A 140,225-nucleotide genomic window follows, 5' to 3' on the forward strand; every position below is an offset into this window, starting at 1 on the left:
AGGAGAGGGAAGTGGGGGCCATGGGGACCGGTGGCGGGGCGGTGGAGGTGGAGGCCGTAAAGGGGACGGCGCTGCAGCACGAGGCAGCAAGAGGGCGGCCACAAGCGAGGGAGAGGGCGGCCACGAGCGGCGACTACGGGTGATCTTCGGCGGCTAACTGTAGGCGGCAGGGGGAGATCGTCGGTGGCCAACGGCAGGCGGCAGGGTAGGCGGCTTGGAGGCAAGGCGGCCTGGCGGGATAGGCAAGGCGCCTGGTGGGAGAGGAAAGGCACCTGGTGGCTGCCGATAGGAGTTGGGGAGGAGTGAGAGAAGGAGGAGGAAGAAGAGAAGAAAGGGGAGAAAAAGGGGAGGGAAAAGGAAGGAGAAAGGGAGGAAAGAAGAGGAAGGAGAAGAAGAGGAGGAAGGAGGAGAGAGGAAGGGGAGTTGGTGGCTATGGAGGAAGAAGAAGCAAGGAGGAGACGCGCACAATGGACAGGTAAGGAATTTTTTTTCTTGTTTTTTTTAAATAATAAATAAATAATAAATAAAAAGAATGCATTTTCTTTTCTTCTTTTTATTTTGTTTTGTTCTTTTTTTTTTCTTCTTTTTTTTTCTTCTTTTTTCTTAGTTTTTTTTTTAATTTATAAAAAAAATTGTGTGTATATATATATTTTTGTTTTAAATAATGAAAAATAAAGAAAAATAAAAGAAATAATAAAATAGAAGGACGCATCCCCGGCCCGTGCGCATGCACGGGCAGGGGTAAAAAAAATTTACAGTAATGGGGTCAAACGGGCAGGAACGGAGATGCGCAAGCCACGGACGCCACGGGGCATCCTGAGGCGCATAAAACCAAAAACAAGCGTGTTCACGCGCGAGGCGAGAACCGTGGTTAACAAAAAAAAGAAGAAAAATTAATAAAATCCAAACTGTTTGTCGAATCAAAAATCCGTAAAAAGGAAAAATGGGCCAGGAGACGAGGGAAAAATGTTGGAAACACGCAACACGATTTTCGGGGCAAATTCAGGGTGTTCACATGGGAAAAATGCAAAAAACAAACCCAAAAACACATACGGGCATTAATATCGAAAAATCTGCGCATTCGAACGAAATGCGAAAAGAAGAAAAATGTACAAAACAATGTGTCCGACAACCCTATCACAACAAAACACGGTTTCGAGCGAGATAGGACGCGTTCACATGGAAAAAATCCCAAAAATGGGCCCAAAAATGGACTCAAAAATTAATACGAAAAAAATCGTGCATCGGAATAGCAGGCGGTAAAAAGAAAAACTGTCCGAAAGAAAGGAATTCACAGGACTAGTGCATCAAAACTCAGTGTGGGGAAAATTAATAAGGGTTTACATGGAAAAAATATGAAAAATGTATTAAAAAATACTCGAAAAAATTAATAACTAAAAATTTGACAGGCGAAAAAGGGGGGAGGGAAAAGGAAAAAGTGGGGGAAAGATTGGTAGGACATGGTTGTCAAATCAAACTGGAATTCCGGTGAAAATAGGGCAGGTTCACATGGAAAAATGTGAAAAATAGGTACGAAAAAGACTCGAAAACCCATAAAAATTAATAATGGATGAATCGTGTATCAAAATGACACGGAGTAAAAAGAAAAAATGTCATGGGAAAGGGATAGAACAGGCTTGATGCATCAGATCAAGGTTCTGAAGCAATAATGATGCGTTCACATGGAAAACTGTCCAATTGACGAGAATTACTTCAAAAATTAATAACTTGATAATCGTCTGTCAGAATAGGGGTTGGTAAAAAGGAAAAATAGACAATTCGAAGGGACAAATAGGTCTATAAGGGTTGGATTGAGCTTTGGGTGAACGTAAGATCCGTTCGTATGAAAGAAGTGCAAAACCCAGAATAAGGGCAAACAGTCAAGGAACAACCCCTAGGACAGGGTGAAATAGAACAAAAGGGTAGGGAAGGACCCCATCAGGGTAAAATAAAGTCACGGCATAAACGCATGATTAGAACTAGGTGCATGAGGATATGCATCATGGATGCGTAGAGACGTGTCCCCACACTTAAGACCTTAATAGGAAGGGTAAACCAAACTTCAAGGACTTGGTACCTCACATCAGACCAACCACGACATCCCCACACTTAAAACATGACCGGTACTGAGAAACAAAAGGTGTAGGGTTAGAAAAACTTGGCCCATATTGCCGAGGAGGAATGTCAACTATCAAGGTTGCATCTGGTATCATTGACGGCTGCAGGAGGTAACAAGGTATTGTGGCAGGGACCACGTGGCAACACCCAGAGGGATAGCTGGTTGAAGGAATCGCAGAAAATTCATCGATGACGAGGGATATTATACTCAACTCACGATCACTCAAATGGATTGAAAGAGCAGACACTCGCCCATGACTAACATCACTCAAGAAAATAATGATGAAACCCATAGCTCACACCCGGTTTAGGAATCGACAAAGAAATGATACAGAGGGAGTATGCCAAGGTGCACAATTGATGGTGCATCAGTGCGTCCAACCCGTCTGGCATAGGTGCAAGGAGAAAGGCCAGGGAGCCTTGCAGTGCAGTGTATAGAGCAGAGTGAGTGTCTTGTGCTGATGGCAGAGGCCCTTCTTGTGGGTGCATAGGGAAATGGAAATGTATCTGACTCCAAAGTTCGTAACGACCCTCAATCCTCACCTCTCGATAATTGATTGAAGAAACATCAGTCACACTCAGCCCACTCTCTGTCTCATGCTCTGTTGAAAGATACAGAGGGCAGCCCTTTCCTGAAACCCATTGATGTAATCCTCACTGTCACTTGTGCAAAGTGTATGCCTTGTGCGTATTTCATGGTGCAACTGTGCATCCTGCCTTGTGCCGGCATACAGTGCAAAAAGGAAGGCCAGGGAGCCTTATTGTACAGTACACAGAAACAAATCGTGCTTTGTGCATTGAGAGGCCCATCCCATGTGTGCAACATTGTTCACACAACAACTCACCTCTCATTTGATTTGAAGGGAAAGACTGGTCACTCACCCCACCCTCTGTCTCACACTCGGATAGATACAGAGGGCAGCCCATACTCACGTCCCCATCCTGTTAGGATGAAAGCTCACATCACTCAAGGAGTTGGTGATGAAGATTATGTCGACTGTTATTGTCATGAGGATCTTGAGGATGAGGCATACCGAGGGAGGCAGCCAACAAGTCTCGTACTTCAATGACTTGTAAGAAGAGTCATCTGTTAAGAAGGACAAACGAAATGATATTGCAAAGACAATGCACCAAGGGAGGTGGCTTCAAATTACTTGCTGAAGAGATTCTGCTAGTGAGTCAGCTATCCTGAGATGCAGGGTGTTACCACCTTTTCCACAATCAGCTTCCCGCCCAAGGGTATTTCCACATTTTCTTGGAACGAGGCCTGTTATGATAGGAAAATTTTTCATTTTCTTCCATAATAGTTTCGTTGTTTTTTGTTGTTTTTTTCTTTTTCTTTTTTTTTAATTTTTCTTTTCCTTTTTTTTCTTTTTTTCCTTTTTTTTTCATTAAGAAAGAGAATGGTAGAAATACCATATGTCAGGACCAACCTCGCCACCGTTGTTGGATCGGATAAGAAGAAAACAATATTGGATTGAGATGTTTCTGTGAGGGGTAGTAGAATGAGACCGCCTTATGAGGAGAATCATAATGGCTATCAGAAGCACAACAAGAAGGACAATGCAACACCCAAAAGGAAAGGGATAGGTCAACTGTGATTGTCAAGATCCCTAGGGAGGGAGGTACTTCTTCAGGCGATAGCCATTGATGAGAAAAGGATCATCAGAGGCATCAACGGTCTCAACTGAACACGGCCATGAGGATTGACAGCAAGTACCTTGTACGGGCCCATCCACCATTATTGGAGCTTGCTACGAAACTTGTCAAATCTCGAATCATAGGCTAGAACAAGATCACCTCTTTGAACTCCTTGTACTTGATGAAACTATCATGATAGGCCTTACGTCGCGCTTGAGTGGTTTCCATGCACTGTAGGGCCATCCATTGTATCTCATCCAAGCATTCCAAGGACAGGAAACGGCGTTGCAGTGACTCACTATCTCCCAAGTGTTCTTTAACTGCCACTCGCAAAGAGGGCAATTCCAACTTAACAAGGAAGATAGCTTCTGTACCATACACTAGCTGGAAAGGGGTATGTCCTGTAGCTGTCTTATGGGAGGTTCTATAGGCCCAGAGGGCCTCTGTAAGTCGATCGTCCCAGTCGCAACGATGTGCGGAAATCGTTCTTGTCAGAATTGAGCAGAGGATGCGATTGGTGACTTCAACTTGGCTGTTGGCTCTAGGGTAGTAAGGAGTGGACTTATGATGGCGGATCTTATACAGCTCAGTCAGCTCCTCCATGATTTTGTTAAGGAAATGAGTACCTCTATCACTTACCAGCTCAAGGGAACTGCCAAAACGGGTGATAATATTCTCGTACATAAACAGGGCTACATTGTTACCATCATCCCACTTCAGGGCTTTAGCTTCACACCACTTTGTGGCATAATCCATACATACTAAGATATATCTGTTCTCCTTCCATCTGGTGGGTGGATCAATGGGATCCACAAAATCAATCCCCCACTTCTTGAATGGCTTTAGGGGAAGAATGGGTTGCAGTGGCATGGCACTTGTTTTGGTGGGTTTTCCCATTCGTCTCGCTGACAAGTATCACATCTTTTACAGTAATCGTATGCATCCTTGTGGAGGGTCGGCCACTAGTATCCTGCCAATAGAGCCTTCCTAGTTGTCGCTTCTCCTGCGAAGTGTCCACCACATGGTTTGTCATGGCATGCTTTCAATACTATACCGATTTCATCTCCTGTAACACATCTTCACAGCACTTCATCTTTGCATTTCTTGTACAGGGCACCGCCTAGTAAGGTGTAGGGAGCTGATTCTAACAGAAGCTTCTTCTTCTCACGGCTTGAGATGCCAGGAGGATACTGTTGAGTTGCCAGGAGATTAGCTATGTCTGCATACCAGGGAGTAACTGTTTCAATTAGAAATAAAGAAGCATCAGAAAGGTCTGGATCATCATGTTCCCCCTCTTCTGATTAAGGGATCCATGATAAATGATCGGCTAGGACATAGGAACGACCAAGCTTAGTGACTACTTCAAAGTCGAACTCCTGGAATAGGAGCAACCATCTCATCATTCGTCCTTTAACATCCGCTTTGTTCATCAGGAAGGACAAGGCTTCATAATCCACATAGAACTTAAATGTGTTGACAATAAATAGTGTCGAAACTTCTCTAGTGCAAATACCATTGCCAAGCACTCAAGCTCTGTCACTATATAGTTCCATTCCCTATCAGTGACCTTTCGGCTTGCATAATATATCGGTTTATCTAATTTAGAGGGGCCCTTTTGACATAGGACATCACCTAGCCCTTCAATTGATGCATCTGTGTGCACATGAAACTCCTTCGTCCAATCAAGTGGTTGCAAAATAGGTGCTTGGATCAAGCACTGTTTTAGGGTATTAAAGGCCTCTTCATAGTCATCAACCCAAAGGAAATCTGCTTCTTTCCTTGGGAGCTTGTGCAGAGGGGCTGCCTTGGTTGCAAAATGTGCAATAAATCTTCTATAGTAGCCCACATGGCCAAGAAATCCTCTCCATTGCTTGAGATTTGTTGGTGCTATTAAGGCAGCAATCTTTTCAATCTTTGGTGGGTCTGTTGCAATCCCTTGTGCAGAGACAATATGGCCCAATAGAACTCCTGAGGAGACGCCAAAGACACATTTGTCGAGGTTGAGAGAAATCCCATACTCTCAGCATCTGTCAAAACATTGCTCTACGTGTCCCCAGTGCTCACGGATCAAACTATAGACACAGAATTCATCAAGATATACCTCAATGAAATCATGCAGATGATTCTGGAAGGCATCCATCATTACTCGTTGGAAGGTGGCAGGAGCATTACAAAGCCCAAATGGCATCACTCTCTAGGCATAGGTCTCCCATTCTGTGGTAAAGGTTGTTTTGGATTGGTCCTCTTCTGTGATTTGGACTTGGTTATATCCGTTGAATCCATCCAAGAGGGAATAAAGCTCATGGCCTACCACTATGTCCAATAATTGGTCTATAAAAGAGATAGGAAAATGATCCTTCTTCGCCTTCGAATTGAGCTTTCGGAAGGCGACACATATTTGAAGTTTCCCGTTCTTCTTAGGTACTACCACAATGGGTGAAACCCATTCACTGTTAGCCACAAGATAAATAAACTCTGCTTTAAGAAATTTTAATAATTCGGCCTTCACCAGAGTAGAGTAATTAGGATTCATCCGCCTTTGTCTTTGCCTTACAGGTTTGGCATTGGGTTCTAGGTCAATGTAATGTTGACATACTGTGGGATCAATCCCCTTCAGGTCTTTGTACGACCAAGCAAACACATCTAAGTTCTCTTTTAGTAGATCTCACAGGACCACTAGTTCTTCTTCTAGAAGATTGAGACCCACTTTCAAGTGACGTTCAGTACCGTCAGTATCCAGGGACATTACTTGTCTTTTGCCTTCCACTTCGCAGATAAATGTCCCACGGATTGCTTCTGGATAGAGGTTTGACTCTTTCAAGAGAGTAGTATCCTCATCTGATGTTCTGCTAGAACCAGTGTCCTTCTAAACAGATGACTCATTCGTCTATTTAGGTTATTGGAAGGGTATCAGAACTTTATTTGCTTCTGTGTGAGTAGTGGTTTCTTCAGGACTTAGGGATTCATCTTCAGAGGATGCATCCAAGAATGTCACATAGCACGGACTTTCTAGAGACTATGGCTCTGAGGGCTTTGGCTTCTGTTGACAAGGGGCATCATCATCATCTTTTCTCTGGACTGAACGGTCAAGGCGACAGGAGCCACTGGTGAACTTAATTTTTATGCTTTTAATCCATTGCTTATATAGATTCTGCATACTTTGTGGTCCATTGATCAACCCAAATGGAAGTATAGTCATTCCATCCAGTACCCTGAGATATTCGGCCTCTGAGATCTCTGTAGGAACATCAACAAGATCATCCTCTATCAGAGAAAATTCTTCATCTGCACTTTCATAACCTACTTCATTTTCTTCCTCATCATTTTCATCCTCTTCCTCTAGAGGCTCTACCTCTGCTTCTGTAGAGACTCTGTAAGAGAAGAACAAATCTTCTTTCTCTACATTTGCTTTTGCTTCTGTTATAGCTTTTGACTCTGCTTTTGGCTCTGGTTCTGTATCTGTTACTATCTCTGTATTCGCTCTGTCTCTGTTCTGTAGCTGCTCTATATTTGCTATGCCTCTGTACTGTCTCTTGTATTGTAACTGTACTATCTTTGTACTGTCTCTGCGACTGTCATGTAACAGGAAGAATAGTACATCCATGCTTCTATTTCACTGTCAGAGGTGATTTTCAAAGTTAATTCTAGTTGAGACAGGAGGTATTCTCCCATGGACAAGGATTTTGCTTCCCTTGGCAGTTGGCTTACAGTGCCCACTGTTAGGGACTATGCCTTTGCTTTCTTAGGAAAGATCTGCTTAACAGCTTCTTCATCTCCTGATGTACCATTTGTTACCTCGTTGGAGGAGTCAGTTATGACTTCAATGGATGTGGATCCATTGCCTTTTTGCAATCCATACAGCTTTAACACTGCTTTGTTTCGTCCTCTGCCTAGGGTTAGGGTTCCTTTGAACCAGTCCGTCCTGGCTCTTGCTTCAAAAAGCGAAGGTCTTTCCAACAGCACAGGATATGAGGTCCCATAAGAATTTGGTTTGACCACCAAATATGTCAGCCAATAGTCTCTTCCTGCAAGGGTTGTTTTTACGTATGGGAGGATACCCAACACTTTGACTCTGCTTTGGTCTGCCAGTCTGATAAGCCACTGTGTAGGTTGAATTCCTTGCAACCCTAAGTCCTTCATTGTCACATCCATCATTATGTCTACTGATGAGCCTCCATCAATCAATGTATCTGAAATGAAGCATCATTCTATCCATACACTAATCTCTGGGGTTCCAGGATCTAGAAAGGCATTAGCCACATCGACTTCCTTTACAGGCCCCGGCGTCTTATTGGTCTTGGTCGTTGTTGAAGGAGCGATCCTTAGTCCATGCCTTCTTGTCAAGATGCTTTTGAATCTCTTTCGGCAACTGGGAGATAGCATCAGCAACTGTCAGAATGTTAAGTTTGGTTTAAAAGTGTCTAGGTCTTTGACCAAGTCATAATCTTTGATAGGATCCACAGGCTTTTCCAGCCTGCTGGGGAATGGGGCTACACCCATTTTCATCTTTCCTTATTCTTTTAAAAATTATTGCATCGGCACTTCCTTTGTTTCTAGAAGTGCTTCTGTATCTTCTATCTCCTGAGCATCCGGTCCTGTCTCTGGGACTGTCTCTGTAGCTCTCTGTAGCACTGTAGTGCTCTGTACTACACTGTTATATTCTGTACTGCTTTGTCCCTCTGTAGGTAGGTTGAACTTCACACTCTTGGCAGGAGAGTCATTTTCATTTTGAACCATTGGTTCCTTCTTCTTGGTGCGTGTCACAGCGGCAACTTCCAACTCTACCAAATTGAAAGTAGGCTCTTGTATCTTCTGTTGGCTATCAATGGCATTGACCTTTATAGGGGCTGGACTGGGACAATCCGCAGTGTGGCCTTCTCCTTTGCATCGGCTGCATAAGGGCTTATAATCCACAGATCGTCTAGGGTTTGGACAATTTGGGGAGATATGTCCCTTTTCTCCACACCTGTAACATTCCACCTCTGATCTTTGACCACCGCTAGACAGTCGTCCTCTGTAACTTTAAGAGGAAAACCTCCTTAGACCGAAATTAGGACCAAACTCCCTAAGCTTTGGTCCAATATCCTGTGTTGTCATTTTGGATTCCAGCAGATTGAATCTTGCATTTTCATCCTTCTGTCTTTGTTCATGCATCTCTTTCAAATAGCAAATATCATTTGTATGGTTCTTCCGCAAATAGTAGGAACAAAAGGCTCCAGGAATGGTTGGTTTTCGGTTAGTGGCTAAATGTCTCGCTTTATGACACTTTCCACACCATGTATTAGAGCTCATCACATCTCTTCCAGCTCCCATAGGAGTGGATATATTGGTGGTATTCACCTTCAACGTCTGTAGCTGCTCTGTAATCACATCCAAAAGCTCTTTCTTGATACTTGCAACTGAGTTGGATTAGTCCTTCAAATTTTCACCTCCTGAAGTGCTTGTAGTGGGATTTTGGGAAGCATCTGTAATTACTGTATACACTGGTTGGGTCGATCCAGAGGGTCCTCTGTTCTGGCTCTGATTCAGAGCTACTGTTGAGACTTGGGATTGTTGATTCCAGTTGGTAGGATTCCACTGTTGTTGAGTTGCCATTGGAGGAACTGTTTGAGGCCAATGTTGTTGTGGTTGAACCATCATTTGAGGCACTATTGTCTGCGGTGACCACATTGGATTAGGTGCATTATACTGCGCATTGTTTGCATCTGGGGATAGGGGTAGGAAACTGTCCCTGGGACTGCATTTGATGGATATACCATTCTAGGCATGGGAGGAGGTAAGACTCCTCTTCCTGGAGTCATTGATAGCCTTGCTTCAACTTCGCCATACGATCTTCCACCTTCCACTGCAGCTTGCAGATTGACTGGTCTTCTCAATTCCACCAACTTGCAAACTTCTGGTTATAGGTCCCTGAGAAACACTCCTTTCTGGATTCCTTCATCCAAATGATGGTTAGTCCATCTCTTCAAGATGGATTCCATTCGCGAGACATAAGCTTCCACTCTTTCTCTAGAGGACTGACTTAGGTTCATGAACTCCTCTCACATCCGCTCTTCAAAACCTTCACGCCTGAATTTAGTGAGGAATGCCAACTTCAGATCGTCCCAAGTGCCAAAAGTTCCTGCTGCTTGTCTCTCATACCACTGATACGCCGCGCCCTTGAAAGTGGCGGGGAATATTGCTAACCAATGCTCAGGGGTTCTGGCATTGTTAGCCACGCATGCTACCATAAACTCTGCTACATGAAGATCAAGGTCTTCATTGTACTCTCCCTTAAAAACTGGCAATGGGACTACATTTGCTGGCCTATCATCAATATTTCCAGGTCGAATCTGACTAGGAAGGGGACCTTGAGTCGCCATGGGGACTTCTGTAAAGAGTGCTTTTAGGGTGTCAAAGGAGGCTTCTGCTGCGAGCTCATTCTCAGCTTTGATTTTCGTCTTCTCTCTTCTCACGTATCTCTGGACTTGTTCTAGCGCTTGCCTCTTTATTGCATCATTCATCAGGGGGTTGGCTCCAACCAGATGGTCTGGACTCAACAGGATAGTATCAGAGAGGGCTTCAGTCTCTCTGATGGATTCTCTGGCCAACATCTCTTCTACTTCCTTCTTTTCAACATCTCTGAATTCGGCTTTCAAACCACTATAGAGGGAAAGATATTCTGTTCTGAAAGTATCAAAACTCATTCTTCTTAGGAGTGTTGTTGCATCATTATAATAATGTCAGCTTCTCAGGGTTTCAACAGTGTATGTTGTAAAAAACACTCTGTCTACCAACTTCCAGTGGGTTGCTAATTGAACAAATAGAAGATTATCAATGCACCCAGCATCCCATGTATCTTACTGTTGAGCATCCATGAATAGATTCCAACTTTTTCCTTCTTGTCTTCATGAACCTCCACAGACCACGACTCCTGAAGCTTCTTCACAATCTTCCACTTGATGATGTCTGAAAACTTCTCAATGAATGTCAAATCTTCCATGGATGGTGATTCTCTCTGTTTCTGCTCTTCAGTTTGTTCCCAAATAGTTTACCACCAAGATGCAAGTTTTTGCTGCTTCAACAGGAAGAGAAAACAGTCCACCACATAGAGCATGCATCATGATGGTTATATGTTTCCGCCATTGTGGGATAAACTTCTTGTGGAAAGTGGATTTGATTATGAGGAGTTCCAACTCTTCAGTGGAAGAATGAACTTTGCAAACATCCATTGAATTCTCCTCTTCTTGGTAATGCCATTTCCTTCATTTTCAACCTCTTTTGGTGCTTGTTGTTGATGGCAAGTTTCCCCAGTTGTGCACCAAAAACATGGAGCCCCAAGAGGAACACTAAGGAAAATGAAATTCTCTTGCAAGAAAATCTATCTTATAACATAAACAAGCTTTTATTTCATTCTTTTGATTATCAAAACAAAGAAAACAGCAATTCTTCACGCAGCATCATAATAGATATCTCCCACGGATTTGATAGAATCAACCACAATCTTCAACATCTTCATAGAATCCATCAATATAACAAAGAAAAAAAAAGAATACACCATCTTTGAATGGAAATCAATCACATAATATTCATCTTCAATGTCTTCATAGTTCTCTCTCTCAATCTCTCATATACATTTACATTGTTTTAATAAAATTGACTATCTCGAACTCTCTCTCTCTCTCTCTATCAATAATACATCATCTCCTCACTATAATACTCTCACAATAACCCTCAATAATCCTTCTTAGGTCATGGATGCATCTCCCAAGAGGTATGTCTGATATGAAGAGTCACCAGAGCCACTACAATGTCTTTTCATAGCTCGCTACTGTCACTGTCACTTAATCTTCTCTTCAGTCTTCAACAGCTACGACTTCCACTTGTTTTAGCTCTTTTGAACTTAGATTCATTCTTTCCAAATGTTAGAAAACTTTTCCAAAGTTACACATACATTCTACAGAACACTTACAGAAGGTCTACAGAACAGTTACAGTACAGCACTAGAGCAGCTACAGTACAGTTACAGTACAGAGACAGAGGCTCTACAAAAGGTCTACAAAGGGTTACAAAAGGTCATCAGAACCTCATAACTCATACTCAAACCATTTCAAACTATCAAAAACTATTCAATAAGCTTTCAAAAGAACTCAATCTTCATTAATCATCAATCCATGCTTCATACAGAAGACAATCAGAACAAAACAGAAGCTATACAAAAGGTATACAGAACCAATCAGAAGCTCAACAGAACATATCAGAACATCACAGAGCTTCATATCTCCACTGAGAATCATCATGAACTTCCAAAACATAATCAATATCATCCAAAACACTCTCAAATACTTCCTTTATCAATCATACATCACTCTAAATCCATCAAAAATCAATCATTCAGACCTCAAAATTAACAAAATTCAATCAAAATTTCAATCTTTTTCCACTCTCAACACTAATGCAAGCTCAAATCCAACCTTTAGCACCTTAATAGATTTTCCAAACATCTTAGCATCAATGCATATACATATCGACATTAATAGAGATTGGAGTAAGCTCCAATGATTGATAAAACCTCGTTCATAGACCAATATTACAACAAGTCTATTGTATATTATAGCAAGTAATGGAGTTTGGGAGCTCCAAAACTCAAGTGGATAATTCCAAGAAGTGTGCCTGATGTTTTTCCAGGTGTCCAAGAGTGCCAAATGCCATAAGGGAGTTGGAGAAGAAGTGTAGCAGGTTAGAAGAGATGGGCAACACAATAGGTGCAAATCACACTAGTTGTGTTTTACATCCCCCTCTCTCCCTCTCTTTCTCTGCCATGCATCTCTCTCTCAATCCCACTTGTGCTTGCACACAAACACGCATGCACACACACACACACACACACTCACTCACTCACTCACTCACTCACTCTCTCTCTCTCTCTCTCTCTCTCTCTCTCTCTCTCTCTCTCTCTCTCTCTCTCTCTCTCTCTCTCTCTCTCTCTCTCTCTCTCTCTCTCTCTCTCTCTCTCTCTCTCTCTCTCCTTATGTGTTTTTTGACAATTCCTTCCTTGCACTCGCTCTGGACATTGTGAACTTCGGTCCGGTCTATGCATAGGTGATTCTTTTAAAGATTTTTGGGCTGATCACGACCACGAACATGGATTATGATAAACAACTATCTCTATTTTCTTGATAACTTATAAAATAAAATTATTAAATAGAATGAAAAATGAGTTGTTTTATTGATAATTTTTAAAATACCATACTTGAATAAGATAAAAATAGATTTTTGTACTTGTTTTAATGATCGCAAGTCTTAATATATGTATATATATATAAAGAGAGAGGGAGGACTTGCCATGAAGTCTTGAATTACCTTGAAAGATTTTATTTTTCTAATTCTTGAATTACTTTTAAGATTCATTAAGTTATTGTATACATTCACGAAGTGAACTTGAGAGGTAGGACTCATGATGCTTGTGCTATTTTTCTCAACCTATTGCTACCTATAAATACTATTGTTGCATCTAGTAGTTCTTCAAGCATTTTCATGAAGGAGAGTGTGGTGCTTAGTGAAGAAGAAGTAATAACATGTTAAGAATAGTGCATAGCCATGAGGTTTTTTCCAAAGGATTGGGTAGATGTGTGATCCTTCTTGGGTACATATAAGATTCGAACTAGTTGTTTGGTATGGAGTGGGTTCCTTGTAGCTTGATGTTCTTCACAGAACAAGCACTATAAGATATCACAAAACTTGTTAGATTTTGTTATTATACTAGTGTTATGGTTCTTAACTATAATTGATCCTTCAAAAAATGTCTCATATTCTTGTGATTCTTGATAAGCATATTAGGACAGGTTAGAGGGTACACCGCCATCTCCTATTGATGATGGCTGGGGTGGACAGAGTTCCAATGCTACACATGGACCTACACATGATGATTTTTACTATGAGGAGCATGTGATATGTTGGTGTGATCATTGTCGAGGTACGTATTAGAGGCCACAATGAGAGTAACATTCACATCAGATACAATACGGTATTTATGATCAAGCGCCAGCACCCTGAGAAGTGATATGAACCTATGGTACATGACTGATCTTTCTTACTTTCATTATTAGTTTTTGTAATGAGAAATGACTTATATATGTGATGCAAACTACGTTATATAAGTAGGGACCCCTGCTGCTGGATGAGGAGGATGACTACAATATTAGTGGGACACATGTCCCTTGCACATGGCATGGACATACACTGTAACGTGCCCGCCTATCGGCTATCTAGGCACATTTTTAGCGGTCCATCAAGAGACTAAACTAAGGGATGTCACTCGGCACTCCCATGGAATGTTATGGGGTTTGTCGCCTAGGGTTTCCCAAGTCCCCCGCCTCGCAATGGAACATTTACAGCCCGAACCCACTAGGATCAACTTGAAGTTACGGTTCCTAGTATGCAAGGTCTCCTGACAGCATTCTAGCGTTGCGACTTGGATGTCCTATTTTATGCAAAGGTACCCAAGCCAAAGCAGACCCATGCCACACTTGGTTGAAAGAGAATGGTAAACAAGAGGGATGCGCTACTCAACCTCTCTGCCCATTGGGCATAGTCCCATTCCGATCCCCTAAAACAGTATGAATCAAATTCTAGCCTAACAATACCTAAAGATCGTACGACTGTAGAACCTTGTGAGAAGCCTCCTAGTCCTCTGGGACCACCCTTTTGTAAGATGGACCCGTCACGGGTTCCGTCCACCCGCTTCCCTCAATAGGTGTTATTTAGTTATGTAATTAGGTCCTATCACATTTATGTGTGACATTTAAAATCAGCTTCCTTAATTAAGCCTTTTAAGGAACATGGTTCCTTCGTGTAACTTATGGAATTGACACGAAAACAATTCAAATAGGTTCATAGGAAGTAAACTTTATATTAGCATTTTAACTAAGATACAAGTCTTTTCCAAAAAGGATGATTCTCACAATCCGTGAGGATGCGTCTTATTTCGTCCAAGTTTTCGCCCTTGTACTAGTATAACAGGGCCTCAAGAATCCATCTCGAGTCACGTAGATTGTTTGAGAAGGACTTGGAGGCACGGAATTTACAACCAAAGCCCCCCTTAGCATCCAAGCGTCATCCTACGTTCAAACTAATTCACAGAGAGACCTCTCGTGGTGGGTTCGGTCCATGTTCCTGTCACCCTTGGATAGGGTTGGTGGTTCATTGGGAGTGATTTGGTGCGCCCTCCATGAATTCAACTTGATTCATTATTCCTATTTCTTTTGTGAGTTTGGGGTCATACAATCCTTTCACAAACGGTGTTCCAAAATTTACAAGCACAAACAAAAATGAAGGTGAGTGCTCGGGACATCTGCTAAGGTGGATCTCCTATTTTTGAACACTTAACGTTCACCCCTTTTGGGTTTTTTCTTCCCTCGATATCAACTTCCGTAACCTTTTGAGGGATAGAGAATACCCTCATTCCGACCTCAATCCTATGTGATAGGAGCGAGACATTACACTATTAGATCTATATTCGATAGTTTTCGGATGGCAGTTTCCCTAATTTGCTAACCTTTAGTTCGGGGTTCTTATCTTAAGGTCACATGACTTAGATAACTCAAACTAGGATTTCAATTGGTCAGTTGGATAACCATTTTTCCACCTTAGAACTCTATCGCGGTTTCTAAGTTTACCCTAGGGTTTCCTTCCCTCAAGATAACATGAACTTTTGTTCATTCCTCTCGCAAGTCAAGAGTAAACTAAGCCCTTTTGCAATCCTTAAATAGTTGCGAGCATCGAATGTCACGTGGTTAATGGTCGTTCTTTCTTGTGGATATTATATTCGAGTTTTCTTGTATTGGCTTCGAGATGTATCATATTTTAAAAATGATATCTCCGAGGGTGTTTTAGACTCATCGCGGCTAGTTATCAGGATAGAGACCAAAGAGTGTTTTTACTTGTCTCTAAGTCAACATATGATCGTAATAATAATTTGACTTAATTACAATTAAATTCTAACTTAGTTGAATCAAAACCTAGCCTTACTTATCATATAGGATTTCATTTACCAAATTGTCTGTTGTAGTTAAGTTTAACAATTTACATGTGTAGCTTGAATCTATCTTTTTGGGTGAACCCCTATCATGTAGTGCAATTGAAACTATCCCTGGATGCCACCCAAATCCAAATGCATTGATGATATGATGCGTGATTCCTTTTGATGAAATTTTCTTCTAGTGAATTTACGCAAAAGTTCATCATACTTAACATAATACGAGTTAATTCACCCTAATGGTTTATAGGATGCAATTGACTTACAATGTATATTTATATATATATTGGAAACCTAAGATGCACTTGCAAAACATTCATGCCTAATAATTGAGCTTAGTGATGCAACAACCCATAGATGCTTAATCGATGTTTGGTAAATCATGGGCATTAAGCCGTTACAACTACCTCTCCAGTTAAGCAATTTATGCAATGAAAAAGTAATATTATTTTTTGCAATGATTATGCTTTACTATTCTGTTCATTAGACATCGTAACGGTATCTAGTTTTGGAGTGTTAGATTAGTGTTTAATCTCCAAAACCCATTCATGTTAGCAATGACATCCTTGCTCGACCCTCCTTACGTGGTTGCAGCCTTTCTGGTTACTTGGGAGATTTTGCGCTTTGGGGCCATTTCGGAGCTTGGAATACGGCCTTCACTTCTCTTGGAGCACTCCTTTGTGCCGGATTTTCCTATGCTTTGCCTTGACTTCCGCAACCTTTTTTCCAACTAGAGGGCAGCTGATGGAGAGATCTCAGAAAATAGCAATGGGGAGAGAGGGTACTTGAAACTCCTTCCAGGAGGGGAAATTTCCTTGATGCTTCTCTCTCTCTCTCTCTCTCTCTCTCTCTCTCTCTCTCTCTCTCTCTCTCTCTCTCTCTCTCTCTCTCTCTCTCTCTCTCTCTCTCTCTCTCTCTCTCTCTCTCTCTCTCTCTCTCTCTCCCCCTTGCTATGATATTCCCCTTTCTTCTCCCTCTCTCTCTCTCCCTCTTTCACTCCTTCACAAAATTCGCAGGGGGCGGAGGGGGGGGGGAGAAGAATAGTGTCTCCTTGCTAAAATGAAGGGGGGTTTTATAGGGAAAGATAGGTATTAATTGGGGGGGGAAGGGGGGGGGCACTGTGCTAAGGGGTCCTTAACTTCACATGACCCCTAGATTACCCATCACCCTATGCCTATTAAGGGGAAGGAAGGAATGGAAGGGGGTTTGGAGGTGGCACAGGTGTGCCCCTCCCCCCCATTGAAATCGTCATTCTCATAATCTTCATGCCCTTGTGGTCCTCGGAAGCTCCACCACCACCATTTCAACTCCCCCTCATCATCTTAATATGTCATCATCATGTCTGTCTTCCTACTGCAGCTCCCCCTCCGTCATTGTCTTCTTTACCTACTTCCCCTGAATTACGGCTCCCCCTTCCTCCGTCAACTAGAGACTTTAACAGGGGAGAAGTGTTTAAAAAAATTCATCTTAATTTTCTTAAAAGGGGGGTCTCACGGTGACATGTTACATCCTTCCCCCCTTAAGGAATCAAGATGTCCTCATCTCAAAAGAAATTGGGGGTATTGTTGGTTGAGAGTACTCTTGTCAATCCATGTGGTATCTTCTTCTCGGTAATCCTTCCACTAGATGAGGTACTCTTTGAAGGTTCTACTCCTCAATCTCTTTTCCCAAATGTCTAGGATTCTAGGCCAGAGCTCAAGGACTCCTTGGCTTGGCATTACAACTTGTTGATCATTGAGCACATGGCTAGGATTGGATACATATTTCTTTAGTAGGCTAACATGGAATAGATTGTGAACATTTATGTTCTCAGGGAGTTGGAGTTTGTAGGCACTGGGTCCTAGGCACTTGAGGATCCTATAGGGTCTGCAATACCTTTGACTCAGTTTCTTAAATTCTCCCAATAATAAGGAGCTCTTCTTGGGTTGTGGACGAATAGAAACGATACCTCCCTCATTGAAGAGTCATTCTTGTCTATTTAGATCTGCATAGGCTTTCTATCTATCCTTGGCAGCTCTAATGTCTTGTCTAATGGCCTTGACCTACTCATTCATTTTCTCCAACATTTTCTTGGAAGCTTCTACCCTTAAGGTAGGGTTTGAAAAGTTCAATGGATTATGGCAATCATGCCCATACAATGCTTGAAAAGGTATCATTTGAATGCTTTGTTGGTAGGAAGAATTATAGATGAACTCTATCAAGGGTAGATATTGGATCCATTTCCTGGGTTCACGACAGCAATATGCTCTTAGGATATCTTCAATGACCTGGTTGACCCTCTCTCTTTGGCCATCAGTTTAAGGGTGATAGGCTATACTAAAATAGAAATATCCCTCTCTAGAAGTGAGATGTGAAGAGGGAATCATGGTCACTAATGATCCTTCTAGGCAACCCATGGAGTCTGAATATCTCCTTGATGAACAATTTGGCAATATCTAAAGCTTTATAGTTTGTCTTGATTGGAATGAGGTGTGCAACCTTGGTCAACATGTCAACTATAACCATAATTGAATTGTACCCTTCTTGAACTAAAGGTAACCCAATAACAAAGTCCATGTTGAAAAATTATCACTTCATTTGGGGAATGTCAAGACATTGTAGCTTCCCAGGAATCTTGACATGTTTTGCCTTGATGTGTTGGCAAGATAAACATTTCGTGACATATTTGAGTATGTCTCCCTTAAGCCTTTCCCAATGGTAGCTCTTTCTATCCGTGTTGAGGGTCTTGACATATCCGGGATGGCCTGAAAAAGGGGAGTCATGTGCTTCCCAAAGTATTCTCTATTTGAGTTTCTTGCTTGAGGGTATACATAATCTTGTCATGAAATAGGCAAGTCCCTCATTGACAAAAAATTCTTGATACTTGACCTTAAGTTTGAGATTTTGGTCCTTTTCCAAAATCTCCTTTATCATCTTCATATATTCTGGGTCATGGCTAGCTTCTTCCTTAGCTAATTCAAGGATAGGGTTGCTAGGCATTGACACCATCGTTGCCAATGATTCCATGGCATTGAGGGTTCCTCCATGATAAGAGAGTTGAGGAATGCCTTATGACTTAAGGCATCAGTGACCACATTCTCTTTACCTGGTTGATACCTGATCTCAAAGTCATATTCTTGCAGAACCTCAATCCAACAGTGTTGCCTCATATTGAGGTCAATTTGGGTGAAGTCCATTTAAGGCTCTTATGAACCATGACCAAAGAGAACTTGTTGCCAATTAAATAGTGTTGCCAAAGCTTGAGAGCATGAATAACTGCTAATAGCTCCAGGTCATGGTAGCATAATTCCTTTCATGGGTTTTTAGTTTTCTCATAGAATATGCTATAGGATGACCTTCTTGCATTAGTACATAGCTTAGTGCAAGTGAGCTAGCCTCTGTGACAACTTCGAATTCCTTGCCCAGGTCAAGGAGTTTCAGAATTGGTGTTGTCACTAAGATATGCTTGAGTTGATCAAAACTTAATTATTTGGTGGGCGTCCACACTAAGGCAACCTACTTTTTCAGCAAATTTGTAAGGGGTGTTGCGATTAAGGCATAGTTCTTAATGAAGATCATGTACCAACCTGTTAATCCAATAAAGTTACGCACTTCTTTAACAGTAGTTGGTGGAGGCCACTCTTGGACATCCTTAACCTTTGTAGGATCTACAGAGATTCCTTCATTTGACACAACAAATCCAAGATATTCAAGCTGCCTCTTGAGGAATGCACACTTTTTCTTCTTAGCATAGAGCTTATGAGTCCTCATGGTCTCCAGGACGATGTGAACTTCGGATTCATGATCCTCCTCTTCCTTGGAATAAACCAAGGTTTCATCAAAGAAAACAAGCACAAAATCATCGAGATATGGTCTAAAAATGTCCTGCATTAGTGTGTTAAAGGTGGTACGGGCATTAGTTAATCCAAAAGACATTACTGTGAATTCGAAATGACCATATTTGGTGTTGAATGCCGTCTTGGGAATATTCTCTTCCTTGATGTAGATCTGGTAGTATCCTGACCTCATATCAAACTTGGAGAAGATTTTTGCTCCCTGCAATCGATCAAGTAACTCATCTATCCTTGGAATGGGGCATTTATTTTTTATGGTTACTTGGTTCATGCCTCCATCATCGATACAAAGGCAAAGTGTACCATCCTTGTTTTTTTGGAACAAGACTGGAGTCCCCCAAGGAGAACTATTGGGGCGTATGTACCCTTGGTCCAATAGCTATTTGAGTTATTCCTTTAACTCAATAGCTTCAAGAATGGACATCTTGTAGGGCCTTTTTGCAACTAGTGCAACTCCTAGTATTAGCTTAATCTCATGGTTAACTTTCCTAGGCAGTGGTAATTCAGTCAATTCTTATGGAAACACATCTGCATACTCTTTTAGCCATGATGGTTCTTCATTGGAGTCCTCTACCTATTTCGGTTTGTTTAGCTTGATCAGATAGATGGGTAATCCTTTTCTTATTCCCTAAGAAATTCGCGTTGCCTTAGCTAGCTAGATCTTTGATTTACCTGATTCTCCTTGAGTTGTAACATGATTACCCTTAAGATTCCGAAAGGAGACTTATCATTTCCCACAATGAATGTGAGTGTCAAAGATTAGCCAATCCATCCCAAGAAGGCACTCATGGACTCCTAGATTCATTACCATGAACTTAATGGATGTGGGCTTGTTTCTAAGTAGGAGTACCACCTTAGCAGTTTGTTTAGTGCAAGTGATTTCTCACCCATTTGCTAGTTCCACAAGAAAAGTAGATGCATCTACAGTGGCTATCCCTAACCTTCTTGCAAAAGCTGGTGAAATGAAAGAATGAGTTATGCCACAGTCAATCAAGGTTTTCAATTTCTTACCTTGGTAATCCAATGGTGTTTGGATTACCAAGAATCGGTGGTTTCGCTCCTTTTTATGGAGAGTGGCATGAACGGATACCCTCTCAATCTCAGCTTCCATGGACGGGTCTTCTTCTTTATTGATTCCCTTAGTGGAGATATTGGAAGTTTTTGCACTTCCCATTGCTGCACAACCGTGGCCGGGGGTATCTCTGGCTTGGTCGTTGAATTTTCCTTGACGATGATCTTCGCCAAGTTTGGACATTCCCTTTTGAAGTGCCCACGTTCATTGCAGTGAAAACATTGCAAGCTTTGGTCACTTCTTTGAGTGGGGACAAAGTTATTGATTGCATTTGCCCTCGGCTTCTTCCATTGGCCTTGACTCTATCCTTGCACCCTTTTAAAAGTGAGCTTTCAACATCCTTGGATTTTGATCTTTGTGAGACCAGGGTCTATTATTCTTGGACTTTGGCTAAACCTCTTGGGCAATAGATCCCACTCTTATCAATGCATCTTGTAAATCCGAAGGACACATTGATTCCAATCGAGTGTTCATTGGTGGATTCATCCCGTCACAAAACTTCGAGACTTGTTGGGAAATACTCATTGTTAGGGCATATTTCAACAAGGAGACAAATCTCGAGTAGTGCTCCTCCAGAGATAGGCCCAATTGTTTCAACTTAAAGAACTCATTCATCTTCTGAGTTCTGTATGCAGGTGGCATGTACCTTCCCTACATTGCTTCCTTTAGTTTATCCCAAGTTATTGTGATTTTCATGTGGCTGCTTGGTCTTTGCACCATTGCTTCCACCAGAGCCTAGCTTCGCTGGTAAGTTTGAGCTTGGCAATCATAGCCTGGTTTATAGGTGCTATGCACTAAAGTAATCTTCCATGGATTCAATCCATATTTCGGCATCGGCCTCAACAGTCTTCCCTTTTCTATCAAATTTAGGTGGTTTAATTTGTTTGAGAAAAAACTTCTTCTATAGTGCCTCCGCTAGGCTTATTGCGGAAACAACATTCTGGTTCTGCGCTTAGGATTGTATCTAGTTTTGAATTTAAACCTCCGTGTTAGGATTGCATTTACACATCTCTACACAACTTAAATCAATGTGCAAATTATTTTTCATCACTACTGTGCGACAAATCAAATAATCATAGATTTCATGTTTATCCATAAAGAAGTGTAAGCCTCAAGTACAATTATTTGAAAATAAATAGACATTGGCTGGGATGATTTTCTTGTCAAGAGATACATCAATGCCATGTTAATAATTCCCTATTGGATTCAAATACAGGGACAAAATAGTAATATGGATTGGGGGAATGGATTCTTAGGAAGCGGTAAGTTATGGAAAGTTCAGGAAATTTCCATTATTGATAGCCATGACATTTGTTTCGCCCCATTACTTTAATTATATATGCTAGCAAGACTTTGACCACCTCCTCATAAATATAGCAATTCTGTTCTACTTGCCTATAACGTGTCCGCTTGTCCACTTGTGGGACACGTCTTAGCAGCCCATTGGGAGGGAAGTCTAGAAAGCGCCACCTGGCACTTGTAAGAAATGTCACAGGGTTTGCGATCTAGGTCTTCCCGAATCTATCCCAAAGTGGAAGTATCTGACTGTTCCCACTTAGGACCGATCTGAAGTCAGGGTTTCTTTCCTATCATCCAAGTCTCTAGGAAGTAGCTAGCGTCGAGCTTTAGATGAACCACTTTGCGTAGGAACAACAGAGTCGAAGCGGACTTATGTTGCACTTGGTTCATGGAGAATGGGAAACAAGAGGGATGTGAAGCTCAACCTCTCTGCCCATAAGGCATAGTCCCATTCCGCTCCCCTAAAACAACATAAATCGGGATTCTAACTCTACTGACTCTAAGTCTTCACGGTTTCGTTATTATTTCTTTTAAGAAAAGTTCCCACCTAACCGGGACCACCCTTCCGTAGGACGGACCCAAGTCACGTCCACCGTACTTTCCTCGATAGCTTTAGTTGTCTAATTAGGTCCTACCACATTTATGTGCGACACTTAAAATCAGCTTCATTAATTAAGTCTTTTAGGGCACAGAGTTCGTTCACGTAATTTACAACACATATACAAAAACAAAACAAGCAGTCATTTTATCAAACAAGTTCCTTAACTTACCTTTAAGTTAATCTTTGTCTCCTGCCCATACAGGAGAATTATGTATCCCTTCTGTCTAACAGATGTACCCGATCCAAATCTCATGGCACCGAAATTTCCATCCTTTATCTAGAATAGGATCTTCCAACGTCCGAGATGTTGGGCTCACGAAGATCTCCAACTCCATTCTAGACAGGCAAGGGGTGTCCAGAGCTCCACCTAACCCACAAGCGGTCTAGGAGTGAGATGCAATTTCCGTGGTTGGCCTTTTCACCACTCGACCATCGGCCTGTGAATCGAGTAGTGCCCTCTCAGGATAATCTGCGATGTGATCTTGGAGATGACCCACGCGTGCAAAATATCCTTCCTTAATTAATCCAATTAAAATTCAAGCGTAATCAAAGCAATCAGCCCTAATATCATATTCTAGAAAAACATTCATTTATTCCCATGGCAACTTGTCATTACAAACCCTTGCCATGCATTTGCCATCAACACAAGCCTTGGAATATTTATCCAAATCACAATGCAACAATCCCTTGATTGAAAGAAAAACATTTAGGGTGTTGTTCAATCTACCAACAAAACTAATTGTATTTTTCCAAACAATACAATAATAGACGCAACAATAATTCCATCGCATATTCACTCTCTCCCTTCGGGCCAAAGAGTAAAATTTACTTAATATTCCCTCCTTTAGCCTAAGGCATATGCTAAAGGTTCCAATACTATACATGATGTAAGTCCTATCATTCCAATGCAAATTAATCAATCTAGCAAGAGCATTTATGCATCTTCTCTAAGTGACAATTATCTTTTAGCATTTTTCTACTATGCAACATTTTTTATTGGCTTTATCTTCCTTTCTCCTAGGGCAAGGAGTAGTCGCATGTCGTCGATGTAAAGTTTACATAATCTCTCCCATGTATGTACCGTGTATATGCATTTGCGAACTTTAAACAATATTATCCTCGGTAAAGTTTAATCAAGGACTCATCGATGCTCAATACTTTAGTGTCCCATATGTTGCTTATGCTATGCATGGATTCATCACATAGCAACTAGGTGCAATCTAACTCCCTTTGATACAAGCACTTCACAAACTTTATCTTTGAATATTTGAGATGTGATTTATCATTTTCAATGACCTGTACAGAGCCTAATGTATCTCTTGTGAGCATTAAAACAAGCATCTATCAATTTGAAAATACATTACTTACAACCGGTACTGCAATCGGATTGACAATGATACCTTTGCCCGAAGCTATGTTGCTAGTTGTAGGATTGTCATCTACACGCGACATTCTTCGCTTGGAGGCCATTGTCCGCAAGTAGACTCAAGAGATTAAGAAAGTGGAATAGATTCGAGATGGGAGAGCGTAAGAGAAGATGGTTAAATCGAGGATTGAGATAGAGGGAAATTGTGCAACCTCTCGGGATAACTCCTCTCTCTCTCTCTCTCTCTCTCTCTCTCTCTCTCTCTCTCTCTCTCTCTCTCTCTCTCTCTCTCTCTCTCTCTCTCTCTCTCTCTCTCTCTCTCTCACAATCTCTTGGAGGGGTATACTCTCTCTCTCCTCTCTCTAGCAGCCTTTCGGGGTCTCCTTATGCTCCCTTGTGCCTCCCCATGCCTCATATTTATAATGAATTAGAGAGGAGGGGATGAGTCTGAGAACAAGAGTGGAGGGGCTCTTAGAATACTTAGTGATCTGATGCTCAGATCATAAATCTGATGGGTTGCATTGGCTCCAAAAGGGGGGTAAAACTCCAAGACACCTGATTAGAAAGCTCTTAGTTCACTTCTTCTTTTCTTTGTTCGAAGTGTTGTCTACTGCTTATAGACTGCGATCGTGGCACGCGCGATTTTGCCAGTCACTTTTCTTTCTTTCTCTTTTTCTAAAATCTCCAAAACTAACCAAAATATCACTTGTCTTTTCTTTTAAATGACTTTTAGTTCTATCTTTTTAGGATAATATCTAAAATATAATAGTTTTTTCCCCTCCCCAAGAATCTAATATTTTTTTACCATTCAAACTATACACGTTAGTATTAGTGATCAATATGGCTCATAAGTCTCGTTCACATTGTACTTTTCATGAAGGGTGACTACGGTCCTTATCAATCCGAGAAAAATGTCAAATTTATGACTCGATTTTTTTAATATATTTTTAATTGAATAAAAATTATTAACTATTAATGCTAGTTAGTTTTTACCTTAGTTAGTCTTTAGTTAGTAATCTTACTAACTTATTAATTGACTAACTAACTTTCGAACTAACCAACTAACTTTAATTGCGTGGAAATATTACATTGCTGACATCCGATGTGTAGGATCGATTTCACACATGCCTCATGGAAGATGAATAACTTGATGATCTTCAGGTCTTCCAACCATTTTAGCCTCTTTAGATTGTTTTGAATATAGGCGAGTCGGTTGGCATCTATGTAGCAGTATCCCGTGCTCCAAGTCTACCAACGGCTTTCCACATAGAGTGATAACGGGTTGTAGAGTCGATCTAGGATCCCCATCATGTTAGATTGTCTACAATAACTTGAAGAGTTCACAGCCATCGTGAACATGATATGAAATACAAGGAACCTGCTCCATGCCTCGTAAGTTTGGAAGTGGTAACAATCCACAAGTGAGTAAAAGAAAAAATATTTTCCGGTAAAAATATCACTTCACTCTTCCCAATTTATTCCTATCCTGATTGTTTTATTTATGGTTAGCTCTGATACCAGCTGTAATGTGCCTACCTATCGGCTCTCTAGAAACGTTTTTAGCCGTCCATCTAGAGACGAATCTAAGAAAGCGACGCCACTTGGCACTCCCATGGAATGCTACAAGGTTTTCCGCCTAGGGTTTCTCGAGTCCGTCTCGCAATGAAATATTCATGGACGAACCCATTAGGATCCAACCTAAAGTTAGGGTTCCTACTGTACAAGGTCTCCTCACAACATTCTATTGTCAGGACTTGGATATCCTACTTTACGTAGAGGTACCCAAGCCAAAGCAGACCCATGCCGCACTTGGTTGTTCAAACAAAATGGACAATGAGAGGGATGCACCGCTCAACCTCTCTATCTAGTATCGTCCCATTTTGGTCCCCTAAACGGCATGAATCGAATTCTAGCCTAAGAATACCTAAAGGTCGTACGACTGTAGAACCTTGTGAGAAGCCTCCTAGTCCTTTGGGACCACCCTTTTGTAGGATGAACCCGTCGAGGATTCCGTCCACCTACTTTCCTCAATAGGCATTCTTTAGTTATCTAATTAGGTCCTATCACATTTATGTGTGACATTTAAAATCAGCTTCCTTAATTAAGCCTTTTAAAGAACATGGTTCCTTCGTGTAACTTATGAAAGTGACATGAAAACATTTCAAATAGGTTCCTAGGAAGTAAACTTTATATTAGCATTTTAACTGAGATACAAGTCTTGTCCAAAAAGGAAGATTCTCACAATCCATGAGGATGCATCTTATTTCCTCCAAGTTTTCACCCTTGCACTAGTATAACAGGGCCTCAAGAATCCATCTTGAGTCACGTAGATTGTTTGAATAGGACTTGGAAGCATGGAATTTACAGCCAGAGCCCCCCTTAACATCCAAGTGTCATCCTACGTTCAAACTAATCCACGGAGAGACCTCTCGTGGTTGGTTCGGTCCACGTTCCTGTCACCCTTGGATAGGGTTGGCAACCGACTGGGGTGGTTTGGTGCGCCCTCCATGATATTAACCTGATTCATTATTCCAATTTCTTTTGTGAGTTTGGGATCATACAATCCTTTCACAAACGGTTTTCCAAAATTTACAAGCACAAACAATAATGAAAGTGAGTGCTCGGGACATCTGCTAAGGTGGATCTCCTATTTTTGAACGCTTAGCGTTCACCCCTTTTTGGGTTTTTCTTGCCTCGATATCAACTTCCGTAACCTTTTGAGGGATAGAGAATACCCCCATTCCGATCTCAATCCTATGTGATAGGAGCGAGACATTACGCTATTAGATCTATATTCGATAGTTTTCGGATGGTAGTTTCCCTAATTTGCTAACCTTTAGTCCAGGGTTCTTATCTTAAGGTCACATGACTTAGATGACTCAAACTAGGATTTCAATTGGTCAGTTGGATAAGCATTTTTCCACCTTAGAACTCTATCACAATTTCTAAGTTTACCCTAGGGTTTCCTTCCCTCAAGATAATAGGAACTTTTGTTCATTCCTCTCACAAGTCAAGAGTAAACTAAGCCCTTTTGCAATCCTTAAATAGTTGCGAGCATCCAATGTCACATGGTTAATGGTCGTTCTTTCTTGTGGATAGTATGTTCGAGTTTTCTTGTATTGGCTTTGAGATGTATCATATTTTAAAAATGATATCTCTGAGGGTGTTTTGGACTCATCGTGGCTAGTTATTAGGATAGAGACCAATATTCTTTGATATGTAGATGTTGCTTTTGTTAGGGAGTGTAGACTTTAAGGTGTCTACTATACGTTTCATCTTTACTTTCATAATTGTGGAGTGTTTTAGGTCTCTCGATTGCAACCATATATAGCTTTATCTACCACTAAGGTATTTTTCATTGGAACCACTAAGGCATGCAAGGAAGCTATATGATTTACTTACCTAATTGCAGACTTGGGTAGAAAATTTGTAGGAGAGGTACCTACATGGAACTGGGATATTGAGGTCATGTATTACTTTATTAGGAAGGTGCTTGAGATCATTGAGCTTTTTAAGATCCATAAAAATGATTAGATCTTCTCATGAAGAGTCTACCTTTTCAGCACTTTTGCATTCTACAGAGTGTTGATGGGCATTGGATAGAATTTTCACTTTCTTTTATATTCCCATGAAGGCACATTGGCATATAAGTGGAAGGTTATTAGGGTTAAGACCAATGGCCGATAGCCAAATGGGCACCGCTTTTATAGATACATGTTTTAAAGACATATATAAGTGAAGATAACAAATAAAAAGGGTACGTTACATTTTTATACTCGGGTAACTCTCTTGTATTTTTTTCTCTCAACACTCTTGTACTCCATAGCTTTTGGCTTGCATGCCACCATTTCTTCCCTCTCAACTCATTAATCAAAATTTTCCATATCATCAAGTTGAGCTTCAAGGATTGTATGGATCTCTAAAATATCTTTATTCTCCTCTTTAATGTTTGTAATGTAGCTCTTAGATCATTCTTCTACTAGCTTTGGGATGTCTTAGCTATCCATGTATCCTTATGCCAATAAAAGTCGTTCTTTTTCGTCAAATTATTAACTTTTTGACCTTGCAATATTTCCCAACATCTCAAAGGCTTTCTTTAATCCATCTAAATTGCAATTGGATAGCTTTCTTTGATCTTTAATAATATAACTTAAAACCACTATGCTCATGTAGTCCAAACCTTGTCTTAATTATCTCAGCTTTGCCATTTTGCCTAAATCCCACATGTCTTGCCATCTCCTTACTCTCTTTGGAGAGATTGCTACATAGAAAGCATTAACTTTTCCATGGTTGGACACTAATCATGTTGAAAGGATGCACATTGCCATCATATCTATTGATTTAATGATCCATCCTTTCTACCATTATTATCCCCACTCCATTGTAGGTTAGGTGCCTTCCAATTTTTAACTTTTCTCTATGCTATTTCTAATTGTTTCAGCTTGATCTTAACACCTTTGTGGAATAGAGCATTCCACACATCCTAGTTTAGCTACTTGTCACTTGAAAGATTAGCCTCAATCACCCACATTCTTAGTAATTACCCATGGTTGAGTAGATCCTAGCCCCTTTATCAATAGCTAGAATAGCATGACTTTTGATTTCTCCCTCTTGAATCCAATGCCATCGTTGCCCTCGGGCCCAGTCACCTTGTCCCCTGAAATGGCCACCCAACCTCTTTGTACTTTGAAGAGGACTAGCAATACTTATAGAAGGCCATCTTAGTTTTATTCCATGAGAACTTTGGAAAAGAAATCACTATAGGATCAAATGATTACAATAGCAATACTTTGGATTTCATAAGTCTAACTACAAGACCAAGGGCCCATTGACTTCTCTTCTCTATCTTCTCTTGAAAAAATTTCCATGAACCACTTAAACCTTTGGGCTAGTGTAATTTGGATAGCAATTGGGGCACTAAGGTACCTTAGTACCTATGCTTAATAACCATCCCTAGAACTTTATTTTAAACCCATACTCTTAAAGTGGACATGGGTCATTGTTCAAGTTGAGTATCAAGAGCTCAATTTTCTATTTGCCTATCCTTTGGGGCCATCTGTTTTAAATCCATATGGTTGAAGTGGACCTAGGTCAACACCCCATTCAAGTTTCAATAACCCTTTGGGCTAGTGTGATTTGGACAGAAATTGGGTCACTGAGTTACCTTAGTACCTATGCTTAAAAATCATCCCTAGGACACTTTTAAATCCATACTCCGAAGGTGGACTTGGGTCATCATTCAAGTTGAGTATCAAGAGCTCTATTTTCTCTTTACATATCCTTTGGGCCCATCTATCTTAAATCCATATAGTTGAAGTGAACTTGGGTCATCATCTAATTCAACTATCAAGAACTCAAATTTCTCTTTACTTATGATTGATTCTAACAATGTGGCAAATTCTTCATAAACCCAAATTAGCTTCTCCATAGTCTTCCTCTCTATCTTGAAAACATTTCAATTGTCATCCATAAAAATCTACATGGTGAGATGCCTACCATCATTAGGGAGTGGTAGACCCTTGGATACTCCATGATATACATTATTATCTATGTGATCTAAAAGTGGTTGTGTGATGAGAGAAAAGAGAAGTAGAGAGAGTGAACTAACTTGTTTGATTGATCTTTTCAAATCAAATGAATTCGAGTAATACCCATTGATTCCCACCATTGCTACAATATTAAAAAAGTGAGCTCACCATCTTAAAAAACAAGAGCTACATTCACTTCTCTATTTCCATTGGTGTAGGTTGAGAGGGACAAGCTTGGGAGAAAGGAGAAAGTTTGGCTAGGGAGTGTGCCTTGCAACCCTAGACTTGATTGCAACCAACTCACTTGCGACCAACTCGTTTGCAACCTTAGACTCGCTTGGGACCAACTTCCTTCCTGCCACCACAGACTCCTTCCAAGATAGTTGAAGGGAATCACCTACACAACCTTGCTTCATGGTTCTAACATTGGTGGATGATTCATCAAATAGCATAGGGGAGTGGTTGTGCTTCACAAAAACAACCAACATCCCTCCATCTTGCTAGTCACACAAATGTTGCTCAAAAACCTTAGCATAGACATGGAGAGAGAGGGCGGGATAAGGAAGCATGGCACTCAACCACTAATGAAACACAAATATCCCTTGCCTCGATATGTAGATTGCCCCCATTCTTATACATTGGAACTCCCTCTTTCCTAGTCCTCAGACCTCCCACTCTCCATTTGCTCTTGTCTTGCTCCCCCGTGTGCTTTACCCCATCTCTCTATTAGCTTTCTCCTTTTGGGCAACCCATGCTCAATGTATTTGAGATGTTTGGACACACTTGTATTATTTCAGAAGGTTTAACCACTTAGTCGATGACTACCTCTCACATAGTCTCTTGTACATGAACACGAGATCCATTTATAGTGATTACGCAAAGCATACCCTCAACAATGAAGGACTCTCATAGCACACTCCATGATCCAAGATGCACCTTATAGGTTCTCGATCCTCTATGGTCTTCATCATGCTAGAGAAGAGCATGGTAAGGCATAAGGAAGGATGAGAAAAGATGGGAGGGTTCACCCTCTTAGCCCCTCACCCTCACTCTCACTCTTTTGCTCTCAACTCACCTCTCTCTCTCTCTGACACATAATGTAAAAGCAAGAAGGCAAGAACCAAAAGTTTGCACACACATGAATAGCCTTTTCCATTGTTTTTAAACCTTTATATATATATATAAGTAAGGTTAGGATTTTTCCAATAATCTTGGGCATCCTTTCCATCTTTTGGACCAAATACCATTATTTTCCCTTGCATGCACTTAAATCCATATTCTTATATTGAGTGCAAAATTTTTTATTACAAATTACATGAGACTGAGCCCATCTCTCATTTTGGTTGGCAAGAAGTGCTAGGTCAGTTGATGAAGAGATCTAAAGAGCCAACTTTCTATGACAATATAAGGGAAAGATGTCATGTGTGGTGAAGAGGAAAATGGTGGTTGCTAGAGGTGGAGGAAGTCATAGGAAGTATGAAGTATGGGCCACTGATGTTAATGGTTCTTCATGCACTCTATGTACCTGTCATGATGCTCTCCCTGAGGATGTGGCTTCTTATCTTGGTGATGTGCAATGCTCATGCAATGTAACTAAGAGATGCGTCGAGTTCTAAGAAACATTGTCCCACACTTAAGGACCCAATTTGTGAAAGGTTAGTATGTTGTGCTATCCCTAGAACGAGAAGTCTACCAAGCAAGTTTGGGATGTCCCACCCTTGATGGGCCTTGGGGTTGGGATGTGGAGAAGTGGGCTAGGGTGCCCCCTAGGTGCTATAAGAGTGTCGTGTGCTTCTCTTTTTCTTTTCTCTTTTTCTACTAAATAATCTTGACATGCATTTTCACTACTTAGGGACTAGCCCGAGTACATACTAGAGGCATCCTTTACTATGTTCCTTTATGCTTTCACAAGATTACTCTTGTAGTGATATGGATTTGTGTCTTTACACAAAGAAGGACCATGATGGTAGGCTTATCATTTTGATGCTATATGTTGGTGACACGATGATTGATGGAAGTGATTATGATGAGCTTTATGCTTTGAAGACTCGGCTCAAGAAGAGATTTGAGATGAAGGGCATGGGGCATACCTCTCATATACTTGGTATGTACATTATCTTCTCATACAAAGTTTGATTAGGAAAATTATCTCCAGTTAGATGACGAGAGGACCAAGATGGCCAAGATCCCATATGCATCCATGGTGGACAACTTGATATATGCCATGATATCCACTAAACCTGACATTGCATTTGTAGTGGGAGTTGTGGCTCGTTATATGGAGACACTTGGTAGGTGATATTGGAAATTTGTAAAGGGTATCATGGGATACTTTAAGTATACTACAAATATATGTATTTGTTATGGTGGCTAGGATACTAGAGTCATGGGCTATACAGACTTTGGCTATGTAGGATATGTAGATACTAGGAAGTTCACCTCAAGCTATCTCTTCACGTCTACTAAAAATGCTATTTCTTAGAAGTCCAGAGTATAGAAATGTATAGTCTTATCTACTATCGAGAGTGAGTACATTGCAACCATTACAGCTTGTAAAAAGGAGGCCCTATAGTTGGGATGACCTTGGTATGACTATGACTTCTACATTACATTCAGACTCTACGAGTGCCATTGAGTTGGCACATAATTCAATCTTCCATGCAAGGACAAGTACATTGAGGTCTGTTATCACTTCATTAGAGAGGTGATTGAGGACAAGTAAATAGTTTATGTATGTGCAAAGATCATCTATGAAACACTTTCAACCATTTCTAGAGTATGTCTTTCAAGACCTCACACATGAGATTTCTAAAGGTCATATGATCATAGAAGATGTTTTGCATGAAGACTCACATGAGGGGAACCTCCTTTAAGTTGAAGATCCTTCTACTTGCGATGAGCCACACAACTATTAAAAGTACTCCCATGATGAGTTTTATGATCCCATGGATGGGCCTTCTCTTAAGATAGGTGGATTTTATACATATGATTCTTTTTAAGATATTTTTTCTCATATAATTTGTTCCATCTCTCGTGACGCATATACTAGTAGCAAAGGATAAAATACACCAAGGATCAAAGGGAAAATAGATGGAAAAGCTACTCATATTCTTATCGATACAAGCAACACACATAGCTTTGTAAATAGGAAGTCTCTTGAAAGACTAATGGTGGTCCTGAAAGTATCCCAACTCTCACACAAGGTGACCAACAAGAACGTAGCCTTCACTAAATCATAAAATACAATCTTTTGAGATGTTAGTTGGTTGAAAATCATGTTAAGCTCATTGAGGTAATTAGACGTCAAAGCCCCCTCCTCGATGCATGGAGATCAATGAGCTATTTAAGCCAATAAACCTACAAGACTGCACTTTCTTTTTCATACGAGTCATCAAGCCTTTTCCATATACCATATGCAACTATATTATTTTACATAAAAATACAAAAAATTTGAAAATGTCAATATAACAGTATAGTATGCCAACTCATCCAATTTCCTACCATACATCTTTATCCATGTCTTCAAGCTTAATCCCACAAGCATTTGATCAATTTCACTTTCTTCCTCTAAACTAATATATATGATATCGGTATTGTTCAATAAGAAAATTTTGTTCCATCAAGCTGTTAACCCTAGTTCAAGATGGAGAAAAAGAAGTCCAAAGAAGTCCAAGAAAACTCCAAATGCGAACACAAAGGAAGGAGCATGAAGGGAAATGGCCAAAAGCACAAGGGCGGCCTCAAAAGCCCAGCCAAAGGCAAAAGCACATTTTTAAATGCAAGGCGCCCATAAAACTTTCGTAAAAGAGCGCCAAGCTCCCTCTTGTGTGAATTATAAAGGGTAGAAGGGCATAGGTAAAGAGAAAGGGCAACTAGAAGAGAATGGGAAAAGAGGACCTTACCATAATGGTTGGTCATGTTAAAAAGGGGATGGGTGCCCAAAGGGATAAGGGCTTTATATATAAACTCAAAAAGTGAATGAGAAGCTCGTTCTTTGGTATGTGGAAAAAGTGGACTCTTCTTCTTCTCTTCTATTTGCTTGCTTGAGTATCCTTGAGAGAGGGAGTGTGAGGGAGTGAGAGTTCTAGGTGAGTGATCAAGGAGAAGAAGCTTTCCATCATCTCCTATCTTCTTCTCTTCTCTTCTCTTCTCTTGTCTCATGCACGGCTATGGAGGATGGAGCTTGAAGGAGGAGGCTTGAGGTTGCTTGAGCTTGCATCACGAATCCTGAAGCTACCGGTACACTTGAGTGAGAAGGCAACTCAATCGAGCATCGAGGTAAGCTCACAGCACTTATAGAGAGGGATAGCACGCCGGCTATGCAAGAGGTAGCCATTAGTACTCCGCTTGAAATTCTTGCACAAGAAGCGGTCCGTTGGTCTTGACGGTCCCGAGCGTGAGCTCCCAACATTTTGGTTCCATTGCAGTGACCAACGGATTCGATATTTGAGTGCTTGCACGCTTCAAATCGAGCATTGAAGTAGGGTTTCACCCCCGAACCGGTGCTTGATATAGGTAGGAGATTTAGGTGCTTTAATCTTCTAAAAATATAAGTATTTCAGTTTTGTGGTGATTAGGCAAGTAGGAGGAAGCATTTCAATTTTCTATTTTGGATTTGTATTGCATTTAGAATAGATTAGAACCAATAACTTGCAAGGAGACAATAGGGTTTTGCTGCTATGAAACATGCAAAACATGAAAAAGAAAAGGAAAATGAATGAGTTTTTGGGTTCAATGCATGCAAGACATGGAGTTGGAAGGTTGAGGTTGGCTAGACTGGACCCTAAAAGTCCAAAACCAATAGGGAAGAGCTCATTTCTGCACTTCAGTGAGAGAGAGAAAGAGAGAGCTACATGTACAAAATGAATTGAGCATGCCGATTTTGAGTCTAGGTCCTTCAGTCCAAGTACCTCCAGGCCTTCCTTATATTCTAATCATTGGTTTTGGAAGGTTACAGGTTAGGCAGTAAACCCTAGGAATCTCCAACATCAATCACACTGACATTCGTGTTTGCACTCGCCGCAGTCGGACCAACAGTCCGCATCTGACTCCCAAAGTCGAACCAGTCAAACCATTTGACTGGTAAAATTGAACCGTCTGACTCTCAAAGTCGAGCCACCTAAAATCGAACCGTCGAACTCCCAGAGTCGGACTAGTCAGACAACCAAAACTATAGTCGGACCAATCTGATCAACTACATCGGACCACCAAAGTCGGGGAACGTCCCCGACTCTGGGAATCGGACCAACATGGCAGAACATAAATAGGGTAAATTTACCAACATAACTAGCTAAACCAAACCCCAAAAATCCCCTGAGATAAATGACCTGGCTTACAGAAGCCGAGAACATGGAAAATCGTGACCCATGGCCTAGAGGCAGCCTCTAGTGCCCTAATGAAGAGTCTAGCCCCACTTAGAGCTGAAACCAACTCATAGACCCTAAAATTGCCCTGACCAAGCAGAGAGGAGTAGTAGAGACCCTAGACAATTCTTAGGAGCAACCACGAAATGCAACAAGAGCCACATTAGGCTAGAAACGAAAAAGGGCAATAACGTGAGTTGCATTTTTCATTCTACATTTGCACCCCACATCGATTTTATCACTTGGAGTGGATTGAAAATTCAAAAGCCTCAGTTCACACAATGCACGAAAGAGAATATACACACATACACTGAGTGATTGTAAATTGAGGATTGGTTGTGATTAACAAGGAACTTGCTCGGACCTAACCATCAGAACAAACCCACTAGTAGGAGAAGACCCTAAAACGTAGCCAGGTGATTGAGAATCCCAAGTCTATGACCGACACCATTGGGGGAGTGGATCTATCCGACTTGATCAATCGCATTGACAATCTAGTGGAGCACGAGATCGCAAACATGGCAGAGTTAAGCACTAACCACGGATGGGATGGAGAGCTTAGCCTAGGTAGTTTTCTGATGGAAATCCAGTGGCTAGTCACCAATTACGATCTACAGACCTGGACACACCACCACGGTAGGACGTCCAAGGATATTGTAGCAGACCTCGAAGAGGAGAGCAAGCTAGCACGAGAAGTCTTGTAGGGTATAGTGAACTACAAAAGCAACAAGCCAGGAACTTGCAGCAGAGCATACAAATGTGCAAGGTTCAACAAGTGCTAGCCCTAGCAAGTAGAAATAGGACATGCCCTGATGAAGAGAGGAAAAGAGCGTTGGAAAGAGATCTTACGCTTGAGTGAGCTTCTTATGAAGCGACTGCTAGACAACACTTCCATTGAGCAAAGCACCTCTACAATGGCAACTTCGTTGCTTGTAGGATTAGGTGTCAACCAGGGATCTAAGAGCCAATCAAAAATCCATGTCATGGCTAAGCAGTTAGACAAGTATCAACCAAAAGATGACCCATATAGTTTTATAGAGCAATTCGAGCAGGTCTACGAGACCAACGGCCTCATCAATCTTACACTACGCTCACAAGCTTTCAATCTATGCTTAGGATATAAGGGTAGGACTTGGTACATGAGTCCAGACGATGTTGAGTGAACTCGCTTTAACAACCCCAAGGATCTCTTCATCAAGAGATTCTTTAAGCGTGGGTACTCTAATAACCTTCTGGTGCGACTAATGAACGTCAAGTAGAAAGACAAGAAATTGTGAGTAGTCTGAATGAGCAAAATACATCAACAAATGTCATTTTTAGCATAAACATCCTCTTCCTACACGTGTATTGAGAGTTGAGTCCATAGACATCATGATCTCTCGAAATCATCAAGTCTCTCTTTCTTTCCTTTTCTCTATTACAAACACAAATAGATCCTCTTCTTAAGGCCCCATCTTCATGCCTTTTCTTAAAGCCTTTGTCTCTAACAACAAGCCACCTCCTTCTAAGAGACAAGTTATCCCCCCTGCTTAAGCAAGCCCTATGCTTGCATACATCATAATCATGTACCATGATATCTTCCCAAGCATTCAAATTCAAATAGTTTTACCTCAATATGAGCCATTAATGCTATCCCAAATCAATTCCAAGTTGGGATATTTTCGTCCCAAATCAAGCCTCAATGAATCAAACACCTGCTTGACTTAATTCTAGATCTTGGTGATGAGAATAGTGTCTCTATCGATGTGTGGGAAGCAAGCATCAATGCAAAAGTGCTCCTCACTTCAAGCATAAGCTTCCATGTATACTAAATGTTGCTCCAATACCATTTGAGAGGGAGGCAATGGTGGGATGTAATGTAAAAGCTATGGAGCGCAAGAGGATTGAGAGAGAGAAGAACATAAGAGAGTTATGTGGGTACAAAAATGAATGGTACCCTTATTCTTTGTTATCCTCACTTATATATGGCTATACAATATATATATATGCAAGGGGTGCTCACCCAACTATAGACCATTAGCCTTTACCCCAACATAAGTTGCCCATAAAGAACGAAATTAAGAAGAGAAATGTCTCACCCATGTGCTTGTTATGCAAAAGGAAGGAGGAATCAATGAAATACCTAGTTTGGAGATGCTTTGAGACTCACAGATGCTACAAAAAGATGCAAAGATGTGTGAAAGAACTAGAATGCACCATAGGTTGAACTGGAAGCATGTAATTTTTGGAGAGAAACATATGAATAAGGAATCATGGAAATTTGTCGTTGTTTTTAGGAGAGTGCTTTTCATGTCAATATGGCTAGTTAGGGATTCTATCTTTCTTTGCAAGGATACAAAATGTATTGGTTAGATAGGCTTAGTCTTTGAGCATGTACTTGAAGAAAGTTCAACAATCTTAGGTGTTTTAGGTAAAGAATCAAGCTCATTTTAACCTGTAAGAAGGTTGTTCGTGAAGGTGATATCATTCCTATGAGGATCTTGTAAATATCACATATTACTACGTCATACAATCGAGACTACATCTTGTTTTTTAATAAGGAAAGAATTTTTATAAGCAACATGCACATGGATTCCTTTACAAACTACATGTCATTGTTTACATTGGCCCCATCCAAGGGCAAAAGCCTCAACCTACAACTGTAAGAAATAATCCCTAGACTATCATATCACATATACTTGGGAGGTGACATCCATATACCAAGCTCATCTTGCCTACCTAAAAGTCTTGATAATACATAAGGACAATGCATATAGACCAAGCTAGCACGTCCTAGTAAAAACTTCATCTCACCTAGTATAAGTCACTCACATGCATAGTGTTAATGCACTTTAGGGTGTTTTTTTTCAAGCATGAAAAACCAAATTCTTCACTCTAACTATCAATGTAGGTAGATGAAGGGAAACACTATCAAGACATAAGTCAAAAAATTTATTTGAGCCACACACACTCATAATTGTAGTTTTAAAGGTTGTATTGTACTCAGATTCACAAACAAAATTGATGACTATAGATTGTTTTTTCTTAACCCTAATATACATGAAGTACCAAGACAAAAGCAAACCCTAGTAGTGGACATTCTAGGCATAACAACTTGCTCATTCAAAATCACAAAAAGCATGTAACTATGGATCATCACAACATGGATACAATAGAGCATAATAATGTGTGTCCTTTAAGTGTTCAACAATTTAAATTTATAACTTGACAGAGCTTTAAAACTAGTTATATAAACAAACTCACATGAGATATTGCAAACTGCACATCCAACCTAGAGTGGCAACCATAATAAAGATACCTTATAGCCTAAGTCAAGATTTATTTGTGTAGTCATAAGCTTATATGCATTGAGTCCAAACCTTTTCAACAATTTCCAAATGTACCAACTAACCTATAACAATGCCATTTTTTTAATGTGTCAATTGAATGTGTAAGTAGTAATTCCAATTCTAAAATCTCAAAAGTGAAGTGCAATTCATCTTTCAAGGCTAAAATTATAGCCTCATTTAGACCAATACACAAAAAGTCGTATGTAAAGTAGGTGCAAATATCTCATCATTACCAATCCCCTTCTATTGAGCATTCCATTCTCCCTTGTACATTTTTTTTCTAGGAAAAGAGCAAAAGCCAAGCATCGAACAAATGTGCAACAAAAGGCTTTCTAGCTTGCCAAGCTTCATAAAGAATAACTATTTGCAAAGCCTTAGTTGTGCACCTATTTAGTATGGAGTTAGCACACAAATAGCTTTCAACCATCAATTATGAGAAAAAATATGTGCTTTTTGTGTATGTTGCTTTTTTTCTCAACCACAATATCATATCTTGCCACCTCAATAAGAGCAATGACTTTCCTCTCAACTAGTCCATTTTATTGTGGAATGTAAGGCATGCATATTGATACTTCATACCTTTTTTTAGCCATAAATGCATGAAGCTCTTCGGTCCTATACTTAACTCCATGGTCTATACATAACCCATCCAATTCTTAACATAGATAAGAAGAACAATGCGTCTTGGAATTCACCACAAAAGTGGTTGCAAGCTACATATATGGCCCAAAACCTATCTGATTATAATATAAATTATTAGATGGTACAATCAAAATTTTAGAACAAGTTTCAAGGGAGAATACACTATTTAGAGAAATTACATTTTGAAAAGCAAATGAAATCAATCAAAATAGCACTTGGAAATATTATTTGGAGCTATTAAAAAAGTTGATATTGTTTACCAAATGCTCATTATCCTTATAAGAATAGATTGTAAATTATTAAAGTATTTTCTATGAAATTTTTTGCTTAATTTTTTTAAAGGAGGATTTTGATTGAGAGCACTAAAAATTTTCCTACTCTACGTGAAAAATATCTCAAATGTGCCCATGAAAATATACACTTTCTTACTTATTTTGATTTATTGTCCTATCTTGTTGTGGCCACTTCCTTAAAGTGGTTTTTGTTCATATTCACCACAGAGGAGAAAATAAACTTTTGTATTGGGTTCAAAGTGCCATAAAAGTTCATTTCCTCTCAAAAGACTAATGTTAAAACACATAAATATCTCTCAATTTAACTTGGAGGGGTAGATCCATATAAATCCATTGATCTATTGCCGTCATTAAGGCATGTGTCAAATTACAAATAGCCACTAATAGAATGTATCCTCATATGATCACAAACATCTCTAAATACTACACAAAACTTCTTAATTACCTAACATAGCAATTCTTAGGAATTGCAACCAACATAATGTTACAAAAATATAGTCATACATATTTTGCACAAGCCTACAAATTTGGCCAATCAAACGCCATGTCTTGCCTAACAAGATGCAACAAGGAACCATAACTCAAGTGGCCAAAAGGTGCATGCCACAACTAGGCATATCCACAAAACTAGCAATAACAACGCATGCATCACATGGAAGCCTCTCACAGACATCCATTGTATAATGTCTATAGTATAAAATCTCTAATGTAACAAAAATATCACTTCTCTCATCATGAAATTTGTGTTTTCATCCATAAATATGTTGTAAGACCAACTTTTATGATTATAAGTTTTTTTTTCTTTTAAAGGGACATAAAGCTACACTTTTCATTAGCATATGTAAGCTATACTTTTCTATTGGAAAATACTAAAAGAGGTTTTTTCTAATTCCTAATACATCAAGCATTAATAAGAGTAACTATGCTACCATTAGCTATGTAAGTTGCACTTCACCAACATCTTTAAGAGGATATGAAATGTTGATGGTACACTAAATAAGCATTGGTAAAGAGCAAAACAAATCCTTATTAGGAGTAATATCCTCACTAGTACTATCAAAATACCAAATACCTAAATAATAAATTTGCATATATATGTCATGCATAAAAGGATCATAACTGCAAGGTGGTAAATCCATGATCCTCTTGAACAAAATGTGTAGAATCTTGTTCTCAAAAAAGGCTTTTAACCACCAACAAAAGGATCTTTCTCCTTTCCTCTATGATGACCTACAAAAGATGTCTAATCAATTGTATATATCACAAAATGATTCTACCTAGATTGTTCTTCATCCAATAGTAGTTAAGTCATTAAATGTGAAGGCATAAGAGGTTAACCTTCATCACAAGCGAAAGCGCAATACATGATTTCATTGCCTACACGTTCCGCATTCATATCCTTAACTTTTGTGAGAAATGCATCCATTGATTCACCTACATTCATATGCTTAAAATCAAATGGTTTGTGTAGGTAGGCAATGCACCTCATTACACACATGATAGAGAGAGCATTTCTAATTCACTTGTGATGTACATTTTTCCCAATCCTAGTATACATGTTTATCAAAGGGCTATTTGTGAGGGTTTTCTTGATAGTTTGGATTATCACATGATTACACCTCTTTTCAAGAGCAAAGACCCCACAATTTACCAAACCAATATGTTGGCCATTGTTTGACCAAAATCTATGATCCTATCATTGAGCATCAGTTGAGTTGTTGGATAGAGAGATAACGGCCAAGTTGCAAGGCACATTGGTTTCAATACTAAACTAGACCATATGCTTACTCTCGGAGCAATCAAAGAGTGATAAACTACATAGACAAAGTTGGGGGCCCTAGTACAAGCCTCACATAGATTCCTACATAGCAAGTAGGTACAAATATGATTTAATACCAAGTACACTTCCTACACCTCATAGAGGAGGATTTTATCACATGCCCACAACCTATCTCTAGACCTCCTCACACTAATTAAGGGCAAACAAGGAGATACGATGCATTACAATAGACAATCATATTTGCTAGCTATGTAGGATGGAGGCAAAGGCTACAAAGCACATGTTGCTACATTGTATATTATGAGATTAGGAGAGATCATTCTCACTTTTGAGACTACTTTGGACCCAATGTTCTTTTTGCTAAAGCTCAAACATAGACCCTCCTCAAACATAAGGTGCAACATCTTCTATGTCCACCTAGATAGAGGTTGCTCATACCTAGAGAGGTAGAGGTCCTATCATTGCTTGTAATTAACCTTTGATGATGGTACGCTCAAACTCATTCCAAACTATGGGGCTACATGCCGCAAGGCGGACTATATCATTGTCTTGTCCAGACTTGCAACTAGCCAATTAACCACTACATACATGATTATTGTTACTTCCATCCCGAATAATTGATGAATCTTCATTCTCATACATATTTGATGAAAACGATTGATATCGGCCCAATTTGCTATTAAAGGAAATGGATCCAAATTACATCAACCCATGTATCCATGGCTCTTCCCCATGTGCCTATTTGAGTTTGCACAGTTAAGCACATTCTCCCTTCATCTATGGTGCTTTAGTCTTCAACATCTCAGATATATGCACCCACAAGGAATCAATTCTTCTAGTTGTCGGGTAGCAAACATTTCATCAATTGCAACACATAAAATTATTACAATGGATGAAGCACCTTAACAAAATCACATATATGCAATCTCAATGGAGTGGTCCACTTGGCTTGACAAGTACAATGATCATCAGAGACATTGATGGAGTTTGTTCTTGGTATACACCATCTTCACCATCCGCACAAGGATATCCAATTCAAGCAACAAGTCCAATCGTCACACATTTCATAATACAGCACAAGTTTAATAGGAGTGGATGTCTTGTGCACCATGACTACAAACCCAATGCATCAACGAGTTGCTTACACATATATTGAAAATCTTGATGGCAACATAGATGTGTTTTCTAGGGTGGCCCAAGATACTGACTTTCTTCATTCATTTTCCACAAAGTAGCACCCACAAGGTTATTGAGCAAATGTGCTACCATGGGCACTATAACACTATGGGTATATAAACATGCAAATCCATAGAGGATCCCAACAAATGAGGCCCTGTTTAATTGAAAAAGGAAAACAAAACCATGTAAAATAGTTGTGTATGAAAAATATGGTCAAAATATATGTACTTTATAACATGTTTCAATGAAACAAGGATTTACATTAAGAAAATCTATTTGAATGTTGGATTTCATAAGCCAAAAAAAACAAAGCATGTACCAAATCATTTTATGTTCTACAATTTATACAAATGCAATAGTAGAAAAGTAAGATCTTAAATACTACTCTGTTAGTCCCAAGTTGCAATTAATTTAATATACTTTATGAGAAAAAAACTAGGAACTCTCAAACAAGTAATGTTCAAGAATTGATAAGCAATGAGTAAAGCTGAGGCACTCTATATCACTTGCTCCTACTGCTCATGAATGGACTTGTTAACCAAATCAAGTGAACTCTTGGGCCTCCATAATGGCATTGGAGTTGATTGCTAATCTCAAGCATCCAAGACAATCCTTGAAAACAAACTACACACAACAACTTGTGAACATATTGAAAAACAAAACTCTCTCTCACAATTTGAGTGTCAGTTGTCGCATGACACAATTGTTTAACCAAGTTCATAATAAGAAACCCTATTTGCCATCTTCAAAGGAAGCAAGGGCACAAATATATGCAGGCTTACGGTCTTCTTTTATAGTCTCGTAAACAACACCAACTCATGTCTATAATGTGAAGAAAACTGCTAGGGTTTGCACTGAGGACACACAAAGTGTATGACCACAACAAAAACACAAAGAGACAGACACAGACATAAAGAGCAAAACTTAAAACTCAAACACAAACAGAATAAGGGAGAGAGAGAACACAACTCTGAAGTGAATGAATGTTGTAAATGAATGTAAGAGTGTACAGTGTGCTCAAGGGCAGAGCAATGTCGGAGTGTGACGTCCACCGGAGATGGATCCAAAATTTGTAACCACCAGTCGGAGTATAGGAGTGCTGAATAGTGAATGGCAGCAAGCTGGTCACCAAAATGCAACAGTCTAGAGGCTAGAAAGTAGTAAATGCAGCAGTGTACCACCAATCGGAAACTAGAAACTGCGCAGTCTATTGTAAATAGCAAGCTGAAACAGTGTCTGATGTGGTTGGCGATGACTGGATGATTGGATCATAGCAGATGATGATGTCACCAGCAGCTCACATCAGCATGGATAAAGGTGCCAACAGCAAGAGCAAACACAGATAGAGTGGCAGCAATCTCGAGGGATGGACAGCCACGCAGGAAGAGGCTGATGGTTGAAATCTACACGTGGAGTGAGAAACCTGCACAGACGGAATGAATCTAAATAGGAGCAACCTGTCTATTTATAGATGTGGAAGGGTGCCCCAAAAATTAGGTTTCCACTGAACTCTCAAACTGCTCCCCGTTTTAGGGTTTTTACTTTTAAAGAGCATTTTTTAGTGTGTTTTGGGGCTGTTTAAGAGGCTAATCAGTAAGTAATGCATATTTTAGCTCAACACATAATAGGCACTTGTATCATAAATTCATCAAGAATTATGCCTATGTAGCACCTCCTCTCACAAGTAGATTGAAGAATGCATTCCTCTAGTGCCATCGAAAATAAGTAAGGAGATCACTAGTTGTCAAGGGAGCAAAACACAATCCTCAAATGCCATGAAGTGGGCCAAGCTGCAAAATGCAGCAATAGAATGCCACAGTAAAGCACCACAATAAAGCCCCACAGTAGAACACCACAATTGAATGCAACAATAGAACCCCTCTCTAAAATGCCACACTGGTACACAACATTAGAACACCACAATAAACACCAAGTGGAGATGGATGCAAAAGCCATGAACCGTAATGTCCCCCTCACAGGGTGTGAAAAACAATGGACAAGATGGAGAAAGAAGAGAAGAATATGGAAGAAAGTGAGAGTATCAAAAGAAATGAGAGTGTGGGATGATGCGAATGGGTGGAGTCAGTGCCGTAAGGATTGGCTGATTGGTCTGCTTGTGGCTCCCCTATTACACTTTACACATCCATTCCTAGGACATCCATTGCACCTTCTAGAACCACTTCCCCACCTCGCCGTATGCGATGATGGCCACACACTTAGCATTTTCCTTTTTGGACTTCTACTGCATACTTACATGCTTGTTGCATTGCACTTACTTTTGCTTTCTTTTATTTTCGGTTTTTTTTTTTAGCATCTCTATACTCACCTCTGTGCTTGAAAACTTTTTATCTCTTTTGCAAGGTTTTGTTTTTCAGTATAGGGCTAACATGCAAGCTTGCACCAGTCCTTCCTGAGCTGGAGAGAAAAGATGTGTGCCGTTCCTTTCATGGTTTTATCTACTTGGAGTTTTGCTCTTCTACCAGCATGGAGGCTTCCCCTCCTATGGCAGTATCTCTCATGATGTTATTATGGCAGTGACTTCTATCCTTGCTCCATAGTTACAAGGAACGAGGAACGAGAACGGGAACGGGACCCCTCGGAACAGGGGGAATGCTTAGAATTGGGGAACGGGAATAGGGGAAACGGCGCATACATACATACATATATATAAAATTCAGTCAACACATTGGAAATGCCCCAAATTTGGGAACATTGCAGCCAATGCCATGCCCCAAATCCTTGCTGAAAAAACCCCAAATTTGTGGCAATTCTTGATCTGAAATACCCCAAAATTGGGGACATTGCAGCCAAGTCCAATGCCCCACATCTTTGCTGAAAAAGCCCCAAATTTTAGGCAATCCTTTTGGAGACATTGCAGCCAATTCCATGCCCCAAATCCTTGCTCAAAAAGCCCCAAATTTGGGGCAATGCTTGATCTAAAATGCCCTAAAATTGGGAATATTGCAACCAAGACCAATGCCCCAAATCCTTGCTGAAAAAGCCCCAAATTTGAGGCAATCCCTGATCTGAAATGCCCCAAATTTGGGGACAGTGCAAATAGGGAATAGCTGTTGGAACGGTCCGGAACGGGGTTGGAACGGGCAGGAACGAGACTGGGAACGGACAGGAACGTTCCATGGGCGTTTCGCTGGTAGACACATGCCGGAACACATTAATCCGTTCCTAAGGCTCGGAACGGGCCTTCCCTGTTGCTATGCCTTGCTTTTCCAATAGGGATGCTTCATCATATTCGTCCACATGGTACTTAACACCACACGAAGACCGACATCTTCAGGTACTTTTTCCTTCTTCAACATTGACATCCACGTTGAGAGGGGGGTCCTACCCTTCTTGGTATTCTACAGGTTTCGACACTTGTCTTTGACATCGGCCTTCCCCCCTTGTTGTACGGTCCCCTATGCATTGCATGATTTCATCCTCTTTGTACTAGGGTGCTTGGGCAAGTAAACAATTTCCCCACAAGGGACACTGTCCAAGTGGTACCCACTACATGAGCATTCTTCAGCATATAGCATACCATGCATCCCATTGTGCAGAGCACCACTAGACGGATCCTAAGTTGTTTTCACCAGCGGATAACACCACCATCCTTCTTTCCATGATACTTCATTACCCTTTCTCTCATCATTAACATTCTCGAGTGATTAGGTAAGCTTGTATTGTTTTGTGATGTGTTGGGTGTACCATCCCTACTCCTATCTTCTCGGTCACTATTACTTAATCGGCCGCCATCCCTAAAATTAACTTTTCACCAAAATTAAAAATTAAAAAAAAACAAAACAAAAAAGTAAACAAACAAACAAAAGTTCAATGCGGTTCCATCAGCCCTTGTAGAGCTTGGTAGGCCATTGGGCGAGCACCCTTTGTCCGATGCCCTGTCCTCCCTAGGGTGACTACTTGGACTCCCTTGGTAAGATAACCATCACCTCTATAGTCTCGATAGGCCACTAGGCAACCAACATGCACCTTTTGTTCAATGCCCTGGCTAGTGGAATGCCTTGGGACAAACATTGCCGGCCTTCCCATTTAGGCTCATTTTTGGACCTGAGAGGAGTTGTTGAGCTAAAACACGCTTTACAGCTAATTAGCATTTTTAAGCAGCCCCAAAATACACTTAATTAATGAAAAAAGAAAATTTGATGCGGGTTCAAGAGATTTGCAATCATCCACCAAAACCCAAATTTTTCGGAGCACCCTTCAACATCTATAAATAGACAGGCTGCCCACCATTCACTCTTATCCTCTTGTGCAGGTTTCTCACTCTATCGTGTAGATTTCAGCCATCAGCCACCTACCATTTGCTGTCCAACCATCACCAATTGCAGCCCATCACTATATAGCCCTAGGTGGCTTCTTTTCAGCCATCGCCTTGCTGTTTGGAGATGTCCATTTGTTGCATCATCATAGCACCTAATCGGCCTGCATTTTCAGCATCCAATGCCAAGCGACAAGCTGCTCCCATCTCTCCCACCAAGCGACTCTTGCAATACCTACATTTTTGCTATCTACTAGGCTATCTACATCCGCAAACACCTCTCCTGTTGTCGCCTCAATTCCTTGACACTGGTGTGATCAACATTTGGTGTTTCCTACACTCCAACTAGCAGTCACTGCACTTGGGATCCGTCTCCGGCATATTGCTCTACCCTTGGGCATTCCGTACACTCTTACATTCATTTACAACATTCATTCACTTCAAAATTTATTGTCTCTATGTTTGTCTCTATGTTTGAGTTTTTTCGTTTTGCATTTTGCATTTTGCATTTAGAGTTGCTGGTCTCTATTTGAGTCTTTGTGTTTCAGTCTTGGTCATGCATGCTGTGTTTGCTCAGTGCAAACCCTAGCATATCTTCACACCTAATAACAAGGAGCTGACACTATAGACGTGAGATTGTCCAACTATATCACAAATCTTTCAGTATATTTGTGAGAGTAGCACCCTTCTAGTTAGTGCAGCTAAGACATGAAGTTCTTTGTGCATGAACGTAAGCTCCATTTTTCCAACAAAATAAAAGAGATCCTATTTTGAAAATAGGCACAATCACACGTTCACAACTTACCCAAAAAGCATCCTTATGGGCAGCATAGGTTGGTTTTGACTTACCAAACTGCAAAAGCCATATTTCTGCCACCATTCAAGTGCAATGCTCCAAAGAATATTCCAGCCAGTGTAGCTCCCTTCCAATCTAAACCAATCAGTGGTAGTAAGGCCCCACGAAACAGCAACTCCTAAATTAAACATTACCATGTCAGCTCTTTTTTGGTACTCTGAAAAACCTCAGAAACATATCAATTGAAAAGATGTACCTCACTAATGCCTGACAAAACTGCAACAGTAAGATAATCACTTGGTTTCAGGGGCCCAAGTACCTAATGGAACAAATGCTATCTTCATTACATGGTGTATAAGATACTAGTCCTTCCAAAGTTGTGGACTCCTATAAAAAGAGGATAATTGCAACTTTTTACTCCATAAGGGAAAATGCAATCATGCACAGAACATATTTCAAAGAAAGCAATTAACGGTTTTCTTTCTCAATTGCACAACATCACTACCAGAAGTGAACTGATGATGCTTAGGCCACTTGCTATAATTTAGAAATACTCAATTGAATTTATAAGAATGCCAAAAGTAAATTGAATAGGAACCAATGCGTGTAATTAGAAGAAAAACAAAACAGTTAGATGAAGTTGAAGCCTCTCAGTCTGTGATCAGCCAGAAAAACAGATAACTGCCACTAAATCAGCCTATAAATGCATCATACACCACATGGCCATCTCAAACTCTTTTCACTTCATAGTTGGACCAGTTTTTTCTCAAAAATACAGGTATACCTGCTTATTAGCCACATTAGTTGATTCTGAAAAATCGTGCCAGACTTGAAGAAGAAACTGACGAGCACTTGATATGACAACCACCAAACCCAGGACAACTCCAAGGTGCCAAACTTCAACGTGATCTGTTGTTGAACAAGGCAGCAATATTTAATCAATTTACTTAGAAATTCCTGCCCAAATTATCTGGAAACATATACAGCAAAAATTCAGAAAGAGGGTGCTAACCAAAACAGTTAAAACTGATTGATGCCACATGACAGTAGATATTCAGGAAATGTTGTCAAGCTTCTGTCAAAATATTTTCTACATCTTACAAAATGTTTACACAAACAAAACATGAGAACATGAGAAGGCTGGATTTTCTTCCACATGCATCAAGGTACCTTGTTATTTCTTTTTCTTTTTTTGGGGGGCTCCTGAGTATCTCTTGGGTACAAGAGCTGGCACCACAGGCCAAGTATATCTCATGCTGCTGTCAAATCAAAGTGACCTCTCTCCAGTGTGAGTAGGGCCTTCTTCAGTTCACTGGGTTGTCATGCAACTTTGATCTCCTGTGACCTCTACACCCCTCTCAGTCTCACAATCCTTGTGTCTGAATGTCCCCGAACAAGTGCTTCCCCATGATAGAACTCTATCATAGCTGTCTGTCATACTCTGTCCCATTTACCTACCAATATTAGGGATGCTCTGACTCTCTGGATCTCTAGTACATTGTGGCCCAAATATATCTAATCTGGTGTACTAATCATCAACTGTATGGTATGCTGCCCCTAGAACAATGTATGGTATCTCTCTCATGTCTGGGCATATGCACTACATTTGCATTAAAAATACTCCTGCATCTCGACTTCCTCATGGCACACTCTGATACAGATAATATTACAAAGTACAATAATGATGATGTCTCTGAAGTACTCAAAATCCTGTAGAAACCAATAGTAGAAGACCACCCCCTCTCACCATCAAATGGTGGAAGGAGAAGTAAGCACCCCCTCTCTCCCCAAGATGTCAATGTCAATGGGGGAAAGGAGCACCACTCCAGGAAGAAGAGTGAACTATATGTCCAGTTGAAAATCTATGAAATGAATGACCTCCAAGGATGCCTCAAGGAAGGCAAGAACTCGGCCGCGGGAGGAAAAGACTCCTTGCTGGTCCAGAGTATAAAGCCCCATCCAAGAAGGGCAACGAAGAAGAGCCAAGCGATCCAAGTCTTCACTCCGATCAACTGGCAGGTCCTGCAATCAGTTAGTGTCAACCTGCCAAAGACAAGTTAGGAGTAAAAATACCACAAAAGACCATAAAACATGCATACCTCAACTGCAATGAAAGTACTTGTGAGTGCAATGTGTGAGGTGTGATGATGATCTCCACTACTAAAAGGTGAGCATGCTAAAGATGTAGGTAAGTAAGACTAGAAATGTGGAGTGGAATAGTGAAGCTAGACTAAAGCTCCCTGCAAGAATCAACAGATGTGCAAGCAGGAGGTGTGAGAGGTATGCAGTCAGTGTTGCCGCCATCTGAACCAATGCAAAGCTCCAAGATCTGCTAGATCAAAGGATCTCTAGGGAGAGTGGGTGCAACTACTTCTGGTTGCGTACTCCATGTAGAGGGAAGCTCCGACAAGTCTATCCTCAAAAAAGAGAAGTGCCCAAGGACTAAGGTCCAAAACAGTAGGGTGGGCAGACATTTCTGACAACTCCTGGAGTGAAGAGGGAAAAGATGATCCAGCTGCCATGTGAACAACAAATCCACCCTGCTGGGCTGGAGAATGACCTCCTCTCGGCTGTGGAGGCAGAGTAGAAGGGCCATCACCTGATGTGCTTGAGGGGACAGACTGGCCTTCGCCTTTGAGCAACAGTCCTCATCAAAGTCACTGGCCTTTTGGCAATGTTGATTGTGTCTGTTCCTTTTGGGAATGTTTTGCCAACCCGATTTCAATCCTAGAGGGGTGGTACTTTGTGCCTCATTACCCAACTCAATCTTGGTGTTGCTCTTGCCACCACCTTGCTTCACTTTCTAGGAAGTCAAGGCCCCCTCTAAAGAGAAAAATGAAGAGGTCTCATGAAATTGATCAAATCATAGAGCATAACACAATAGCCGACACTCAAATTCAAAGAAGGTGGGCATATTTGGCTAAGCATAGTTTGCTGGATAAAAAAGAAAGTATTTGCGGTAAAATTTATTCATGAACAAAGTAACATGATGATCCGGTGACTTGGGTGACCCAATTGTGGCAATTTCAACGAGAGTAATCACCAATACTCAACCAACTTGATAGACAAATCATCCCCCTCAGTGATTTTGAACTCTTAGAGCTCATGGTCAAGGTTTATACAGCAAGTATGATTAGGAGCCACATAGCATTCAACAAGATGTACCCAACACTTTGAGACAAGGTCAAAGTGTAGGAGTTGGAAGTGAAATTCAAGCATAGGACCTTGCATCAACTTGACTATGACTACAACATTTCTACTCTTCCAAGAGCGAACAAACTCGTATGAGAACAAACAAGGGTCAAGCTGCGGTTCTTAACCTTGGACACATTCCCACAATCCTTGGGAATCCAAGACATGCCGCATCAAATTAGACCAAGTGGCAAATTTCAACCCATTAGAACGAGTCTTATCCATAGACACATGCTTGGCTAATAAGGATGAATGGATAGCTAGTGGGGGCTAGGTGGGTGGCATAGGATAGAATTATGGGAAACTAGGCATTGCATGTGGCATCGAAGTGCCAAGCATGGTGATTCTAGATGGAGGTCCCATTGGAGATGACTAACTAATAGATGGTCCAAATGCCACCAAGGTATAGGATGGCCCACTAGATAATGACATATTGGCAAACTATATGACTACCTAGGAGATGGGATAATAGGGTGGAGCTTCAAACACATGGATGGGATAACCATATGTATAGATCCCTATGGATGGTTGGGTTGAGGGATAAACCCCCACCACCAGTGCACCTCCACCAACTAGCTTGCAAAAGCAAAGGACCTAAAGGAATAAGATGTGCCTCTGTTTGAAGATTCCCCCAATGTGATGTGTACTTGGATAGCTAGAGTTTGAAAGGGAAATGTAAATGGTGTGAATGATAATGGTGATACAACAGAAGAAGTGGGATGGGTGGATTTTGAAACTATAATGTAAATGATGATACATATGCATTAAATAGATTTTGTTGATTTAGAGATGGAAACTAAAATGAAAAATGAGATGATTCACCGACTTGACCTTGAGAAGGGAAAACTAAAAGAAAGAAAGATAAAGAAAAACTTACAACTTGTGGTAACAACTTTTTGATTTCCTCACCTTATTTTGTGTTTATGAAAAGATATCTATCTTCTTCACCCAATGAACCAATATTTTCTTTGAAGAGCTACCCAAATCTTACTTAGAGGAAGTATTTGCAAAAGAGTGAAGTAAATAACAATGTACCTAGGACTAGAGTAGATATAGGAGGTGAACAAATGATAGGTTTATACTCCATGCTAGTTTCGGCCATAGGATGGCCAATCTCAAGTGGAGCTTCTATCCTTTCTACAAAATCAATAGTCGCGTGCACCGAATCTAAAGGAGAAAACCCAGATTTACCTTCAATTTGTTGAGTCCAATGCATGAGGATGAGGTCCTACTCGACTTGTGTGATCTCGTAAGGTCTCAAGACTCCAAGGTAATCCGATGTCTCTCCAACCATGTCAAATTCTTGTGGAGCAAGATATGTAACCCACTCCTACTCGTTTCTCGATGGATTTGGCTCATGAGTCTGAAGCAACAAAGAATTATTTGAAGTAATCTTCCCTTTTGTAGTACCTACTTTTGAGAAGAGTCTTTTGATCAAGGGCCTAAGTTTCTTCAAAGAGTACCTAACTCTAATACCATATAAAGAAATGCTCTAACAAAAAAACACAACACAATCATACAACAAACGCACAAACCGATAAAGAAACATGATTAGGATCACGATAACTCAGAGACAATAAGCATGAATGATAATAAATGAATGTTAAATAAGATACGATGCTCAATGCAGCAAACACACTATGGAATGAAGAATATTGAACCTCGAACTCCCATATCTCAAGGATCTCGCAGCAAAAGGAATGAGCTGTGGAGAGTGTGTAGTACTCTGACAAATCCCAAAATCCCAAAACACAGCAGGCAGCCTCGAAAGGTGTCAGCCGCAACAAACACAGCAGTATGATGGTGGATCAATGTTAGACAAGCAGAAGAAGGTGCAGATCAGAAAAATCCAAATCAGGCTAATGATGTGGCAGCTGCCAAAGGGTCAAATCAGGTAGGATGCCAGCAATCACGCTGAAACACAGCTATGGATGATGTCAGCTGGCAAACAACAGCTGTTAGGGAAAAATGCAGGCTGTAGAAGGCCATACAGCTGCAAAAGCAACACTCTAGGTTTGGTAGACAGCTAGGCGGCAGCTCAAACAGGTGTGAACAGAGGTCACCTAGCTGGATAGCAATGAGAAGAGGGCTAGAAATAGTTGCCAACAGCAATAGAAGGTTGGGCAGCAGGTGCCAAGTGGTAGACAGCAATGGTGAACAGAGCTCAAGCTGAGATCTCCTCTACAAAGGGGGTGTGCACTACAAAGATATAGCAGCTGTAAAAACGTGGGATTAGGGCTGAGTGGAAGGCAGCCTGTCTATGTATAGAAAGTTTGGGTCCTCCCAAATAGGGTTTCTGCTTATGGGACAAAGAAACTCCCTAGGATCGTGTTTCTTTTTAATAAAGAGGTTTAATTCATTAATTAACCATGTTTCGAGCTGTTTTAAGGAAGCTAATGCATTTTTAGCTCAACATGCAAGCTCATCCGTGTTGTCATCTGTGAGTACTAACAATCTTTCTCCCCTTCCTCTACTAGCTTTTTGGAAGAGACCAATGCCTATCTAGAGTATCTATGATGTGCGAGCTCCCATCTCCTATGCAGGAATGTCACTACTCTAAAGAGTGCCTCTACAACCATGGGTGTTGCCCCTAGTTCTACTCTGATAATAGGGTGTAGTGTAGAGGCCTTATCCCTAATCATATGTGATATCATCCTTGCTTCAATGGCCTCTCTATGTGATCCCAACCATCATGGTGGTCTCTCTCTATGTCAATGTGGTCTAAGAGCAGGATCAGTTGTCTATGGTATATCGGTTGCAGCCCCATATTTCAGCTCCATACAAGAGAGTAACTAAGGTATCAAACATTCATATTTTGGTAGATGCTCCACCGCATACCTTCTTGCACACCAATTTCCTACAATCTCTACAAAAAACATGCTCAAGGTACTATATAAAATGCCTTAAAGAAGTCTACAAAGAAAATAGCAAATCTTCTTGCCTCGAACCCATTCTTCCTCAATATTCATTGAGTGTGAGGATGTGATCCAATGTGGTGCATCCATGTCTAAAACTAGCTTGTCCGTGTGCTCTTCTATCACTCCTCTCAGCCCATGCACTAGCTCATATATCAATATGGATTCATAGATTTTGGTCAATGTATGGCCAACAATGATGGTCCTATAGTTGTTAGTGATCAAAGGATCACCACTTCTAAATAGTGGAACTATGGTATGGTCTGACCAAATTCCAAGGATCCCTCGCAAACAGCCCTATTGAACATTTGTGCCAGTACAGGTGCTAGTATGTCACATGCACTTGAGAAGTACTCTTTCTGCTACTAGATTGTCCTCACCTTGTCCCTTTCCATTCTGCAATCTATAAATTGCCGCTCTGACCATCTTATTGGTGAAAAATATGTAGTGTTTTGGCCTAAAGGACTACGGAGGTTGTATGGGTGTCTATCCCTGTACATCATACAGTTGTCTCCCATAATGCAGCCAAACATAAAGTGATGTAATCTATAGAGGGGGTTTCTTTTCATAAAACGTTCTCCATGCTCTTTTGCTATCCCATCCCAAGAATAGCTAATATATTTCTGTCTCAAACCTTTCCAAGTAAGCATGTTTCTACTTCCATATGGGTATTTGAAAAGTATCCTTGCTTGGCAATGTGTCTAAATGCCTAAATCAATTTCCTTCTGTAGGCATATGTGAGTGTCTCTGGGGGAGTTGTAGAGTATGGATCTTTGTTGGACAATACATTGTTTGGAAATTCATACATAGCTGAAGTATGCAAAGCTTTTGCAAGTCTCTTGTGCATTCTTCTAACGATTTGTCCCAATCTAGCATTCGTATCTTGTCACGCACAAGCCACTGTGTATATGTGAGGTCTCCTCTATCTTGGGTGCCTGGGGAGGTATGATAATGTCTCTCTCATGGATCCACACTAGACTAAGAAGGTTAAGATGGCATTATCTGCTACTGTTTCAAGAGGACACCTTGAGATCTCAAAGTTTGAGATCCCATCAAGTAATTCACTATACTTGCTCTTGGTTTGTGGTTCCAACATGTCAAAGCATTTGATCTCGGCCAACCTGAGAGGCCATTGAAAATGGCTAATCCATGAGCACTGCCTAGAGTTAGTGTGTTTCATAGGTGTTCACTTCTGTATTTGGGGACATCCTATGTAGACCCACCTCTTCTACATCAATCTTCTTAAACATGGCATCATCCTATATATAAAAGTCACTTTGTCTAGCCCCAATCACGCATTAAAGTCTCCTACTAATAGTACATCTCCCAAGCTGGCATATTTTATGATATCTTCACATAGTACATCAAATGGTGATCTATCCTATGATGCATATCTTAAGTTTCCAAGGGGAAAGTAGCATATAGCAATGAAAATATCGTGTGGTCTTTCTGTGTGTATCCTAACCCACATATCATGCATATTTATCTTTTTGTGTCACTTGCACTACATCTCTAAGACATTCACACTTGCAGTACATCTCTGAGACATTCATAAAAGACTATTGCCACACCCCCAAAACCCCTATTTCTACAAGCTTTCAAGCCTATTGGCGGAATACACACTCCCATCTGTACCCATGAATGTCTAGCGATTTCCCCCTTTACATATGAGAATGAGAGATAAATATGAGATAGCATTGACATGTGCACTCTTAACTTGTGTTAGTGGCTACCTTCTTGTAATGGGCCTAAATTAGACTATTACATGCATTTCTAATGACTAAACATCTCATCATTTTCCTCCTCGTTAGCATACAACATATTCTTGGTCACTTTGCATCTCACAAAGCTAGAGTTCCTTTACCATATTGAAAGAAACAAAGTCATGAGTAAAGGCATTGACGAAGCTCTAATTGGTTGGTTTCCCACAAATTCCATATGAGATCATGTTGCAAATACAGTGTTTTGGTCATCTTGTAACCTTAGCAACTACTCTCACCAATTAAAAATCTCAACAAAATATATTTAAAATTTTACCTAGCAAGTCCATGGATACTAAGGTCTTTGCAAACCTCTTACTTAAGCATATCCCTTTCAAGCATAGTTGAGGGAATCTTTTCAATGGGAACAGGGATGAGAATGGGGATGGGAATTTTTAGAAGGGGCGAAACAAAAACAGGAGCACCACATCATCAAGGAAAGACAAGGGTTACATGGTATCTTGGTTAAGAAGATATTAAGCCTTATACTTCTAAAAACTTAAATTTATCAATATACAAGAAGTCAAAGTCAAAAGTTGCAAGCTATTAAATAATGCTATAAGTAGAAAGAAAAAGTTTCAAGTGGGAGAGAGAGAGAGAGATTAGCATCTACTAAAGACCAAATCAGCCTATAAGACATCCATGTACAAGAGTATCGTCATGGTATTAAGAGAGCGAATATCTCACATGCAATGAGTGTCTGCATCATCATCTAGGTGAGCAATCAATGTAAACAAGTATGTCCATCTGGGGATGTGAGACCACATGCGTGCAAGGTACAATATTGCCATGTAGATCTAACCCCATCTAGTAAGGATTGGGGTATGTAAGATGCAATATCAAGGGGGAGTATCTCATGGGTACAAGAGCTGGTGCAGCGAGCTGAGTACACCTCATGCTGCTATCGAATCTGGGTGACCCCTCTCTAGTGTGAGTGTGAGAAAGGCTACCTCTCACTACAAGTTTTGGGTTGTCATGCAACTCTAATCTCCTATGCCCTCCATAGGGAGACCCTGTGAAAAAATACCCTAACACAGAAATGTAAATGAAAGCATATGATAAAGTACAAACTCAACAAAACATTGTTAGTGCTAGGGTAACTTAGAGACAAAGAACACACTTAAGATCTGAATGAATGAATGAATACTGAATATACAAATACTCATGCACCAAAAAAACCATGCAGCGAATGAAAACTGTACCCGGAACTCTCGTGTCTCGAGGACCAAGGCAGAGGCAAAGAGTGAGAGAGTGTATCATACTCTTGACGGATCCCGAAATGCAGCAAGGCAACCTCCAAGATATCAGATAGCAGCAAACACAGCAAATGATATGTTGGATCAGTTTCACGTGCAAAGGAGAGACAAAAACAGTAAATGCAGCAGCAACTGATGATGTGGCAGCCTGTACGGCAGCCAATAGGGAAAATGCAGTTGTAGATGATGACATGGCAGCCTGTATAGCAACCAACAAAGGTAAACACAGAAATTCTACAGTCGACTCGAGCAGGGCAGCAGTCAGCATGTGTAAACACAATTGTAGATGCCATGTGGCAGCTAGCAGCAACAGGCAAGTGATCAGCAGCAGCACTCAGAGCTAGATAGCAGCTGCAAGAGGTGTGGACTGCGCGATGAAGGCTAGAAACAAGTCCCAAATGGATGTAGACAAGATTGGGCTTAATGGAGGGCAGCCTAACTATTTATAGAAAGTTTCGGGACCTTAAACCCATCCCCATTTTAAATTCTCTCAAACCGTTCCCCATTTCAAGGGTCATTAATTAAGCTTTTTTGCAGCTGTTCAAGAGGCTAATTCAACATGTAATGCATATTTTAGCTCAACACCCCCTGTTAGGCCCAAAAACTAAGCTAGAAAGGAAGGCCAACCCAAAGTTTGGTTTCCGTTTTATGTTTTTACCCCAAGGTGTCCCACCCCAAAGCAGCCAAGGAATCGAACAAAGGGTGCACATCGGCTACCTAGTGGCCTACGAAGACTACAGAGACAAGTGTTGTCTTAGCAAAGGGGTCCAAGTGGTCACCCCAAAGAGGTCAGAGCATCGGACAAAAGGTATACATCAACTACCTAGTAGCCTATGAAATCCTACAAGACTAATGGAACCATAGTTAACTTTTTTTTTTTTAAGTATGTAAAAAATATGAGTTGCAATTGATAAAAAATGGCAGGAGACTAATGGAAGGCCCAAGACCTTCACAAAATAAGCAAGCTATCCTTACCTACTAGATGTCGACGAGAAAGCAATAGGCTTAGGGTGTGTGGAGCAAATATGGTGGCTATGTGAAGAGGCAAAAAAGCAAGCTAACAAAGCCAAGCAAGCAAGGGAGACTCCCATATGCAATGCCACAAATATGTTGCATCCACAATCCACTTTAAAAGACCAATATGAGATAAATGCACACAAATACATGTTTACAAGAACAGAATGCCAATGCACTGGAGTTATGAAAGAGACAATGCATGTGTAATCATACTTGTGCAAAATGCTACGCAACAACGCCACTTGGAGAGTGCCCTCACAGGAGAATTATTCACTTGCCCATGCATCCTTTTACAATCATATCATCTTGATGATGTAGATGAAGATGCAAAGTAATAATATATATAATGTCGAAAAAATAAAAACTGTAAACAACATTTTGTCATCACCAAGAGAAAAAAATTGTCCCCTCACAAACTAGAAGGAAAAGCTGAAAATCACCCTCTCCTCGTCAATTTGAAGCAGGGAAGGGTTTACCCAAGCTAATCGTGGGAAGCAAGTACTAAAGCACTGACCAATTGACCGTCTTGGTCAATATACCTGCAAAGTTATTTGATATAGCCATAAATCCTAGGCAGATGGTGCCTAGCTCAACCTACTCTTTGGTGAAGTGGAAGTGAACTTCCACATGCTATATCTGTGGTATAATGATCAAATTGCCTGCAAGAGCAATGGTACTCTGGTTGTTGCAATAGATAATGGTAGGAGAGTCGCATGGAAACTGAAGCACCACCAATAAGCTCCTCAAGGAGATAGCCTCTGTGGTATCATTAAAGAGAGTCTAATACTGAGCCTCAACTATGGAAGCCATCACCATCTCCTACTTACGGCTAGCCCAAGAGATAGATCTCGTACCCAAGGTAAAGAGGTAGCCACCATGGGAATGCCGTGTGTCAAGATCTCCTACCTAATTAGAGTCAATGTACCCTTACAAACATAAACTAGAACCATAAGTTAAGCCATAAGAATAGATACACCGCAAATATCTCAAAACACAAAGACATACAATCCAATGTAACATCCTAGGTACAGTGAAATACTGACTAAGCAAACTAACTGAGTAAGCTGAATCTGATCTAGTGTGAATCGACCAAAGGAGTTTGCCTACCATAGATATATAAATGTGCTCATTGAAGGGCTGACCTAGGGTATCCTTAGAAAGATAGAATGTGGGATCAAGAGGAGTGGCCACAGGCCCTGTCTGATCCATGCAACATTGATCCACTAACTAAAGAGCGTACTTCTGCTATGACACAAATATACTTCCCCCAGATCGAACTAAAGTGATACATGCATATAAGTTCGGCTCATAAGGGATAGGATGAATTCCATGAGTTCTAAGAAACTCATCCATCCTCTAGAACCAAGACCATAGTGCTTACTTCAATCCATAAAGCGTTTTTTGCAAGCAAAAGACCTTATTTTTCCCCTCAACAGAAGAAAAATCCAAGTGGCTGCTCCATATAAACTTCCTCCTCCTCCAGATAACCATTCAGAAAAGCACTTTCGAGGTCCACCTTATAGATTAGTCAGTCGTAGTGAGTGGCAAGCGCCAATGGATGAAAGGATATCAACCGTACAATAGTAGCAAAGGTCTCTTCATAGTCAATGCCTTGCTTCTATCGAAACCCTTGCATCACAAGGCGAGTCTTGTACTTGTCTAAAGTTCCATCAACCTTTAGCTTAGTCCTAAAAATCAACTTCATCCCGATGACTTTCTTATGGCTCGGACGATCCATCAAGGTTCAAGTCTCATTTCGGTCAATACTCTCTAACTCCTTCTCCGTGGCCTCTTGCCATAGGGGATGCTAAAGAGCCTCTTGCCAACTATCCAGCTCTAGTGCTATGTAATCAACTATAAACAGCAAAGCGAATGAAGCTTGAGGTGCAAGCCAAGCAGATCTTCTAGGTTCCTCAAGAGTGGAATCCGATAGATGGATCCCCGAATCCCATATGGTCTCTTGGTACCAGTAGGATAACAGATCTCGCAGTGAAGGCCTGGAAGTGAAAGAATATCTAGGTGGGTCAAGAGTGGGTACTAGACCCAGCTCAAAAGGCACTATTTCCGAGGAAATAATGTGAGGAAAGGGCTTGGAATCTTATACAAAAAAACGGCATAATGTCCCTCTCATCAAACACTACATCTCTCCTAACGATCATCTTGTTTGTCCGAGGATCGAACAGACGATAGAATTTCATTTCAAAGAAGTATCCTACAAAGATTAGAAGATTAACTCAAGATGTGAACTTGTCTATCTTATCATCACAGGTATGCATATAGACATGACTGCCAAAGACTCTAAAGTAGAAAACTACAAGCCGAGAGCGAAAAAATGTCTCATACAGAATCCTCTAAGAGATAGCCATAGTAGGGTACCAATTGAGGATGTACATCGAAGTGTTAATAGCCTTGACCCACAAGCGCTCAAGGAGCTCTACTGCGAACAATATAAAGTGTGCCATGTTCATGATGGTCCAATTTCTACACTCTAGGACTCCATTTTGTAAAGGAACGTTGGTAGAGGTAAGTTATATTCAAGATGTCCTAAGCGAAAATGCAAAAGATGCTCAATGCTTGTAGGCTCCCATGAAATCGCTAAAACCTCAAAGCGATGAGCCCTCGGCTATCAACTTGGAAAGAAGTTATATCATGTGGTACAGGCCACTAGGCTCTACCTCTTCGCAAGCAATTACTAAATCCATCTATGAGTCAAGGACCTCGACTATGGTCGCTATAAAAAAGACTGTTCAACCCAACTAGCAAAGCTACTAAACGGATAACAAGTTTACCCCAAGCTAGGGGACATAGTATGTATCATCCAGTGTAGTGTGAAGTGTGATCCGGGCCTTGGTCGATGGCAAAACTGAGGCGACCATGAGCCCAAATCTTCACCGAGGAGTTGTTCTCGGAACTCTCCTAGCTACAAGGACTCGAGAAATGAATACGTCCTCAATGGGGGCTATATGATGAGAAGCTCCACTATCTGTTGAAAAATGGCAGCCAGCTATGGAGAGAGAGAGGAGAGACAATGAGAGCAAGAGAGTGAGCTGAAGCAAAAAGAGGAGTGTATTTGCTAGAATGAAAGATAGAGTGAAAGTACAACTTATGTTTAGGTCAAGGATTGACCTAACCAATCTTCCACCAACTAACTAGAGTTAGGTTTATTTTGCTCTAGAGCCTAATGTCACTACTTTAAGTTTCTAAGACACTAGGTGTACACACCTTACATTGACACACTAATAAGCGTCCATACCACACAAATTACATTAGGTGCTGCCCATAGAATCGGCAAATTCTAATACCCCCCTGCAGTGCCCATGTGATGAAGTACAAGGATGATCAATCACCAAAGGGTAACAAGTTTAAGGACTTTCGAAAAGCCTCAAACTTCTCGCGTGGTAGTGCCTTTGTGAAAATGTCCGCAACATTTTTCTGAGTGGGTACATACATCAAGCTAATCTCTCCTGCATAGCATCTCTCTCTGACATAATGGTAATGCACCTCTATGTGTTTCGTGCGAGCATGAAACACATGATTTCGTGCTACTACAATAGCACTCTGACTATCAAAAAGAATGGGTGTAGGACCCTCCAATGGTAAATGTAGATCAGCCAACAATCTGCACAACCATACACATTTCACTGTTGTCGTAAAGGCTGCCTTGTACTCAACCTCACAAGACGAGGTAGCCACTATAGGCTATTTCTTGCATAGCCATGAAATGCATGAACTGCCTAGAAAGAAACAGTGTCCACTAGTAGACTGCCTAGTGTTTGCATCACCAGCCCAATCTGAATCACTATAAGCCTGTAAGTGCAAGTCTCCTCCCCTAGGAAATAATAATGCATGTGACTAAGTACCTTGCAAATATCTGAAGATCCGCTTAGCAGCTTGCCAATGTATGTTCCATGGGCTATGCATATACCTGCTCACCTAAGATACTACATACTGAATGTTAGGGCGTCTGTTGCAAAGATAAATAAGACAGCCAACAGCCTGGCTGTAAATTGCAACATCAAATTTCTCTTCACCATCATGCATAGATAGCTTTAAGCCTGGCTCCATAGGAGTACACATAGGTTTGCGATCTTGCGTACTAAACCTATGAAACAGCTTATCCACATATTGTGGCTGTGACATGATGATACCATGCTGATTTTGGGTGAAGTGAATCCCCAAATAATAGTGTAGACAGCCCATATCTGACATAGCAAATGCATATTTTAATTCAGCCTTAAAATCTACTTCTTCTATAGATCCAATGAGCAACATGTCATCTACATAAAGAATGATAATCAGCAACTCCCCCCTCTCATTCTTAATGTATAGAGTGGGAACAATTGGACTATTTTTGAACCCTTTGCTAGCCAAATAAGCATTAATTTTGGAGTACCATGCACGAGGAGCCTGTTTGAGACCATAAAGAGCTTTATGCAACTTGCATACCATGTGCTCTTTCCCTTTAACCACAAACCCTGGAGGTTGTGACACATAAACATCCTTATGCAAATCCCCATTCAAGAATGTTGTCTTAATGTCTAACCATAGTTGTCAAGTACGAAAGGTACGATACCGTACGGTACGATAAAATACGGTACTAATTGGTACCTTATGATTTTATAAGGTACGGTACGATATTAGTACGAAAAAAATTAAGATGATTTTTTAAATGACAAAAACCATAAATCATTAAATGATAGATCATAGAATACATGTTTAAAGTGAAAATAGCCATTTCATGACAGAATAAGACAAATACATAAGGGTGACCATCGCGGTCGCATGGGCTACGCAAAACATGCGATACAACTACAGTCTAGTATATTTGAAACAAAAAAAAAAGAGAGACCTATGTCATATGAATCTATGATGAGGCATCACTATCATCATCATCATCAAAACCATTTGAGTGCTCATCAAGAGAGTCTGAAGATGGCTCCTCGGCATCCAATGATAAGACACTCATACTCATCCTCACTGATGAGGTTACCATCATCATCAAATGATGGCTCCCTAGATGGCGGTTGTGTAGGCAAGGGGGGGATGTCATAATGAGGCACATGATGTGAGCTACTAGACCCCTGCCTTACACATGTCTGCAAGCTACTCGAACCACCCCTCCTCAATGATGGAGGATATCAAATGACCATGCCCCTGCTACCACCTAATCGAACTCCTCACCAACGAGCACGCTGACTGCGAGTGTCACAAGTATCTGCTGCTATAAGCTCTCTATAGAGCTCTGCAAAAATCATCTTCTCCTCCTCGTCCACCTCCTTATGTATACTCGAAAGAGTGTCACCCGTCAACTTGAATGTGTCAACATTCACCTACACAATGCAGTGATGCACGTAAGATTGATCATTATAAATGCTAAAGTCTAAATTGTGAAGTATAAAGTTTAAACTTCACAGTTCAAAGTTTAAAAGTTAAAACAATAACTTTTAAATGTTATGGTTAAGTGTTTAAACTTTACCTCCTTCGAGCTACCCATGCTCATCATAGCCCTCATCATGCGTAAGTTAGTGTGGCAATAGACTATCCGCTCTAACTGTTGTGTGCTAAGCCGATTGCGAATCTTTATGTGAATGAGAGAATAGCCACTCTAGTTCCTTTCACATACACCTAAAGAGCAATCCTGGGCAAGGACCCTCATGGCTAAGGGCTCAAGGGTCTCCAGTGCGTATTCAAAGTTTTGCCACCAAAATAAAGGCTTCACAAGTAACTCTCTCCTCCAACAAGTGGGAGAAGCAAAAGCCACATGCCCTCTCTGATCTGCATAGCATCCTAGCTCCTCTAGTACTGCATTCTGGTCATCCACAGGGACCACACGAGTCAAATAAGCAAGCTGGTCTGAATGGAACTCTCTATCATCCATGACCACCAATGACTTATAGGCCAGATATACAAATGTGGCAAAACCATGGATGTGCTTATCCATCCACGCCCATCTCCTCTTTGCTATCTCTAAAACATGTGTACACTGTCTACTCTATGGAATGAGTGGGATGAGCATGAGATAGAGGAGGCCAAAGCTATGCAGCACTTGTGCCTTAGTGAGCAGTTTTGGCGAAAAGTCCGTGCCGTTGTCATTGTTGTGACTTCCTTTTATAGGTTACGTATGAGTGATTGCGAGGGGTCCACCATGGGCCTTCTCGTTCACTTCTTTAGAGTGGCATTGGCGGAGGCACATGCTTGTACAGTGATCATAGAGACACCACTGTCTGTGGACCGCATCTCATAAAGGCGCTCCAACAATAACCACATGTAAACAAAGCGAGTTAAAGAAGACTTCTTTAAACCCAATGTGCTATGCTCACAATACATCGCAAGCACCTTTACCTTTACCATGAAGAATGTGACAATTGATATAGCTTTGCAGACCACCCTGTTCATCCACTTGAGCTTCCCAATGTCCTCCATGAGCAAGTCCAAACAATGACTTGAACATGGAGTCCACACAATCGTAGGGAACTCGGCCTTAAGCAAACGGCCCATGCACCGACAATATGATGCATTGTCGGTAACAACTTTGCACCACATTTAAGGGGCCCATTTACAACCACGGTCCACAATTTACAAATAACGAGTTATGTATAAATCAAATTTCAATTATGAATCATGATATTTATTATTATCATAATTAAAAAAGTATTAAAAAAATTAAAATGCAAATTGCAATGTATACCTCAATGATAGCTTGTTGAATGTGGCGGTAGATGAATGCGCCTGTCATTTTTCTCCCCCTCTTGCCGGTATCTATGGCCCGCAAAAAGTAAGTGCCGAGTGGACATGAGACGAGTATGTTGACAATGCCTCGTTTCTTACGATCACTCCATCCGTCCGTGAGAATGGAGCAACCATATTTTATCTATGGGGCCCGAATAGGATGAAAAGCCCTATCAATCCTCTCCTTCTCTTCATCAATCTTTCTCATCCTCATGTCGTTGTATGTGACACCAGTCCATCCTTCACATGGACCCACATTGGCAATGGCTTTTACCATCTTCTTCCATTGCTCTTGCTTTAGGATATTGAATACAAGATTGCACTCAATCACCGTGCGTGCAATTTTAATGTCCGCAAGACGTTGCCTTTCTCTAAAAAAGGCAACCGATCCATGCACATAACCGGGAGCTTGAGAGAGAGACGATTATCTCTCCGGCACCGCATGAACCTCCACTCTTTGTCTTTTACTAGAGCCGGATGTGGATGTGGAGCCCCTACCACCAATGGTAGAGGCCTCTCCCGCATCGGTTGAAGATACACCCACATTGGATGCTTCCTCGTTAGTAGACATAGAAGTTGATGCCGATAAGCCAGTTCCTCCTCCTCTTGTGGATCCCTCTCTCATCTTCGCGAGAATCTCCTCCACAATGTTTTAAGGGATCTCCTTGCATGGAGCAACTTGCCCCCCCCGTCTTGAAAAGATGGTGGAGAAGCCGAGTTGCACCACTTGTGTAGTGCTTCCCGTAATACTTGCATGTCCAATGGTGGGAGTTGGACTTCTTTGTATCCTCTCTCCACATGGATCGCATGCAAATTGAAGGCCTCGTGCTTCTCACGAGTCATGGTGCCAATGACGGATAAAGAGGCCACAGAGAGAGAGAGAGAGAGAGAGAGAGGCTTGAGTGTTGACTCTTGAAACTTTACAAATCGCAAGTCCATTAAATAATCAAGATCCAAGAGAGGAAGATGAGAATGGTGAGTCACAAGTGCTTGTTGAATTGGTGTGGAAGCATAGAGGAGAGGAGCACCTTTTGTAGATGAGAGAAGGGTCAAAGTTCAAGCAATCAAAGAGGGGTCAATGGTCAAAGAGAGGGCTGCCAGCTAGAAGGAACCCAAATAGGGCTGGGGAGGGGAGTGCATGGCTAGAAAAGGGGGTGGGATGAGGTATTCAAGGCTTCCCACCCCTCAAAAAGTGCCACACAGGCAAGTGGAGTAAAAGCGGGGGCGCAAGAAACGCGGGATGCAGGATCGATGACGCGCAGGTGACGTGGCCCAAATAGGCCCAGAAAGTCGTACAAATTCGTACGGACACGTATCGTACGGTACCGTACAAATCATATTATACGAATCTGTCCATATGACATATGAAGGCAACTATGTGTCCAACTTATGTACTTTCTAGCCACAATTTGCAGCCATAGCAATCACACATCATCTCACCGTACTCATACGGGATGTAAGAGCAAAAGTTTCTTCATAATCTATGTCCTTCTGTGCATAGCCTTTTGCTACCAACCGTGCTTTGTACCTGTCAATTGTACCATCAGCCTTGCTTTTGAGTTGAAAAATCCATTTTGTGCCAATGGCCTTCATGCCAAGTGGTAAATCCACAAGATCCCATGTAGAGTTAGTGGCAATAGAGTCTAACTCATCCTGCATGGCCTACATCCAATGTACATCTTGTTGAGCTTCGTCCAAGGAAGTAGGCTCATCATCATCCAATAGTGACCTCATAAACATATGCTCATCACAATCATCTACTTCCGTAAAATCAATCAAACGTGCCCCCCCTGCATCATTTGCTGCATTTCTGGCAGCCCTTCTAGTGCGTTGAGGTATAGGAGCATACATTTTACTCTCCTGGAGAGTCTGTAACAGCCATCTTGGGACTATTTTGGCTGCATTTACAGCAGCCCTTTCATGTTGTACTGATTCTTCCATTGTATGTGGCAAACCATCATCGATACCTTGCTATTCGAGAGCATATGGTGCAGCAACATCTTGCTGTATCAAGTCTGTCCTGCCATTTACAGCAGGCACAGACTCCAAAGTAAGTGGCAAAAGACCCTCAAAGACATCACCAATGTCATGGGTTGCTGGCATTTGAAACTGATCATGTGAAAATGCAGCATTGTTAGCAAATAGGACATCCCTACTAACAAAGACTTTCTTCGTACATGGGTCATACAAGCAATAGCCCTTGCTCTCCGAACTGTAGCCAATAAATATGCATTTTACAGCCTTGTCGTCAAGCTTCCCACGAAGCTCTTTCAGAACATGTGCATAGGCTATGCAACCAAACACCCGAAAGTAGTCTACTTTAGGTTTCTTGCCATGCCAAGCTTCGAACGGTGTGATCGTCTTCAGTGCCTTAGTGAGTGCACGATTCAACACATGATTTGCACACTGAAGGCCTTCTAGCCAAAATTTATGAGGTAGCCCCTTGCTTTTTAGCATACAACAAGTCATCTCCATAAGAGTCCGATTCTTCCTTTCAACAACACCATTTTGCTGAGGAGTCATTCTAACAATGGCTTGATGCGTAATGCCATGATCAAGCAAATATGTCTCAAAAGCACTAGACATGTACTTCCCCCCCCTGTCTATGCGAAGTGTCTGCACTTTTAAGTCAATTTCAGCTTGAAGCTTTACAACAAGATGTTTGAAATGCATGAACACATCAGATTTTGCCTTCAACCCATACACCCATGTATACCGAGAGAAGTCATCAATAAATGTAACAAAGTATTGATGACCTACAAGTGCACGCATCCTCATGGAACCACAAACATCAAAGTGAATAAGCTGCATTTTTTGGACAACACGCACCGCACCATCCTTTTTGAAAGCAAACCTATGCATCTTGCCCAAAATACATCCCTCACATGCATGAGGAGGTGGAGTCTCCACTAGAGGCAATGCATCTACCATATGACACCTCTAAAGAGTCATCAACTCCCAAAGCTCATGTGTCCATAGCGAGCATGCCATAGCTCTGCATTTTGCATAGCAAGTGAAAGAGTAGTGACTGCTAAAGCATCATGAGACTGTCTGTCATATGTATCCAACAAAAATAGACCCTTATGCAGGGTGCCGGACAGCCTAAGTACATAATCCATCTCTCTGTCTCTAACAATGCATTTGTCATCCTCAAAGATGACTTAAAAGCCATGCTTATTAAAAGCAAAGATAGACAACAAGTTCTTTGTAATGCCAAGTACAAACAAGGCATCTAGAAGCATGAAATCACAACCATCTGCAGCAGTAATCGTGACTGTCCCAATGCCACATACATCATAACTATTGTTGTTCGCACATGTAACACGCTTTCGAGCAAGGGCTAAATGCAAAGAGGTAAACAAACACTTCTTGGAAGTTATGTGCTTTGACGCCCCACTGTCAAAATACCATGTTTGCTACATTTCAGCAGCATTAAATGTTGAATCAGCCATTAAAGAATCATAATTGCATGTGAGAAGTGCATAGTCCTCTACAAAGTTGGTTGAAGTATCATCATCAGTAGATTTGCTGGCTAATGTTTCTTGGACAGCCAAACCGGAGTTTTTTTTCTTCTCTTTGGCCAATCTCTTTCTACATTCATTGATACAGTGACCGGGCTTCTTGCAATAATAGCATTTCCCCTTTATTTTAGTCTTTTCTATGTCTTGGACAACCTTATTTGATGGCTGTCCAGCATCACCCTTTTGCTGATTTTTTACATTTTGCTTGACTTTTCCTTTGCCTTTGAACTTGGAAAGCATAGCCACATCACCTGAACGCAATGCCACATTCTTCCCAGTCTGTTCCTCTTACAGCAAGGGCTTTCCAACTCCACAAATGTAAGGGGAGGCTGCCCCCCCTCAAAGACAACATCAAAGAGGTGTGGAGACCAAGATATAACTCTGGAAGAGAGTTCAGTGTGATGCTTACCAATTCAGCATCGTGAATGACCTCATCAACATTGAGTAGTTGCTCACACAAATCCTTTATGTGAGTAAGGTGCTCTGTCATGCTATCACCTTCATCCATGGTCACATTGGCCAACTCTCTGTAGAGATAGAATATCCTGGCCTCATTGCGTGCTACAAACATACACTCAAGTACATCCCATGCTGATTTTGAGGTATAATTGCCCTTTTCATTGACAAGGAAATCAAAGAAAGTGTATGTGCATCTTTTGAGTCCCATTTCCTCTGATCCTTGGTAAAAGGGAGAGAAGGGGCAGAAGCAGTAGCAGCACCAATACCACCACCACCAGCACCAACAACCTATCCTCGAGCGTTACGGTGAGGTGTCTGAGGTGCAAGACCTCCTAGTAACTGCAAATCACCTGTAACATAGTCCCACAAGTCCTTCACCACAAGAAGATTACGGACCATAAAACTCCACAATGCGTAGTTTGAGCCATCAAGTTTGTCCTCCTGAGTGGGGACACCAAGGATGTTGCTCTCATCATTATTCCCCTAACATGCCATGCTATCAATGATAGACAAAAATCTACAGTCAAATACTTCAATACTGAAGTATAGAGTATACTCCTCAAAGTACCAAAATCCCCCACGGTATTAAGAAACAAGTACCAAACTATCACTCAAATGCCAAAGTGTGCACAATGCCACCCAAATCAACACTTAGCCAATAAATTACAGCACTATACTGTTGTACCACACTTGCCTCGAAATGTGTGCCCACAAAAGTACAAAATACAACAACTTAACGCTAATTTTTACCAAAATTTACTGAATTTTTCCAAAATTCTCTACCCAATTTGATTGTAACAGCAATTAAATGCTGTTGTACTACTTGCTCCTTGCCTTGGAGTGCGTGTCAAGCAAAGGCCCCAAATTTCTTTCTGAAATTTCAAAGAAATTAAAGAAATTTGTACCTTACAGCTAGAATTTCTGCAGAAATATCGCCTCGGGATGAGTGTCAACAGTGAATAGCAACTGAAATCTGCCTTGTGATGCGTACTGGATCCAAAAAACTGAAAAGTCCCAAATTTTCTTGAGCCAATGTGGAAGAAATTGCGCAATGTCTATGAGTTTGGTAACAATTTGCACAAAGAGCCTCCAATTGGGCAAAAGCCCCAAATTTTTGGTGGGAATGTCCAAGAAATTGAGAAATTTCTTCGAATTGGTTGTCAATTCGAACTCCGGGAGCAAAAACTAGCAAAAGCCCCAAATTTTAGGGCAACACGAGCTGAGATTCGAGAAGAGATGGCTGAAATAGAATGGAAATTCCGAAATTTCGAGAAAACCCCAAACCTGAAAATTAGGGTTTTTGCACTTTTTAGGGTTTGCAAAAATTGGTGGGCAGGACTGAGAAAATGGTAGGTAGAGCTGAGAAAATGGCGGGTAGAGCTGAAAACAGCAACAGCTCTTCCAAAACAGCAGCTCCTCAGGCTGCATGCAAGGCTGCGCATGGGACTGCACATTGGATTGCGTGCAGGGCTGCGCGCAGGCTGAAAACAGCAGATCTAGAGAAGATGACTACGCTGGACAGATCTGGAGCAAATGGACAGATTTGGAGCTGATGGCTGAACTGGGCAGATGGACAGATCTGGAGTAAACAAGAGACGGCTCAGCTACAGCTCCTCCTCCACTTCAGCAGCACCTCACAGCAGCTGAAAACTCTTCCTCGAGCTGAGAACCAAGCAGGCAGCAGTAGGACCTTGGGCGGGATGGCACTGGCTGACGGTGGCTGAACAGAATCCGCACGTACGAGCTGCTCTGATACCAAATGTTGGAAAATGGCAGCCAGCTATGGAGAGAGAGGGAGAGGAGAGACAATGATAGCAAGAGAGTGAGCTGAAGCAAAAAGAGAAGAGTATACTTGCTCGAATGAAAGATAGAGTAAAAGTACAACTTATGTTTAGGTCAAGGGTTGACCTAACCAGCCTTCCACCAACTAACTAGAGTTAGGTTTATTTTACTCTAGAGCCTAGTGTCACTACTTTAAGTTTCTAAGACACTAGGTGTACCTTACATTGACACTTTAATAAGTGTCCACACCACACAAATTACATTGGGCATTGCCCATAGAATTGGCAAATTCTAACACTATCCACAATCCAAGGAGTAGTTGAAGTATTCGGCTATGATGAGTGGACCTCTGTAGTCATCTCATCAGCAGCCAACTCACAAATGTGGACGAGACTCACATCCTCAAATGTCTCTATAGAGATGATGTTGACCTTTGCAAACCAATCAGACAAGCCCTTAGGCATTCAAAATATTGTCAACTATGATGGTTGACCGGTGGGAGCATGGGAATGAACTCACCATTGCCCCTCTTGAGGGTTGCCACCACCCTACCTCCCCTATTGGGGATTGCCTAACTGAGGGGCGGAGATCTAAGTCTTAGCTTTTGGTGCTACGCCTCTTGCCTTTGATCAACACTTGTCATCAAAGTGGCCAGCCTTCTGACAATGTTGGTAATACATATTTTTCTTCGGTACATTCTATCACCCAGGTTTTAGAGATGACCGGGTGTTTCCTTAGGTCCTACTAGCTTGATTTTGATTCTGATTTCGGTTCATTTTTAATTTTGATTAGAGTTTTGATTTTGTTTATCATTTTCTTACTACCCCTTCTCAAAAGAAGTAAGATGAGCCCCTTTGTAGAGATCAAACTATGAAACTAATCGAACAACCGAGAGCGTAATGCAGTAGTTAACACTCAAATTCATAGAACGTGAGGCATAGAAAGTTGTGAGATCACCTACTACACAAAATTGAAGTATTTCCTTGGCAACTTATTAAGAAACAATATAGCCTAATCGTTTGAGGACTTGGGAGCCCCCGTGCTTATCACGAGCCACAAATCAAGTGTGCCCAAAGCTCGAATACTAGGCCAAAATGTTGAAGCTATGAATTTTCAAGTAATAAACCTTGCATCAGCTCGACAATAGCAAGGGCATCCCTAGCCTTCCATGAGTGCACAACCTTATATGAAACAAGTGTGAGATCAAGTTGAGGTTCCAACCTCTACACAATATCCCATGGGTTCTGTGAGTCAAGTACATATCCCATCACGTTTAACCAAGTAGAGAAGCTCAACCCGTTAAAACGAGCCTTGTCATTAAAGACATGTTTGGCTAATGAGGAAAAACCATGAGGTGTTGGATAAGTGGCATAAGATGGATAAGAAGGAGCTAGTGGAGGGAAATATAGTAGGTGGAGGAGATAGGTAGATAGAAATATTAGTATCAATTGATGCGAAGGCATTGCAACATGAATGTTTCCATAAAGTGTCAATGGAGATGGAGACATCAGGATACGTCAGCCTTGCCCAATTGTCGATTGGCGCACAATTAAATGACTAGAAGACCCACTAGGTAATGCCATGGAGGCAAACTGTGGTACCAACAAATCCATACTTAGTAATGGCTAGGTGGCATTTCCAAGCATTGAAAAACTTAAAGTTGTGTGGATGTGAGGCTGAACCTCCATCATGGAGACAACACTCAACTAAGAAAAAGATGAGGTCCTAAAGGCTATATCTAAGGGTGAAGAACCTCCCGATGAGATGTGTGAAGCCATAAACCGTGCACTTAATGGAGACTGAAAGAAAGGTGCAGCAAAACTAGTGGGTGGAATGGGTGGGAGATTAAATGGATTTATCATTTGTGTAGTGGTGGGAAAGGAGTTGGATTTCTTTCGTCCATTAAATGCAAATGATAAAAAATATGATTCACCAAAATCAAGTTGACCATGTGATGTAAAAGCTAGAGGAAAAGATGAAAAAGAAGCATTCATAAAAGATTCTTGCGACTTTTGCTTACCTTTTCTTGAGTTCAAATGGAAAAATCTATCCTCTTCACTTGATACGAAGAGTTCCTTTATCCTGAGCATCATAAAAAAGGAAGTAAATTCAAAAGATTGAGAAGTATTGATTTGCCTACCTAACATAGAAGTGAATGAAGGTGGAGATGTGTACGGAAAATATAAAAGAGGTAGAGATGGAGATGATGATGGTAGAGAGAAAAATGGTTTGTACTCCATGCCAATTTCCACATCAAGATGACCAATCCTTACACCCTTCCTACAAAATCATTAGACCAATGCACCAAATCTAAATAGGAAAAATCAAATTTACCTTCAATTTGTTGATGAGCTTGTTGAGAGTGCGGCTATCAGGAGGTGTGAAGATTTGCAACAGGAGTGTGCAGGTGAGTGAGAGCAACAGAGAGAGAGTACGATCTGATTTGGGTATACCAACAAATGTGTTGGTACACAAAGAATAAAATGTTATACTTAGGGCACGTAAGGGTGCATTCACATGTACAACATAATAATACACGTGTACAATACACGAAGGTGAATAAAGGGCCTTTACATCCTAACAACCTCCCACTTAATGGTCCAAAGTGAACCTTTGACCACCTCCTACTAGTCGTATGCAATGCTCATGCTGAGCCTTGCTTAGACTTTTAGTGAGAACATCAGCAAGGTTGTCCTGTGTTTTGATCTTGGTCAATGTGATTAGACCATCTTCTAGTATCTGTCTAATAAAGTGATATCGCACATCTATATGCTTTGTGCATGAATGATACATGGCATTCTTAGCCAGATACACAGCACTCTGGCTATCACATCCCAACACTAGAGTACTCATAGACATGTCAAGATCCTCTACAAGTCTGCTCAACCATATAGCTTCCTTAGAAGCTTCAGTAGTAGCTGATATGCATTCAACTTCAGTAGTACTCGGTGCTACGATGTTCTGCAACTTGGAGCACCAAGAAACGGCCCCACTAGCAACTATAAGGACATCGCTAGTGGACCTACGAGTGTCCAAGTCGCCTGCTATGTCTGCATCACAATAACCCTGTAGACTAAGGGCACCCTGTCCATAGCAAATACACTTTCTTTGCGTACCCTTCAGATATCGAAGAATACACTTGATAGCCTCCCAATGTGGTTTGCCAGGATTTGACATAAATCTCTTGACAACTCCCACTACATGAGCAATGTCTGGACAAGTAGCGACCATAGCATACATAAGAGAGCCATAAGCTGATGCATAAGAGACTCCCTTCATAGCATTGGCTTCCATGTCATCTTTTGGGTCGTTGGCTTTACTAAGCTTAAGATATAGAGGTAAGGACATCCCAAGAGGCTTAGCTTCAGCCATGTTAGATCTGTCCAGTATCTTTTCAATGTAGTTCTCTTGAGATAAGAATAGCAATTTATGTGTTCTATCCTTGCAAATACTCATGCCCAATACATGCTCTGCATTCTCCAAATCTTTCATGGAGAAAGCTGATTTCAACTGATCTTTGAGAGCATCCAAGCTAGTCTTTCTTTTCCCAGCTACTAGTAACATATCATTCACATACAAAACAAGTATGATGGGATTGCCATCTGTATCCTTTTTCATGTACAAACAATGATCTCCGTGGCTACGTATAAACCCATGAGAGAGCATAAAAGTGTCAAACTTTTTGTACCACTGCCATGTTGCTTGCTTCAGCCAATACAAGCTGCGTTTTAGTTTACACACCAATTGCTCTTTTCCAAGAACTACAAAGCCCTCGAGCTGTTTCATGTAGATCTCCTCATCAATGTCACCATGCAAAAAAGTTGTTTTCACATCCATTTGGTATAGCTCTAAATCCAATACAGCAGTGAGAGCAAAGAGCACACATAGAGTGGTCATCTTCACAACAGGTGAAAAGAGCTTTTGGAAGTCAATCCCTTCCTTCTGTGCATACCCTTTGGCAACTAGTCTTGCCTTGTACTTGGGTTTCCTATCAACTGTCTTTACTTTGTAAACCCATTTGTTTGGAAGAGGCTTTCTTCCTTTGGGCAATGACACAAGATCCCAAGTATCATTAGCATACAGAGATTTAATCTCTTCCTGCATAGCTAGCTCCCACTTACTGCTAAATTTGCATAACTTGGCCTCTTTATGTGTAAGAGGCTCACCCTCATCTGTAAGCATCACATAGTGCAAAGAGGGGTCATACCCATATGGCTGCCTTCTTAAGCGTGTAGACCTGCGTACCCAATGATCTACATTCTCAGGAATCGGTTTACATCTGGAGGCATGTTATTTTCAGCATTCATTGGCTGCTGTAAGCCATTTTCAACATGCTGTTCATGCTGTACAGCACCTTCATTTTCATTTCCAGCATCTACATTTTCATAATCAGCAAGTCTATCTTGCTGTCCATGACCTCCTTGTGCTTCTATTTGCTGTCCATCATCATGTAGCTCAAAAATAACCGGCTGATCATCAGTTTCAGCCTGTGGTACAGCATCATGAGTCTCATCATTTGAAGTAATAGGTGGCTGCAATTTCTGAGATTTGACCTTTTTCATGTCTTCATCAGAGGCAAAAGTACTTTTCAGCAACTTTGCCTCATTAAACACAACATTACGGCTACGAACAATTTTCTTAGATTGTGGTAACCACACTCTATAGCCAAATTCACCCTCATCACCATAGCCCATGAAAATCCCTTTGGTGGATTTCGGGTCAAGTTTACTCCTCAGCTCATCTCTAACATGCACAAAAGCATCACAACCGAATATCTGTAAATGGTTATATGAGGCCGATTTGCCAGACCAAACCTCCTCAGGGAAGCCATTATTTAAGGACCTGTTTGGAGAGCAGTTGCAAATGTGAACCACGGTTTTAAGTGCCTCTCCCCAAAATTCATGAAACAAGGTTGAGGCGAGCGTGGGCGTGAGAGAAAAGAGAAGATTTGCTGAAGCTGCTGCTATTTTTGCTATTCGAGAAAGAAGGCTGTGTTTTAAGCCTTCAAATACAGATTTTACCTTTTCATCGCCTCTGGTGGGTGAAGAAGGAATGGGACGAGCAAACCTCAACCCTAGCAGGCTGTATTTTCATAGTTGGAGGGGACTGCTTTTTGTGTTTTGTGCAAGCATTGTAGGTAAAGATGTCTTTTGAGGCCGAGACAGAGACAGAGTTTTAGGCGATCATGGACCGGAAGGTGCCCGTCCTACCGGCTCTTCCTTCAGATCAAAAGCTCGATGGTGAAAACTATCACATCTGGTTGGTCATGATGCTTGCCATATTGGAATCCTATGATTTGGCAAAGCTTGTTACGGAGGCTATCAATTGTCCTTCTTCGCAAGATGAGTCCAAACTCTCTTCCAATGAAAAGGCAGAGTTGGCAAAGGCTCAGGCACATTGGGATAAACGCAACTCACATTCGCTCATTTTTATTTCTCTCATGTACTACAGCTATTATCTCTCATATAGAGCATTTGACAATGGCTAGGGAGATATGGTTGGAGTTGGATCAGATGTATAATCGGATAACCGTCATGAAGCGAGTTTCTTTGGAAGTGCAAATGAGGACTATGAGTGTCAACAAGTCATCATCCATGCCAGAGCATATCAACAAGCTAAGGCAGCTTCAGATGCAGGTTCAAAACGCAGGGAAGGTGATCACTTCTAAAGAAACGGCGATAACTCTCCTTTCACAGTTATCGCCTCGCTTTAATGATTTTTATTCCGCTTTGATTGCTTCAAGGCAATCTAAGATTCTTCGGTGGGAAGAGTTGATTCCTATGGTCTTGGACCAAGAGAAGCAACTAAAAGAAACCAATGCTTCGAAATCTGAAGCTTTGGTTGATCAATCCTCTCAAAAGAAGGGGAAGGAACAAAATAAGAAGAAGGAAGATAAATCTAAAAAGGACAAAGACAAGGAGTCTACTTGTCACGTTTATGACAAAACAAGTCACTAGAAAAAGAATTGCCTTGATAAGGAGAAGAAGGAGAAATCTTCAAAGAATTCCAGAGCAATGGTTGCTCCCTCATTAGCTGCTTTCCTCCATTTGAAGGTGGTTGAGCATTCGACCCTGCCAGCTTCTAATGCTGCATTGACCACCCCATTTACTCGAGAGTCGATTGTTGACAGTGGTGCCTCTAGGCACATGACTCCTTCTTCAGCAGGTGTTACTCATTTACGGCCTTCTCATGGACAGATTCTTATTGGAGATAGTTCATCTATTCCCATTCAAGGATGGGGCAACATGCATCTTATTCCAAATGGGTGTGGTGGTGCCTATGCATTTGAGGTACTTTAGTGCCGGCTTTGGGGTATCATCTTCTCTCGGTGCACAAGATTTGTGCCCTCAACCTCTTGGTCAAATTTGATGTGGATTCTTGATCAAGCATCGAGAGTGGTTCTTTCTTCAGGTTATGAGGAGAATGGAGTCTGCAAGCTACGGTCTTCTTCTGCCTTGACTTCTCTTCTTCTTACCCCCCAAACTCAAGCCGAGCTTTGGCATGCTCGGTTTGGTCACCTCAATTATGAATACCTTCACAAGGTGTCTAAGGACCAATTTGTTCGAGGTTTGCCAGATATTGTGGTGAGTCAACAGCATTGTGCATCCTGCATTCGTGGAAACCAGACTCGTGATGTTGTTCCCAACAAGGCTTCGAGGCGGTCTTCAGCACCCTTGGAGCTTGTTTCCACCGATCTTTCTGGACCGATGAGGACAGAATCCCTTCAAGGAAGTTTGTATTTCATGCTCATTGTAGATCATTACAGCCGGATGACATGGGCCTATTTCTTGAAGCTGAAGTCGGAGGCTTTCTCCCACTTCAAGGATTGGTTGCTCTTTGAGGAGAACTGATCGAGGTGGAAGCTAAAAACCTTACGATTGGATAAGGATGGAGAATTTGTTTCTAATGAGTTTGCTCGGTTTTGTGCAGATTGTGGCGTACACCAAGAGTTTGCCAATACAAACACCCCTTAGGAGAATGGCATTTTGGAGCAAAAGAATCACAGTGTGATTGAGATGGCCCATACTATGATGGAGCATCATCAAACACCTTAGTGTCTATGGACTCAGGCTGTGGCTACTTCAGTTCACATCCTTAATAGTTCCCCTACTTCCATTGTTGTTGATATGACTCCTTTTGAGCTGTACTTTGGATCAAAGCCCGATGTTTCTTATTTTTGGGTTTTTGGGTGTGATGCTTATATTCACATCCTGAAGACATAGCATGACAAATTTGAAGCAGCTTCCAGAAGACAGATGTTTGCGGGCTATAGCTTGCAATCTCAAGGCTACTGATTGTATGATCCTGTTAAGCGGGATGTCTACACGAGCCGTGATGTTCAGTTCGTGGAGGTTCCAACCCCAAAGGGGGGTGAGGATCACCCTGTACTTGGAGATCTCAATGATAGCTGGGCCCCAACGATTGTTCCTCTCGAGCTTGTATCTCTTGAGGACTCTTCTTCAAATGAGGAGCCTACTACCCAGCCCCTGGATTCACCGATTGGTCCTCCATTGGCGGTGGACCTTCCGGAAACATTAGCAGATGGAGAGCGCCAAGGCAAGATTCAACCTCCTCCTCATTGGGCCCATGACATGCTCTGAGATTCAGGGATCGAGGGGGTCCCTAAGGAGTGGCAACCACAAGATGGACCACAGAGGTCACGGCAGCACCAGGCACATACTATGGAGCTTGTTTGCTCTAACTTCTGTTTAATGTCCCGTGTTATGCAGGATAGAGAGCCTATATCAGTGAAGGAGGCTTTACAGTCTGATCATTGGCAGAAAGCGATGGAAGCCAAAAAGGTGATTAGTGTCAAATGGGTCTTCAAGACAAAGTACCATAGTGATGGCTCTTTGGACAAGCACAAGGCTCACCTTATTGCTAAAGGTTTTGCACAGCTCCCAAGTGTTGATTTCAATTTTCCATGATACTTTTGCCCCTACTGCTCGCATGGCGACTATTCGTGCTGTTCTTGCCTTGGCTGGTCATAGGAGATGGCCTGTCTTTCAATTGGATGTGAAGATAGCCTTCTTGAATGGTGATTTGAAGGAGGAGATCTATGTAGAGTAACCTCCTAGCTTTGGTTCCTTGAATGGGAAGGTTGTGAGACTATGTGGCTTCGGCAGTTGTTGGAGGAGCTTAGCTACCCCCAAACTCGTCCTACTAATTTGTGATGCAAGAATGAGAGTTCCATTGCCTTGGCACAGAATCCTGTATTCCATGCCCGAACAAAGCACATAGAGATCCAGTATCACTTCATCAGGGAGAAGCTTCTGGATGAGACCATTGATGTGGAATACTTTAAGACTAAAGACAATCTTGCAGATTTGTTTACAAAGGCACTTCCCCAAGCTTTACTTCACCGACACTCCAGATCCCTCCGTCTGCTGCCTTGTCAAGGATCTGAGAGGGGGTGTTAAGAGTCATATCTTGGACACAGCCACATCAGCAATGCCACATGGCAGCAGTCTGACTGCATCAGTCGGCTGCAGCCGACCTTTTATGGACATTACTTTTAGCCTATAAATAGGCTGAGTTTCCAACAATCTTTGTGCATTGTCTCTGACAGATTTCAGCCTACTGATTGCAGAGATTGCTCTCGGGGCTAACGGAGATCGAGATCCTTGAGGTGGAGACATACGCAGATATTTTCTCTGCACCCATGTATAATTCTCCATCCTTATACAGCATTCTTCACTGCAAATTTTCTGTGTTTCACTCTCTCTCACTCTCTCTCTCTCTCTCTCTCTCTCTCTCTCTTTGTCATGGTCATTTGCTTTCGCATTGCATCACTCTCACTGAAATGACATTATTTAGGCCCAACTTTTTGGTAGCATCCATAGCCTCATGCACGAGAATGCTCCTATTATTCTGAGAGAGAAAAAGGGTGAGGAGAGCAGGTTATTTATCCCCTCAAGAGAAACTCAAGGTATACAAGGAGAGATTACTGACCACACCTGCCACAATAGAGTTTTAAAACCCCTTTCGAAGCTGTTGGTGCTTGCAGAATTGCCATCCAAGCAACAAATCAAGAGGGAGAGCAGTAGCAATCAAGCTTTCAAGCTATGAATAATGCCAAACAGGTCTACCATCACATCAATTGCAACTACCCTCAACTTTAAGAGGGAGAGAAGTAGCAATCAAGCTTTCAGGCTATGAATAATGCCAGACAAGTCTACCATCACATCAATTGCAACTACCCGCCACTTAAAGGGAAGAGAACACAAAAGGTCCAATGCCATAAAAACGTGCAACATGACAGCAAAACTTTGAGCTTTGATAGCATGAAGAGAACACGGATGCAATGAAGAAGAAGAGCCACACATAAGGGCATGCACACAATCTAGAATAAGAGTAAATGAGCAACACTAGAACATGCACCAACTGAAATGTAAGAGTCTACAAGATGATGCCTCTATACATAGAGTGACATTACATTACGCCCACACCCCCTGGCATCCCATGCCAAAGATTTGGATACGGGCGCCACACCCCAATATATAGGACTAGAAGAAAGGTCCCAAAACCCAAGAAGTCAACTGGGGCACTCAAACGGTAACCTACAGTCTCAGTGGGCATTCAGTAGATTGTGGAGATACCCATATTCAAGATATCGTGTTTTATATACTTTCATTCTAAAAGGGTAAGGAGCCAAACCATACTTATGCGAAACAGTGTGAAACAGCACTTAGGAAGGAGCGAAATGCCAAATCAGGGTCAAAATCTCTTAAAACATGTTTCTTGAACCGAAATGTTTCTTAATCTCGAAACAGCATCACGTGGCATTTCAAGCCAAACCCAAAACGTTTCAGAAAACCTTTCAAGGCATAAAAAGTCTCCATGGAATAGGATGCAATATTTATGGTTAAAAATTGAAAGTTTGTTCCCTTTTAAGAAAACATTTCTATTTTAGGCCACAAATATGTCATTTTGAGTGTTGATCAAATGAAATCGTATCAGCCATATCAATCACAATCTTTACAACTAAAAAGTGATTCATCCTTTCAATCATGACCTTTCATACAAAGAGACATTGTGATTCTTTCACTGGGGATATTAAAAGCAAACAACTAAAATAAGAATTGTGGCCACAATTTGGTCCCAACTATAGTATATAAATCAAGACCAATACTTATGACTATCAATTATGACCAACACAGAATCTAAACTCCTCTCTCTCTCTCTCTTTTTTCGTAAATCCTCTCTCTCTCTCTCTCTCTCTCTCTCTCTCTCTCTCTCTCTCTCTCTCTCTATATATATATATATATATATATAACGCATAACTTCTTCCATCGGATAGCTTTGTTAACATATTTCAACTTATAACTACAAGTTCTTGCATATTGATAAATTTAAGTTTTTAAAGTATTAAGTATTTTAACCTTATTAACTAGGATATCATGTAACCCTCGTCTTCCCTTGATGATAAGGTGTTCCTGTTCCCATTTCACCCCCTTAGAAAATTCTCGTGCATGTTCCCGTTCCAAAGTTTCCCTCAACTATGAGCCAAACTCTGTAACTCATAATGCATAAGATACTTCCTTAAGTGTTATAGAATGCAATATGGGGGAAACTCTAATTCAAAAACTGATGTAAACTTAGTTAAAATGTGCAAACTAAAATCAAGAAGCCTGCCCTATATTATTGGAACAGGGGATATGCCCTTCACTCACAATAATATTTTAAAACCATGGGTCTAGCTTCCAAGTTAGGAATGTTACATAACAATGTGCTGTCAGGTACTGGCCAGCCTGCTTCAGCTGCCCAGTGAGCTGCCTGCATAGCATAAAAGTTAGACACTAATTTGCACATTGGAAATTCTTGGCAGCTTCACCAGAGAGATGAACTATGTTTGTTAGTAGTGAAAAACCAGTTATGTTTGAAGGTAACAAAAACCGTCCTCTACTTAAACAAATGACTCATCTTGTAAAACCAAAAAGGTGTACCTGCTGAATAACAACTCCAGCTACAAAGATTCCACCACAAGTACCAACACAAGCTTGTAGAACAGCTTCTCTTTTAGACTGGATGAGAGGTCCGTTCATCTCACTTAGATCCTTGTCCTTGGGAAGGTTTTTCCCTTCACTGCTTAACAAGGCTGAATGAACATCTTCAAAACCAAGGTTACTCTGGCTTAATGTAGAACCCTGGGTTGTTACACGTCCCTCACTGAACGTTTTGAGTTTTTCTTTTGGCTGCCTGAGCTCTTTCTTTCCTGATACACGCTTGGCATTTGCTTTAACACACTGTGATTGGATGAATTGCAGATTTCCAAAACACTGTCAGTTGTGAAAGCAGCCAGAGGCATAAACAAGCAGTAGGTAAGCAATTAACGTCACAAATGCAGACCCATTTGCAGCCCTAAGCACTTGAAAGATGCTATTTAGTACAGGAAGACAAGCATAATCATCCGGCCAGCTCCAATATATGCAAGAGAATTTCCTGAACATCGATCTCTGAGATTTCTCACAACAGATTTTGTAATTAAAACATCTGAAACAGACATTACCTCACTGTGCCTGCAATGATGGCCCATCAGAGAATTTAATATATATGCAGGTCCAGCTTCTGCATCAAATACCATCATTAAGAAACTTACATTATATTTGCAGTTTTGGAACAGATTTTAAAAAAGAAAGATCTGAAGAAAAGTCATCTTCATGTTGTGAAAGAGACTAATCATAGCTTAAGTATGCTCTAAGAAAGCTAACTTTTCCCAGAATTTTGTAGAGGGCAACTCATCCATCATGTGGGTGGGACTGCAGCTCACACAAGAAGACCACATTCTTCACAATATGCCACTTTTTTTTTTGAGGATCAGCTCCTATATTGTCAGTTAGTGCAATTGGTCAACTTGATGGCAAGGTGGCCAGTTTGTGCACAGCCATTTTCTTCACTATTTTATTATTATTTGTGCAGCAGGTTGACCTATTTTATAGATCCAACCTGACCCAAGGGATTGTCTAGCTGGTCCACCACATCTCCCATGCACTTTGGCCCTTGGCACTCCTTGTCTCCCTTCAAGACAGAGAAGATGTGTCCTTGATCTCTACTTTTGAGTTGCCATCTACCTCTAGTAGATCGTAGCCAGAAGAAGTCAAGCGCACTTTCCCATGAAACCCTCCAGTCCAGCGAATCATGGAGCTTAGCACCTCACTTGGTTCAAATATCCGAGACATTGATCACGGCATTCCCTCTATTCCCACCAAAATAACTTTAGATTCTACTAACATTCTTACATATTTATGCCTATTCTTTGGTGTGGGAACCCTTAATCTAACACTCAAGATCCCAAGCCATCTTCATTGAAGAGGTATGTGATCTTATGGTCTCCTGTAGTACTTGTAAGGCGATGCTTGAACAAAGAATGAGAACTCGGAGTGTATGACAAGAACACAGTGAAAGCAATGGAACTCAAGGAGAAAGGAACTTAGAGCCAGGTGGCTTTAAAATGCAGGGTGCAGCAATCTGAAAAAAGCACCAGGTTGCAAAACACAGGGCTAGATGACTGGACTACAGCTGCTGGAGTGACAAAGGGCTGGGCAGGAGCTGGCAGCAAAAAACGCAGCCAGATTTGATATGGGCAGGTAGTCCAAACCTCCAGGCAAGCAATGGCAGCTGGAACAGGTAAATGCAGGCTGTAGAAAACGACCAGCAGCTCTGGGTGTAAAGAAATACTCTACCATAGAAAACACAACACAATCGTTTGACAAAAGCACAAACTCATAAAGAACACATAGAGTTAGGGTGACTTAGAGACAATGAGCAAAGTTAAATATAATGAATGAATACTAAATAGAATACAGTGCTCAATGCAACTAGTGTTGAGCTAAAAATGCATCAGCTTCATTTAAATAGCCCCAAAACATGCCTAATTAAGGAAGAAACCTTGTTTATTTTTAAAAAAATGCATTCCTAGAGAGTGTCTGTATCCCATAAGCACAAACCCACTTGGAAAGGCCCAAACTTTCTATAAATAGGTATGCAGCCCTCCATTCAACCTTAATCTCGTTTTTGCAGATTTCATGTATTTCAGCTTGCTGCCAACACCCCGGATGCGGAGGACATCGCAATCCAAGCTGGCCATTGCTGTCTACAACAATCTAGCACCAGATTCCAGCCAACCACACACTGTTCGAAGCTGATTTCAACATGCTGATTGCTGCTGCTAGTTTTTCCTGCGCTTTTAGCCTCTCTCTCTCCTACAGCTTGTGTTTGCTATTTTCTCTCTCCTGCAGCTAGCATTTTTAGTCTCTCTCTCTCCTCACCTAGTTTTTAGTCTTTCCCTCTCCTGCACTGCCATCTACATCAGATTCAACCTTCCTTGGATGTGTGTGTTGGTGTTCAATATCCAGAGGCTGCCTTGTTACAATTCAGGATCCGTTCAGGTTATGATACTCCCCATTTGCATCAGATTCGACCTTCCTTGGATGTGTTTGCTGGTGTTCAATATCCAAAGGTTGCCTTTTTGCAATTCAGGATCCGTTCAGAGTACGACACTCCCCAGCTCATTACCCCTACCTTGATCCTTGAGATACAAGAGTTCGAGGTATAGTATTCATTCACTACATAGTGTGTTTGTTGCATGCCATCTACATCAGATTCAGCCTTCCTTGGATGTGTGTGCTGGTGTTCAATATCCAGAGGCTGCCTTGTTGCAATTCTGGATCCGTTCAGAGTACGATACTCCCCATCAGCATCAGATTCGACCTTCCTTGGATGTGTTTGCTGGTGTTCAATATCCGGAGGTTGCCTTTTTGCAATTCAGGATCCGTTCAAAGTACGACACTCCCCAGCTCATTACCCCTACCTTGATCCTTGAGATACAAGAGTTTGAGGTATAGTATTCATTCACTACATAGTGTGTTTGTTGCATGAGTATTGTATATTCAATAGTCATATCATTTCATTCATTCTCTGTGTTCATAGTCTCTGAGTTACCCTAACCCAAACTCTGTTATTCTCACTCTGTGCTTTGTCGTACGGTGTTATTTGTGTTTCTGTGTTAAGGTATTTCTTCACATGGTATCAGAGCCGAGTTCTCTGAGAGAAACCTAGGCCTTGATCTGAAAGCTCTACACAAGAAGCAGAAACAACAAAAGGACAAATGACTTCAAACACTACTTCCGCACCACTTCTCATATCCGAACTAAATCCATCGAGGGACCAATCGGAGTGAAACTCACAGCTTGTTTCACAAGCTTCCAACATGGCCAGACAGACATTGGACTACCATGGAGTTGCACAATCCCATGAGATCACTACAACTGAGTACGATCTCATTTTGATACATAGAGCCTAGCAGCAGATAGAAAATAAGTGTGAATTTCACCCTTTAGATTCGGTGCACCCATCTACTAACCATGCAAGAAGGGTGGAATCTCCACTTAGGACTGGCCATCTACAAGTAAAAACTAGCATAAAGTACACTCCATTGCTTTTATACTTAGTATCTCTAGTACCATGTATATCTACCATTTCAGATTCTGTTAATGATGATTTCCCTTCTATTGGTATGGATGATTTTCATGATGAAGGGCGTATCCAAAACAATTTCTAGTTTACGAGTAATGAGGAAGATAAATATTTCTTTATGAACTTAAGACTAGACAAGCAATTGAAACAAGAAACTACGAGTACTTCTTCCTCTTCTTTTTCCTCAAACAATTTTGTTTTCAAATGTCAAAATGAAATAGATGCATATTCATTAGCATTATTTTAATTTAATGCATTTAATGGACAAAAGAAACCCACATCTACATCTATCACAAATCCATTTAATGTCCCTTCCATCATCCTACCCTCATTCGGTTGCCATCCTTTCAGCCTCCATTAGGCGCATCGCATGTTGCCTCTCATGTAGGATCACATGTGTTTTCATTCACCACACCCAGGGGATATTCAAACTTAGGCACAACCGTTAGGACCTCATCTCTTCCTCAACCAAGTGGTGTTCCACCTTTTTCTCACACACTTTCGGGATCATTGCAACCTGGGTATTTCCCCCAATCTCTCCTGAGTGTGAATCGGTTGGTGCCACAATTTGCCTCCATGGCATTGCCTACTAGACCCTCTGGTCATTATGTTATGTCCCACTTGACATTTGAACAAGGCTTACGTGTCCCACTGCCTCCACCTTCACCAGCACCTTATGGAAACATTCATGTTCCAATGCCTCCGCATCAATCGGCACTCATTGGGCACTCAACCTATTTCTACCTACCCACTTCTTCCCCCTTCTCCTTCTTATCAGACACCTCCACCATCACCACCACCACCATCTTATTCTCCACATTCATCTTACCCCACATTCCCGACACCTTATGGTTCTACCTCATCTTCCGCCAAGCATGAATTCAATGCCAAGACTCGTTTTAACGGATCAAACTTTACAACTTAGTAGAACTTGATAAGACATGTTGTTAGATTACAGGGACAGATTTCTTGAAAAGATGGAAGCACGAGTGTTCTTCACCTCCCAGCCACGCCTAGATAAGTGCTGGCCCTCAATCTTATCTCTTTGCCAGCCGTCAACTTCCTGGAGTCCTACTATTCCTGGACTCCCTTACTCTCTAGGCTCCCCTTAACCCCGTTCGGGCACCCAAGAGCCCGGACGGTCGTTCTCGTGCATGTTCCCCTAAATTTACCTTAATGTAACATTAAATATCCCTTTTAATGTCACATTCCACACTTATGACCTTAATGTGACATTAAATATCACTTTTAATGTCACATTAATGTCACATTTCCTTCCCCTTAAGAATCGGTTTCGTCCTCGAAAACGATATTTGAAAGGTCTAACTGTAAATCGGGAAACCTTTTCTTTAAAGTACTTACTCGCTCCCATGTTGAGCTTTCTTCTGAACAATCTTTCCACTTAACCAAACATTCTTGATAAATAGTATTCCTCGTTCGTCTATTACAAACATTTAATATTTTTTCTGGTTCATGTGGATTAGATTGGTCATAGAATAACTCCTCAATATCATCATTTAAGATTAGATTATCCAAATCACCCAGCTTCTTCCTTAGTTTGCTTACATGAAAAACTGGATGTATTTTACTACCAATAGGTAGTTGGAGCTTGTAAGCCAATTCTCCCACCCTTTTAAGTATTATGAAAGGACCACAATACCTTGGTGAAAGCTTTGGACAATGTCCCTTTTTCATAGTTTTAGTTTGTTCAGGCACTTTAAGATAGACCAATTCTCCTTCTTCAAAGGAGATGTCTCTTCGGTGAGGATCTGCATATGCTCTAGCTCGATTTTGAGCTTTTTTAATATTTTCTTGAGCAAATTTTAACATACTATTCATATCCTCCAAAAAGTCTTTAGCTGCCTGAACCTTTTCCTTATGCAGTCCTACTGCAAAAGGAGCTCTGGGCTGAAACCCATACATCAACATAAATGGACTATATCCAGTGGAAGAGTGTTTCGCACTATTATATGCAAACTCTGCTATCGGTAAATACTTTTCCCAATTAGTTTGCCTTTTACTTACATATGCCCTAAGCATATCTTCAAGAATTTGGTTAACCCTTTCAGTTTGCCCATCTGTTTGCGGATGATCCGCCGTACTCATGCTAAGTTTAGTATCCAATTTCCTAAATACCGCACGCCAAAAATGGCTATCAAATTTTCTATCCCGATCAGAAATTATATTTGCCGGAAGGCCATACAATCGGTATATGTTCTCTACGAACAATCTAGCCAATTCTGGTGTTTTAACATCAGTTGAAGTTGGAATAAACCTAGCCATTTTGGTTAACCTATCCACAATTACCCACACAGAGTCGTGCCCCCTCTGTGTTCTAGGTAGAGCAACAATAAAATCCATGGAGATACTCTCCCATTTTCCCGAAGGAATTTCTAATGGATGGAGAAGTCCTCCCATTTTTAATTTTTCAGCTTTATTAACCTAGCATTTATTACATTTGACCACATAGTCAAGGACGTCCTTATTCATTCCAGGCCAATAGAATTGCCTTTTAATAAGACTATAAGTCTTATTAACTCCTGGATGTCCCGCACTAGGGGTATCATGACACTCAAAGAGTATCTGGCGCCTTATTTCTATATCTTTCGGGACACATACCCTACCCTTGTAGAGTAAATAACCATTATCAATGGTAAAATTCTTCCACTTGAATCCAGTTTGAGCAACCCCTGATGCTCCATTTCCTAGTTGAACATCCTCAAATATTCCTTCCTCAGTAGAAGCACTTTCATTTGGATCCCCATTTTTTATTGCTTCCCATATGTTGGAATATGCCGGATCAACCTGGCATTTCCCTTTTAAAGATTCAAGTAAATTGGAAGTGAACTGAGTAAAACTCAATTCATTAATGATGGGCATTCTGCTGAGTGCATCAGCTACTATATTATACTTTCCTTTTCTATATCTTATCTCATAGTCGAACTCTTGGAGGAGTTCGGCCCATCTGGCTTTACGCCCATGTAAATCTGGTTGATCATTAAGCCACTTAATGCTTTCATGATCCGATAAAATCAAAAGTTTGGCACCATACAAATAGTGTCTCCATTTCTTCATTGCACGTACTATTGCATATAGCTCCCTTTCATAAACAGAATAATTCTGTTTTGCACGATCTAATTTCTTGCTTTCAAAAGCAACTGGTCGACCTTCTTGTAATAAGACCGCGCCTATTGCCTTATCACTGGCATCAGCTTCAACCACAAATGGTTTATTGGGATCCACTATTAATAATACTGGAGCTGTAGCAATAGCTACCTTAAGTTTTTGAAAACTTTCATTTTGGTCTGTTCCCCAATTAAAACTTTTCCCTTTTTCTTTAAGTTGGTCTGTCATTGGAACAGCTATTTTGGCATAATCTCGAATGAATCTACGATAAAATCCAGATAAACCTAGGAAGATCTGCAGCTCTTCCAGGTTCCGTGGAGGTGGCCATTCAATAATTGCCCTTACTTTTTCTGGATCCATGTTGATTCCCTCTTTCGAGATTATATGCCCTACATATTTGACCTCTTGTGCAAAGAATTCACATTTAGTTTTCTTCGCATAAAGGGAATGTGTTCTTAACAGTTGGAATACTAATTGTAAGTGTTCCAAATGTTCTTCTCTTGATTTACTAAAGATCAAGATATCATCTAAGAAGACTACTACAAATGTCCTAGATAGGGCCGTAAAACACTATTCATCAGCTTCATAAAGGTAGCTGATGCATTCGTGAGGCCAAAAGGCATCACCAAAAAATCATAATGCCCGTATCTAGTACGAAATGCCGTCTTGGAAACATCTTGTGCCTTAATTCTTATTTGGTGATAACCTGATCTTAAGTCTATTTTTGTGAAGAATTTTGCCCCTTGCAATTGATCAAAAAGATCTTCCATTCTGCGCATAGGAAATTTATTCTTCACCGTTATTTTATTAAGTGCTCTATAGTCAACACAAAGTCGCATAGAACCATCTTTTTTCTTTACCAATAAAATTGGTGAAGCCCAAGGTGAATTACTAGGTTGAATAAATCCTTTATCCAGGTAATCCTTAATTTGTCTCTCAACTTCTTGATGCTGTGTTTCACTTAACCTATACGGTGGTTTTGAAATTGGGTGTGTATCCTTATTTATATCAATTGGGTGATTTATTTCACCCCTATCAGGTGGAAGGCCACTAGGTAAATCAGAGGGAAACACATCTTTAAAATCATCTAACAAATTGTTCAATTCATTATTTACATTCAATTCGCAAACATAAGAAAATTGTTGCTTTATATTACAGAAAGTAAAAGTACTCTGTACAGGAAGAGACCATAGCATATATACCTCACAAACTTCCTTCTTTATCAGCTTCTGAACTTCAGTAGAACACAACAAAGGATTATCAGATACTTCATGTTCACCTTGAATGACAAAAGTCTTACCATCCCTTTCAAATTCCAGTGTATTATGGTGATAGCTACGTTTTAAGGATGGTTCCAATCCCCATAGCCACTCCCTCCCTAGAGCAATATCAGCTCTTTCCATGTTCATTATTTGAAAATCAAGCTTATCTTTATATCCTTGAATCTCGATTTCCAAATTGGATACCATTGTATCCCATATTTTATTGTCTTGGCCTTGCATCATACGAACAACATATTGATGCTCACTGTTTTGTTGGGGAAGTTTCAATTTTTTGACAAGTGCATAATTTATAAAATTATGTGTGGCAGAGTCATCAATCATGACTCTAACCCGTTTTCCAGCTATCAATCCATGTACTCTAAGTAAATCATGTGGCCCAAAAGTAGGCTGCCACAAAGAAGTTGACATACAACACTTATGTTGTACATCCATGTGCAAGACCTTTAAAGATTTATACTTTTCATGGCCCTTTAATTCTAAGGTCTGCACTACATGGATTTGTTTTTCTTTTCCCTTGCCCTTGTCCTTTCCTTTGTCTTCCCCCTTTTTCTTTTGAGGGCAATTCCAAGCAGCATGGTTAGGGGATAGGCAATTGAAACACAATTTTTCTTTTTTGGCCTTATCAAAGTCATCAGGACTTAACTTTGGCCTCATATATGGTTTCTTTTCAAAAGGTTGTTTTTTACCCTTGAAAAATGGCATTTTTCTTTTAAATTTGCCCACAAATTTTGAGGTTTCTAATTCCTTAGACTTGGGCTCCATATCAGTGAGACTGGTGAGTGTACCTGGACGCATACTATCTTCATAAATTAATGCAAATTTAATTGCCTCTTCAAGCGTCTTAGGTAAACTCCGTTTTACTTTCTTTTTACAGGCTTTATCCAGTCCCCTAATGAATCCTCTTGTTTTTTGGAATTCATCAATTCCTTCCAGTTTGAGGATTATCTCACGATATTCCTCCAGATATGTCAGTAGGGGCCGTCCCTTTTGTCTGACATAATCCCAATCTTCCCAATTTCTTTCCATTTCATTTTCAAAAAGAAATTCTTTTAAAAAGACGGATTCAAATTGAGCCCAAGTTTCAGGTATTTTATTCACCTCCTTTAAAGTTCGCCACCACTTATATGCTTTGGGCCCCAAAGTTAAACTGGCCTCCAGTGCTTGGAGATGTGGTGGGGTATTTTTTAATTTATGTAAATCTTCCCATTTTTGGAGGAAATTAAAGATTGTATCTTTATTCCTATCTTTTTCCTCCCCGTAAAATTCAGGTGGTTTCATATCCTTTAAAACCGGATTATCCCTCAATTTATGATAAGTTTGGGGTTCTTTAGAATCTCGAATGGTCACATCTAAATCTTTCGATGAAGATGGGACATCTGAGATTTCTATTTTATTTTTATCTTTTTCCAACAATAAAGTTAACTGAGATTTTATTTCAGTAAGTGTTTGAGTTAAAAATTCCATTTGAACCCCCTGAGTTTGCACACGAGCAGAAAGATCATCAAATTGCTCTCTCGTGGCAAAAAATTATTCCCATTGTTCTTCTTGTATGTCTGGTTCATGGGGGTCTACCATAGGTTGATCCCCAGAACTAGAACTTTCCATTACCCTTTCTTTCCCTTTTTCTGCCATTAATACACTGGAATTGGAAAGCAAAAATAAGAAATTTGCATACAAGATAGAATACTTCCCTGATTTTTAATGGCAGGCTGTGGCTTCAGTTATGTATGAAGGCTGTAGCTTCAGTTATGTATGAAGTTTTTTTACCTGTCTCACAGCAGTCGCAGTCCTATCCGTCTCAGGAGCAGTCGGATTCACCCGTCAACAGCCATCATAACAGAATCACGTTTTTGTTTGTTTTTCAATGACCCACGTCTGATGCTGGCGGCTCCACTTCTGATCTGGTTCTCGTGGATGCTGGTATCTCCACGTCTGATCTGGTTGGTCCTCGCGACTCTAATTCTCCCGCCCGAACGTAACGTTTCTGCCCGTAACGTTTTCTGCCACGGGTCCCCGTAACGTTAGACCAATATTAAATGTCACTTACGTGACGTGGCGCTGTACTTCTAATATGACGAGTCGCTTCTCCGTTTTCTTCACGGCCCGTGGATTCTCACGCGACGAGACGGGGCGCTTTTGGCTTCCGTTCTTCTTCACGACCCGTTTTCTCACGCGACCCTTTTTCTTCCAATTCGTCACTGCTCTTCTATTGAAGACCTTCAGGAATTCTCACGGCTCTGATACCAATGTTAGATTACGGGGACAGATTTCTTGAAAAGATGGAAGCACGAGTGTTCTTCACCTCCCAGCCACGCCTAGATAAGTGCTGGCCCTCAAGCTTATCTCTTTGCCAGCCGTCAACTTCCTGGAGTCCTACTATTCCTGGACTCCCTTACTCTCTAGGCTCCCCTTAACCCCGTTCGGGCACCCAAGAGCCCAGACGGTCGTTCTCGTGCATGTTCCCCTAAATTTACCTTAATGTAACATTAAATATCCCTTTTAATGTCACATTCCACACTTATGACCTTAATGTGACATTAAATATCACTTTTAATGTCACATTAATGTCACACATGTCCTTGACTCACAGAACCTATGGGATCTTGTGCAAGGGTTGGAACCCCAACTCAATCCCGCACTTGTTCCATATGAGATCCTCTGCTTATGGAAGGCTAGAAATGCCTCGCTATTGTCGAGCTGATACAAGGCGTATTGCCTGAGTTTCATTCTCAGCTTCAGTATTTTGACTTAGCATCAAAGTGATGGGCACACTTGACTGACCGCTATGCGGCTCAGGATAAGTCTCGTCGAATAAATCTTGACCATGAGCTTCAGAACTTCAAAATCTCTGACCGGGATAACGTGAAAGTCAAGTTGGCTAAGTATCGACATCTCCGAATTCTCCACTACATGGACTCCTAAGTCTTCTAACGATCAGGTCACATTGTTTATTAACAAGCTACCATGTAAATACTTCAATTTTGTGCAGCAAGTGGTTTCTCTGCCCAATTTACCCACATTCTATGAATTTAAATGTCAGCAATTGCATTTTGCACGGTTGTTCAATCAATTTCATATTAATAATCCCTCAAAGAGGGCTCTTGTTGCTCATTCTCAGAAGGGGCAGCAAGGAAAGGGTAAACCAAATCAAAATCAAAATCAAAATCAAGTAAGGGAATCAAAAGGAAACTCCCAATCTCAACTCAAACCCGGGTGGCAAAATGCATCTAAAAAAAAGAGGTATTATCAACGTTGTCAAAAGACTAGCCATTTTGATGAGGAGTGTCGATCAAAGGCAAGAGGCATAGCACCAAAACTCAAGTCACAGGCCCCTGCCCCTCAATCAAGCAACCCCCACCAGTGGAGGCAAGGTGATGGGAAGGGGCAATAGAAAGGTCAAACTCACACTGCCACCGGTCAACCATCTCAATTAATAATATTCTCAACTCCAGAGGGCTTGTCTGACTAGTCTGCAGAGGCCCATATCATCTCTGTAAAGACATCCGATGCGAGTCTCGTCCACATTTGTGAGTTGCCTCCCGACAAAGTTACCGCAAAATCCCACTCGTCACAGTCAAGCATATCAACATCCGTTTGGATTGTGGACACTGGAGCTACATATCACATGACTCCTATAGAGAACATCTTCCGTACCTGAGCCCCTATAGTCGAGCGGGTGCACGTTAGGAAACAACTCCTTGCTCAAGATCCAACCTCAAGGTTGCGTCAATTTTGCCACTAACAAGGGTTCGGATCCGGCTTCGCTCGACAATGTATACCATGTCCCTCAGCTTGGAGTGAACTTTTTATCTGTTCAACAACTTTGCTGGTTGGAGCGATCAGTTTTTTTTACAGCGACTGCAGTGGAGGTCATTGACTCTCAAACTGGTTTAGCAATTGCTCGCAGTGAGGCACAGCCTAATGGCCTATACTACATGACCCATTTTCTTACCGAGCCAACAACCAAAGACTCCACATTCCATAGCTTCCAAACATTAGCCACATCTCGAGAGCCTACGAACAATGAGCGTCCTTGGCATTTCTGCCTAGGTCATCTTAGCTATAACTCTCTTTATGAGTTGTCTCGCTGTGAGATGGTTAAGGGTCCTCGAGATGTCTATACAACATATCAACTTGGAAAGCAGCACCGTACCCCATTTCCTCAACAATCTACACATAGAGCTAAGGCACCTCTTCGATTAATTCACGTTGATCTTTGTGGGCCTGCACCCACTGCTGCCTTGAACAGCGCGCTATATTTCTTTTCAATAGTGGATGATCATTCGAGATACATATGGATCTACTTTCTCAAGCATTAGTCCAATGCTTTCACATATTTCTCTGCTTAGGTGCTGCTGGTTCATAACCAGACGGGTAGTCGTGTTGGTTGCATGAGGAGTGATAGCGGTGGTGAGTTCATCTCCTACGAGTTTTCCGAGTTTCTATAGCAACATGGCATCTCTCGCTAGCTCACCTCTACCAACTCCCCCTCTCAAAATGGATTCATAGGGCGTCGGAACCGAACAATCATGGAAATGGCACACTCTATGCTATTCGCAGCAGAGCTTCTGGAGCGCCTTTCGGTTGAGACTACTAACACTGCGGTATACATCCTCCACCAATGCCCAACTGTGGCTCTTCCTGAGAAGACCCCGTATGAGGCATTCTTTGGCTCTCGGCCTATCATATCCCACTTCAGAGTCTTCGGGTATCATACATACACACACACACACCTGATAATAAAATAGGAAAATTTCTTTGATTAATTCATACTAGGCCACACTTAGCTTACTCGGTCAGTATTTCGCAGCACCTAGGATGTCACATTGGATTGCATGTCTTCGTGTGTTGCGTTATTTACAGTGTATTTATTGTTATAACCTCACTTATGGTTCTGGTTTATGTTTGTTAGGGTACTCTGATTCTGATTGGGCAAGGTTTCTAACACCCGGTGTTCCCATGGCAGCTACCTCTTCATGTTGGGCATGGCTCCCATTTCTTGGTCCAGCCGTAAATAAGAGATAGTGGTGGCTTCCACAAAGGCCAAGTATAGGACTCTCTTCAATGGCACCACCGAGGTCATCTTCCCGAGGAGCTTACTGGCAACGCTTCACTTCCCTTGTTACTCTCCCGCCATTGTCTACTACAACACCCAGAGTGTCATTGCCCTTGCGAGAAATCCCATCATCACACCACAAACACGGCATGTGGAAGTCCACTTCCACTTTTCCAAAGAGCAAGGTGAGCTAGGCACTATCCGTCTAGAGTTTGTGCCTTCATTATACAATTTTGCAAACATTTTGACCAAAGCAATCAACCGGCCAGTTCTTCAGTACCTTCTACCCAAGATCGGCTTAGTTACACTCCCCTACTTCTTCAAATTGACAGGAAGAGGATGCTATCCTCTTGCTTTCCCTTCTAGTTTGAGAGGAGGCAGCTACTTCTCTTGATAGTAATAGTGATGATGCTTACAATTTTTAGACATTCATTCATTCATTTAATCTTTTCTATTGTACTTATGGACATATGTAACTTCATATGCACTGTCAGGATCATATGATTGTAAAAGGGCATTTGGGCAAGTCAACAATTCCCCTGCGAAGGCACTGTCCAAGTGGCACCATTGTATTGCATTTTGCATAAGCATGAAATCTTGCATCGCCCTTTGCATTGATCCATGCATTGGCATTCTGTTCATGTAAACATACATTTGTGAGCATTTATTCTTTTTAGTCTTTTGAAGTGATTGACTCTGGATCCACCATATTCATGGCATTGCACACCACAGTCTCCAAGGCAATTCTCCCTAGCTTGCTTGCTTGCTTTGCTTGTCTTGCTTGCTTCACATCTTTGCTATATTTGTGTCACCCACACCTTAGCCATTTTCATTCTGCACTGACACCCAGTAATGGTAGGGATAGTATGCTTGTTTTGTGAAGGTATTGGGTTTGACCATCCCTTATCACTCTACCGTTTGGGGCACGGATACTCAATAAGACAAACCCTGATTTGAAACCATCACTTAATGTTAACTCTATCAAAACTACAATGCCCTTTTAAAAAACAATCCATAGTTGATTCCATCCGCCTTTACAAGATTTAGTAGGCCACTGGGCAACTAACCTCTTGATCCTACTGTCTACTTATCGAAGGATACGCTAAGTGAGCCCTTCAATGCACATACCCATAGGTCTATTGTAGGAAAACTTCTTTGGTTAATTCATACTAGGCCAAACTTGGCTTACTCACTACAGATCAAACACAGCCAATAGCCATGCCTCTCGATCCTATTGTCCACTTGTCAAAGAATACCCTAGGTCACCCCTTCAATGCACATACATATAGGTCTATTGTAGGAAAACTACTTTGGTTAATTCATGCTAGGCCAGACATAGCTTACTCAATCAGTATTATCTGAGTATTTCATAGGACCTAGGATGTCACATTGGATTGCATGTCTACGTGTGTTGCATTAATTACGGCGTACTTATTCTTATGGCCTCACTTATGGTTCTGGTTTATGTTTACGGGGGTACACTCATTCTGATTAGACAGGATATCCTAACACTCCACGTTCCCATGTGGCTACCTCTTCACCTTGGCCACAACTCCCATTTCTTGGTCCAGCCAAAAGCAAGAGACGATGGTGGCTTCCACGGTTGAGATTGAGTATAGGGCTCTCTTCGATGGCACCACCAAGGTCTTCTTCCTGAGGAGCTTACTGGCGGCGCTTCACTTCCTTGTGACTCTCCCACAATTGTCTACTGCGACACCCAAAGTGTCATTGCCCTTGCGAGAAATCTGATCATCATACCACAAACATAGCATGTGGGAGTCCGCTTTCACTTTTCCAAAGAGCAAGTTGAGCTAAGCACTATCCGTTTAGAGTCGGTGCCTTCATCACACAATTTTACAAGCATTCTGACCAAAGCGGTCAACCGGCTAATTCTTCAGTATCTTTTACCCAGGATCAGCTTGCATACACCCTCCCCTACTTCAAATTGACGAGGAAAGGGTGCTTCCCTCTTGCTTTTCCTTCCAATTTAAGAGAGGGCCGCTACTTCTATTCATAGTGACAGTGATGATGCTTACAATTTTTAGACATTCATTAATTCATTTATTCTTTTGTATTGTACTCTTCATCCGCACTGTCAGGATGACATGATTGTAAAAGGACACTTGGGCAAGTGAATAATACCCCTACGCAAGGACACTATCCAAGTGACACCGTTGCATTGCATTTTGCGTAAGCATGACATCTTGCATCTACCTTTGCATCACTCCATGCATTGACATTCTATTCATGTAAACATGCATCTGTGCGCATTTATCTTTTCGGTCTTTTAGAGTGATCGACTTTGAATCCACCATATTCGTGGCATTACATATGGCACTCTCCAAGGCAATTCTCCCTAGCTTGCTTGCTCGGTTTGCTTTTCTTGCTTGCTTCACATCTTTGCTATATTTGTGTCACCCACACCTTAGCCAATTTCCTTTTTCACCGATACCCAGTAATGATAGGGATAATATGCTTGTTTTGTGAAGGTCTTGGGTGTAACCATCACTTATCACTCTCTCATTTGGGGCACGGATACTCAATAGGACGAAAACTGATTTGAAACTCTCACTTAATGTTAAATCTATCAACACTACAAAGCTCTCAAAAAAAAAGTTAATTGTTGATTCCATCTGCCTTTGCAGGACTTAGGCCATTAGGTAGTCGACATGCACCCTTTGCCCGATACCTTGGCCTCTCTAGGATAATCACCTAGGCTCCCTTGGTAAGATAACCATCGCCTCTGTAGTCTTAGTAGACCACTGGCAACCGATACACACCCTTTGTCTGATGCTCTAGCTGCTTTGGGGTGGGACGCCTTGGGATAAAAGATAAAGGGAAAAAAAAAAGGGTGGGTTGGCCTACTTTTCATGGTGCCGTTGTTGAGCCTGAGAGGGGATGTTGAGCTTGAAATGCATTAGCTTCATTTAAACAACCCCAAAACATGCCTAATTAAGGAAGAAACATTATTTATTTAAAAAGAAATATGTTCCTAGAGAGTGTTTGTATCCCATAAGCACAAATCTACTTGGGAGAGCCCGAACTTTCTATAAATAGGTATGCTACCCTCCATTCAGCCTAAATCGCGTTTTTGCATATTTCAAGTATTTCACCTTGCTACCTACACCCCCAACATGGAGAACATTGCGGTCCGAGTTGACCATTGCTATCTACAACAGTCTTGCACCTATTTCCAACAACCTACCACACACTGTTCATAGCTAATTTCAGCATGCTAACTGCTACTGCTGATTTTTCCTGCGTTTTTAGTCTTTCTCACTCTTGCAATCTGCATTTGTTGTTTTCTCTCCTGCAGCCAACGTTTTTAGTCTTTCTCTCTCCTCACCTACGTTTTTAGTCTTTCTCCCTCCGACACTGTCATTTGCATCAGATTCAGCCTTCCTTGGCTGCGTTTGCTAGTGTTCAACATCCGGAGGCTGCCTTACTACGATTCGGGATTCATTTGGAATACGACATACTCCCCAGCTTATTATTCCTGCCCTGATCCTTGAGATACAGGAGTTCAAGGTATAATATTCATTCACTACATATTGTGTTTGCTACATTAGCATTGTATATTCAATAGTCATATCATTTCATTCATTCTCTATGAGTTACCCTAACCCTAACTGTGTTCTTCTATCAATCTATGCTTTGTCGTACGGTGTTATTTCTATTTCTGTATTAGGGTAATTCTTCACAGCAAGCACACTACGTAGTGAAGAATATGACCCCCAAACTCCCATGTCTCAAGGATTGGGTCAAAGAGTATGAGCACGAGAGTGTGTCATACTCTAACAAATCCCGAAAAGCACCAAGACAACCTCCAAATGTATCTCGCAGCAGTAAATACAACAATAGCATGTTGGATCAAATAGGCGGCACTAAAAACTGCAAACACAGCAAAGGATGATGACGTGGGAGTTACCGATAGCTGAAAACAGCAAAACATATCACCAAGAGGATGAGACCAAGCTAAGTGGCAGCAGATGAATCAAAATGCAGAAACCTAGGAAGTCACAGTAGTAGCCGATAGCTATTTTGGCCAAAATAGAACGTTTCAAGAGATGTGCAGCAGAAAACGCAAGGTCTCAATGATAGATATCGACCTCCTTGATGATGAACCATATGGAAATGGCTGAAAACAGTCTGAACCTGCAATGGATGGCTAAGAAGCATACGCCTGATGGTAGAAGACAATGGTGGACAACTTCAACTAAGATATCCTCTGCATGAGAGTTGTGGATAGCAAAGCTCTAGCACTTGCAAGCTGCAAAAATGAGATTATAGCTAAGTGGAGGGAAGCATGCCTATTTATAGAAGGTTTGGGGTCCTCCCAAATAGGGTTTGTGCTTATGGGACACACACTCTCTCTAGAAACGCTTTTTTTCCCTATAAATGCTTTAATTCATTAATTATTCAAGTTTTGGTATTGTTTTAATAAAGCTAATGCATTTTTAGCTCAATGCCCCCTCTTGGGCCCAAAATTGAAACTAGAAAGGGGTTGTACTAGCCCAAAGCCAAAATTTTCATTTATGTTACCTCAAGGCATCCCACCCTAAAGCAACCATGGCATCGGGCAAAGGGTGCACGTCGACTAGCTAGTCACCTACCAAACTACAAAGGCGATGGTTATCTTATCAAGGGAGACCAAGTGATTGCCTTAGAGAGGCCTAGGCATAAGATAAAGGATACATGTTAGCAATTGGCTCATGGCCTACCGCTGTTATGGGAGCACTAGACTAGATGCAAGATTTGTTACAAGAATTTTAATTTCAAGATAATCCCACATAGGGGCACAAGGTGTAAAGAAAATACTCTAACACAGAAATACAAATAACACCATATGACAAAGCATAGACTAATAGAAGAATACAGTTAGGATTAGGGTAACACAAAGACAATGAACACAGATAACGAATGAAGTGATATGATTATTGAATATCCAATGCTCATGTAGCAAACACAATATGCAGTGAATTAATATTGTCCTCCGAACTCCTGTATCTCAAGGATCATGGCAAGGGTAATGAGCTGAAGAATGTGTCATACTCCGAATAGATCCCGAATCGCAACAAGGCAGTCTTTGGATGTCCAACACAAGCAAACGCACCCAAGGAAGGCTTAATCTAATGCAAACAACAATGCAAGAGAGAGAAAGATTAAAAACGTAGGTGAGGAGAGAGAAAAACAAAACGTAGGTAAGGAGAGAAAACAGTGATTGCAGCTAGGAAGAGAGAGAAAATAGTAGATGCAACCTGAGAAGATGATGGTGATAGCTGGAGGAGAGAGAAAATCTACAGGGTGACAGCTAGGGCCTACAAACGCAGTAGTATGCTGGAGTGGCAAGCTATACAGCAACTGGATGACGAACAGCAGCAGTTGCCAAGCTAGAAACAACAATAAACTGATGACGAAAGACTAGAAACAAGCATCAAACGAGTGAAGTCTGCGATGGGACAGCTTCAACTGCAATGTCCTCCACAAACAGCATGTGGGCAGCAAGCTGAAAACACCTCAAACCTACAAAAACGAGATTAGAGCTAAATGGAGGGTAGCATACCTATTTATAGAATGTTTTTGCCCTCCCAAGTGGGTTTGTGCTTATGGGATACACACACTCTAGAAACGCAATTTTTTTAAAAAATAAGTAAGGTTTCTTCCTTAATTAAGCATGTTTTGGGGTTGTTTAAGTGAAGCTAATGCATTTTTAGCTCAACGCCCCCTCTCAAGCCTAACAACAGTGCAATGAAAAGAAGGCCGGTCAAGCCCCTTTTTTTTGTTACCCCAAGGTGTCCCACCCCAAATCAACCAGAGCATTGAACAAAGGATGCGCGTCGGCTACCCAGTGGCCTACTAAGACTACAAAGACAACAGTTATCTTACCAAGAGAGCCTAGGTGATCACCCCAGAGAGGCCAGGGCATCGAACAAAGGGTGCAGGTCAATTGCCCATTGGCCTACCAAGTCCTGCAAAGGCGAATGGAATCAGCTATGGACTTTTTTTTTTTAAAGGACATTGTAGTTTTGATAGATTTAACATTAAGTGAGGGTTTCAAATTAAGGTTTATCCTACTAAGTATCTGTGCCCCAAATGGGAGAGTGATAAGGGATAGTCAAACCCAAGACTTTCACAAAACAAGCATACTATCCCTACCATTACCGAGGGTCGATGAAAAAGGAAAATGGCTAAGGTGTGGGTGACACAAATATAACAAAGATGTAAAGCAAACAAGCTAGAGAGAACTGCCTTGGAGATTGCCATGTACAATGCCACGAATATGGTGGATCCAAAGTCGACCGCTCCAAAAGACCAAAAAGGGATAAATGCACACAGATGCATGTTTAAATGAACAAAATGCCAATGCATGGGGCAATGCAAAGGGAGATGCAAGATGTCATGCTCACACAAAATGCAATGCAATAGTGCCACTTGGACAATGCCCTCACAGAGAAGTTATTCACTTGCCCAAATGCCCTTTTACAATCATGTTATCTTAACAATGTAGATGAAGTTACATATGTAAAAGCATCGGACTTATGCTTGAGAAAGTACACCCACATGTATCTCGAATGATCGTCCACTATCAAAAAGAAATACAACGCACCATTCAAGGTGGCAGTGAACGTGGGTCCACAAAGATCAATGTGAATCAATCTAAGAGATACCTCAGCTCTATGTATAGACTGCTGAGAGAATGGGGTACATTGATGCTTCCCAAGCTAACATGCTATACAAACATCTCGAGCTAGCTTCAAGCGAGAAAGGCCCTCGACCATCTCACGGCGAGACAACTCATAAAGAGAGTCATAGCCAAGATGTCGTAGGCGGAAATGCCAAAGACGCTCATTGTTCGTAAGCTCCCAAGATGTGGCTAATGCTAGAAAACTATGGAACACGAAGCCCTCAGCTATTGGCTCGGTAAAAAAATGGGTCATGTGGTATAGGCCATTGGGTTGTGCATCATTGCGAGCAACAATAAACCAGTCTGAGAGTCAAGGACCTCAACTGTGGTCATGATAAAGAAAACTACTCGCCTCAACTGACAAAGTTGTTGAACAAATAACAAGTTCATCCCAAGCTAAGAGACATTGTATACATTGTCCAGCAAAGCCAAATCCAGACCCTTGTCAGTGGCAAAACTAGTGCAACCTTGAGTCTAGATCTTGATCGATGAGTTCTTTCCTACATGAACCCATCCGGCTGCAAGGGCTCAAGTACCGAAGATATCTTCTAGAGGACTCATGTGATGTATAGCTCCACTGTCCACAATCCAAACAAGTGCTGATGTGCTTAGCTGTGACGAGTGGGCCTCTGCGGCTCGTTAAGAGACAGCTCACAGATGTGGACAAGACTCGCATTGAATGTCCCTACAGAGACGATGTAAGCCTCTGCAAACCAGTCAGACAAGCCCTCTAGAGTTTTAAATATTGTCAACTGAGATGATTGACCAGTGGTAGTGTCAGTTTGATCTTTCCACTGCCCCTTGCCATCACTCTGCCTCCCCTGAGGGGGGTTTCCTGATTGAGGAGCCAAGGTTTATGACTTGGGTTTTGGTGTTGTGCCTCTTGCCTTTGATCGACACTCATCATCAAAATGGCCAACCTTTTGACAATATTGACAATACCTATTCTTCTTAAGTACACTCTCTCATCCAAGTCTGAGTTGAGACTGGGAATTTCCTTGTGATTCCCCTGCTTGTTTTTTATTTTGATTTTGATATTAATTTGAAGTTTGATTTTGTTTACCCTTCCCTTGCTACCCCTTATAAGAATGAGCAACAAGAGCCCCTCATACGGGATTATTCATATGAAACTGATCGAACAGCCGTGCATAACACAATAGCTGACATTCAAATTCATAAAATGTGGATAAATTGGACAAACAAACCACTTACTACATAAAATTGAACTATTTATGTGGCAACTTATTAAGAAACAATGTGACCTTATCATTAGAGAACTTAGGAATCCTTATAATGGAGAATTCGACAAGGAGACACAGATACTTAGCCAACTTGACTTTCAAGTCATCCCAGTTAGAGATTTTGAAGTTCTAAAGCTCGTGGTCAAAATTTATTCGACAGGTCCTATCTCAAGCTGCATAGCGGTAGTCAACTGTGCTTATCGCTCTAACGCTAAGTCAAAATACTGAAGCTGAGAATGAAACTCAAGCAATAAGCCTTGCATTAGCTCAACAATAGCTGAGGCATTCCTAGCCTTCCATGAGCGAACGACCTTTTATGGAACAAGTGAGGGATCGAGTTGGGGTTCCAACCCCTGCACAAGATCCCATAGGTTCTAAGAGTCAAGGATATGTCTCATCAAGTTAAACCAAGTTGTAGAGTTTGACTCGTCAAAACAGGTCTTGTCATTAAATGCATGCTTGGCGGAAAATGAGGTAAAACCATGAGGTATCGGGAATGTGGGGTAAGATGGATATGGAGCATAAGATGGTGGTGGTAGTGGTGGTGGTAGTAGTGGTGGAGATGTCTAATAAGAAGGAGGAGGGGTAAAAGATGGGTAGGTAAAAACAGGCTATGAGTATCCAACGAGTGCCGATTGATACGGAGGCACTGGAACGTGAATGTTTCCATAAGGTGCTAGTGGAGGTGGAGGCACTACGACACGTAAACCTTGTCTAAATGTCGGGTGGGATATAACATAATGACCAAAGGGTCCACAAGGTAATGCCATGGAGGCAAATTGTGACACCAACTGATCCACACTCAAGAGAGACTGGGGGAAAATACCCAGGTTGCAATGATCCTGAAAGTGTATGAGAAAAAGGTGGAACACCACTTGGCTGAGGAAGAGATGAGGTCCCAACGGCTATGCCTAAGTTTGAAGACCCCCTAGGTGTGGTAAATGAAAACACATGTGATCCTATATGAGAGGCAACATGCGGTGCACCTAATGGAGGCTGAAAGGATGCGGCAACCGAATGAGGGTAAAATGATGAAAGGAACATTAAATGGATTTGTGATAGATGTAGATGTGGGAAATAATGTGGGTTTCTTTTGTTCATTAAATGCATTAAATTGAAATAATGATAATGAAGATGCACCTACTTTATTTTGATCTTTAAAAACAAAATTGTTTGAGGGAAAAAAAAAGAAAGAGTACTCACAGTTTCTTGTTCCAATTGCTTGCCTAGTCTTAAGTTCATAAAGAAATATATGTCTTTTTCATTATTCATAAACCAAAAATTGTTTTGCATACGTCCTTCATCATGAAAATCATCCATACCAATAGGAGAAGGGGAATCATCATTTACAAAATCTAAAATAGTAGACATAGGTGGCGCCGGAGAGAGAATAAGTATGAAGGCAATGGAGTGTACCCTATGCTAGTTTCCACTTGTGGATGGCCAATCCTAAGTGGTGATTCTACCCTTCCTGCATGGTTAGTAAATCAATGTACCAAATCTAAAGGGTAAAATTTAGACTTATCTTCTATCTATTGTTGGGTTCTATGTATCAAAATGAGATCGTACTCAACTACAGTAATCTCGTAAGATGATGAAACTCCATGAAGTCCAATGTCTGTCCGGCCATGTCGAGGCTTATGAAGCAAGCTGTGAGGCCCACTCCGACTCATTCCTCAATAGGGTGTGCACAACAAGCTGAAAACACCAAAAACCTGCAAAAATGAGATTAGAGCTGAATGGATGACAACATACCTATTTATAGAAAGTTTGGGCCCTCCCAAGTTGGTTTATTTATGCAATACAAGCACTCTCTAGGAACACATTCCTTTTTAAATAAACAAGGTCTCTTCCTTAATTAAACATGTTTTGGAGCTATTTAAGTAAAGCTAATGTATTTTTAGCTCAACATCCCCTCTCAGACCCAACAACCCGGGACCATAGGTATAGACTATTATGGGAGCACTAGACTATGCTTAAGAGACTAGACTAGATGCAAGGTTTATTACAAGAATTCTGCTTTCAAGATAATCCCACGTAGTGGCTCAAGATACAATGATAACAAGTTACAAAAAATCCCACAATCCGAGACCGTAGATATAGACAATAGGACTCGATAGGATATGAAGGATCCCACAACCCGGGACTGTAGGTATGGATACAAGATGTCAAAATTACAAGATCTCCCTCGACAGGGATGAACAAGATACAAGACAGAGTACTAGAAAAGATCTCATACTACGAGATTACAAGGTGACAAGATAACACGAGTATAATGAAAGACGAGACAAGACTAGATACAATGATAAGACAAAAACAAGAACTAGAACTCAAAGTTACTTACTTGGAGGTCTAGACTCCTTGAGCTCCCAAGACTAGCATTATCAAGACTAAGAAGCTCTATGGAGAGCCCCTCCTTTTATAGGTGTTGAAAGGCGACTAAAGATCTTCTAAAATGTTCCATGATGATATCAACAATGATGCAAGCCATGACATGGCATATCTTCTAGAAGGTTATATGATGGCATGGCAAGGGTGGGTTCGCATGGTTGGCTTGAGGATGTCCTGTTAAGGGTGCATTCACATGGGATGTGGATTCATATAGCATGAGCAATAATTAATATGTACACTTGATCATGGCATGTCCATAACATTACCCCCTCCTCTAGTGGCGAGTTCCACGAGGAAGGGCTTGGTGGTTTGGTCCAAGTTTCATTGGATTCCTCTTGTGAAATTCTTTAACTTTGAGAGGTGCTCTTTGGAGATATTCTGCAGACTCTGAAGTGCGATCATTCATGTCATATCCTTTCCAATGAACAAGGTATTCTAATCGACCTTGGAAAATTCTGGAGTCTAAGGCATGCTCGACCTCAAATTCTTCATGATCTTCAATCTTGACAGGTGGTGGGGGATTAGATCTCTCCCCCCTCAGTGGTGAGCTATGGTATGGCTCCAACAAGAAAATATAGAAGACTAGGTGGATCTTCTTGGTGCTAGGGAGTTAGAGTCGATAAGCAACTGGGTTGATTTGGGCTACAATAGTGAAGGGCCCAAATCTCTAGTGGTCTAGCTTAGTGAAGGGCCTTTTTGTCTGGAGATGACGCCTAAGTAACCATACTTTATCACCAACTTTGTATGCTGGTGGATGTTGGAGACGATGCTGGTCCGCATAGTGCTTGTACTGATTCTGAGCCTTTTGGCTTTGTTGCTTGAGTTCTTGGTGTATATCTACTAGGTGTTGAGCTTTATCTCGCGTCGTAGGGTTCTTTACTTGATTGGAGAGATGTACATCCATCCTTGGATACTGGCCACAGTTTGCAATGAAAGAAGTTTGCTTGGTAGATGCATGGATACTATTATTATAAGCAAACTCTGCAAAGGACAAGAGCTCAAACCAATCATTTTGATGGTAGTTGATGGTGTAGCGGAGATATTGTTCCAAGACTTGATTTACCTGTTCTTTTTTACCATCAGTTTGTGGATGATTGGACGTGGATAACTTAACTTGGACTCCAAGAAGGTTGTAAAGGCTCTTCTAGAAACTAGATATGAATTAAGGACCCCAATCGTTGATGATGTCATCTGGGAGTCCATCTAATCTAAAAATGTATGAGGAAGAGTCTAGCGGTAGCTGTGCCTGCGATGGTCTTGGTGGTAGGGATGAAATTGTGAGAGTGCGCAATGGAAGAAGAAACACGAACACACACACACACACAAAGGAAGCAGAAAATGAAGGAAGAAATACTGCACTGACTGAAATGAATGCTGAATACAAAGCTGTGGACTGATCAGTCCCTGCACGCAGCCCGGAGCATCAGTGAGGACACCAGATGACAAAGTCGGAGTGTGCACCTGCCAAAGAAGGAGGGAAGATGATAATACAATTGATTGCCAAGTGGAAAATAGCTATAAATAGCCAAAAAACCCAAAAACTAGCCGACCTGAAATTTGAGGCTAAAAATATGTCAGACTAGCATTTAATGATGGTAAAAATGCAAAGAATGCTCAAAAAAATCTCAGAAAGGGTGGACAATGTCCGGCAAGTGCGGCAGGCTGAAGAAAGCAAAAACTGCCCTAGGAAATGCACATAAAATCCCGACTAGAGGAGAAAATGCACTGAAATGCAATAAACTGAGTGCTCTAGAATGAGCTACCTCCTCTGTCAAAACAAGTGATAGACAAGTCACAGCTCTTAAAGTCCTCGTCTGACTCAGATTGAGGCTCACACGCGGAGATGACAAGGCATGACAAACATGACTGCCAACAACCCCTCTCAGATCCTGGATGTGGCAGAAGGCCAAGGGAGAAACGAATCCTGGGGTGGCAAGAGGAATGCCAATGTCGATGAAGTCCGTCGATGAAGATTGTTGATGAAGAAGCTCCTCACGATCTTGGAAAACCCCCTCTTAAACTCTAGAGGCCAGGAAATCCACAGCCGCATCACCGAGATCGTCCCCCTCTAAAAGGGATGGAGGGTACGAAGGAACCATCAGAGAGAGTGGGGGATGAGAAAGAACCTATGGAAAAGAGGGTGCACAAGTGGGAACGGGTGTAGCAATAGACAACTGCCTCGGAGGACCCTGCATAAGAGAAGGGGAATGGAGCTTGTAAAGCCCGCTCTCCTACCAACCTGTCACGATAATAGCACCTATAGAAGAATCCTCAATACAAGCGGCCTACTCGGTGAAGACAACTTGGGTGCGAAGCCTAGTAAGGCCATAGGCTGAGAGGAGTGGAAAGCCCAAGTCCGGAACATAAAGAGCTTGGAAAAGGAAGCTCGACGCGCAGTCGGGAAATAAAGGCAAAGTGCCAACACCACAAATAGGCACCGAAACAATGTCACCAACAGTGACTAAACCCTCACAAGGGCATAGATCTTGCAACAAATCACCAAGGGGAGTCGTATTACTAGAAGCTCCACTATCAACCAGCCAAGGCCTCTCAAAAGATGAGGCATACACTGAAGAAGGCTCCTCCAAGTCAACAATATGAAGGAACAATGACTCATGGGTAACCACCGGAGTAGAGGTAGAAGGCTCGGATGTTTTAGCTCCATCCTTCGCTCCCGGATGAAGGTGAGGTACTTCTTCCAACATTTCTCCTTTGGATGTGTCCCCTTCCCACAGTATGGGCATTTAGGCTTCTCCGAGTCGGAGTCAGAACCTGAAGAACTCTCCTGTCTTTTAGTCTGTGGCTTCCCTTTCTTCTGTGTCCCCCCTCCCGAACCTGCAACAAAAGCTTTGATGGAAGTGGATCCACTGGCTACGTCTTTGGCACGCTCGTCATGCTCCAAAACAAGCGGGGCAAGCTCCTCCCATAGAAGCTTCTCACAAGTCCTCGATGTAAGAAGGCTGGTGTAAAGGATATCAAAACGGGGAGATGGCAACAAAGTCAAAAGAATCATGGCCATATCCTCGAAAGAGATCATCCTGCCAAGGGGCGCAAGCTCATCCCTCATATCCTCCAACCTATTGATATGATCCTTCGTGGAAGAAGAATCATCAACAGCGAGCATCCATAATTTCTTCTTGAGAGTAATCCAATGGGCAAATGTCTTCTGATGGTACAAAGAAGCAAGCTTTGTCCACACTTCCGCTACTTTCCGCAACTTGCACACATGCACTAGGACAGAATCTTGTAAGCTCATAAAGAGGAAAGATCGAGCTCTCAAGGTGAGCCGATTCCATGAGGCTGCATGATCCATTGATGATCCAACGATGGGATCCTCCACTAGACGAGGAATAGGGTGGGTAACAAACTCCCAAAGATCAAAGATATCAAGGATACACTCCACCTTACACGACCAAAGCGAGTAGTTGGAACCATCAAGCCGGTCTTCTTTGGGCAAAGAAGGGAGTACAAGCATCTATATAGAGGGTGCCATGGAAGGCATATGAAGGCTAGTAGAATGAGCCTTCTATGAAACATGGAGAGAACGGGGAATAGAGGGATCTTGTACAAATGGACTAGGTGACCTCCGATCGTCGCGTAAACTAGCACAAAAGTCTCTCAGAGAAAGGAATAGAGACCTCATCCTCTGAATCAGCAAAGAATTGGTGATAAGACATCTTTGTATATATCTGCAATCACCAAACAATCTGCAACCAACAGACAATCAAGATGGAACCGCCTGTGTCAGAAAAGACCCAGAAGATGCTGTCACCTGCAAGAGGAGAGAGAAAATGCTGCCACCTGGAGAGAAAAACTGCCGCCTATCCTCCAGATGATGACACCTCCTCCTCTGCTGATGTGGACGACCTCCTGTTGGCTGCGTTAGATGCAAACATAGGCTGCAAACACCTAGAAAACTATCGCCTACTCCTCTTGATGATGCAAAACAGCAAAACGCAGGTATGGAAGGCTGCATTTCAGCCTAGATAGCACCACCAAGGGCTGGAAAGGAGAGAAGAAGGGCTCCACTTGATGGTGTCCTCCTCTGCAATGGAAGCTCTCCTCCGTGCTCTCAGGTAGGCTCTGATACCATGTGAGAGTGCACAACAGAAGAAGGAACACGAACATAGAGAGAGAGAGAGAGAGAGAGTGAGTGAAAGGAAGCAAAAAATGAAGGAAGAAATAATGCACTAATGAATGTTGAATACAAAGCTGTGGACTGATCAGTCTCTGCACACAGCCCGGAGCGTCAGTGAGGGCACTAGATCAGGCTGATGATGACGGCAGCACAGAAGATGGAGGAAGATGACAGAGTCGGAGTATGCACCTACCAAGGAAGTAGGGAAGATGATAATACAACTGACTGCCAAGTGGAAAATGGCTATAAATAGTCAAAAAACCCAAAAACTAGCCGACTTGAAATTTGAGGCCAAAAATATGTCCGACCAGCATTTAATGCTGGTAAAAATGCTAGGAATGCTCAAAAAAATCCCGAAAAGGGTGGACAATGTCCGACAAGTGAGGCAGGTTGAAGAATGTAGAAACTGCCCCGGGAAACGCACATAAAATCCCGACTAGAGGAGAAAATGCATTAAAATGCAATAAACCGAGTGCTCTAGAATGAGCTACCTCCTTTGTCAAAACAAGTGATAGACAAGTCAAAGCTCCTAAAGTCCTCATCTGGCTCAGACTGAGGCTCACAGGCAGGAGATGACAAGGCATGACAAACATGACTACTAACAGAAATGTGCCATTTGGGTGAACCTATCTATCACAACAAGAATAGAGTCATATTTGTCTGATTTGGAAAGATTTGTTATGAAATCCATGGACAAAGAAGACCAAGGTCACACTCGAATGGGCAAAGGTTACACGAGGCCATGTGGTTTGTGATGAGGTACCTTGGCCCTATTGCAGGTATCACATGATTTTATATATTCCTTAACTTCTTTTCACATCTCGGGCCACCAAAAATCTCTTGAAATAAGCTCTAAGGTCTTATTAACTCCAAAGTGTCTTGTTGTTGAGATGTCATGGCCTTGTTAAAGTACTTGGAGTCTCGACTTTCCTAGAGGAATGTAAAGTAGATCCTTATAGTATAACAATCCATTAGTTTCCTAAAACTCACAAACTTCATTTCCTATTCCCTCTTGATTTTTTCTATTTGCATTGTTGGCCGAATCATCATGCGGCGAGGCTTCAAGGATTAACTGGATCAAGGAAGAGTCGTCTTGGTGACAACTGGAGATGGTTGCTAGTTGGAGGTGCTTTGGCTTGAGTAGTATTGCTTGTTGTTGATCAAAAGCTTCTTCTCCACTTCTTAGGTGCCAAGTAGGATCTTCTTGATAAAGCATCTCATCGGCATTGTTGGTGTCCTAGGCAATAGGTAATAACAAAGTCAAACCTAGACAAGAAGTTACTCTAGCGGGATTGTCTTCGATTGAGGATGCAGGTTGTCATAAAGTATTCTAGATTTTTGTGATATGTATAGACGATAACTTTATGGGCTGCACCCTCTAGATGATGATGCCAAGTATCAAAGGCATCTACAATGGCAAGGAGTTCTTTGTCATGGATCTCATAGTTCATCTCTGGAGGGGAGAACTTCCTTGGGAGGAATGCCACTAGATGCATATGACCATCATCTCCATGTTGTGACAAGATGGCTCCTAAGGCATAGTCTAATGTATCAATCTCTAAGAAAAATGGCTTGGTAGGATCTCAGTGGACTAGAATTGGGGCAATGGTGAAAGCAGTCTTCAAGGTCTAGAAGGCCTTCTCGACTTTCGGGGTCCATGAGAACTTTGAGTTTCCTGTGAGTTTGGTGAGTGGTGTGACTATCTTTGAGTAATCCTTAATAAATATCCTGTAGAAGTTGGCAAAGCCATGGAAACATTGGACATCACGTACATATGTGGGTGTCTACCACTCAAGAATAGTCTCAATTTTCTTGGGGTCCATGAAGATTCCTCTCTAGGAGACATTGTACCCCAAGAATTCCACTTCTATCTAATGGAAAAAACACTTCTCAAGTTTTGCATATAGTCCTTTTTCTCTTAGCTTTTCCAGAACTAATTTTACACGGTGCTCATGCTCCTTTGGATCTTTTGAGAATATCAAGATATCATCCAAGTATATAACTACAAAATCATCTAGATGCTCTCACAAAATATCACTCATCATATATTGAAACACTGCAAAAGCATTGGTGAGACCAAATGGCATAACAACATACTCAAAGTGACCATACCTTGTGCGGAAGGCTGTCTTCCATTCACCTCCTTTCTCTAATCTGTACAAGATTGTAAGCCCCTCGTAGATCAATCTTTGTGAAGATCTTGGCTTTTGCAAGGCATTCCAAGAGCCTTGGTATCAACGGCAAAGGGTATCAATTCTTAACTATTTTCTTGTTGAGTCCTCGATAATTCCACACACATTCGAAGTGACCCGCCTTTCTTCTTCACGAACAGAATTAGGGCTCCATCAAGAGACTTCAAGTGCCTAACGAACCCTTTGACTAAGTTCTCATCAATGTTCTTGCATAGCTCAACTAGTTCACTAGGGAATAGCCTGTAGATGGGTCCAAAAGGTGGTTGAGCCCCCTCAAGGAGTTCTATAGCACGATCATAAGTAACCCGTCTTTCTTCTTCACGAGCAGAATTGGGGCTCCAAGAGGAGACTTCAAGTGCCTAATGAACCCCTTGGCTAAGTTCTTATCAATGTTATTACGTAGCTCAACTAGTTTATCAAGGGATAGCCTGTAGATGGGTCCAAAAGGTGATTGAGTTCCCCTCGTGGAATTCTATAGCACAATCATATGGTATGTGTTTGGGCAAGAGATCTGCGTTCTTTTTTTCAATGACATCTTGGAATTCTTGATACTAGCTTGGTAGCTTGACTAACTCATTCTTACTAGATTCTTAAGCTGGTATATGATATATTATGTAGGTCGGTTTTTGCCTTACTGTGTGCATAAAGGCTTTGGCTCCTAGATATACTAACTTTCCTTGATTATCACGATGTGTAATCTTTTGCTTAACTCAATCAATTTCTAGATTGTGTTTCTTTAGTCAAGGTATCCCAACGATGATTGGATTTATGAGCTAGATATGACATTAATATATACACGAGATTTGCGATCGCCAAGAGTTACCATGAGTGGTTGAGTTTTCTTGGTAATATCTCCAAATGCTAAAGGTATTCCATCCACGACTTCAACTGTTGTAGAATTGGTCTTTTGGAGTACTAGAATCTAATATCTATTCACAAAGGCATCATCAATGAAACATGCCGAGGCCCCGGAGTCGACTAGGGTTTTGAGGAAAAGGGTCTTTCTCCGCACGATCATCTAAACTGTGACAAGGAAAGTTTTCATGGGTGTGGCTAGGATCAAGAGAACCTTTTGAAATGTCCCCATTACTTAGTTTATTTTAATAGACACAATGTGCGTAAATTTATGTTGAAAATAAAATTGCACATTTTTAAAACTAGCTCTAAATATGAAGATAATTGTTACTATTAATGAGGTATTATATGTCAACTCATGGAAGAAAGACTTGAAAAACCCTCCCAAGACTAGCTTATTAAAACTATGTTTGTAGTATAGAACAACAAAACTAGCCTAGTGGATAGTCGCTTGGCAGTTAAGTACACTTGGGTGACGACACTACCGGGATGGGTGACCTCCTGGGAAGATTTTCCTACAAGCTAATGGAAGCTTCTCACACACAGCCAACAGTGCCAACGAAGCCTTCGTAGCCCGTCGCCAAGTATGCCTTGGTCGCCAACATAGTCGTAAGCCTTGGAGTGACACCCGATCCACGATGCAGCACGTGGTGCTCGCCCATGTATTCATCAATTTTCATCTTCGTGCTACAAAAACAAAGCCCCCTCTCTGCCGTCATCAAAAACGCTAAAAGAAAGTGTTCTCTTTGTCATCGATGATGTCATCGAAAATGCTAAAAAGCAAGTGTCCTCTCTTTGCTCCCCCCCCCCCCCAATTACTATATAAACAAGGATAGAGCATCATGTCAAAAACACAACGACCGGTGCAGAAGTCTCTCTGTTGTTGATGCGATGAAGCTTTGCTGCTGCTGTTGCTCTCTCTCTCTCTCTCTCTCTCTCTCTCTCTCTCTCTCTCTCTCTCTCTCTCTCTCTCCACCCCTGCACGAAAGCGTTGCTCAAATCCATCAAGCTTCTTCCATGGCTCCCAAGAGACATTGAGACACTGAGCAAGGTCATGCTTGGAAAGCTCCTCAACACGAGGAAGTAGTCGGTGCTGAGGGAACTCAACACGAAGCTAAAGCACAAGCGGAAGCTACCTCCGAATCCATTCAACCTAAAGAACTGGTTATTCCACAATAAACCAAGGTTGCAACCATAACCCATAATCACGATGGATAACTGAATGGAGATAATCACGTCAGTACATAAGAAAAGGATTATGATTAGTTAGAACGTACTTAAACTTACAAAAACATATTAGTATTATCAAATGCTATTTAGAAAGAAACATGGAAATTGATGAAGGAGATAGATTCAATGCATCGCGTACATTGACAAGAGTGTTAAAAATGTTTTATGGTTATGACTGCTTTTGGACTTATGAATGATGAACTATGTTTCTTATGATTCTGGGCTTGTATCAGCTGGACGAGTTATAAATTGTGGTGGTTCGGGACGTTGGGGTCCCCAATCCAATGCTCCCTAACACTCTGCGGAGTGTGGAAAAACTCACCTACAGGTGGGGGTCCTACGCTCCTAAGAAAGATAGGTGTTTTTGGTTTTTCATCACTCGAGCATCTGAGAGGGCAAAGGGCCGAGTGATAATTGCCCATATTATGTAGAACGGCTCCTGAGGCTTAGAGAAGCTTAGAGGGACTCTAAGCCACTAAATTCCCTGTTGACCGCGGCACAGTGCAATCACATATAGCCCAATCCCGAGGGATTGGAAGGTCCTATCCTAGGCTAGACGGTGTCTTTCTGCGGAAAGACGGTTTTGTACCACTTTGCGGAGTGATGGTTCCGGATATTACTATGAAATAAAGTATCTGATTTCCGAATTGTTTATTATGTGCTAAAGATTGAGTTTAATAAACCCCGTTTAACGGAGTAATAAAAGGAAGCTAATTTTATATATCCAAACAGCATGGTAGTATACTTTGCTAATTAGAAAACTAAGCAAACCCAATCGAGGAAAGTGGGAGGCTTCGATCCTAATGACCAAACGCCTGTGGCTAGGTGGACCTGATAAGTCGGGTAACTTTTCAGCACTAAATAGAGCTGATTAAATGGTGACCCTCCCAATATCGATAGGATTAGTTACCAGGTTTAACATCGTTTTAGGGGGCCAATGCTGAGATTTTACCTTATGGGTAGGGGGATCGAGTTACACTCTCCCCCATCTCTCACTCTCTTTAAACCAATGCGGTGTTAACCTCACTCCTGCCTTTGATCGATTACAAAGTGGTCTTTCTTAGGTGGGCATTAGATTACTGTTAGGGGTGACTTGTCCACGCTTCCCCTACTAAGTAGAATTGAGATTTCCATATTCAACTAAGTCCAAGGTTTCCCATGGGGAGACAAGATGGTGATGTGCATGGATATGAATTTCAGTCGACTGCTAAGAGGACTCCTCCAGGTCTTGGAGGAGGCACCTCGCACCTTTTTTATATCAAGGTTCGGTTGTATGGTCTCATTTACAACCGGACATCCTTGTTTTCCTCCTCGAGGATGGTTGCAACAAGTCTTGGGTTTCTTGCCCTCTTATTTGGGCAATTTAGGGCAATGTGACCAAGGTTTCCACAATAGAACACTACAAAAGAATAAAACTCAGAGATATGCTCGAGAAATGGAATCCATATACCAAACACAAGAATGATGCATACAACAGTGAGTCATTGGTTGCATGGACACTGGCATCAACTCCTCTCTAGGAAGTCCACATGTGGGGTGAAGACTGAATGACAAGCAACAACCACAAACTAAATAGGACAAAAATATAGGATCAATAAATGTTGTTGGTCTGTTGGCCGATTGGCAACAATAAATATGCTAATTTGCATGAAAATGCCTACAGGAAAATGTTCAAAATATTGATTAAAATGCCCAGCCCATCTGGCATGCATAGACTCACACATGAGCTAACAAATGCTCTACTAACACCCTCTCTCAAATCATGAGTGATCTAATATAATACAATGATACAATGATAAAGGCGAATCATAGTCCATACAACAAAATAACCACCAAAGTAGAACCATGGATACCCAAGTAGTGGGTGATCAAGCTACCACTAAGGTGCCTCGAAGAGAACCTAAGATCGACGTCGATCATACCACATCTTGAAAATAGACAAGAGTCATAACAGATCTCTGTGTGTCAACAATGTCTCGCATTAGCATACAAGATCATCCTGTCAAAAAACGCATTTGAACAAATGTGACCATGGATTCTCCGCTTTTGTCCAAGACCACCAAAGTGTCTTCTCATGTGAGCTTGGACTAGGAGCTAATCCCGCTCTCTATCATTTGACAACCCATCATGAACCCGGATGTCAATGCCAGCTCCAGGATTTGAACTTACCAAACCTCAGCTCATACATCAGGGACATCCCTCTTGGGAGCCTGTGCACCTATATCCTTGTATAGATGACGCTCACCAACCCCATCTCACCACCTTCTCACAATCCCTCTCTAGCATTGGAGAGTTGTAAGGGATGACCACATCACTTGGACTAGAAAGCAACAAAGGAAGGGGCAGTCAAGACCTACCCTCAGTTTGAAGAAGTGGATCCCTTCCATGCCTTGGACTTCTCCTTGGCCGAAGGATCGAAGTCGTAGTCTGAGAAAAAGAATGACTCCCTTAGAGAAGTTCGCATCCCGCTTCATCTTCTTCTTCTGCTTCTTCTGTGAGGCTGCTAACTATTAGCAGATTAGTCAGCTCATGGATGAGTCTGGACTTGTGGTTCAACAAGCTAGGCTCATAGACATTTTAGGCATTTTATTTGCCATTGTTTATTATGGATTGGCATTATTTGCAGCCAGCCATCCAGCATCTAATGCTGGCCGACCAATCATATTTTAGGCATTTATTTGTCCTATATTGTCTGGCTCCCTCCTCTACCATATTATTCATCACTTGACAATTTCTGGGGAGAGGGAGTAAGTGCCAGTGCCTCCACAGACGGTGACTCACATTGTATCTATGTTGTCTCATGTCTTGGTATATGGATTCCATTTCCCGAGCATACATCTGAGTTCTCATCTGTATTGTGTTATCTCTTTCTTTTCTTTTGTCTTGTATTCAGCAGTTTATTTCAGCACATGTTTATGCTTCCATTATTGCACTACTTCTGATATGGTATCAGATTTCAGAATTTCTGTTTTTGCTATGTTTTCTTGCTAATTTCAGGACTGTTTTTACCCTTGCTGATCAGGTGGCTGCTGCTCCTACCAAGCACATGCTTCGCCTGCATTTTTTGCTGATGTCAGCATCCTTACAGCCTGCGCATCTGTTTCAGCTTGTGTTTTGATGTTTCAGCATCTCCTCCTAGCTGGCCGCTTACATTGTCAGGACGTTTTTGCTGTTTTTGGCAGTTTTTGACTGATTTCTTGACTTTTTTCAGCAGCTTCTGTCTTATTTTGATCAGATTTTGGGTTATACTATATGTGAACTCTTGTTTTTTGCAGTCTATGCTCGTGATTTAGCTGTGTTCCCTCTCCAAATCCCTTCTCTTCTCTAGTTCTCTTCTAAATCCTCTTCAAATGGCTGCTCCATGCACGTCCACTGATGCTATGCTATATGGAGATTCCCGTTAGGCTTTTACAGCTTCAGAGAGGGGTTCGAAGATGAAGAAGTCGAAGGCCCAATGTTACGACTGTGGCAAGAAGGGTCATTTAAGGAAGGACTGCAAAGAGTTAGCAACTTCCAGGAAGAAAAAGGAGCAGAAGACGAAGCGGGATGCGGACTCCTCCGATGAGTCATCCTCTGCCTCAGATTTCAATTCTGATCCTCCGGCCAAGGCGAAGTTCAAGGTGCGAAAGGGATCCTCTTCTTCGGATCATGGGAAGGGCTTCGTGGCCCCTTCCTCAACTGCTTTATGGTTCTACCTTGATGGGCAGTGTTGTGTGTACTATGACGCGACATTATCATTGTATATTGTCTTGTATCAGATCACCCATGATCTAAGAGAAGGTGTTAGCAGATTAGTCAGCTCATGGTTGAATCTGGACTTGTGGTTCAGCAGGCTGGGCTCAGATACACTTTAGGCATTTTATTTGCCATTGTTTATTGTGGATTGGCATTATTTGCAGCCAGTCAGCCAACATTTAATGCTGACCGACAAGTCATATTTTAGGCATTTATCTATCCTATATATTGTCTGGCTCCCTCCTCTGCCATATTATTCATCACTTGACAGTTTCTGGGGTGAGGAAGCATGTGCCAGTGCCTCCACAGCCGGTGACTCACATTGTATCTGTGCTCTCTCATGTCTTGGTATATGGATTCCATTTCCCAAGCATACATCTGAGTTCTCATCTGTATTGTGTTCTCTTTCTTTTCTTTTGTCTTGTGTTCAGCAGTTTATTCCAGCACATGTTTATGCTTCTATTGCTGCACTACTTCTAACACTAACTCCTTGTAGTCCTTCCGCAAGTGTCCCTTCTTACCACAATGTTAACAATGGACCTTCGACTTCTTCTTGTCACCCCTCGCTGAAGCTATAAAGACCTCACTAGAACGTTCATAATGAGACAGAAGCCTTCCCTATAAATACAAAGATACCTCATGCTCAAGTAGCATGAAGGACATATGTATAAAGCTCATAGGTGTAGATGTTGCCTGCACCCGCAAAGTAGTGGCTACTCCATCAAACTCTAGGGAAAGCTTGTAGAGTACCGTTCCCACAAGATGTGCCTTTGAAAGGACAAATTGCATGTGGCAAAGTTGGTCCTGTACTTATGTGGCACAGAGCAAAAAGGACTGAACAATATCTTCCGACTAAAACTTCAGTTGTTGCTGCTTTCCATAAAGGGTCACTGCAGACATGGGGAAAGGTGCCTCGTACAACATCTGAAGCTTTACCCGTACTTCGAAGATGTCCTACAAGAGGTAATCCCCAGTAGGACTTCTTTAGTAATACAATGAAGCGGTGCAAAATATACACGTGTATCATCCTAATCCCATATAAGTACAACTTCCTCATAGTTGTCCTCATCAAAATCTTTGGAAAGAGAAAAGGGACACTGAGACCAAGGAATAGCTCCACATACAATGTACCAAATCTGCTTCTACACAAACCAGGTTTTCATCACAGTGCTCCATGTAAGATAGTCAAGTCCATATAGCTTATCCTCTATAGAAGTGCACGGAGAAGCCATTATGAGAGGAGGAGAAGAGAAGATAGAGGATAGAGGGTACACAGAGAGGGAATATAGCCAAACCAATAACAATGACAAAATGAGAGTTCGCATGCAATATAACCAAGAATCCGATCACAAACGAAGGAGAACTACTTCAAAATAAAGAAAAACCAATCAAAAACTGCCAAAAACAACAAAAATGGCCTATACAAATAGCTGCCCAACCACAATTGGAGACCAAAAACCAAAAATGCAGACTGATTGAGCATTTAATGTAGCAAACTGACAATTGTAGGCTGAAATCCAGACGTAGGCTGAGAACACAAATGGCTGGACTGAAAACGGAGGCAATAGCTAAGTACACACATGGTAAAAACCATCAACAACAAGTCGCCTAATCAGTAAAGAGAAGAAAGACCTGTAATTAGCAAAAAAATCACAGCAGGAACCTAGATCCTGCAATCTGATACCACATCAGAAGTGGTGCAGCAATGGAAGCATAGACAAGTGCTGAAATAAACAGTAACACAAGACAGAAGAGAAAGAAAACAGAAGAACATTGCAAAAGAAGAAAACTCAGAGATGTATTTGGGAAATGGAAGAGATGTATTTGGAAAATGGAAACCATATACCAAACATAATAATGACGCATGCAACAATGAGTCGCTAGTTGCATGGGCACTGGCACCAATTCCTCCCTCCAAGAAGTCCACATATGGGGTGAAGATTGAATGAAGAGAAGTAGCCACCACAGACAAAATAGGACAAAAATATGGGATCAATAAATGCTAGTCGGCCAACATTGACCGACTAGCAACAATAAATGCCAATCTACATGGAAAATGCCCATAGAAAAATACCGAAAATACGAACTAAAATGCCCAACCCATTTGGCATGCACACTCACACATGAATTGGCAAGTACTCTGCTAATAAACTCCCCCTACATACACCTCTCCCATATTGAGAGAAACTTGGTCATGCACTAGGACCTTTACCAATTGTACATGTAGCATACATGGATTTCACCCCCGCAACCCCTTCCCTCAAAGATGTCAACCTACAAGGATCACTTGATGAAGACTGTAATGTACTACTTTATCCTCCTGTTGTATCCCTACATGGGCACTATGTTGTCTTGTACATCACTTAGGTACTTTTCACAATTTTCACGATATATCACCGATCATCTTTTAGCTCGTCACACTTTGATATCTAGTGGCAACCAACATTGTACATGGTTTTGTCTTATAAGCCAATTTCGGCCTCAAACCATTGTATCAACATTAAGTATGATTCATTACTTCATTTTTCTTCCCAGTTTTGGAGTTTTTTTGTCTAGCAAACCCTACCATTCCTTGACAATGCTAGAGGTGTAAAGGCAAACACTTATTCCAAGAGGGATGAAGGGCTTGTATTGGAGCATCTTCAAATTTTTTCATGCTTCCAAGTGTTTTTCTAAAGTATCGTCTCGATGTAGGCCACATCTCCCGCTGTAGAAGATCTTGTTGGGTACTCCATATGAACATCACAAAATGCGACGTCCTGCCCTTTCTCTTTTTAGTTTTCCAACATAAGTCATGCAAGAGCCTTCGCACGTGAACAAGGGAGGGAGCCGGGTCGCCCTGCATCCGCCTCCTCATTAGATTCTACTGTGGAAAGGAGTAACCGAATGTTCAAGCTTGAACTTGCATCAAAACACCAAATGGGCATGCTCGTCCGAACAAATGAGAAGGCATGAACCCACAACCAGGCAGTTATAAGCCCAAGCTTTAAGTATGAGGGCACGAAACTCCTACCCTCCCCACTTTGCCATACTATATCACCCAAAAATCCCCATTTCTGCTACAGTACACAAGTTGAGCATTCTAGAGGCTAGAGCAGAGCCAACAGATATTCAGCCTCTCTCTCTCTCTCTCTCTCTCTCTCTCTCTCTCTCTCTGTGTTTCACAGAGCACAAAGAGTAAGCTTACCTCCAACACGGCACGAGAAAGACTGCAACATGTTGAACTCTGCTCGCTCGCAACGACACGTGTGACCCTGATAACAGAGTAAAAATCATTCCAACTCTAGCTTGAAGGCCTGCGCGGGTCCTCGTCATTGAAGGGTCCTTGTCGTCACTGTGGTCAGAATTTGTGACGTGTCAACAAGAATACCACGGCCCACAACCTACCCGCGATTAACGATATCCCTTTATCAACTGAAGGAGGATACGAACAAATACTAGTTTTTGACTGTTTCCTTTTCTTTTCTTTTTTCTGCAACTAATGATAACTGTTTTCTAATATTAGATTCAATGTTTTACAGCTTTTGATTTTTTGAAGTAAAATCTTTACTATTAGTTAACGAGAGGTTGGGGGCGGGTGCCATGTGGTAGCCCCTCACCTCTCCCACAAGAAAAAAAGAGAATGCGGGGGCAGGTGCCACGCGTCCAGCACCCGCCCTCACCCGCAAAAATCGTGTGCCTATCCCGGCGCGAAGCGCCGGGCTGAGTCTAGGAGCGGAGCGCCTAGTTTAATATAAAGTAGAACGCTCATCAATAAGTGTATTCGCCCCTTTTTTTGTTAAACGGATGTGTTAATTTGTATTATGGATAAGTGTAATATTTATAGAGTTCGAGGAATGGCCCATGTCATACCAAAGTGGGGCCCACCAACCCCATGTGCATCATCTGGCAAGGAGGAGGAGGGTCTCCTGAAGAGAAGCTTATGTAATTCCATACAACTTTTGAATACATCATCTTGCGAGGGTAAAGGAGGGAGTATAGAGGGGATGATTTACATATTGGCAAGCTTTGTCCTTGATTAGCAAATCAAGAGCAAGATACTACTTGGGGAGGGAGACCCTTGTAAGGTCAAGTGGGAGTAGAGATGGGAAATGTCCATTTGTAAAGTTGCACATAGCAACCAATATGGTAGCAACCTCCTCTTCAATACTATGTTTGTTCTACTCTTTTTCTTTTATGTTGACTAGTTTCTTCCTTGGCTACCTCGTTTGCAAAATGAGATGGTGACTCGAGCCATAAAATTCAATCTCGGCTTAATAGTAGTGAGCAAACGTTTGATGTTGAATATATAATCGTTTTTATCTATCCATACATTCCAAAGGTAGAGTCCTCTAATGCATGTCCAAAGTATAGAGTCCTCTAATGCATGTCCAGAGTATGTGTGGGAGCCCATTAGCCTCTCCCATTAAAATTTCCTTCCAAGACAGTCTATATGGGTGGAAGGGGAGGATGACCCAGTGAAGCCATTCCAACTTCTCTTTGTTGCTAGGGCATGTGAAGAAAAGGTAGGGAATAGTTTCAAGGGCCTTCGCCTTTCCTCTCTAACGCAAGTGATGGTACATTTGGCCTCACTTAAGAAAGTCTAAGATTCTCTATTGGTTGCTAGCCATGCTTTGATAGGACTCCTTAGCTTAGGGAAATACTTATTATATATTTGTTTAATACCAATTGATATATATAAAGAGGTCAGCATGAAACCAACCAGATTTGATGGTGGAGTGTTGATCATAGAAGAGGGTGGCTAACATTGGCTTGTGATCAAATTGTACAATACTATTAAACACTTTTTGCCGACAATGGAGATACATTGAGAGAATGCCCATTCAAATGTAGCATTTGTCTGATCTTGCCTTCCTTAGATTAGGGGCTTTTGGTTGTTGGATAGTGTGAAGTCTACATAGGGGTTTGCATCTACAAGCCCATGAAAGCCTTCTAGGTCGAGCCATGCTTCTTTCTCTATGCCTTGGATATGTCCTCTGCTTGTTGGAGGGTGCACATTACTAGGAGTTGTTTGCACATTTGGCACCTTGTACTCCATACTCTCCAAAACAATCCTAAGGAAACCAATTTAGATGTCTCCTCTCCAATTAAGCATGTCCCATTACCTACCTTCCACACTAATGGTGATGGTCCATAGAAGCTATCCTAGTTGAATGAAGCATGCTCAAGGGTCAAAACCAAAACATTTCCCAACTCTCCTTATCCTTATATTGTCTTTGGCCCTTGAAGCATGGTGCATGCATGCCTTTAACTCTTCCACCTCTACCATTGTGAACAAAAGGCTCCACATCTCTTTGATTTGCCCTTCAATACTCCCCAACCCATGGATTGACAATTTGTTTGTGTTCTATGAATTGCCTACTCTTTCACATCCACATCAGTCTCTTTAGGAATGCTTGAGTGTTGGTCCTCCCCTTGGATGATAAATGGTGATGTTGTTAGTGTCTAACATAATGCTTGCATTCACATTTCTCCTATTTTGCATAACAGTTCGATACTCAGTAGCATTCTACAAGTCAATTGTTATTTGTTGCTCCTTCAACATAGTTGATGTTAAATCCACCAAAGGGCTTTCCCCTTCTTCATATTCTTAAGAATAAATAGCAACTCATTGCACAAGAAAGGCCTTTATATGGATAAGAATATCTCATTTTCCATTGTGGCTTGAATAGGGTTTTTAAAGGCATAAATCCCTTTTACATTACAGTTAACCAATTGTGGTGATGATCCAACAAGTAGACTCTACCATGATACCATAAAATATCGTTGTGCCATTTGAAATTGGCATACTCTTTTCCTTTGCCTTATTGAAATTCCTTCATCATCTTTTTCATAGAGCCATTGCTAGTACTCAACTTTGAACACTAAGATGTTTGGAGCATACATTGAGATTGTATCCATGCACTCACCATCCATGCACAAGCTTATGGTATGACAACAATATAGCCTGCAACATGTCTAAAGAGAAATCTTGACTATAGACCAAAGTTGACCAAAACAAGGGTTCCCCCTTTCCTTCTACTATAGAAGTTGACAAAATTAGTATAGCATTCCCTTGTAATATAAACCCACCACTTATCTTTATTTCTTGAATTGAAACAACATGAGTCTTTCTTTGTCAAATAACTCTCATGCAAGACTACACCTCCTCCTTGGAATAAAGTCCTCTAATGTTCTAGCTTATTATGGTTAATATCTTAGAATATCTCTTGATTGTGTGAACTGATTTAAACATTTGGATCTAAGTTGCCTAGAGGGCCATTAACATAAGTGAAGGACTAGACATTCCTTGCAAGTTTTTTAAGGTATATTTTCTTCTTTGTTGTTTTAGGTGCTTCATTTTTCTTATTTTTCAACATTCAATTATCTACTTTATTCTCCTTATCTTTCAACATCTGCTTGTCTTTCTCCTATAGGTTATCTTTACTTGTATTCTGACTACTTGATTTTCTTTACTAGATGCCTTGCTATTACACTTAAGGTTGTTAGGAGATTTTCTATCAATCAATTTCTTCTACTCCACCATTTTTTCTTTGATGATGTCTTTCACAACCAAAACTTCATTTTCACAACCAAAACTTCTCTACTAGTAGGTTTTTTTCTCCACTTCTCCATCTTGTTTTTCTTGGTTCCTTGTTTTTTGTGAGCAATTAGGAGAAAAATGACTCAATCCATGATAGTAATAGCATGCATAAGGGATCTATGAAAGTCTAATTTTACAAATAATATCAAAGCCTCTACAATATTGAATTTGCAAGTACTCAAGAGGCTCTACCCAAGGATCCCATAGAATACATGTACATCACCCAACTAATTGGCAGGGGGAGAGAGAAATGTTAAAGAAACATATAGGACTTCATATTCATTATAGGTCTACAAACATTTAGTATTCAAAAGTATATAAAAATATATCATAACAGCACGTATGGTTGCTATTTGGAGCTACTGTAAAAGTTGAAAGTTTCCATAGAATTGCAAAGAGATCAATTAAAATGCATAATCTATCACTGTAAGTCTTTCACCAAATTTTCAAGTTGATAAGAAAAAGTGGTCTAGTGGATGAGACCTAGTGGAAAAGTGATTGAGATGAGAGCTCATGGGTGAGAGGTTGAGGTGAAAGATTGAGATGAGAGATTGAGGTAAGAGGTTGAGATAAGAGACTTAGGCAAGAGATCAAGATGAGAGGTTGAGACAAGAACTAGTGGATGAGTTATTGAGAATAGAGATTGAGACTAGACCTAGTGGATAAGAGACAATAGCTTGTGGATGAGAGTTAGTGGACAAGAGATAAGAGGTTGAGATAAGAGATGAGAGCTTATGGAAGAGAGGTTGAGTCAAGAACTAGTAGATGAGAGGTTTAACTGAGAGGTTGAGATGAGAGCTAGTGAACAAGAGAGGAGAGCTTATGTATGAGGTTTTGAGACAAGAGATGACAACTTGGGGAAGGTTGAGATGAGAGACAAGACCTTGTGGATGAGAGGTGAGGTGACAGATGAGAGCTTATGGAATGAGAGGTTGAAATGAGAGATGAGAGCTTGTGGAAGGTTGAGATAAGAGGCCAAAGCTTGTGGATGAGTGATAGTAGATGAGAGATTGAGATGAGAGATGAGAGCTTGTGAATGAGAGCTTGAGATGAGAGACAAGAGCTTGTGGATAAGAGGTTGATATGAGGACTATTTGAGCGGAGAGTGGTGTGTAGCTAAGGGTAAGTGTATACAACTACAAGTGAGTGGAGAGCTTGTCAATAAGAGGTTGAGATGAGAGCTAGTGAGTGTAGGTGGGTAAGTGAGTGGAGATTGGGGTGGAGCTAAGGGTAAGTGTATACAAGTATAAGTGTGTGTGAATGCAAGTTCAAGAGTTGAGTGTGAGTGGAAGGTGAGTGCGAGTAAGTGCAAGTGTGAGTGGAAGGTGCAAACAGTAAGTGCAAGTGCAAGTGGATGGTGTGAGTGTGAGTGAAATCATTTGTGTGAGTTTTTGTCCATTGGAGACAACTTTGTAGTCAAGACAATAGAGAAAGATGAGGATTTCTATTTGATAAAATGCACTAGAACTATGTATCAGATGGTGAAGGCATAAAAGGATGCCTGGCATAACAAAATTGTCAAAGAGGGCAAAGTAGTTGAAGGCTTATACTATGGCCAAGTTGAAGGTAGGATTGGTCCACATATGGCCTTCTAGACCACACATCTCTAGGTATGATCTAGTCACATCTTGTAAGAGCAAATAGATTTCCCATGGAACCTATCCCTAAATGTCAAAATAGATTCAAGTTATCTATTGAGATTTATGAAAGCATATACAGTAGCATGGTATATGATGATGCTGATGATCGGGATGCAACATTCCTAGAACAGATAGCACCAAACATGGCAAAAAGTACCAATAAATATTTATGACATATTCTTCCAACACCAACAAACCATTCATGTAGATTTTTTAAATATAGTAGCCACCAAGGTCTTAGAATGCCAAATTTTTAACTAAATAGATATCTACTATCTAACAATACCAAATATGGTACTATCTATAGTAGCCACTGTCTCATAGTACTAATTTTGGATATCTAGAGTACCAAATTTGATACTATCCATACTACCAAATTGGAGACTTTACAATACCCAATGTTTAAATACCTTTGCTGATTCTTTATTACATGGTCTAATTTGGCCTTTACTATATGCTGAAATGTTTTGGTGTTGATACTTTAATATAATACCAAACTTGGAATTGCATAATATTAAATGCTTAAATTCTATTGATCTTGCCACTTTAATTCACTTTCTAGTTTGGTTTTGTGGAATATCAAATTTGATTCTACGTAATACTAAAAGTTTCAAGTCCTTTGTTGCAACTTCATTACGATGCAACCAAATTTGGTATATGCAACACTGAAGCCTTGATGTCCATTATTCTAGGTACTTAAATGGAGTATTAAACATTCATAGCATCAAATGCTTAATGTCTTTTATTCTTTCCACTTTAATACAATGCCAAGTTTAAATAGTGCAAAAATTTGATACTTCATAGTATAAATATTTTGTTGTCAATATTAGTGAGACAAAGGTACAATAATCACCACTGACATTTTTAAAAGCCCTAAGATGACCACATAGTACCATCTACAATCATATAATCAACTATACCCTAATGACTCCAATAGTATTCTAGAGTACCAAAGCAAACAAAACAACATAACATGTCAAAATTATAGATTAGAAAAGGTTGAAAGTACCAAGAAGTATCCAAAAAAGGCTATGATATATTGATAATTTGATACACTAAATCAGTACACATTGTGCTAGGTATGCGTTACTATGAACAGCAAGGCCATCACATAACTTCTAGACATTGGGGCTGAATTACAAAGTGCACATAATTTCACATGCCATCTCAAAAAATTCATACGTTTGGGGTTTAGACTGATACAAATAGCCTTCCATTTGGATAAACTAATTAACCACTAGGGGGAAACTCATCTTCAACATCAACCATTGGATGTTGCAAATAGTAGGCCAGTGGACAAATATCTTTAATCCATCATTGAATCACAATTATTTCCATCCATCAGATATGGATTGTCTTAGGGCTCAACTTTTGGCACATAGAAACGGATTGTAGGTAGTTTTCATATTCATTCTTTAAAGAATTGTAGTGGGTGTCTTCAAAAAGCATTGTGTTAGTGGCATCAAATTGAGGGCATCTTCCCCACACTTTTCACACGTTTTTAAATATTTAGCACCAACATAAGGAATGTCACAAAAACTCTCCCGCCATACTTTGCTCTTCTTGAGAAAATATAACTATTCATATAGAGACAATAATATAATACTTAATCAATAAGACTATAGATCATATAAATACCAATTGCTTGCAAGTAGCTTTACTTGTAATAACATTTGGATTTTTCAAGTGTATAGGAAGCACATAGACAAAGTTTGCATTAGTTTTGGCCTCTTGCAATAGCTCCATATCATGACATTTGCTCAAGATCCTAGTTCTAGTAGGAACTTTTTGGATTTTTCCCTTACCATACAATAACATTTTTTGTTAACTTGGATTGGTTTTGATCCATCTAGCAAGTCCTATTTATAGGGATCTTTTGAATTCTACAAGAGTATCCCATTAACATCTAGAATGATATATTTTTCTTTTCTTGTAGGAAGATCATTTGGAAGCTTACCTTCTATGGTAAAACAAATAGTTGAATCCAAAATCAACATAAACAAGACATATGCGAGAGACAAAACAAATAGTTGAATTAAAAAAACACAAGAAATCAAGTGTCGTAGAAGATTCATAATAAAAGATTGAGTTATAAGACCATCTAGTGCTTGCAGATATACTACATCTTGCATACATATGTCTTAGGCATATGCACATGGAATAACTTTTTCTATTTATATAAAAAAGCTCTACTAGAGGAGCATCATCTTCACTTGGTTGCTGCTCATTTTCTACAGGTCTTATAGCCTAATCTTGCCCTTCCTCAAGCTCCCCCTTTAGCTCTTCAATGATAGGAACTTCAATGGACTCCTCCTCTCTCTCTAGCTCCCCCTTTTGCTCTTCACAAATAGTAGGCTCAATGGGGTCCTTCTCCCTCTCCAAGTCACCCTTTTGCACCTTATAGATAATAAGCTTATTGGGCTTCTTCTCTTTCTCTAGGTATACTTCACAATTAATAGGTTCTTCCTTGTGATCCTTAACTCCATTTACCCTACACTCTAGCTCCACATCATGCATACCTTGTTTTCTTTTTGCATCTTCATTGACTATCACCTCATCACAAGATTTAGTAACCAAGGGTCATTTATGCTTGGCACCTCCTCATGCATATCAAAAACTACTTGGGAGTGGGAGTTTCTACAAGGTTTATGCATATCTTCATCAATTCTCGTAGTGGGGCCCTTGTCTCCCTTTGAAATGTCCTTGTGTAGATCATCTAGCATTTTGAAGATGTCCCCAGTGACCCCAACTCTTGGCCACTTCAAAGATTCACTAATTGCATCTAGCTTTTGCACAAGTATCATTTATCGTGAGAGTGGTAGTGAAATAGAGAGGGTTGTATTGGTGCCTCTAGGCCAACATGAAAGAACCAACCACATAGGTAGAGTCTAAGCACACTCCACAAGCAACACAAGACCTGAAAACATGGATTGTATTGTCTTCATTCATAATGTGGGTTCTGGGAAATAAGGTGAATATTGTGCCTCTTTTTAGTTTTGTAAGAAGGATTTTAGCAAAGCCACTCTGGACTTGAGTGCCTCGAGCAAATCACATTCCAGCTACAAGAAAAATATAAAAATGTCATGCTAGTAAATAATAGTAAGATAATGCTCTACAATAATGTAAATAGTAATAAATAGTAAATAGTGGCAGTAGTTGACATTGAAGTAATCAAGTAGTACCAACAAAAAAGTAACAAAGTTTGAGATTGGTACTTATACGAACACAAACTTGCTACTCAATATATATATATGCATGTGATGATCCTACCACACTATAATAATAGATTAACATATGTATTTTAGCTATAATAAAACTACTAAAAAACACCAAAAATACATATTAAGTTTATTAAATTCACAAAAAAACACAAATCTCTAGATTTTCAAAGGTGAAGTTTAAAACCTTGGCATGCAGAGAATATAACTTGGTAAAAAAGAGAACAATGATTTTAAAATATGTATGAGCTACAAAGGATAGCAAATACTACCAAACCCTACAAAAAAGTACAAATGGATCCCAAACCATACAAAAAGAACCAATAGTATAACTCCCCAAAGTTTTATTACAAAATACAAAGAGACAATAAGATAAAATGTATCAAAATTTCATGAAATGTATCAAACATTGAAAAATGGTACAAATGGGTCCTAAATAGTACAAATGATACAAAACAGTACAAGACCCCAAAGGTTTGTTGCAAAATTATAGACATAAGGACAAAATGTACCACAATGTTTCCAAATGTACCAAGAGATAATGTAGCAAAATTTACCCAAATATCCCCAAATGTACCCAAATATACCATTCATACTAGCATGTATAACAATATACCAAACACTATAAAGAGGCCATAAATAGTATAAAGGGGTATTTAAAAATATATCAAATAATAATCAAAATTAATTTAATTTTAAAAAGAGCCAATTTGTATGTCTTTAGGATATATAAATTTCCAAAGGTCTACCGTAAAATATACAAATAGATATAAGATCATGGTACCACAATGTATTAGAAGGTACCAAAAGGTACCAAAGGTTCTAAAAGGTCCATGATAAATATACCATAATATCCAAAATGTTTTACAATGTTTCAAAATGTACAAGATGGTTAATTGCAAAATATATAATATTGTATCAAAACATACAAAAGGTACCAAAAGGTGTCAAATGGTATTAAAAGGATCCAAAATTTTCTTTTAAAAATGTAGCTAAAGGTATAAAATGATGTTTATTTTTTGTACAAAAAGTAGAAAATTATACCAAAAATATCAAAATTTTATCAAAATGTATCAAAATAAAAACAACGCTGTCGAAGGGGGTTTTTGTCGAAAGGTCGAATCCACCGGGGATCAGAAGTAGAAGAAAGTAGAGATAGGAGATGGAAGAGAAAATAAAGAATACACAAGTGGTAAACACTACAAAGACAAAGCACAATGAATTGAGTCAATATGTATTGAAAGAACCTGGAATCTTCGCACTACTCAAAAGCAATCTCCGGGCATTATATCTCTTGGAGCTTCTTCGTAGAACAAAGCGTGTATCAAAATTATAGCTCCTTCTCTGCTGCTCGGAACCCAAATTTAATGGCTGATCTGTTGGCTTCTAAAGGGGGGTAAAACTGCAGGACACCTGCTCGTGGATCTCCCAGATCACTCCTTCTTCTTCTTTCAGTTCAATCTGCAGTTTTCAACCAGTGATCACGACGCGCCAATTTTGTCAATTTGTCCCTCTTCTGAAAATCCCATAATTGGCTGAAAAAACAACTAGCTTTTTGCATGCATCCTAATATAGAAGCTTTTTCTAACTTTTTCAAATTTTTACAATAAATAAGATAAAAAATAGGCTAAAATTATCCAAAAATCTAGTATTTTCGGATAATCCATGCAACTCACACTAGTACTAATGACTCAGATCACATTGACTCTCTAGATTAATAAAGAAGTCGGATGATGATGCATTCCATACTTTTTCATAGTGTCCTCATAATATCATGACATCCACCTCCTCTGAACCTGCACATCCTCCGGTATGTGCCAAAATCCTACTTGTCACCGGATTCTGAGTCCTCCTCATCCTCTGAAACCATATCCTTTGCTTCTTCATCTTTCATATCTTCATGGCTAGCCCCTGTATCATGACCACTATTTTCTTCCAATTTTGGCAACTCATAGGCAGTAAATTCCTGCCTTTTGAATAATTTGATTCTTTTCCTGCTACCAGAAGTTTGATGGTTGTCCCATCCAGCTCATTTAATGCATAAGTAGCATTATCAAACACCTGTCTTACCACATAGGGTCCAAACCATCTTTTGGAAACTTTACGCATGGCACTATGCTAGCTGTCTAAGCTGCTATCATAAACCAATCCCCAATCCCCAATCCCCATCTTGTATGGTTCTTGGTCTTAGTCTATGTCTTTTGTCAAACCGTTTCTTGTTCTGTATTCTTGCTACCCTTAACTTTGCAATTGCTGCCTCTATGTCTTTTGACTTTCTTTTCAACTGTGTAATGCATAAGGCCAATAACTCCTCTCGATTCAACTCCTCCTCCCAAGGTAACACACTCCATGCGACTGTTATCTCTTCTATTGGCATGATAGATTTTTGACCATACATCAATTCTGCATGCATATATCCTGTAATAGCACTATGAGTTGTTCTGTCGGCCCACAAAGCATAAGGGAGCAATCGTGGCCATTCTTTTACCTTCTCTCCACATGCTTTTGCCAATGCCTTCATAATAGGTGGGTGACCTCTTTCACTTTTTCCATTTCCTTCAGGGTTATAGATTGAAGTTAAAGCAAGCTTTATCCCCAGCTGTGCAAAGAAATCATGAGCTTCATCTGCATCTAACTCACCCCTAGCTGCTATAATTTTTCCCACACAGCCATACCGACAAAATATCTCTTCTAAGAGAAAAGTACACACTACATTTGTTGTCTTAGTATGTAAAGCTTTCCCTTCCACTTGATAAGTCAAGTCTTCACGAGAAAGCACAAGATACCTCATTTGCCAAAGACCTGTAGGCATTGTGACCAAATTCACCACCCACTTAAAATGAAGAGACAATGGATATGTGGGTTGCAATCCATCCCGATGTCTCATAGATGAATACATTTGACATGTCGTACATGTTTCCACAAAGTGAGCAACATCGTTATACATACCCTGCCACCAATATCTTTCTTTGATCTTTGTAAAAGTACCCCAAACATCTCTATGACCAGCCCACAAGCTTTCATGAAATTCTTGCATTACTTTTACTTGTGAAACTTTGTCACCCAAAACTCGCAATGGCATACCTTGTTTCTTTTTAGAAGGTTTCCATAAGCATCTATCTTTTAAGAAAAACCCATACGCTTTCCTATTGATTTTCTTAAACTCCTCATCTGGCAATTCATCTCTCTTTGTTAATGTACTGAGGTATTGACCAATTCTCAACCACTCTCCTGCATATTTGTCTTCCAGAAACACTTTTACACAAGATACAAAACATCTAAAGTGCCTCCTCTTTGTTGTCCAAGCTTCTGTTAATGCTGTGGTAGCAACACCTTGCATTGCTAAATTCACTCTTGCAACATCATTTTCAGCCATAAGAAAGTCATCTTCTTCCTCCTCATCCATCATCCCATCTTCATTCTCATAATATGATCGAGATAACATGTCTGCCATTGGGTTATCTCTCCTATAATATGCTGAAATTCAGGGTTCAAAGATTTGATTTATGCAATCCACAGGAGCATAGCAATGTCCAGAGTAGCACAACTAGTAATCATACCCAATACCGGCAAACAATCGGTCTCAATGACTACATGAGCACCCATAAAATACTCCTTATTATCACATTTAAGGGCTATCACAATTCCCCATAATTCTCTTTTAACCTGTGGATATATTCTCTGTCGTTCAATCAATACTTTAGGACCAAAGCGAATTGCATATCTTTGCCCTTCCTCATCATCTTGCCCAATTGCCCTCCCAATTGCCCATCCAATCCTGATTGGGCTTCTATCAACAGTAATAATGATAGGCTTTCCATGTGAATAGTCAGCCTTTCTCAATGTAGGAGCAGATTTTAAGAGTTGCTTCATTTTCTTCATTGCTTTCTGATGCTTCCTTTCCCAATGAAATTTCTGACATTTCCTTAGAAGCTGATAAAGAGCATCGGCTACATGTGCAAAGTGAGGAATCCATATCAAATAGAACACACATGCACCCAAGAATCTACGCACCTCTAATACATTCATGCATACTTCTTGCATTCTATCAATCCCATCTATTTTTGCTAGTGATGGCCTTCGCCCATAAGGCCCACACATATGCCCAATAATCAAAACCTCTTCAACTCCAAAGACAGACTTTTGTCCAGAAAGAGTTAAATGCACCTCTTCTAGATGTGTCAAAATCCTCTCACAATCCACAATATGGTCTGCAACAAATTGTTTGCATCCATGTGCATCCATCTCTTCATTCTTTTCATCCACTACACACCCTTTGATTGGAACATCATCCAAGAAGGGCATAGTCAATTGTGGTATAAAATCCTTGAGTACCCTATTCATAGCATTTGTAATGTGTGCCATTGAATTTGTTGCTCCCCGTGGGAGAGTACACATCTGTACTAACCCCAAGGGAGTCTTCATGGTTGTGATATCCCTGCTTTCAATTGCAAGCTGAAACTAATCATAACCCGAGTAAAGATTACCCAAAGAATAGATCGCTCTGCCTGCAAAAGCCTCTGCAAATTCATCAACCATAGGACCTGCACCCACATTTCTTATGGTTACTTTATTGACCGGTTGCATGTCTTGAATAAATCTCAAAGCCCCATTCTTTTTGGGCACAGTAAACCAACGATTTGAGTATGGGGCTGAAGAAGGCTCCAAGATCTTCATGCGAATCTTTTCATTTAGCAAATCCATCAGCTTTGGCAAGTAAGCTTTAGGCACTGGAATAGGCCTCAAGTTCCATGGTACATGTGGCACCGTAAATATGACCATAGGAGAGACAACATTTGGATCCACACAACCTATTTCACTTGGGTGAAATGCAAATGCCTTTTGCATGTCTAGCCAATATCCGCATAAAACACTCTCTTAGCAGGCAAAAGAAACCCTTCTACACCAACTTTCAATTCTTGTAATGTTTCAGATGTAAATTGATGACCTATATCATTAGGATTCTGTAAGCTTGGCTGCCTTGACACTTTTTCATACATACCCTCACTCTCTGGTGGAAGTGGCAAAGCAATGGGTTTCTCCTTTTTATCAACTGTCTTATACTTTGTCTCCACAAGTGCTTCAACCCATTTTAATCCTTCCTGTTGAGCAAACAATGCTATAATATCATACATGTCCAAAGAACATACTGACAACACTCTGTTTTCAGACTCATTTTCTGCATGTATAGTTGCCGAAATTTTAGCCATAGTGTCATTAATATTCAACCCATAAAACATACCTGAAATGCCTTCATTTTTAGCTAACAGTCCCAATACTCTCAGTTCCTTAATAGCATGTTTCATAGATATGCGTTCAGCCCTGCACATAGCTTCCATAGGCTTAAACCAACATGAACTATTTGTTGTAAACTGAGAATTACCAATAGTAAATACATGCTTCATTTCATCAAGAGGCGAGTACACCCTCTAAACAGCACTACTGTAGCCCCGCATTACAACAATGCTTAATGAAAATCTAGGTCTTTGAATTCCCTTGCATTTGGAGCCAAAGGAGACTCTTGAAGCGTATCCTGACTTCTAGGATGATTAACACAAATAGTAAAAAATTGGACTTCTTTTCTCCCATCCTTGTTTCAGACTCTTGCATAAGTAGAACCATCATCAAGCACCTTTGTTTCCATACGCACACTTGTAATATAGGGCTATCCCAAAATCACTACATATGAGGAATTATCTTGCACAAAGAAGTGTTGCTCTTCTTGTACATCACCAATCGTCACTTTTACATCAGGACATGCAGCATAGAGCTCTCTTGAAGAATTATTTGCAGCCCTCATTCACCAACCATGATCAGTGTCTACAGGCCATGCACCATTTTCATACAATCCATGCTCAATGACATTTATCTCAGACCCATGGTCAAGTAAAGCAACACAAGGAGTTTCACGCTCCCCTATTTTCACTACCGTTTCAGTGGTAGCTCTAGCCCAATGATTTCTTGTGTAATGACTTCGAGGAATAAATCCTAGAGTCTCTTCTCCATATTGTTGCATTTGCCTTACTCCACCATGCATATTGCTACAAGACAATGCATTTTCAGCTACTTTCTTCTCTTTTCCACATGCTGTCCACTGATTAGTAGCGTCCTGCATAGACAATCCAGTACTTACTTCATGCTCATATTCAGCCCGAATACCCAACAAACCAGTTTCCTCTTCAAATTGCAGCAATGCACTAGTGGTATCACCAAGAAACTGATGCTTCCTTTTAATTATGTCAATAATCTCATCATGAAATTCTCGCTTGGCAATGCCAATCACCTCTCGCAAGGTAAATTCCACCTGACTGTTTAAGATCCGTTCTTCAAGTACCTTCTTAAGATCTGTGGCTGTCTCAATGTTAGATTGCAACTTATATCCTAGCTGCTTGCCCTTCTTTTTGCCCTCTTGCTTGTTATCCTATTTTTGCTCCTGACTGACCTCTTCCATAACATGCTCGGGAGGTGGCTGATTTGCAGCTTTAGGCTGATCCACACTTCTTCTTGTCATTCTTTTAGATGTCCATGCAATATCTTCATCTCTTTTTCGTTTTTCTTCCACAAGTACATCCGTGTTTTGTATCTTTGCTAAATATGCATACACTGAATATGCATCTACCGGTGATTCCCAACCAGTTATGCCATGAATGTCTTGCCCTGCATGAGACATTTCACTATCAGTAACCTTTCTCTTTTCAGCTGCATGTAAAGCATGTGTCGATATTTTAGCCTTTGGACCAACCATCACTTGGCCATGCATTCTATCCAATTGTAGACCAAAAGTAGAAGCATGTATCGCCGCATAAGCATTTTGGACAGCCAAGTCTTCCAACAACTTCTGCATACCTCCGTTTCCAGAATTCAAAGCAAGAGGCAATCCCATTTCTTGTGCATGGATCTTGCCATGTTTCCAAAAGATGAGCTGTCGTGCCAAGGCCTCTTGATAGGTAGTACAATCCTTTCTCTCGTGCTACAAATTGTCACATCGCATACATCTTTTTCCAGGCTTAGGGACTGCTGCCCGTCCCCTTTTCTCTTGTTCTTTTTCATCCAATTTTGCAACCTTCAATTGAAGATCCCTCATGCCTTTGACCAATTTATCTAAGTCATCTTCCCTAACAGAGGGAACAATAGCAGGTATAGCCACAGGGTTAGCCACAGAAGTAGATCGCTTACTGGCTACATCAACTGTCTTGCCCATAACAATGGGCAAGCTAGAGACATGCAATCTTTCTCTTCTTCTATGCTTCTTCACAAGCGTAGTAAATAGCTTCCTTGACAGGTCTCCACTTTGTTTTCAAATCTGTCTCTGTAGTCTGATCCTCCAATAAATCATCAAGCTTCTCTTGAAGCTCATGATTAGCTACCCGTAGAAACAATTCAATTTTCAAACTTGCAAGAGCTTGCCGTTCTGCAAGATCCAACTGCTCAAATCGACTTTCAAATTCTCTTAACAATTTTGTAGCCACAAGACCTTTATTGGGTTGTAAAACCCACTCTTGAAAAGTCTTGCGCTGATGCCAGGAGGCATATTTCACGGTGGATTCCGTGAGGTTTTACGGTGGATTCCGTAAACTTTGATAACTGGGGCTCATACACAAAGTGGATTCTTTGTGCGAGAAGTTGATGGGGACGCCTATCCTTTTCGGGCGTTTCGTTAATTTAGTGTATACATGGGTGATTCCATAGTGGGTGATTCCGCAAAATGCATATTAAATTAATAAACGTTTATGAGTTTAGAGTGCGCATTCGTAATAAATTAAGGTTAGGATTGATTTCTAACCAGTTGATTTATTTATGTAGCTGAAGACTGCTAGGTATTCACTTTTGTCGGTTTAATTGTATTATTTTACTAACGATTGTGAATGCTTCAGTTGATGTGTAGAGATAGCAGCAGTGGCGGAGAAGGAATTGGAGGATAGCGAGTATTCGATTTATCATTTATATTTTGATGGGCGCATAGCTTAGCCATGGCGCCGATATTTTGTCGCGCCTATTTATTGAGGCGTTGGATATTTATTTATTATTTTGTATGCGCATGGGCGCACGATTATGTTATTTGTACTTGGACATTGTATTGGGTATGCCTGACTCTTTGGGCACCGCCCATTAGCTTTATTTCTATTTTGTGCTAAAGCAAACTCAAAAGCTAAAAGCTTGCTATTTTGTAATTTGGGCTATTATTTGAGCTTGAAGATGATTAATACATAAAATACATGCTTTGTGGAGCGCTCACACAAGGCATGGGGGGAGATTGCACCCAATTGGTCTCTTGTTCATGTCGTGCATGCTTTTTACCTTGAGTTTTGTGCAAAAAGTAGAGTTCTTTTGTTCTTGGGGACCTTCCGGCATTCACTACGCGAGCGTACAGCATCCGATCTGCGCACCATGCGCGTAATCAAACTGGTGTCCTCAATGTAAAATTCTTCCCTGAGTGTCTTCTTGAAGGCTACCCAGTCAGCATCCTACAAGTATAATTCAGTAATCCGTGCTTTCAGTTCATGAACAGTAACACGTACAAAATATCGGCTCCATGCAGATTGAGCCACCCTAAAGAATTCCATCTTCTGAGCATAGGTATGTACATATGCAGATACATTCCTGCCATTGAATAACTTTACCTCATGCTCAACTGCTTGCAAAGCATTCATCACAACACTTTCTGTTTAAGCTGAAGCTTGCATCACCTGTTGTTGTTGTTCTACCTGCATAAGCATATTCATATTTTGCAACAACTGTTGCAAAACATCATTGGAGATTGTATTTGAAGATTCTCCCATCTTATCTTGCTAAAATTATCCAAAAATCTAGTATTTTTGAATAATCCATGCAACTCACACTAGTACTAATGGCTCAGATCACATTGACTCTCTAGATCAATAAAGAAGTCGGATGATGATGCATTCCATACTTTTTCACACTGTGTCCTCATAACATCATGACATCCACCCCCTCCTACCCTACGCATCCTCTGGTATGCACCACAAAATAGTCCTCCTGGATCAAAGGGTCACAACATTATCTTCCAAAGTATTTGCTGCATAGACAAAGCACCTCCAGGATAAAAAATCCAATGTTCTTCTATACAGCATAGGAACATCTCACCATCCAAACTCGCCCCTCCTGGATCATAAGGTTTTATCAACGTATTCAAGCCACATAGCTTCGCTTTTGAAGGCCCTCTAGATACCATGAACATACTCACAATGTGCCCATCTTCATAGACATAACAACACCCTTGCTCCTTCTGAATCCACTGCTTTGGAAGCAACCCATGTTGATACTTTACTTCTTGATCTTTCACATCCAAGATCTTCAGAACATCATCCATATCCAAGCCATCCATAGCATCATGAGCATCCAGAAATAAGGTATCCAACGTAGTTCTTGGCAAAGCATCAAATGGCATCCTGCATTCACTAGCAAGGTCTTTTGACTGCGTAAGAGCCATAGGCATCGTTCCTTGAAGCACACTCTCCTCGGCATCCCCTAGCTTTGATACTTCCTCTACCAAAGCATCTTTTTCTATGTTACCTATATCACATAAAGCATCAAGAACTGACTGCTCAATAGAAAACAATGATTCTACCTCTTGCACATCAAGAAAAGTATTCATAATTTCTTGTGCGTCCTCATCATCCCTTAGCATAGCATCCTCCAAGGCATTTGTCCAATCATCTAGTGCATCCTTCTCATCTTGTTGACTACCCTGCTCCAAATATTGTGGAATCTCTTGAGCACAAGCCTCATCCATAGCAGCAGTATCAAAGTCATCACCTGCATTAGAAATCAAGTGAGTCTCACATGAACCACATATGGATCCTTTTGCCTCTTCATAAAATCCATCAATGTTGCCAACATGCTCTTTGTTATCTACATGCAAACAAGTAGCCAGAGAGTCTGATGATTCTTGCATAGTCCTTTGGTCTAACACTTTTGTCTCTTCCTTGTGGATCTCTATATCTTCAATAGGCTCTTGTAAACCTGTCATAGAATCACAAGCTGCATTCACTTTCACTTCTGGATCAAATAATTCAACCACCAACTTTGAACAAACAACCTCGACTATAGCTTCATTCATCAGAAGCCTTCCACATGATAACATCTTCTTGCAAACACTCATCAACCAGAGCCTCAAGTAAGGAATGTGCCTCATGCACATGGTCATTCACGTGTAAAGAAGTATCACTGGATAAACTCTCAGTATCATCTACATCAACATAAATTGTAGTAGGCAAGACATCTCCATCACTACTATCATGCACATGCATATCAACACTGTCAGACTCAGGGAATTCTTCTTTCAAGGCATCCTCTAACCCTTTCCATGTTGCACCATGCCTTCGCTGTATACCCTCAATTCGGTCCTTAAGATTTTGCTACACTAGCTGGAGAAAATATACAACCCTTTGTTCCTCAGGCACATCGCATCTTTGCATCGCTATGTCAAAATAGTTGAGATATGTTACTGCATATGATGAAACCCAATTCTTGTGTCATCCACTGAAAATAATCCCTGATCAAATCCTCTTTTTCAGTCCGCCTCTTCCAGCATGCTTTGTCGTTTCTCTTCTATCTGCTTCTGCTGCTCATACAACTGTCTACATGTATCCAATAAAAACTTTTTGAAACCAATATCTGCATCTTCAAATTCAATTATCCAAGAACACCTGTCAATAAACTGCTTCAAATCCGCCATAGAACTCATAGGTGGAACTATGTCTCGTGATAAATCGCCCATTTCTACCTGCATTTCGCTAACTTTCACGTCGGGTTCACCAATGTCAGAGGCCTTTTTGTCAAAAGGTCGAATCGATCGGGGATCAGAAGTAGAAGGAAATAGAGATAGGAGATGGAAGAGAAGATAGAGAATACACAAGTGGTAAACACTACAAAGACAAAGCACAATGAATTGAATCAATATGTATTGAAAGAACTTGGTATCTTCACACTACTCAGAAGCAATTTCCAGGCATTAGATCTCATGGAGCTTCTTCGTAGAACAAAACATGCATCAAAATTATAGCTCCTTCTTTGCTGCTCAGAACCCAAATCTAATGGCTCCGTTGACTTCGAAAGGGGGGTAAAACTCTAGGATACCTGATCATGGATCTCCCAGATCACTCCTTCTTCTTCTTTCAGTTCAATTTGTAGTTTATAGCCCGTTTACAGCGATCGCGATGCATGCGATTTCGTCAATCTGTCCCTCTTGTGAAAATCCCATAATTGATTGAAAAAGCAGCTAGCTTTTTGCATGTCATCCTAATCTAGAAGCTTTTTCTAACTTTTTGGGATTTTTACAATAAATAAGATAAAAAATAGGCTAAAATTATCCAAAAATCTAGTATTTTCGGATAATCCATGCAACTCACACTAGTACTAATGGCTCAGATCACATTGACTCTCTAGATCAATAAAGAAGTCAGATGATGATGCATTCCATACTTTTTCACACTGTGTTCTCATAACATCACAACAATGCAAGGCCAACTAAGTATAATAGCTACCAAAGGAAAAGAAGATGCTAAAAGGTAAGGCAAAAGTACATATAGAGCTTGGGCAAGAAGCTGCAAATCCTTGGCAATTCCAAGTCGATAGAGAATGTATTTTGATGCATTCAGATCGGCCTAAACTTCTTTTAGCTCTTTAGCATTAGGTGGACCTTGTTGGTGTAGCTTGGTGAGGCGTTGCTCAAACACAATAATGTCATCTTTAATTCTCTTAGCCACGGCATTGGAGCCCTCAACCCTCAGCAAGCTCTTCTTCTTTTGTTGGAGAGTTTTCCTTTGCTCATTCAATCTACTTAGCTTCTACATATAGTTTGACAAAACCCTATCAACAATGCTTTGCAAATTAGTAATATAATTTGCTTCAAAAGGTCCAAACTTTACAACATTATCCTCTTTAATGCAGATATTGCTTGCACCTTGTGTGTAATCAGTATTTTTATTCGACCCATGCAAACCACCCTAAAATATGATGTTTGCCCTCCAATTGTCCAACTTCCTTTCCAACCCTCCAATTGCCCTAAAATATAACCAACTTCCTTTCCAACCCTCCAGGCCTGCATTTGCATATGCTTAGCACATTTATCCCAAACTTTGACCACACAATCTTATGTGTTGTTGGATTTTTTTTTGCATCACTACACCTCCCAAATGTGTAGCACCCAGCAAACTTTGCCATGATCTCCCACATGATGGGGGGTCCTGGTACACCTTCTAAAAAAGTAGTTTACAATCCTAAAAAATTACAAGTTGTACTAAATGGTTTAGGTATATCTTGGTATTCTTTTGATATCATAGCTTGAACATTGTGAGCCATTGATTATGGGGAAGATCTGCATCCATCAAGTCTCAAGGGACATTCCCCTCAAGGCTAAGACCATATTTCTCATGTGGTTCCTTTGCTATATATAAAATTTATTGAGTAGTACAGGGTACTCATACATTTTGTTTCCCCTACAATACACAAGTACTCAATTAGTTATTGCCAAGTACAAAAATTTTATCCTATAGATACCTATATTTGATGATACGACTACTTACCCCTCTTCTTTTTGCTGATATGTTCTCGTGCATAAATGAGGATTTTTCCATGACCTCACCAAATAG

General features: G+C 40.9%; 1 protein-coding gene across 20 annotated transcripts; it reads right to left on the bottom strand.

The window, feature by feature from the left end:
* Positions 1-39,408: 39,408 nt before the first annotated feature.
* Positions 39,409-119,545, bottom strand: LOC148017431 (CAAX amino terminal protease family protein). Of its 20 annotated transcripts, none has more exons than XM_087663379.1 (8): positions 119,358-119,544; positions 81,273-81,331; positions 80,710-81,009; positions 80,437-80,539; positions 47,917-48,041; positions 47,452-47,519; positions 47,186-47,267; positions 39,409-39,654 (listed from the first exon to the last, which is right to left on the bottom strand). In XM_087663379.1, exons 1-8 carry the CDS (start codon positions 119,386-119,388, stop codon positions 39,637-39,639), a joined length of 786 nt encoding a protein of 261 aa, XP_087519505.1. In that variant the 5' UTR covers positions 119,389-119,544; the 3' UTR covers positions 39,409-39,636. The 20 variants fall into 20 exon arrangements, 16 of the variants coding, with proteins under 16 accessions (XP_087519505.1, XP_087519499.1, XP_087519501.1 ...); XM_087663373.1 differs by lacking the exon at positions 47,452-47,519 and adding an exon at positions 47,389-47,451 and having other exon boundaries at positions 39,415-39,654; positions 47,186-47,310; positions 119,358-119,542; XR_015687952.1 differs by having other exon boundaries at positions 39,637-39,654; positions 47,186-47,310; positions 119,358-119,542.
* Positions 119,546-140,225: the final 20,680 nt, after the last annotated feature.

This window comes from Lygodium microphyllum, chromosome 22 (assembly GCF_053477565.2).
Source record: "Lygodium microphyllum isolate KBCC chromosome 22, Lygodium_microphyllum_v1.1.10, whole genome shotgun sequence".
Taxonomy (NCBI): Eukaryota; Viridiplantae; Streptophyta; class Polypodiopsida; order Schizaeales; family Lygodiaceae; genus Lygodium; species Lygodium microphyllum.

Coding starts and splice junctions, on each gene's coding strand:
- LOC148017431 (XM_087663369.1), bottom strand. CDS start 119,388: ATGTTGCAGTCTTTCTCGTGCCGTGTTGGAG. Junction 81,332..119,357: donor TTTCTCGTGCCGTGTTGGAG/GTAAGCTTACTC, acceptor TATTTGATGCAG/AAGCTGGACCTGCATATATA. Junction 48,042..80,436: donor CATGGTTTTAAAATATTATT/GTGAGTGAAGGG, acceptor GTTCAACAACAG/ATCACGTTGAAGTTTGGCAC.